This window comes from Myotis daubentonii, chromosome 2 (assembly GCF_963259705.1).
Source record: "Myotis daubentonii chromosome 2, mMyoDau2.1, whole genome shotgun sequence".
NCBI classification, from domain to species: Eukaryota; Metazoa; Chordata; class Mammalia; order Chiroptera; family Vespertilionidae; genus Myotis; species Myotis daubentonii.
The window spans coordinates 126857232-126971551 of record NC_081841.1 but is presented as its reverse complement, the minus strand read 5'-3'; the positions used below and the strand labels follow the sequence as shown (position 1 = coordinate 126971551).

Here is a 114320-nt window from a genome sequence, read left to right as displayed (position 1 = left end):
TTGAGCCTGCAGTTTAAGAAACATTGTAACAAATATAGAAGCTAAACAAAACCCCAGAAACCTGCTTTCAGTGAGCCGGGATCTCAGAGCTGGAATTGATACAGAGTTTCGATTATAGAACGCAAACAAACCAGATACCTGCTTTCAGAGCTGGAGCCAGAGCTAATGCTGGAAGCCTCAGAGCTGGAGCCAGAGCTAAAGCTGGCCGAGAATGAAAAAAAAGAAAAAAGAAAAAAAGGAGCAGTTGGGAGCTTCAGTCAGCCTGAAAACAGCTCTCAGCCCCTCACCCAGACTGGCCAGGCACCCCAGTGGGGATCCCCACCATGAAGGGTGTGTAACCAGCTGCAAACAGCCATCATCCCCTCACCCAGGCTGGCCGGGCCCCCCAGTGGGGACCCCCACCCTGATCCAGGACACCCTTCAGGGCAAACCAGCCAGCCCCACCCATGCACTAGGCCTCTATCCTATATAGTAAAAGGGTAATATGCCTCCCAGCACCAGGATCAGTGGAGCCAAGAGGCCTCCCGGCACCGGGATCAGCGTGACAGGGGGCAGCGCCCAAACCCCCTGATCGCCCTGCCGCTCTGTGTGTGACAGGGGGCGGGGCCACAACCTCCCTATCCGCCCTGCTCTGTTAGTGACAGGGGAAGGCGCCGCAACCCCCTGATCAGCCCTGCTCTGTGCCATATAGGGGGGAGCTCCCCAAACCCCTGATCGCCCTGCGGCTCTGTGTGTGACAGGGTGCAGCGCCCCAACCCCCTGATTGGCCCTGCTCGGTGTGTGGCAGGTTGCGGCGCCCCAACGCCCCCCTCCCCATGGGCCCTGCTCTGTGTGTGATGGGGTAGAGCCATAACCTCCCCATCGGCCCTGCCTTGAATGTGAGAGTGGCGGCGCCCCAACCCCATGGTGGGCCCTGCTCTGTGGGTGATAGAGGGTGGCGCCCCAACCCCTCTCCCCACGGGCCCTGCTCTGTGTGTGATAGGGTAGAGCCATAATCTCCCCATCGGCCCTGCCCTGAGTGTGACAGTGGTGGCACCCCAGCCCCCTGATCGGCCCTGCTCTGTGGGTGATAGAGGGCAGCGCCCCAACCCCCTGATCAGCCCTGCTCTGTGCCTGATATGGGGGAGCTCCCCAACCCCCTGATCGCCCTGCGGCTCTGTGTGTGACAAGGTGCGGTGCCCCAACCCCCTGGTGGGCCCTGCTCTGTGGGTGATAGAGGGTGGCACCCCAACACCCCTCCCCACGGGCCCTGCTCTGTGTGTGACAGGGTAGAGCCATAACCTCCCCATCGGCCCTGCCCTGAGTGTGACAGTGGCAGCACCCCAACCCCCTGATCCATCCTGCCCTGAGTGTGACAGGGGGCGGTGCCCCAACTCCCCTATTAGCCCTACTCTGTTAGTGACAGGGGGGAGCTCCTCAACCCCCTGATGGGCCCTGCTCTGTTAGTGACAGGGGGGAGCTCCCCAACCCCCTGATTGACCCTGCTCTGTGCGTGACAGGGGGTGGCGCCGCAACCTCCCCATCCACCCTGCCTTGAGTGTGACAGGGGGTGGTGCCCCAACCCCCCAATCAGCCCTACCCTGAGCGTGACTGAGGGTAGCATCACAACCTCCCAATCTGCCCTGCTCTGTGCATGACAGGGGTTGGTGCCCCAAATCCCCAATCGGCCCTGCTCTGAGCCCGACCAGGGGCTGCACCTAGGGATTGGGCCTGCCCTCTGCCAGCCAGGAGCAGGCCTAAGCCAGCCGGTCGTTATCTCCCGAGGGGTCCCAGACTGTGAGAGGGCACAGGCCGGGCTGAGGGACCCCCCCCAGTGCACAAATTTTTGTGCACCGGGCCTCTAGTCCTTTCTAATAATAGAGAAACATGGTAATTAGCGTTCGTCCGCTACCCTTTTCATTGGCTAATCAGGGCGATATGCAAATTAACCGCCAGCCAAAATGGTGGCTAATTTGCATACTGCAGGCAAGGCGGGACAGTGCCAACGCCAGCTCGCCTCTATCAGGGGCTGGTGGCAGAGGTCCCGCCCTCATCCGGGCCTCCCACGGGGAACCTGGGGGTTGGCTGGTGGGACCGCAGTGATCAGGTACCCGCCCCCCAGTATCCTCTGTGTGAAGGGACACGGGACGGCAGCAGCGATCGGCCGGCCAGCGCATCCTTTGTGCCACCCAACCCGGGGTGGGTAGGTCGCCAGCAGCCTCCGCCAGTGCCTCAAGCCCCAGCAGCAGCAGCAGCGGCGGCAGTGGCAGTAACGGTGGTGGCAGTGCCCTCAACCTGCCCACCCAGGTGTGAGCGGCCCCAAGCGGGCAGTGCGTTCCATTAGCCGCCACCCAGGCACACATGCATGCAGTTGAAGTCACCAGCGCCTGCTTTCCCACAGGCCTGAGAGCCTCAGGCCTGTGGGAAAGCAGGCGCTGTGAGCTGGTGATCCCAAAGGCCTGTTAGCCCAGCAGTGGAGGCGGTGTTGGGACTGGGGAGTGGTGAGCCGGCAGAACATGGCCCTGATTGGACCAGTCGCTATGACACCCACTGTAGCCAGCACACGGCCTGATCAGGTGGTGGGGCCAGCAGCCAACCTCACAGCCCCTCCCCGCTGCAGGCCTTCCCCTGATCAGACTCTCCCATCCACATCAAGAGCAGGGTGAACAGAGCCTGGACCCTTCCTGGCAGCCCCGAGTCCCTGGGGCTGAGAATTCTGACGGCCCTGCCCAGAGAGTAGAGGCGCCTGAGGGGCAGGGACAGGGACCACAGGCCTCCAGGGAGCACTGCAGAGTTGGCGATGAGAGGAGAGGGCCTGTGAAGGGGAGAAGGTGAAGCCAGTGGACATCAGCCCAGAATCCAGCCCTTCCCCTCCAGAGGCAGCAGGACCTAAACCCAGAACCCCAGCCCAAACTGGAAGAGCCTGAGGGAGCTTCAGAAAGCTCTACGCAAAGCTGCACATTGAGAACGAGAGACTTCGTGAGGCCCTGACCCAGACCACGCTGCGGCTGGTGCAGCTCAAGGTAGAGCTGGAGCGCACCATGCAGAGGCAAGAGCGCTTTGCAGAGAGGCCGGCCATCCTGGAGCTGGAGAGATTTGAGTGCAGGGCCCTGGAGTGCAAGGCCGCTGAACTGGAAGAGGAGCTAAAGGGCCTGTCCAATCTCTGAGCTGATAACCAGCGCCTCAAGGATGAGAATGTGGCCCTGATCTGCATCATCAGCAAACTGTCCAAGTGACCCCAGAGGACTTGCCCCTGCGCCCGCATTTATACAGCTGCTTTTGCCACATGCACCCCTTCCCTGTGTGAACATGAGTGACAGGGCTGTCAAGGAATCTCTGAGAAGCCATAACCTTCCTTGAGATCTCCAGGTTAGGAGGGGAGGACAGAGCCCCCAGGAGCCAAGGGGGCCATCTGAGTCCAGGATGGAGACAGGAGGCTGATCCAGGTAGGGGGACCAGGGCTGCAGGAGGGACCAGAAAGGAACTGGGGACCAGGAAGTGCCAAGACCAGTAGCCAGGACCAGAGTGGTCACCCAGAGGTCCCCTCTCACGTGTGCTGCCACCAGTCACCCCTCCAGCCCCTGAGCAGGGATCCTAGAATGTGCCAAGCATCCTGCCGGCCTGGGCCAGGTGAGCCTGTCTTCTATTTTTTGCTGCCCCCTTCCCATCATTGTCCCGGGCAGGGGGAGAAGGTATTTTTCAGACATAGCACAGGCACCACAAGTAAAAGTTGTGAAGTTGCCAAAAAAAAAAAAAAAAAAAAGCAGGCCGGCTGGCCAAATACCCCCTCTCTTCCCACCACCACCCCCCGCCAGCCCCGCCCTTGATCAACCTGCCCCACCACAATAGGCCCACAGCCCCTCCCCCACCCCAAGAGGGGGCAGGGCTGGGCAGCCAACGTCCTGCAGCTCCTCCCCAGGCCAGTCCCACCCCTGATCCCCCCACCCCAAGAGGGGGCAGGGCTGGCCAGCCAATCTCCTGCAGCCTCTCCCCTTGCCCAGCCTGACCCCAGATTGCCCCCACCACCACCACAATCAGGGGCAGGGCTGGCTGGCCAACCACCCATGGCTCCTCCCCGAAGCCACTGACCCCGATCGCCACCCCCCAACCCATTTGGGGGGGTGGCTGCCCAGCCCACCAACCACAGCCCCTCCCCATGGCCAGCCCCTCCCCCAATTGGCCCCCCAACCCCAATCAGGCTGGCGAGGGGGGGGCAGTTGGGAGCAATCAGGCCGGTGACAGGGGGTAGCTGGGGGCAAACAGGCTGGCAGGGGAGGCAGGTGGGGGGGATCAGGGCATCAGTTGGGGGTGGTCAGGCTGGCAAACAGAGTGGTTAGGGGCAATCAGGCAGGCAGGCAGGCAGGTGAGTGGTTAAGAGCCAGTGGTCCTGAATTGCGAGAGGGATGTCCGACTACTGGTGCAGGATCGGGCCTAAACCGGCAGTCTGACATCCCCCAAGGAGTCCCAGATTGCCAGGCTGAGGGACCCCCCTCCCCCCAGTGCACGAATTTCGTGCACTGGGCCTCTAGTCCTATATAATAAAAACCTAATATGCAAATTGACCAATACTGGTGGAACAAGCAGTCGCTATGACACACACTGACCACCAGGGGGAAGATGCTTAACACAGGAGCTGTCCCCAGCCCATAGGCCCCAGGCCAGCCAAGGTGGGTGCCAGCGGGGGCCCAATTGCCCCGCTGGTTGCCCCACAGATTGGCTCTGATCGCAGGCCAGGCCTAGCGACCCTACCCATGCATGAATTTCATGCATCAGACCTCTAGTATGGTATCAGTTTCAAAGTCTAAAGCCCATGTGGTGTCTTCACATATCCATCTTATCTGTTCAGGTTAGAGTTGCTTTTGATCTCCCTAAGGGTTGCTTTAACTGCTCAGGCCAGAGATACCTCTGTCCTTGATGTAAGGTTGTTTTAATTGCTCAGGCCTCCTGTACCCACCCTCCCACCCCTTCCTGTCTGCCTAATTAAGCTAGTTAGTTAACCCTTATCAGTAGTAAATAAAGATTAAGCTTTCTTACATCATCTCTTTCTACTCACAAACACATCTTCAGTGTGTGGTGCACCACAAAGGCATTTTATAATAATTTTCCAAATAAAAATTGGCAACAGGTAAAAAAAAAAAAAATAAGATAATATATGATGACTGAATGGATTATTCTCAGAAATACAAGTTTGGCTCAAATTTTGAAAAATCAATCAGCATAATTTACCATATTAACAGATGAAAAAAGGGAAACACATATAATCATCTTAATAGATGCAGAAAATATTTGACAAAAGTAAGTACTCATCCATGATTTTTTTTAAATTTTAAGCAAACTAGAAATAAAGGGAATTTTAATAACCTGATACAGGGCATCTATGAAGGTCTGCAGTTGACTTCATATTTAATTATTGTTATGGGCTGAATCATGTCCTGCCCCAAATTCATATGTTGAAATTCTAACCACCAGAGAACATAATGTGACTGTTTTTATAGATAGGATCTATAGAGAGGTAATTAAATAATTAAATTAAAATGAGGTCTTTAGGGTGGGTCTTAATCCAATAAGACTGGTATCCTTAAAGAAGAGGACATTAGGACACAGACACAGAAGAAAAGACCATGTGAAGACACAGGGAGAATACAGTCATCTGCAAGCCAAGGAGGCAGATCAGAAAAAAAAACAACCCTGCTGACACTTTGATCTTAGACTTTTAGACTCCAACATTGAGAAACGAAATTTTTGGACTGGAACATGCGGTGTTCTCTTGGACTGGAACCCAGATTCTTTGTCCACTGTAATCGAAGAATGAATCCATGGATAGAGGGTGGTATAGCAAAGGTGGAAATTTACTAAAGAACAAGTACAGACTCCCACGTGGAGAGGGGGAAAGGGTCCACTGAGTTCCTTTTCCTATGATTTATAAAGGCTGCAGTATTACTCTGAGATTATTTGACAAGAATAGTTCTTTAGCTATTTCCACTTTAGTAATTGTCATACTGATTTCTTAAAATGTGTATCTTTCTTCTATTATAGGTAGCAAACTTTCTTGTAGCCTTGAATTTTTCCTCATATTATGGTATACTAGAGGCCTGTTGCATGAAGAGATTCGTGCAATAGGCCTTCCCTTCTCCTGGCTGCCGGCACCGGTTTTCCTCCGGCACCCGGGACCCAGGCCTTCGGTGTTCACTGTGGATGTCCAGTCCAACAAGCTCCAGATCAGACAGGCTGTGAGGAAGCTCTATGACACTGATGTGGCCAAGGTCAGCACCCTGATCAGGCCTGAGGGCGAGAGAAGGCCTATGTTCGACTGGCTCCTGACTACGGTGCTTTGGATGTTGCCAACAAAATTGGAATCATCTAAACTGAGTCTAGCTGCCTAATTCTAAATATAAAAATTTTACACTGGAAACAACAACAAAAAAACCCCCACAAAGTTACATATATTAAATATAGAAGATGCAAACATGAAAAAATGTATAGTAAAAAAGAAGGAGCTCTGTCTGGCCAGTGTTGCTCAGTGGTTGAGCATCGACCTATGAACCAGGTGGCCATGGTTCGATTCCCACTCAGGGCACATGCCCAGGCTGCAGGTTCAATCCCCAATAGGGGGTGTGCAGAAGACAGCCAATCAATGGTTCTCTCTCATCATTGATGTTTCTATCTTTTCTCCCTCTCCCTTCCTCTCTCTGAAATCAAGAAAAAAATATTTTTAAAGAAAAAGGGAGTGCTTAGCTGTTGATACAGCATTGATGGACCTATAGACTATTATGCTAAATGAAATAATCCAGATAGAAAAATACAGCTATCACATGATCTCACTAATATGTGGAATCTAATGAACAAAATAAACTGACCAACAAAATAGGGCCCAAGGTATGGATGCATGGAACAGAATAAACAGATCTGTTAGTCTGGGGGACAGGAAGAGACTAACCAAAGAGCATATAGGAATGTATACATAACCCATGGACACAGATAATAGTATGGGGAAGACCTGGGGTGGGGAGAGGGTTGGGTGGAGAGGGGCTAAAGGGGAGGAAATGGGAGACATCTGTAATACTGTCAACAATTTTTTTAAAAATGCTGTGATCACAAAAGTAAGCAACCCTCCATAAATATCTAAAATGTCATAAACATTTCTAACTTTAAAAAAAAAAAAAAAAGAGCCCAGCTGGCATGGCTCAGTGGTTGAGCTATGGTTCGATTCCTGGTCAGGGCATACGCCCGGGCTGCGGGTTAGATCCCCAGTAGAGGGCATGCAGGAGGCAGCCAATCAATGATTCTCTCTCATCATTGATGTTCCTATCTTTCACTCCCTTTCCCTTCCTCTCTCTTAAATCAATAAGACTTTTTTTTAAAGAAATGTACAAAGAGGAAACAAGTTTACCAGCCTAAGATAACTAATGTTAACATTTGCATGATATTTCCCTGAGTCCTTTCCTAAGACACCAGAAAATTAATGTCTTTTCTACTGCTTCTTCTTCCTTCATATAAAACATAGAATAAAGTTAATTGGGGCCTGAGTTTCTACCTTTGCATTTAGGTGAATAGTAGTTGTACCTTCTTCTAACAGAAACAATCTCTCTCTCTCTCTCTCTCTCTCTCTCTCTCTCTCTCTCTCTCTCTCTCTCTCTCTCTCTCTCTCTCCTTTCCCCCTTCCCTCCATCCCTTTATTTCAGCTACTGCTCAGCCTCTACTGTAATGTTGAGAATTCACCTTAGGAGAAGGCATTCTAGGTCACACTCCATTTCTCGAACAATGACTTTAGAAGGACAAGGGCACTTTGGAAAGCTGCTCTTTAGGGCATAGACTTTCAATTACTTTTGTGCTTTATGTCCACCTTTGCCGGGAACCGGTCCATCCTTGCTGTTTCAAGGGACCTGGCATATATGGCATACAGTTCTTAATATGTTTGCTCACCTTCTTGGCGCTGTGTTTTAACCAAGGTCACCTCTCCGAGAAAGGTTGTTTCTCCAGGTAGGAATTTTTCCCTGAAGTTAGGGAGGGAATAAAACCCCTCAACTAAGTGCCAGGCGGGTAATTAATCACTTTAACTACGAACAATCATGCTTAAGCTACATAATCTTTACTCCCTGGAATGGAGATAAGAAACGCCCTAACCTTTGTAATAGAGATTGATAGGATTGAATCAACTGGTATAAATACAGTTGTAACAAGACAGAAAGAGACAGAACTCAGAACACAGAACTAAGGACACAGGGCTTGGAAGACAGGACCAAGAGAGACAGAGCCTAGGCACAGAACCTACACAGAACGTTCTCTAGAGACAGAAGAACTTCGCTGGCTAGAGCATGCCGGAGGATCCTGGACAGGGACTGGCCTCGGAGCCTGGAGGTGGAGCCTGGCGAGAGAGCATGGCAGGGATCCTGGACTGAACCTGACTGCAGAGATTGGCAGGAGAGCCTGACTAGAACCTGGTGACTGAACCTGACTGGAGAACCTGAGCAGAACCTCTCTGGAGATCCAGACCAGAACTTGGCTGGAGATCCTGGCTAGAGAACCTGGCTGGGCTGCTGATCAATTGAACGCTGTCTTGGTGTCATTCCTTCTTCGCCGACTCCGTCCACACCTTTGGGGACCCCTGGACCCGCTGGGGTTGGACCCCGGCACACCTTTTTTCCACTAATGGAGGTTTGAAGTGCATATCACTGTTTCCTTCACTCATTGTCCTTCTATGTTACAACTCTAGCAACAGGATATTCATTCCCACTTTTAACAACTGTACTTCAAGAACTTGCTATCTGCTAGGGTCATAGTGCTGGACCCTAGGGATACAATGGTGAACATGACATCTAGTCCCTGCCTTCATGCAGCTTTCAATCTAGAGAGCAGATAACCTCAGTTTTCTCTTAAATGAATGCTCATTGCTTCTGTACCCTTGGCTAATCCATAACCAGCCTTTCTCTATTACCCTTTCCACCTCCTTGCCTTAACTAAAATCTGACTCTTTCTGATGTTAGCACTTTTTCAGCCAAGTTAACAGGTAGCCTGTAGGGTACATTTGACAAATTTGAATGACAAACCTTTTGGGCTGATGCAATCCATTGGGGCACAGCATATGGAAAGATTCTTCTAATGTGTCCCTTCCTCTAAGTTAAATTTTGGCTGTCAATGCCCTTATACTGACTTAACCTCAGCAACCAGCATTAGTTTGTGTCCACCTGGCTTATCATTTCTTCCAAACTGTTACTCCCTCACACTTGCAAAAACTTCTCCATTACTAAGGGTCATGCCTTTTGGCCAGCTATGTTTTCCCTCTCCAAGTCCCTGTCATATACCCACCTTATGGTTACACTTCATCATTCAATAAAGACGGATGCACAGCCTTCTCTACCAAGTGAGCCATCACCCTCAATGTACTAGTATGACCCTCCAAAACTCTCTGACTTCTGCATCTCCACTGGCTTTCTCTTTACTTCTGCTACCCACTCCCACAGCCACATCCTGGATCTTGTCATCATTTAAAACTGCCATCTCCAAAATAAAAAATGTAAGCATTTTTATCTATAGTTGAGTAGTTAGGATATGGGTTGAGGTTTGGGGCTTATGCTAATGGTTGATGGAGAAGCAAAGATGATGCTAAAAAGGTGCAACCCTTTACTACTTTATGTGTATTAACTCTCACTCCATTGATTTCATGCTCTTCACCTTTTCATCATAATTTTAAAAAAAAATTGTACTGGCCTGTGTGGCTCAGTTGGTTGGATATTGTCCCATGCACCAGATGGTCATGAATTCCTGTCAGAGCAAATGCCTGGGTTGCAGGTTTGATTCACAGTAGGGGTGTGCAGGAGGCAGTTTATCAATGTTTCTCTTTCACATCGATATTTCTCTCTCTCAATAAAAACATAGTACTCCCAAATACATTACAGTTTTTACAATATTATTGACTATATTGCCTATGCTGTACTTTACATCCCATGAGACTATTTTATTACTTCCAATTTGTAAATCTTAATCTCTTCATCTTTTCATACAGCCCCCAAACCCCTCTCCCTCTGGCAACCATCATTATGTTCTCTGTATATATGGGTTGTTTCTTCATTTATGTCATTTTTAAGATTTTATGTTTAAGTGAAATCATCTGCTATTTGTCTCTCTGTCTGACTTATTTGCTTAGCATAATGACCTCTAGGTCCATCCATGTTGTTACAAATGGTAAGATTTCATTCTTTTTATGGCCAAGTAATATTCCATTGAATATGTGTATCATTTATTCTTCTTTTATTTTAATCCTCACTGGAGGAGATGCTTAGAGAGACAGAGAGAGGGAGAGAAGGAAATATCAATGTGAGAGAGAAACATTGATCTGTTGCCTTCCATATGTGCCCCAACCAGGGATCAAACCTGAAACCAAGGTATGTGCCCTGACCAGGAATCCAAATGGCAACCTTGTGTATGGGACAACACTCCATCCAACTGAGCCACTATAGCCTGGCTGTACCATTTATTCTTTATCCAATTATCTAGGTACTAGAGGCCCGGTGCACAAAAATTTGTGCACTGGGGGGGGGGGGTCGCTCAGCCTGGCAGTCTGGGACCCCTCAGGGGATGACCACCTGCTGGCTTAGGCCCGATCCCCGGGGGATTAGGCCTAAGCTAGCAGTCAGACATCCCTCTGGCAGCCCAGGAGCCCTCGGGGATGTCCACTTGCCAGCGGGGAGCAGACCTAAGCTGCAGTCAGACATCCTTAGCACTGCTGAGGAGGCGGGAGAGGGTCCCACCACCACCGCTGTACTGACAGCCATCAGTCTGGCTTGTGGCTGAGCAGAGCTCCCCCTGTGGGAATGCACTGACCACCAGGGGGCAGCACCTGCATTGAGAGTCTGCCCCCTGGTGGTCAGTGTATGTCATAGTGACCAGTCATTCCCAGTCGTTCTGCTGTTAGGGTCAATTTGAATATTACCCTTTTATTATATAGGATAGAGGCCTGGTGCATGAGTGGTGGATGGCTGATTTGCCCTGAACGGTGTCCTGAATCAGGGAGGGGGTGCTTGGCCAGCCTGGGTGAGGGGCTGATGGCCGTTTTCAGACTGGCCACACCCCCTTCAGGGTGGGGGTCTCTGCTGGAGTGCCTGGCCAGCCTGGGTGAGGGGCTGAGGGCTGTTTTCAGGTTGGCCACACCCCATTCAGGGAGGGGGGTCCTGCTGGGGTCCCTGGCCAGCCTGGGTGAGGAGCTGATGGCTGTTTGAAGGCTGGCCACAGCCCCTTCAGGGTGGGGGTCCACCCTGGGGTGCCTGGCCAGCCTGGGTGAGTGGCTGATGGCTGTTTGCAGGCTGGCCACGGCCCCCAGGCACCCAAGCTCCCAGTGGAGGCTGGCTGGAAACAGGTATCTAGGATTTATTTATCTTCTATAACTGAAACTTTGTTGCCTTGAACGGAGGCCACAGCCGGTCAGGGCAGGCAGGAAGCTTGGCTTCCTTCATCGCCAGGGCAACCAAGCCTCCTGCTTGCTCCAGCTCCATGGCTGCCGGCCGCCATCTTGGTTGGGTTAATTTGCATATAGTCACTCTGATTGGCTGGTGGGCGTGGCTTGGGGCATAGCGGAGGTGCAGTCAATTTGCATGTTTCTCTTTTATTAGATTAGATGGACATCTCGAATACTTCCATATCTTAGCTATTGTAAGTAAGGCTGCAATGAACATAAGGATGCATATATTCTTTAGAATTAGTGTTTTTGATTTCCTCAGAATGCTAAGAAATGGGATTGCTGGGTCATTTGGCAGTTCTATTTTTAATTTTTGGAAAAACTTCTATAGTGGCTGTACCAATTTGCAATCCCACCAATAGTGCATGAGGATTCTCTTCACATCTTCACCAACACTTTTTGTTTGTTGATTTTTTAATGATAGCCATACTGACAGGTGTAAGGTGATATCTCATTGTAGTGTTACTTTGCATTTCTCTGATGATTAGTGATGTTGAGCATCTTTTCATATATTTATATATATTTATTTGCCATTCATATATGTTCTCTTTGGAGAAATGTCTATTCAGGACCGCTGCCCCTTGTTTAATCAGATTGTCATTTTGTTGTTAAGCTGTGTAAGCTCCTTATATATTTTGATATAACCTTTATCAGATGTATCATTGGCCAGTATCTTCCTCCATTCAGTAGATTGTCTTATCAATTTGTTGATGGTTTCTTTTGCTGTACAAAAACGTTTTAGTTTGATATAGTACCATTTGTTTATTTTTTTTCTTTTGTTTGCTTTGCTTTTAGGGGACATATCCAAAAAGATATTACTAAAAGCAATGTAGGAGAGTTTACTGCCTATGTTTTCTTCTAGGAGTTTTATAGTTTTGGGTTTCACACTTAAGTCTTTATATTATTACTATTATTACAGTGTTTTAAGGAAAAACAAGGTATGGTTAGAACAGGAATGAGATGGCCTATTTAAGCACATAGCCTACTTGATCCTTAACAAGTCTAGTTGATCCGAACTGGCAACAGTAGAGTAGCTTCTCTCCAGACCAGATAGTTAGTGAGGGAGAACCAAATAACTGAAAAGCAGGCTGCGTGGGGTAACCAGGCCAGCAGGGGGGTTAGTGAGGGACATTATCACTTATGTCTTGACTAAGTTTCTTTCTTTCTGCAGAGTTCAATCTAGTGGTTCTCAAATTTGATCAAAAGGCCCCTGGGGGTCACAAGACCCTTTCAGAGGATCTGTGATGCCAAGACAATTTTCATAATACAAAGACTTTTCTTTTAAACATTGTGTTGATATCAGCACTTAGGATCAAAAGCAATGGTGGGTAAACTGCTAGAACTTAGCAAGAATCAAGGCTGTGGCGCCAAACCATAATGATAATCATTGAATTATTCACCAACACACACACGCACACACACACACACACACACACACACAAGCCCAAGCCAACTTTATTTAAGAATGTTCTTGATGAATCAGTATAAATTATTAATTTCATAAAACTCAACCCATAAGTACCTCTTTTTAATATTCTGTGTGACGAAATGGGATGTGTTCACAAAGTATTTTGTGCTGCAGTTGAACGAGGCTGGTTGTCTTGAGGAAAACAACTGTGTGGATTGAGTTGTGAGCTGAACTAGCTGCTTTTTTTTATGAGTCACCATTTTTTTACTTCAAATGACTGATAGACAAGTTATGGTTTTCTGACTTGGGTATTTGATAAACACTGTCTCAAAAAAAGAACAAAACAAGCTTGTCTTTTCAAGGTAAAAATTTACACTATTTATTGCTAAAATGATACACATCAAGCTTTTAATTGGAAGTGAGAATTATGGAAAACTTATGGCAGCACCCTGAGCTGGACAGCTTCCTAGTACTCAACGGTTTTTCTTATGAAATAAGCAGTGATATTAACAAATGTCATTGTAAAAGTGTTTTATAATAATTATGTCAACATTGGAATTGCTACATAACTCAGAGAACCGGTACTTTTTTTTTTTTTTTTCAAATGATCAACACATGCTAGTACAAAATTATTCCTGGGTAAAGACTCATTCAACATTCAAAGTAGATGAATGGATTTCAAAGTAACAGGATGAAAAGTTCATTGATATGGTTTCAGATTCAACATTGCAGCAAATCTTTTTTAGAAAATATATTTTTATTGATTTCAGAGAGGAAGGAAGAGGGAGAGAGAGATAGAAACATCAATAATGAGAATCATCAATCAGCTGTCTCCTGCACAACCCCTACTGAGGATTGAGCCACCAACCTGGGCATGCGCCCTGACCAGGAATTGAATCATTACCTCCTAGTTCATAGGTTGATGCTCAACCACTAGCCACACTGGCCAGGCTGCAGCAAATCTTTAAGAAACTACCACTGATTGAGTTTTGGTACAGTATCAAAGACAAATATCTATAACTAGTGGCCTAGTGCACAGATTTGTGCACATTGAAAGGAAATTAATTAGAAGAAATATTCCACCCATGGGCAAAGGTGGAATCGCGGGGCCTCATGAGGAATTGGGCTCCCTCCTCTCTGATTCTGGGATGCATCACCCAAGAAACACTGCTGCCAAGTCACGGCAGCTTGGCAGCTCCTGCATTGAGCATCTGTCCCCTGGTGGTCAGTGCGCATCATACCTATTGGCCAGTTGGACGGTCCGACGGTTGCTTAGCCTTTTACATATATAGATTATCTGAAAAGGCCAATAAAACACTCCCTTCTTTCCTGAGTATGTATCCACACATATTTTCCTCATATACTTCAACCAAAACACATATTCCAACAGATTCAATGTAGAAACAGATATGACAATCTTGCTGTCTTCTATTAAGCCAGACATTAAACAGATTTTCAAAAATGTAAAACAATGCCACTCATCTCACTAATGATTTTTGTTTTATTTTAGTGAAGAAGTATATTTATGCTAACATGTAATATGTTATTGTTATTTTATATGTTTTTAATGATTTTCATAAAAACATATAAAAAGTATATATACATTAACATGTAATATGTTATTATTATTTCTATATGTTTTTATTGATTTTAGAGAGAGAGGAAGGAAGAGGGAGAGAAAAAGAGAGAAACATTGATCGGTTGCCTCTTGTACGCGCCCTCTGGGGACTGAACCCGCAACCTGGACATGTGCCCTAACCAGGAATCAAACCAGAGACCTTTTACTGCACAAGATGATGCTCAACCAACCACACCAGCCAGGGCTTATGTTATTTTTAAAGTAAGTAGCTAAATCTAAATTTTCTCAGGTTAAATGAAAATTAAGATGGTATATTGATAGATATAACCACATAAACCAAAGCTTTTGGGGGTCCTCGACAACTTTAAGGGTGTACTAGTAAAAACATCCTGAGGTAAAAAGTTTGAGAATTGCTGGTGTAACCGGCTTTATATATGTAACCTAGATTCTTTTAAGGATTATAACCTTATCTCGTATGGAATTCTTAGTGCTTACCAGGACCTGGGCAAAGGAGTTACAGCTCACACCAGCTGACAGTTACTATTCATAGAAGATAGAGTGGACATTGGGCAAAGGACTTACAGCTCACACCAGCTGACAGCTACTATTCATAGAAGATAGAGTGGATATTGAAGGATACATCACTTTTTTTATCTTTCTCTTAGGGTGCTATGGGCCAAAGAGTGCAACAGCCAGTCACCATGGCCCATAAGCCAAAGGGAAACCATTTTTTCACATTAACAAGATAGATTTCAAATCATAAACCCAGCTGGAACTGTCCTATGGAACTATTTTAGATGAGCCTTTCTAAACAAAGGAAGAATTTAAAGGCTTACTTAGAGTTAGGATTTAGGATAGTTTTGATATCCATATTACAGTGACGGTTAAATAAACCTCATTTTGTCCTTTTGTGGTTGTTGTTGAGTTGTTTGCCTTTTTATTTCCTTTTGGTGAACTTATAATATGTATAATTAATATTTATAACAAAATGCACCTTTATAGTTTATTATTGAAAAGGGTAAGATTTCGCCCTGGCCAGTGTGGCTCAGTTGGTTGGACATCATCCAGTATACTGAAAGGTTGCCATTTGATTCCCAGTCAGGGCATATGTCCAAGTTGCAGGCTCGATTCCTGGTAGGAGGCATGCAGGAGGCAGCCGATTAACATTTCACTATCACATTGATGTTTCTCTCTCCCTCTTTCTCCCTCTCTATCTAAAAATAATAAAAAAGGATTAGATTTATATACGTTAGTTTATAATAATTAAATCAAGTTTTAAGTTTGAATGGATTTATTTTCATTGTTTAGGAAACAAATTAATTCATTTATCAAGTAAGCTACAGCTTCAAAAAAAATAGATAGAAACACAGAAGATGCCCAATTAATTCAGGCATATTTTATCCTCTAGATCTGTTATAGAAATGATACTTCTCTTTCATTTGATGCATACATTCTATATACAATTCCTGAGCAATATTTAAGATGGCTGTAAACCATTTCTTTTTAAAAAAATGTTTTTATTAATATTTTGAGAGAGAGAAAGAGAGGGAGAGAGAAACATTGATAAGAGAGCGGCACATCCTACTGGGCATGTGCCAGACCAGGAATTAAACCAGTGACCTCTTCGTTCTTGGGTCGACACTCAACCGCTGAGCCACATCAGCTGGGCTGAAAACCCTTTCTTGAAAATTTTCATAATACTTGGATCAAACACACTTTAGTTATAATGCATACATCCAAGGTTTTGTAATGCCATGATGAAATGTTCTGATATTTATCAAAATAATCTTTATAAAATTCTTGCTCAGTTAATAAAAAGACAAGAAATAAAAACAAAAAGTTTTCTTTACCAATTAGTTTCAAGGTAATATTTTTAAACCAAAAATTGATACATTCAAATCAACAATCTGGGAATTATCCATGTGCCTGGCTAACTTGCTGACTAGTTTTAGATTAATTTCATTCATTAATTCATTAAATCATTTAGTGAACACTTACTGAGTGTCCAAAATATGTCATTGACTGTTAAAGATCTTGGGTGATTACAAAGGCAAAAATATTTACACTTTTTGTTTTATATTCTAAGCATAATCATGTAATTGCTAAGTGGCTTATTTATTTGGAAACTTAGTACCTAGCAAATAAGAATAATGACAACAATGATAAGGAATACATTTTGAGAGTTATGTTCCAGGCACTGTTCTAAATGCTACATATTTAGGAACTCATTTGATTCTCACAACACTTTGAAGTAAGTTATTTATCAATTACCCTCAGTTTGCCAATGAAGCACAGAGAAGTTAAGTAATTTGCCCAATGGCACATGGATTTCATGTGGTAGAGTGGAGATTGCTGCCCAAGTTGTTTGGCTTTGTAGCCCATGTATTTACCACTATATTGCACTGTTTGCTTTGGTGGGCATTGAATAGAATGAATGAATGAATGAATGAATGAATGAATGAATATCTAGTTTAGCTCTGCTTCCTAGCCACAGATTGTATACTTAAAACTGGCTGGCAATCTTTCAAATGTATACCTCAAGAATAAGGGCCTCAAGGTATAGAGACTAGCATCACCACCAGAGGATGGGCAATATGCTCTATTTTCATTAGGCAATGTCATGTTTGCATAGGAAAGAGAACTCATTTTCTGTATGCAACTACTTCACTTAGATATGCCATTCTCCCCAGACATTCTCCCCATGCCATTCTCCTAGAAAGGCGACATTGTTCTCCCTGCCAGATCACAGGATAGGCTGGTCAGGAAAGAAATGGTCAGTTGTAACGTAATATTCTGGTGTAACTTTTCTGAATTTGTTACAGAAACAAACGAGAGGAGTTTGGAAAACCTTGGATTTGAGGACACAATTGTAGTTTATCCTGATTGTTGAGGGAATAGGAAATAATTTATGGGGGTTTATAAATTGACAGCACTTTAGCATAGAAAGAGACCCCAGAGGTCTCTCATATTACAGATTAGAATCTGAACAGAAATTGATCCATGCCATTATGGTCAATTACTATTTGACAAAGGAGGCAAGAACATATAATGGAATAAAGACAGTCTCTTCACAAATGATGTTGGGAAAATTGGACAGCCACATGCAAAAAAATGAAACTACACCACCAATTAACACCACACACAAGAATAAACTCAAAATGGATAAAAGACTTAAATGTAAATAGTGAAGCCATAAAAATCTTAGCAGAAAGCATAGGCAACAAAATCTCAGACATCTCTCATAGCAATATGTTTACAGATACATCTCCTAGAGCAAGAGAAACAAAAGAAAAAATAAACAAATGGGACTACATCAAACTAAAAAGTTTCTGCACAACGAAAGAAACCATCATCAAAATGAAAAGGGAACCCACTGTAGGAAGAACTTATTTACCAATGATACTACTCATAAAGGGTTAATTTCCAAAATATATAAAGAACTTATACAATTTAACAAAAGGAAGACAAACAATCCAATTAAAAAATGGTCAAAGGATCTGAATAGACACTTCTCCAAAAAGGACACACTAGTGGCCCATAGACATAGGAAAAAAATGTGCAACGTTACTGATCATCAGAGAGATGCAAATTAAAACTACAGTGAGTTATCACCTCACACCTGACAGATGGCTACCAAAAAAAAGTCAACAAACAACAAGTGCTAGTGAGGATGTGGAGAAAAAGGGAACCCTACTACACTGCTGGTGGGAATGCAGACTTGTGCAGCCACTATGGAAAACAGTGTGGAGTTTCCTCAAAAAATTAAAAATAGCCCTAGCGGGTTTGGCTCAGTGGATAGAGCATTGGCCTGTAGACTGAAGGTTCTGGGGTTCAAATCCGGTCAAGGGCACATGCCCAGGTTATGGGCTCGATCTCCAGCTAGGGGTGTGTAGGAGGCAGCCAGTCAGTGATTCTCTCTCATCATTGATGTTTCTATCTCTCTCCCCCTCTTCCTTCATTTCAATTAAAATATAAACATATACCAGTATTTAATTAAAAATGGAACTGCCATTTGACCCAGTGATCCCACTTGTAGGAATATATCCTAAGAATACCAAAACACCAATCAGAAAGAATATATGCACCTCTATGTTCAAAGCAGCATTGTTTACAATAGCTAAAATTTGGAAACAGCTCGTGCCCATCAGTAGATGAGTGGACAAAAAGGCTGTAAGACATTTACAGTATGGAATACTATGCAGCTGTAAAAAAAAGAAGGGCCACTTATCCTTTAAGACAGCATGGAGGGACCTGGAAAATATTATGCTAAGCAAAATAAGACAGTCAGAAAAAGACAAATATCACATGATCTTACTTACTTGTGGAATCTAAGGAACAAAATAAACTGACCAACAAAAAGGTTCAGAGGCATAAAAGCATGGAAGAGACTGAGTGATCTCAGAGACAAGGGGGACCGGGAAGGGAAAGAGGTTAACCAAAGAACTTGTATACTTATATGCATAGCCCACGGACACAGACAATAGTGTGATGAAGGCCTGGAGTGGAGTAGGGGCTGGGTGGAGGGTTGCAAAAGGGAGAAATCGGGGACATTTGTAACACTATCAACAATAAAAATATATATTTAAAAAAGAATCTGAAGCATAAAGTGGTTATTTGACTGCTCGATGGTTATATTGCTAGATAATAGAAAAAATGTGTTAGCGTTGCCACACACACACACCCATTTCCTGAATCTTAAAAAAATTACTATTTCCTCTTTAGACTCCTGGTATAATTTTACAGAAGACAAAGATCAACATGGAAGGAGATCTCCTGGAAGATTTCATTTTCCTATAGTCAAAGAATATGAAAAAGAGCCATTCTGGATAGCTGAGCTGGTTTCAAATGTATGTATTTGTGGCAAACACATTCAGCTCACAAGGAAACCCTTCTCCTAACACATCACTGTACACTATTATAGCTTAAGCCTCCTCCTAATGCCATGCCCTCATTATATCAGCATGGGGGATGGAGGAAAGACCTTAACCCTTCTTGCTGTGACTTCTACCCTTTAGAGTGTGTGTGTGTGTGTCTGTGTGTGTGAATTTTTGACATTGTATTCTCTTAATTACTAACTCACATATCTGGTTTTACCAGTCATCTTGCTTCTTGGGTTTCTCTACTATGTTCCATGTAAATCCCCAAATTAACTTGCTTTTAACATTGCCTAGGACAGCGATTTCAACCAGTGTGCCACTGTACATTTATGTGCTGCAAGAATTTTAAAACATGCAATACCTATTAAGTCAGGGGCATTGACCTCTTTTCCCTTAGACTGTCAAACACAACAATCGTTGTTTGGTGTGAATGAGTCAAAATTATACCTTTTTGGGGGTCAGACTGGCAAAAACTTTATTTTTTGGTGTGCCACAGAATTATAGTAATTAGTTTGTGGACCATGAAATGAAAAAGACTGAAAATTGGTGGCCTAGGAGAAGGACAAAGAGCAGTAAAGACAATAAGAGTGGAGTTATTTATAACAGGCAGCTCTGTTTAATAACTAAACATGATTTTGTGACTACTAATTTGTACTTTTTAATTCTTTCACCTTTGTGAAAGAACCAGCCTCCTTCACTCTGGCAATCATCAGTCTGATTTCTATATCTATGAGACTGTTTCTATTTTGTTTGTTCATTTATTTTACCCTTTATATTTCATATTTAAGTGAGAGCATATGGTATTTGTCTTCCTCTGACTTATTTCACTTAGCATAATATCCTCTAGGTTCATCCATTGGTAAGATTTCATTTTTATAGCTGAGTAATATTCCATTGTATATCTGTACCACTTCTTTTTTATATACTGGTCTAGTGATGTGGATTGCTTCCATATCTTGGCTATTATAAACAATGCTGCAATAAACATAGAGATGCGTATATCCTTTTGAATTACTATTTTGGGTTATTTCCCCACTATTTTGAATTGGTTTTATTTAATTTTATAGGGGCCTGGTTGGAGTTTAGTATGTAATTATAAGTCCAGTAACAATTCTACAAAAATGGACATACAATGACAGAATTTCTTCAAAGCAACTAATACTTTTGCATGAAACATGCATTAACTGCCACATGTTGACCACAATCAGTCTCTACAAGAAGAGATAGTCCAATACAGTCAATAAGAAAACTAGTTGTGAACAAAAGGTTTTTAAAAAGAGAAATTTTCTGGTTAATATAAAAGAAGGAAGAGTACCTTTCATCAAACTAGCCCTTGAGCACTGGATGATTTGTATTATTGTGTTGCACAGTATTGCGTCATCTCTGAGACCTGATCCTGACCTGTTACAAGAAGTAAGTAACTTTCTGGTAGTTAAATAAAACATTTGAGAGGTTATAAACTTTCAGGACACAAAGGTCCACTACTTGTGTAACCTTGTAAAGAGGGTGCAGAAATCTTGACTGGGAAGAGTTCCCAAGCTGGGGATTGCAAACATCCTCTAAGATACCCTGAGCTTTCCAACCTAGCCTGTTTACCATTTTTCTAGAAGGCCAGTCCAGGCCACACATGCATCTCCTGTGACCGTAAGACCTTCCAGCTCCATACATCACTCTTCAGGAGGATCTGTAATTAGGTGTGATGCAGAAAAACACTGGATGGACCATTTCTTTGAGGCCTTGACTTCCTGTAGTTCTCATTCATCTCATCCAGGAATCAGTGGACACTTGTCTAAGTGGCAGCCTGTGTGAGAACGCTCCATACTCCACTCTGGCTGCAATAATACTGCATACCATCCACTCTTCTCTTTTTTTACTGAAATTCTTCAAAAAACTGTGGGATATCCTTTCTCTTTACAACCATGCCCTCATTAGCAAATCTCTTGAGATAGTCCTTAAGTTTAGTCTTAAGTCATTATATTCACAAATAAGTTCCACTTGTTAAACTCTGTTAATGCTGTTAAGGGTACCATTAAAGGATTTGCCTTGTCAGCTGCCTGATCAACCTTGCCCTTATTTTCATAAGCCAGAACTGTATCATATTCATCTGTCAGGAATAGGACATCTAGATCTCCATACATTTTCATATGCCTTTCATGTGCCTTTGCAGGAACATAACTTGCTATGCCAGTTTAGAGACCAATAGGTGGCAGTGTCTCTCTGTATAAAACATGGTTTTTTCCCCACATTTAACCTAATTTTATTCATGCTTGCCTTGGGATGGGGACTAGATCATTCAGTAAAAATAAAATATGTCTTATCATATACAACTTTTAAAGTACAATAATGATGTGCCTTACTTCCATGCACATTTGTCTAACATTACAGTTGTTTTTGTGTGTTTTTTTATTGTTGAGGTAATTACAGATGTTCCTCTCCCTACCCCCTCTCTTTGCTCCCCTCCACCTGGGTCCTACCCCACCCCAGGCCTTCCCCTCACTATTGCCTGTGTCCATGGGCTATGCATATGTACATATAAGTTCTTTGGTTAATTAAAACACTTAGTTTTAACCTCCTGAAGTCTGCAGCCATGTTGTGATTCTGTGTTGAGACATTGATTCTCAAACACTGTCTGGAGGTCAGCTTCAGAAGTGGAGCTGGTCCGTGGTTTATTAGTCTGCTCTGCTTTAACTTCCTTCACAGCATCCTTTGTATGTTATGGAACATCCTCTTTGAACGTAATATCTTGATGATCTTCATTTTCAGGTTTGATAACTTCCTGATCTCCTGTTCCATCGACATTCAGCACTAACCCACCATTCTCAGCAGGTACTTTGGTTACTGCCAATTGTGCAGCATAAGCCCATGAGAAAGAGCAGCGTTTCACACAAGCCTGGCAAACCATTTCTTAGAAATAACCTACTCTCAGGGGGAATGGCACTTCCATGGAACCAGTCTTCATAGACTACATCCTGGATCAGCTCATCTGGAATTTCATCTTCACGATAAGGTTTCTTACAAATGCAGTACTATCCAAAAAAGTTGTCATTATACTTATTGCCAGAATTTATCTTTGCATTGTCAGGAAATAATTTGCATTCTAAATTTTTAAACTTGCTGTTTCCACAATCACAAGGAAAATTTATTTTTGTGAATAGCTCAAATAGTTTATGACTTCCATGACATTCAAGACTGCAAGCTAGGCAAATTCCTGCTGGGTTCTTCTCTCTCAGGGGTGCAGGTACTAACTACAGGTATATAGTGCTTGTCTCTTTATTGAGCTGCAAGTAGGAACACTTCTTGGGGTCACTGCCACCCAGTATGGAGCATCCCTCATTTTCCAACTCTTCCTCGACCAGCCATCAATACCACGGGCTCCAACTCCCACTGCTGTCCAGCGTGACCCTCAGCTCCAGCCATCCTCAGCTGTCACGGGACTGCAGCTTTGCTCTAGTGGAGGCAGGAAAAGAGACAACAAGAGGCGTGGCTTTGAGTTTCTTTTATCTAGAAGTGGAATTGGTGGGCCATAAGGCAATTCTAATTTTAATTTTTTTGAGGAATCTCCATGCTGTAGAGGCTGCATCAATCTGCATTCCCACCAACAGTACACAAAGGTACACATTGTATTTACCCATAGTTTTGCTTGCCATGGTCTTCTTTCCTTCCTGATGTTCCAAGGTTTCTTCTTTGATCTTTTCCCTTATGTTTAGAGACCTTCTTTTAGGTATTAAGTTCTCTGATGACCAATTCTCTTAGTTTTCATTCATTTGAAAATGTCTTGATTCCTCCTTATTCTTGAAGAATATTTTCATTACATTTAAGATTCTGGGTTGCCAGTCCTTTTCTAATCAGGACTTGAAATTTATTGTGCTATTTTCTTCTGGCCTCAAAAATCACTGATGAGAAAATTTAGGTCACTTGAATGTTTTAGCCCCTACAGGTAAAAGTCATTGTTCTCTGATTGTTGTCAAGATTTTTTCTTTGTCTTGGTTTTCAGAAATTTAGTTATGTGTCTACAGGAAGCCACCGCTTGCCAATACTGTCATGAGCGTGCACCAAGGAACACGCGAGGCCAGTGGACCTTGAGCGTCATCAGGGCTGACAGTAGGCACTGATTGTTCACGTTGAGATAGTGGTGGCTCGAAGCAATCTCCTGACCTTATTGCCTCCAAGTAAATGTTTACTGGACTCACTGATCTTTACTGACCTTTGAGACGGTCTGTCTGCTACCTGTTTGCCATGCTTTACTGAGGGCAAGATGTGTATCTAAAACTGAATAAAAAGCAGATAAGGCTAGGTCTCGGTGTGTCTCTTCAAGAAAGAGACTCCACCTGGCCCCCAATGCCTTCTAAATTGATATTTCTTGTATAGTATTTTCATTTGTGAGTCCGCCCCTCCTTCAGATCCTGAACCTCGCTGTGAAGGTCGCGGTGTGTGTCTTCTGTGAATTTCTTTGACCTGCTTGTAGTTTGCCCAACTTCTTGATATATAAGTTTATGTCTTTTGTCAAGTATGGAAAGTTTTCAGCCATTATTTCTTTGAGAACTCTTTCAGCCTTGTCTTCATCATTCTCTTCTTCTGGGATTCTGATGACATGAATATTGAATCTTTTTGTTATAGTTCCATAGATTTCTGAGTTTATTTTACTTTTCAGTTTATTTCCTCTCTATCTTTATTTCTATTCTTCTATCTTCCAGTTCATGGATTCTTTGCTCTGTTTTCCATTCTGTTATTTAGCCCATCATTGAGCTTTCTTATTTCAGTCATTATATATTTTTCAGTCCTAAAATTTCTATTTTTTTATTGCTGAGGCTTTCAATTTTTCTAGTTGTTTCAAGCATGTTCATAATTGCTCATTGAAACATATTTATCTTATTTAGCATTAAAGTCTTTGGCAGATAATCTAGCATCTGTATGGACTCTGTGTTGGCAGGTATTGATTTTCTTTTTTATTCAGTTTGAGATTCTGGTTCTTGGTATGATGAATATTTTTAAAATGAAACCTGGAAATTTTTGTATTATGTTGTGAGAATCTGTTTTAGCCTGATATATTTTTTTTTTTACACTGCTTTAACAAGGAAAATGGGGAAGTGCTGCTTAGGTACAGTCAGGTAGAGGTGGAAGTCCAGTTTCTCCTCTTGGCCTTCATTAACCCCCAAGGTGGTTAATGCAGGTTAGGGGTGGGAATTCCCATTCTCACTGACACCACAGTGGGTGGTTTTGTTATCACTGAACAATAGTCAAAGTAATGACTATTAGGCCTCTCCATTAGGCCTCTTCTGTCACTACCCCAGTGGGGAAGAGGAGAAGTGCCTCATTACTTCTGGGTTGGGGCAGAAGTCCAGGCTCCCCATGTGGTTTTCACTAAGACTGTGGGAGGAGGGGCACTCATTGACAGTCTCTGGGAATAAGATTTTCAGTGTCCTTCTCTGACACCACCCTTCCTTAAAAAATTATTTCTATATCTATCACTACATATTGAAAACCATGAGTTTATACCAATAAATTCTAATTAAGAGAAAATTCTAACTTTCTCTTTTTTCATATTTTAACTCCTTCCTTGATATAGAGAAATCTAGTTCCCACTATTTTTAATGTATTTACTTATTTGCTCAATATCCCTTACAAGGTTTTGAGAGATGGTAGAATATAGGTTGTTAATTTTCAACAGAAAGAAGTGTCCTGAGGATAGAATCACTTCCCATTCTAATTCTCACAAGGGCCTGTATAAACTTAGGGTAGCCCTGGCTCTGCCTCAGAGGAAATTTTCTGGGCGAACCTATGGGAAGCTGCTAGGGTTGCCAGGGTTACAGTACATGTCACTGGGGGGGTGGGGGGGGACTTAATAGGTGAGTCATGGAAAGTGGCAATGATGATTATAGCTTACACTTGCATAATATTTTCAGGTGCTTTCACTTACTTACCTTACTTGTTCCTAATTATAACTCTGTCAGATGGTCAGGGGATTCATTATTAGCTGTATTGTGATAGGCTCAATTATGCCCCTCTGAAAGATATTTAGTTCCTAATCCCTGGAACCTGTGAATGTTACCTTAGATAGCAAAAGAACTTTGTAGATGTAATTAAACCGAGGACCTGGAGATGGGGTGATTATTCTGGATTATGTTGGACCCTTAATGTACATGTATCCTTATAAGAGAAAAGATTTGACAGAGAAGAGAAGGAGGCAGAAATTAGAGTAAAGTGGCCACAGCCTAAGGAGTACCAGTAGCCACCAGAAGCTGGAAAAGGAAAGGAACAGATTTTCCCATAAAGCTTCCAGAGGAGTGTAGCTGTACTTATACCTTGAATTTGGCCAGGTGATAACAATTCAATTTTGGGGCTCCAAAACTGAGATTTTTGAAGATGGCGGCATAGGTAAACACTGGAGTTTGCTGCCTCAAACAACCACTTCAAAAATACAACTAAAAGATGGAACAGACATCATCCAGAACCACACGAAGGCTGGCTGAGTGGAAATTCTATAACTAGAAGGAAAGAGAAAAGCATACAGAGGTTCAGAGGAGGCGCAGTGTGGAAGTAAAATACTAAGGTGCGGAGGTGCATGTGGAGTGGGCTGGCAGTTGAGGGCACGGTTGTCGTTTTCAATCTGGAGGGAGTCTCAGGCTCTGAGCTCCAGTTCCGGGCGCGTCTCTAGGGACCCAGACTCATATGGGAGAAGCGGGACTGTCTGGCATCAGTCGGAACTCGAGGGAAGCTTTCTCTCTGAGGGGCTTGCAGCGATTACCGGGACACTGAGAAGCAGAGCCTCTGAGGGCTGGACTGAGAGCAGCCATAACTGCTAGCCCTGCCCTGTTGATCCCATGGGACCCACCCCGCCCAAGCCCTGCAGAGAGGCTTTTGCTGGATAGCCTCAGGCAAAGGCTAGATTAGCATCTCCCTAGAGATCCAGGAGCCAGGAAACCCAGAGGTCAGAGTGGGACCATCCAGTTTGCAGCTCCGTGGAACCATAAAGGACACACTCAGAGGGCAGACTCAGTGAGCACCAAAGCCCCATTGAAGCAAGTCTTGCTACAGAGGGGTGTCTCCAGCACAGAAGTTCTCCCACTGCAGACACAGCAGATTCTCACAGCCAATTGGCCTGGAGGTCAATTCCTCCCAGTGATAACTACAACAGTCAAGGCTTAACTACAACAAAACTGTGCACAATTACCACAAGGGGATGCACCAAGAGTGTCCTCCTCAGGTAATTGGGGAGGCTGAACCACTGGGCAATAGAGGACAGTTAGCACAGAAAACCACTTTATCAACACAGGGAAGCATAAAAAATGCGGAGACAAAGAAACAGGACACAAATGACAGAAATGGAGGAAAGCAAACTACTGGATATAGAGTTCAAAACCACACTTTTAAGGTTTTTCAAGAATTTTCTAGGAAATGCCGATAAACTTAATGAGATCTACAAGAAATCTAATGAGATCCTCGAGGTTGTAATAAAGGACCAACTAGAAATTAAGCATACACTGACTGAAATAAAGAATATTATACAGACTCCCAACAGCAGACTAAAGGATCGCAAGAATCAAGTCAAAGATTTGAAATACGAAGAAGCAAAAAACACCCAACCGGAAAAGCAAAATGAAAAAAGAATCCAAAAATATGAAGATAGTGTAAGGAGCCTCTGGGACAGCTTCAAGCGTGCCAACATCCGAATTATAGGGGTGCCAGAAGAAGAGAGAGAGCAAGATATTGAAAACCTATTTGAAGAAATAATGACAGAAAACTTCCCCTACCTGGTGAACGAAATAGACTTACAAGTCTAGGAAGCACAGAGAACCCCAGACAAAAGGAATCCAAAGAGGACCACGCCAAGACACATCATAATTAAAATGCCAAGAGCAAAAGACAAAGAGAGAATCTTAAAAGCAGCAAGAGAAAGAAACTCAGTTACCTACAAGGGAGTACCCATACAACTGTCAGCTGATTTTTTAACAGAAACTATGCAGGCCAGAAGGGAGTGGCAAGAAATATTCAAAGTGATGAATACCAAGAACCTACAACCAAGATTACTCTACCCAGCAAAGCTATCATTCAGAATTGAAGGTCAGATAAAGAGCTTCACAGATAAGGAAAAGCTAAAGGAGTTCATCACCACCAAACCAGTATTATATGAAATGCTGAAAGGTATCCTTTAAGAAGAGGAAAAAGAAGAAAAAGGTAAAGATACAAATTATGAACAACAAATACACATCTATCAACAAGTGAATCTGAAAATCAAGGGAATACATAATCTGATGAACAGAATGAACTGGTGAATATAATAGAATCAGGGGCATAGAAAGGGAATGGACTGACTATCCTTGAGGGGGAAAGGGGTGTGGGAGATGCGGGAAGAGACTGGACAAAAATCGTGCACCTATGGATGAGGACAGTGTGTGGGGAGTGAGGGGGGAGGGTGGGGTGGGAACTGGGTAGAGGGGAGCTATGGGGGAAAAAAAGAGGAACAAGTGTAATAATCTGAACAATAAAGATTTAATTAATGAAAAAAAAAAACAGAAAAAAACCCTGAGATTTTTAAAGCCACCAAATTTGACACCAATTTTCACAAATGTGGAACTTGAAATTTCAGACCATACAGCTAGCAGGTGGCAGAGCTAGAATTCAAATCCAAGTTCATTGACTTTAAATCCAATGCTCAGTCATGGTGACTGCCTCCTCCCTTACTGAACCACCACTTCCCCCACACCCTAACACCCCACTCTCCCTTGAAACAGAGAGGATAGTAGAAAGAGTAAGACAGGAGTAGTTGTCATTTTTGGGTGTTCATTAAAAACAGGGGAACTTGTACAAAATACCATTCTAAGTTGTACCCCAGACAAAACTGAATTATATTCTTCGGTGGTGGGGCCCATGCAAAGGTATTTTTAAAAGCTCTCCAGTAGTTCTAGGGTGCAGCTAAGGTTGAGAACCAATGGTGCACTGATGCCAAGTTCATTCATATGTTCATGTGTATGAGAACCATGACTATTTTCCTAGCCCACCTCTTCCTAGATTAAGGTCTTGCCCACTGACACATTTTGAAGCCCTATGTCCAGGGCAGAGTGGGCGTCTAGTCATTTGTCCAGTGGTCAGTTCCTTGGTGGGGCACACGTCATATCAGGGTTTTCAATGCACAGTGTGTGCATCTGATTAATCTACAGAACCCTAAGAAATACCGATGTCCTGACTCCTCTCCTCAGACAGAGTCTGGTAAAGGTGTTTTTTAGAGAAGCTACCCAAGTAACTCCGGCGTGCGTTCTGCATTGATAACTAGTGGCGACCCTCTTTTCTTCTATCGCAGGAATCGCTGTTTGTGCGTGTTCTTCCCCCTCACCTGAGGATATGTTTTTATTGATTTGAGAAAGAGAGGCAAGGAGAGAGACATCGCTCTGAGAAATATCCACCCGTTGCCTCTAGTTCCCGTCTAAGGAGGATGAACCCGCAAACTGGGTATGCGCCCCAACCAGAATAGAAACCTCAACCTTTTGGGCATAGAGGACGATGCTGGGACCAACTCAGAATTGTGCTGTTTTACTCACCATTGTATCCCAAGGGCTCAACTTAGTGTTTGGCTCAAAGTAGAAATTCAGTACTCATTTTTTGAATGCAGCCCACCTTACATATGAAATAACTGAGGCTCAGAGGAGTGAAGATTGCACAGGTGGAGACGCTGGTTGTCCTTCCATTACATCTCACTAGGAAATATACAGGTGCTTTCTGGCCGCAAGTCGGATATTGAGGCTGCGGTGCCCAGTTCCAAAGGTCAAAGTGTGCTGCACACCCGCCCAGTCCCGCTTCTGCAGCGCAAGCAGATCTGCATTTGCCCTCTGCAGGGCGTGCGGCAGCGGGCGGGTTAACTCCGGGCCCGCCCCGAAGGAGGGCCCGAGGGCGGGGACGCGGCCCGAGCAGCGGCGTCGCCGGCCGCCTCGCTCCGCTGCGCCTGCGCAGGCGCCGAGGGGTCGGGGTCGGGGTCGGACTCAGAAATGGCAGCCTCCATGTTCTCCAGCCGGCTGCTGGCCGCCGCCACCCTGAGGAGCCACCCGCCCCGGACGGCGCTGCGGGCCGCCGCCCAGGTATGGAGCCCCGGCCTGCTCTGGCCGTGGAGGGTCGGTAGGAGGAAGGGCGAGGCGGGCAGGGACCCGAGGCCCGGCTCGGGGTCACTTCTCCGTTGGTGACATTGGTTGACACGGGGCGCCCGCCGGGGAGCGCTGGCTGCCAGGACGGCGAGCCGGCTCAGTCCTTGAGGAGCCCGGCGCCCGGGCGGCAGCCGCGCCCCCAGTCTCCGAGGGTCTGCAGCCGCGTCTCCCGCCTCCCGACCCGCGCGGGGCCACGGCGTCGGCGGCCGGCTTCGCGGCGGGACGCGCCCTTGAGACGAACTTTGTGTTCTTTGGGGCGCCGTGGGCTGCGTGCCCTCGCCAGGGCCGCGGCGCTCGCTGACTGGGCTTTTCTGGACGCGGCCGGGAAGTGTCCTCCCTCCCCCGTCGCCGTGTTTGTTCACCGTGGTAATAAGATGGTGTGTGCCGGGTTTCCAATTGGGGAAGTGATCTTTGGAGCACTTCAGCTTTGGATAGATGATAGCATAATGGCCTCAGGTTTTGTTTGGCTTTTTGAGTGTTTACCGTGTGCCAGGCAGTTTTACCAGGCTTTTCAGCAACACGGTAAGGGAGCCGGCTACATCTGCATCAGTGATGAAGAAACTGTTGCCAAGAGAGCAGGTGATTTGGGTTGGGCCAGGGCGTAGGTAAGGTCAAAGCTTAGCTTTAATTTCAGAACCGAATGGCTCCAGAGCTTGTGTGCTTGAATCTGCTCTACAGGGTTTCCCAGAACATAGGAATTGGCCGATCCTTTTCAAGGATAAAACTTGGGGAAGGGCATCATTGGCTTTGTAAGCCAGCTATGTTCTGAAGTAACTCTTCAGACGTGCCATAAATGAATCGATTTTAACCATTATTTTTCTTTTAAAAGCTATTCACACTTAAAACCTACAGGTAGTGAGTTCCATGAGTTTGCTTCCTAATAAAAGTGTTGTTGTTTGGTCTTGAACTTTCTTGTGAGTTGTAAAGGGTGCTGTCTAGTTTTTAGAATATATTTTCATTCTAATCATAACCTTTAGCCTTTTGGAAAATCCTTTGTCAGCCTTGGTGTCTCCATAGGGAGATGCCTAATCTATTGTCTTAATAGCATCTCTTCTACTCTCACATTAAGTAATGTAGCTTTAGAGTTTGGAAGGACCTCAGTAGTCTGTCCCCTTGCTTTTGTAGATGAGGACACAGAGGTGCAGTCAGGGTCTTAGGAAACTTTTTCAAGATCACACATTGAATTTAGTTGGAAAGGATTATCAAAGTATTTTAGAGTGGTATAAATACTTAAAGTGGTATAAAAGCTATCAGCAGTATCCTATGTGTACTACTAATTCTTTGTAAATATGTGTTTGAAAGAAACCATACAAGTATACAGAAGTCTCCTCTTATCCATGAGCGATACGTTCCAAGACTCTCAGTGGACACCTGAAACCATGGATAGTACCAAACCCTTATATATATTGTTTTTCTTTTATACATACACTAGAGGCCCAGTGCATGAAATTCAAGCACGGGTGGGGTCTCTAGGCCTGACTGGTGATCAGGGCCTATTGGGGCTGTCTCACCCAGGCCCTTTGGAGGGGGTCCTGGGAGCTGGGAGGGAGGGACTGGGGGAGGTTGGCCGTGGGAACGCACTGACCACCAGGGGGCAGCTCCTGCATTGAGCATCTGCACCCTGATGGTTAGTGTGTGCCATATCGACTGGTCGTTCAGTCGTAATGGTTGCTTAGGCTTTTATATATATAGATACCTACGATAAGTTAACTTATAAATAGGCACAATAAGATCGACAACAATAACTAATAGAACAATAGAATGGTTATTAAAAAAAACACTTAATAGCAGTTAGGTGAGAGGTTTTGGAGCCAGTATTAAGTAAAATAGGAGCTACTTGAATGTAAATGCTCTGATACCATGGCAGATTTGATAATCAAGATGTCTACTAAATGACTAATGGGCAGGCACTGTATGCAGCATGGATATGCGGGACAAAGGGATGATTCACATCCCAGGCTGGATGGAGCTGGACAGTGTGAGATTCATCTTGCTACTCAGGATGGCAAGCAATTTATTTATTCATTTATTTTATTTTAGAGGAAGGGCGAGAGAAACATAAATTTGTTGTTCCACTAACTTATGGTTTCATTGGTTGATTCTCGTATGTGCCCTGACAAGGGATTGAACTTGAAACCTCGGTGTATTGGGAAAACGCTCTAACCAATTGAGCTACCCAGCCAGGGCTGAATGGCGAGCAATTTAAAACTTAAATTGTTTGTTTCTGGAATTTGCCATTTAATATTTTCAGACTGAGCTTGACCATTAGTTTCTAACTGAAACTACAGAAGGTGAAACCACCGTGGATAAGGGTTGACTGCTGTGCCAGTTAAGGGAATTATTTAGAAAGTATGTATTACAGTTGATGTTGCAGATCAGTTCTCTGATATGATACTTGTAGGCTATTAGATGGAGAGATCCTTGGAGAAAGTCTACTGGAGAGTGATCTCTGGGCCAACTCCTTTGGGAGAGTGAAGAAAAAAGGGTTGAATAAAAGAAGAAGTAAAATTGTGCAATTGTAGTAGGGGCCTCTGCTGTTACCACAGGAGATCTGCAACTAAGATGATCTTTCTGCGTGGTCACAAATTGGGGTGAGGTATCAGATTTTTATATCCATCCTTTAATCCCCATTGACCAGTGATTGGATGCAGGCTGACAATATAAAGGAGGTGTGACTTTGGGTTAGGATGCTCCAATGACAGGACTCATCCGAGAGCTGCCACAACCAGCACTCCCAGCAGCTGGGGCAGTGAATGCCTTCGTGCTGAAGGGAGGATCTGGACAATACACCACAATATCTAATACATGGCTTTGACTCTTTTAAAAAACAAAACAAAAACAACCACATATTTTTTATTGATTTCAGAGAGGAAGGGGGAGGGAGAGAGGGATAGAAACATCAATGATGAGAGAGAATCATTGATCGGCTGCCTCCTGCACATCCCACATTGGGGATCGAGCCTGCAACTCAGGCATGTGCCCTGACCAGGAATCGAACTGTGACCTCCTAGTTCATAGGTCCATGCTCAACCACTGAGCCATGCTGGCCAGACAGCTTTGACTCTGGAGTGTATAAAAGAGTAATGGTACCAAGTCATTCATTTAATCACATATCTAGTGCCAGGTACTTTGTTAGGTGCTAGAGCTGTGGTTCTCAACCTTCCTAATGCCGCGACCCTTTAATACAGTTCCTCATGTTGTGGTGACCCCCAACCATAAAATTATTTTCGTTTCTACTTCATAACTGTAATTTTGCTACTGTTATGAATCGTAATGTAAATACCTGATGTGCAGGATGTATTTTCATTGTTACAAATTGAACATAATTAAAGCATAGTGATTAATCACAAAAGCAATATGTAATTATATATGTGTTTTCTGATGGTCTTAGGCGACCCCTGTGAAAGGGCTGTTCGACCCCTAAAGGGGTCGCGACCCACAGGTTGAGAACCGCTGTGCTAGAGGAATGGTGGAGAGAAGAAAGTTGGGAAGGATTTTTGGTTTGTTGGGAAGATAAGATTGGTTTTACATCTACTGAATTTGGCCTTGAGGTAGAAATGCTTTGAATAACCTTAGAGATATGATAGTAAAACTCAAATGAAAGATAAGGACTAGAGATGATGAGGAAATAGTTAAAACTACAAGGGTAACATTTGACATTTAGCTGGCAGATTAGCTTTTAATTTTAAATTGTAACTTAGGTACTGTGAATGTTGTATTTTATTTAGTGTAGTAGGTTTATTGCAGTTATGAAGAACCAAGTACTATATAGAGACAAAGAATTTTGAGAAGGTGTTTTTAATAAGAATAACTGCCAATTTAGTATCATATAATTATATCCCCAATTTCTTTAGGTTCTGGGAAGTTCTGGATTGTTTAACAACCATGGACTTCAAGTACAGCAACAACAACAAAGGAATCTCTCACTACATGAATACATGAGTATGGAATTGTTGCAAGAAGCTGGAGTCGCCATTCCCAAAGGACAAGTGGCTAAGTCACCAGATGAAGCTTATGCAATTGCCAAAAAATTAGGTACTAATTTTAAAAAACTCATGCTACCTTGACATGGCAGCTCTGATAAGATGTGAACTGTACTTTTGGTTTAATAACAACTTTTAGTTTTTATTTTGTTAATAAAATAAAAAATAAATTTTATTTACTTAAAAGAGAAGGCAGAACTTTATGATTCTTGACATTCTAAAATTATTATGAACTCCCATAGTGCTAGTGACTTAAGAATCACTTATGTTGGCATTAGGAAGCTGAAGTCCTATTTTAAGTTGGAATATAATGTATTGAGAAGGAAATTATACTACTCCATAGTTTAAAAGTATTGTGGCTGTGATGATTGTTCAGGGAATTGGTGAAGGATAATCTTGCTGTTTATGTGATAGTAAAGAGAGGTCCAATATCCTCCCTCCCTTTTTTGACATTAAAAAAGAAGGGAGCCGAAAGGGAAAAAAGAAAATCAAGCCCTAGAATGTAAACTCTATGAGGGCTGCTTTGTCTAATTTTGTTTACTGATATCTCCCAAACTCAGAGAAGAGTAAGAGTACCTGACACTTAGGTAATCAGTAAATATTAACATTTGTTAAATGAATTAGGCAGTTACCTATGTTTATTAGTAGGTCCTTTTATTGATAACAGAAATCTTTGTAGCTTATATTATTTGAATTTAATCTTTGAATTAAAAAATAATTTTTGACTAGAAAATATGCTTCAGTTTACATTTTTTATAATATGAGAACTTAATAATAAGTAAAATACTAGCTATATAATGCATTTTCTTTTTAGCAGTATTTAAAATTCCACCAATATCTTAGTGGGTTAACACAATTGATTACTCTTTTATGTGCCTTTGATTAATATGGCTTACAACATGCTTTGGTGAAGCCTTTGTTTTTATTAATTTCTTAAGATGTGGAACATTAAAAAAATTTTTTTTTTAAGTTAAAGTTTTATCTAGGTTTGTACTTATTTGTTTCTAGAATGGGTTTTGTTTTTTTCAAAAGTGAGGGCATGTACAAGTTTCTAATGTTGTATATTATAAACTATGTTTTTTAAATGTGATTTCTTTGACTTGAAAGCATGATTTTTTATTTACAGTATTTTTTTGTTAATCTGAAAAAAATTCTTTATATTCATATTACAAGCAAACTTCTTTTTATTTAGCAGAAGCCTTTATAAAAGTTCATACTGATTTTGGTGAAATTTTTATTAATTAATGGTGACCTGTAGTTTGAACTTGCACATGGTAAATGATGTACCTCATTTTTACCTTTGAAACAATCTATGCTAATTAGATGGGAGACCTTCTGGACGTCCTTCTGGACAAAGCCATGGTGGTGGGGCTGAGGCAGAGGCAGTTAGGGGCGATCAGGCCAGGAGGGGCGGGCAGTTGTGGGGGGGGCTGTTGGGGGCAAGCAGGCCGGCGGGGGGGCCAGTTGGGGGCAAGCAGGCTGGCAGAGGGGGGCAGTTGGGGGCAAGCAGGCCGGCAAGGGGGGGCAGTTGAGGGCGAGAAGGCCGGTGGGGAGGGGGGCAGTTGGGGGCAATCAGGCTGGCAGGCAGAGTGGTTAAGGGCCAGCGGTCCCGGATTGCGAGTCAGACATCCCCCGAGGGGTCCCAAATTGGAGAAGGTGCAGGCCGGGCTGAGGGACACCCCACTTCCTCCATGCACGAATTTCATGCACCGGGCCACTAATATATATATATCTCTTAAGGGTCAAGGCTTAAAGAAAACTAATGATTGTACTTCGTATGTCTATAGTATTTCTTGCAAAGATTACTTTTTAAAAAAATATATATATTTTATTGATTTCAGAGAGGAAGGGAAAGGGAGAGAGAGAGATAGAAACATCAATGATGAGAGAGAATCATTGTTCAGCTGCCTCCTGCACACCCCCTACTGGGGCTCAAGCCCGCAACCCAGGCATGTGCCCTCGACTGGAATTGAACCTGGGACTGACCCTTCAGTCTGCAGGCTGATGCTCTATCCACTGAGTCAGGCCAGCCAGGGGGCAAAGGTTACTTTTTAATAACTACTTTGAGATTCAATCTTATATGTATAACCTAAATGTTAATTTCTAAGGAAGACCTAGCTAAGAAAGAAGGAAAACTTAGAAATGTAATTGAAAAAGTGTAAGTTTTTCTAATTCTATCCTGTGTCCTTAAGGATGAATTTCCAATCATTTGATTTTATTTTTCTATTTTTGTTAGTCTAATTTCTTCAGTGATTATGTTGTTGTTGTTGTTTCTTTGTTTGTTTTACCAGTGTTTTCCTTCATAATAATGCTGAATGTTTTCCATACCAATATTATTAGGGCCTGATTTATATACAGTGAAGTCAGTAAAAGTTATTTCTTTTTCTGTTTCTAAATTATTATAATTGGTTTTCTGTAGTTTTCCATATACTTTCACATTTAGTCTAATTTCACTGTTTTGTTAGAAAAAATAATTTGTATAAACTTGAAATGAATAGGATTTATTCAAATGCCAATCTTTTTATTTCTTTATTCTTTGTAAACATCTGTAATGATTCCTAGCTATGGAAAAAAGAATAGTTATGTTTAAGATATAATAAAACTATGATTATTTCTGGCAAGTTCTCTGGGACTAGGACTTACAAATAGTAAGGAGTAGGTAGGCTGCTCTAATTTTGATCCCCCCTTGCTACAGAAAGCATCTTGTTCATCTAGAGAGTGTGCTTTTTGTTGTTAATTTTCACCCAAGGATATGTTTTCTGTTGATTTTTCAGAAAGAGTAGAAGGAAAGGAGAGAGAGAGAGAGAGAGAAAGAAACAATTGATGTGAGAGACATATCAATTGGTTGATTCCCGCATGGGCCCCAGCTGAGCCCAGGGATCGGTGTGTGGGCTGACGCTCTAACCAATGAGCCATGCCAGCCAGGGCTAGAAAGTGAGTCCTTAAAGAACACTACAAATGAAGATTATAGTGGGATTAGTAACTAATAAGGACCTTTAAACCTAGAGGAACAGAAGCTACTTTTTTAAAATCATCACCTGAGGATGTTTTTATTGATTTAAGAGAGAGAGGAAGGGAGAGAGAGAGTGAGAGAAACACCTATCAGTTGCCTCCCATACGCAACCTGACGGGATCAAACCCAAAACCTGGGTGAATTGAATTGAACCCACCTTGGAGTGCCACCTTTCGATGTATGGGGTGACACTCCAACCAACTGAGCCACACCGGCCAGGGCTAAGGGGTAGAGACTTTTAATAGTATACAATAGGACTTTGCCTTCTTTTTTCTTGTTTTTAAAATAATTTTTAATTTTTCAGTTACAGTTGACATACAATAGTATATTCGTTTCAGCTTTATAGCACAGTAATTATGCATTTATATAGCTTACAAAGTGATCTTCCTGATAAGTCTATCACCCATCTGACACTATACTTAGTTATAACAATATTGACTATATTTGCTGTACTTTACATTCCCATGACTTGTTTTTATAATTGGCAATATGCACATCTTAATTCCTTTCCCCTTTTCACCCATCCTGCAAACCCCCTCCCAGATGGCAACCATCAAAATGTTCTCTATGAGTTCATTTCTATTTTGTTTTTTTGTTTTTAGTTTCCATATATAAATAAAATTATATAGCATTTGTCTGTCTCTGACTTATTTCACTTAGTGTAATACCCTCTAGGTCCATCCACATTGAAAATGGCAAAATGTCATTAGTTTTTTATGGCTGAGTAATATTTCATTGTATATATGTATCACATCTTCTTTGCCTATTCATCTATTGATGGCCATTGAGATTGCTTCCATACCTTGCCTATTATAAATAACTAGAGGCCTGGTGCACGAATCGTGCATGGGTGGGGTCCCTAGGCCTGGTCAGTGATCAGGGCCGATCGGGGCCATCTTGTTCAGTCCCAATTGGGGCCGGGCTGATCAGAGCCTGCTAGCCAGGGTGAGGGGCAGCGGAAGGTTGGCTGGCTGGCCGGGGGCAGGGACCGTGGGAGGTTGTCCAGCCGACTATGGGGAGGGACTGGCCAGGGGGAGGGACCATGGGAGGTTGGCTAGCCGGCTATGGGGAGGGAAGGCCGGGGGGAGGGACTGCGGGAGGTTTGCTGGCCAGACCCCATCAGGGCAGAGCAGGACTGGCCAGCTGGGGAGGAGGGACTGTGGGAGGTTGGCCAGGTGGCCTGGGGGAGGGACCAGAGGAGGTTGGCCGACTGGAGGAGGTTGGCTGTGGAAGCACACTGACCACCAGGGAGCAGCTCCTGCGTTGAGCGTCTGCTCCCTCGTGGTCAGTGTGTGTCATAGCGACTGTTTGACTGATCATTCGGTCATAACAGTCGCTTGGGCTTTTATATATATGTACTAGGGGCCCGGGACACAAATTTGTGCACTTGATAGGGGGGGTCCCTCAGCCCGGCCTGTGCCCTCTTGCAGTCTGGGACCCCTCGGGGGATGACCACCTGCTGGCTTAGGCCCGCTCCCCGGGAGATTGGGCCTAAGTTGGCAATCAGACATCCCTCTGGCAGCCCGGAAGCCCTCAGGGGATGTCCACTTGCCAGTGGGGAGCAGGCCTAAGCTGCAGTTGGACATCCTTAGTGCTGCTGAGGAGGCGGGAGAGGCTCCCACCACCACCGCTGTACTGGCAGCTGGCAGCCTGGCTTGTGGCTGAGCAGAGCTCCCCCATGTGGGAGCACACTTACCACCAGAGGGCAGCTCCTGCTTTGAGCGCCTGCCCCTGGTGGTCAGTGTGTGTCATAGTGACCAGTCATTCCCAGTCTTTCTGCTGTTAGGGTCAGTTTGCATATTACCCTTTTATTATATAGGATAGAGGCCTGGTGCATGGGTGGGGGCTGGCTGGTTTGCTCTGAAGGGTGTCCCAGATCAGGGTGGGGGTCCCTCTTGGGTGCCTGGCCAGCCTGGGTGAGGGGCTAATGGCTGTTTGCAGCTGGTCACACCCCTTTCAAGGTGGGGGTTCCCACTGGGGTGCCTGGCCAGCCTGGATGAGGGGCTGATGGCTGTTTTCAGTCTGGCCACACCCCCTTTAGGGTGGGGGGTACCCACTGGGGTGCCTGGACAGTCTGGGTGAGGGGCTGAGGGCCGTTTTCAGCCTGGCCAAGCCCCTCCCCCCCTGGCGACGGAAGCTCCCAGCCTCTCCTTTTTTTCTTCTGTTTTTATTCTGGGATTTATTTACCTTCTATAGTTGAAACTTTGTAGCCTTGAGAGGAGCTCAGAGCCGGCCAGGGCAGGCGGGAGGGAAGCTTGGCTTCCTCCATCATTGGGGCAACCAAGCCTCCTGCTTGCTCCAGCTCCGTAGCTGCTGGCCACCATCTTGGTTGGGTTAATTTGCATATACCCACTCTGATTGGCTGGTGGATGTGGCTTAAGTGTAGCGAAGGTACGGTCAATTTGCATGTTTGTCTTTTATTAGTGTAGACTAGAGGCATGGGTGGGGTCTTATTGGCCCGGCCCCAATTGGGGCAGATCAGGGCTGGGCCTGTTGGGAGGAGACAGCGGGAGGTTGGCTAGCTGGCTGCCCCAATCGGGGCCCAATCAGGGCTGGGCTGGTGGGGGGGGGGGGGGGTGTCCATGAGCAATTGATTGACCAGCAAGCTCTGCCCCCAATTGGGGTAGGGGGACCAATTGGGGGCAGGGCCGGCTGAGGGGAGGGGCTGTGTGTGGTGGGCCAGCCAGCCCCACACCTAATTGGTGTGCGTGTGGGCGGTTGGGGACGGAGCTGGGGGGGGGGGAGGGGCTGTGGGCCAATCGGGGCGGTGGGGGCTAATCGGGGGTAGGGCCGTATGGGGTTGGGGGGCTAATCGGGAGCCAGCAGCCAGAGGGAAGGGCTGTGGGTGTTGACTGGCCAGCCCTGCCCCCGAATGGTGGCAGGGGGGGCGATGGGGAGGCGGGGTCAGCCATGGGGAAAGGTTGCAGGCAGTTGGCCAGCTGGCTGTGCCCCTGATCGGAGTGGGGGGGGGCAATCGGGTGGAACTGGCTGGGGGAGGGGCCACAGGCAGTTGGCTAGCTGGCCCCCATTGGGGTGGGGCCAGCTGGGGGAGGGGCTGCAGGCCAATTGCGGTGGTGGGGGCCCATCAGGGGTGGGGCTGGCTGGGGGGAGGGGCCACAGGAGGTTGGCCCCCAGTCCCACCTATAGTTGGGCTGGTTCGCTGGCCACAGTGGGCATCATGGCAACCGGTCATTCCTGTCGTTACAGTGTTCCGGTCCCTTAGCCCGACCTGCACCCTCTCCAATCTGGGAGCCCTCAGGGGAGCCCTCTCCAATTGGGAGTTTCTGCCTGTCTTTGCAATCATATGAGCGAATTGTTTGAGACCCCAACTCAATTTGGTTTGTTGCTCACAGAATAATAGAGGCATTTTTTTTTTCTTTGCTTCATTGGTGGAGATTTCCTGGAAGTTTTTGGATATCTTCCCTTTAATTTTTCCTAGATACTCTGATTTTACTTATGTCTCTCATCTTTGCTTTTCCTCCATCCTCCACCACAACCGTAACTTGCTCCAGGCTCACTTTGCTCTAGTGTCTAGGACAGGGGTGGGCAGACTTTTTGACTCAAGAGCCACAATGGGTTCTTAAACTGGACCGGAGGGCTGGAACAAAAGCATGGATGGAGTGTTTGTGTGAACTAATATAAATTCAAAGTAAACATCATTACATAAAAGGGTACGTTTTTTTTTTTTTTTTAGTTTTATTCATTTCAAACGGGCTGGATCCGGTCCGTGGGCTGTAGTTTGCCCACGGCTGGTCTAGGAGATCCGTCATTCCTAGATTCCCAGCATTCCTGGTGCTCCCTGTGCTCTGGGCTTTAGCTTCTGATCCTGGGGCTGCCACCAGAACTACTATTCCCAGAATTCCTGGTGCTCCCTGCGCTCTTGGTTTTCCCTTCTTGCTTTGTCTCCGTCCCGCGGCCTCCCACTCTGCCAAGTCCTCCAAGCTGCCAGCTCTCCCTCTCTGCTCTTGGTCTAGTGGCTTGGCGGGGGGTGGGGGAGGCCAAGTTCCCCAAGCTGTTCCACTCTCCGCCGGCTCTCCCACTCTGCTCTCCACCCGGCGCCTGTGTATGCAAATTAACCCACCATCTTTGTTGGGTTTATTTGCATACTCCTGATTGGCTGGTAAGCGTAGTGGAGGGATGGTCAATTTACATGTATATCTTTTATTATATAGATCCTAGTAGATGCTGCAGTGAACATAGGGATGTATATGTCTTTTTGAGTCAGTGTTTTTGGTTTCTTTGGATAAATATCCAGAAGTGGAATTGCTGAGTCCTTCTTTGTCTCTTGCCATAGCTTGTTTTGTAATCTAATTTTTTTGTGATATAAGTATTGCTACTCCAGCTTTTATTCCATTTTCATTTGCATGAAATGTCTTTTTCCATCTTTTTACTTCCAGTCAGTGCATTGTTTTTGTTTTTATTTAATCTGAAGTGGGTCTCTTGTAGGCAGAATGAGTGTGGGTCTTGTTTTCTTATCCATTCAGACACCCCATGTCTTTTGATTGGAGCATTTAACCCAAATACATTTAAAGTAATTGTTAATAGACATGTAGAAATTGCCATTTTAATATTCATATTTTGTAATCTTTTTTTTCTTCTTAAAGAAGTTCCTTTAACATTTCTTGTACTACAGGTTTAGTGGTGGTAAACTCCTTTAGCTTTTTCTTGTCTGGGAAGCTCTTTATTTGTCCTCTCATTCTAAATGATGCTTTGCTGGGTAGAGTAATCTTGGTTGCAGGTCTTTACTTTTCATCACTTTGAATATTTCATGCCAATCCCTTCTGGCCTGCAAATTTTCTGATGAGAAATCAGTTGACAGTCTTATGGGAACTCCCTTGTAGATAACTAAGTTATTTTTCTCTTGCTGTTTTTTAAGATTCACTCTTTGTATTTAACCTTTGGCATTTAAATTATGCTGTGTCTTGGTGTGGGCCTCTTTAGGTTCATCTTGTTTGGGACTCTGCTTCCTGGGCTTGTATGTCAATTGACTTCACCAGGTTAGAGAAGTTTTCTGTCATTATTTCTTTAAATATGTTTTCAACATTTAGCTCTCTCCTCCTCCTGGTACGCCTACGACATGAATGTTGTTACACTTAATGTTGTCCCAGAGGTGCCTTGAACCAGTGATTGCCAACCTTTCGGACCTCACGGCCACCAGTGCTCCGTGGACCACCGGTTGGCAACTGCTGCTCCAAAGGTTTCCTTAAACCAGCGGTTGCCAACCTTTTGGACCTCGCGGACTACCAGTGGTCTGCAGACCACCAGTTGGCGACTGCTGCCTTAAACTATCCTCATTTTATTTGGATTCTTTTTTTTTTCTCCCCTGTTCTGATTGGGTGTTTTCTGCAACCTTGTCTTCCAAATCACTGATTTGATTCTGTGCTTCACATAATCTGTTGATTCCCTCTAATATAGTCTTTATTTCAGTTATTGTATTCTTAATTTTTGACTGGCTCTTTTTTATGTTTTCCATCTCCATTTTTATGTTTCCTGTCTCTTTGTTAAAGTTCTCATTGAGTTCATCTGTTCTTCTCCTAAGTTCATTGAGCATCCTTATGACCACTGATTTGAATTCTGCATCTGGTAGATTGCTTGTTTTGGTTTTGTTTAGTTCTTTTTCTGGAGTTTTGTTCTATTTGTCTCCTCATTTTAACTCCTTCCCTGTGTTTGTTTCTATGTATTAGGTAGATCTGCCATATCTCCTGATTTGGGCAGGTTGGCCTTATGTAGTAGGTGTCCTATGTGGCCCAGTGGCGCCATATCTCTGGTCACCTGGGCTGGGTGCTCTGGGGTGTCCCTTGTGTGGGTTCTTGGGCCCTCTTGTTGTTGAGCCTTGATTGCTATTGTCAGGTCAGTGGGTTGGATAGACCCTCAGGCTAACTTGCTGTGAGGACTGGCCATGAGTATAATGGACAAGCTGTTGTTTGGGGCATTGGTGTCTGCTGAGTCCGCCCTTTGGGAGTGTTGTTTGTGGAGCCAATTGTGGGGGTGCTCTGGACACTTGAATTTGCTCTGGGGCCTCTTGGAAGGGGCTCTGATGCAATCTAAGGTCAGCCACTGCCTGTGCCTGGCTCAGGGCCACCTGGTATGAGCTACAAAATGATCTGTAGATAATTGCCTTGTACTTGGAGGTGCCTAGGAGAGGTTAAGCTGCCAACTGAGGCCAGCTGCCATTAGTACTTGTCTTTGGGCTGCTTAGCAAGAGGTATGGGGCATGCCATAGCCAGTTGCTGCTTGTTTGGAGTTGGGAACATTTGAGAGGTTTTGGGAAAGTTTGCAGCAGAATAGAGACAGGCTGTATTAAAAAGTTGCTGGAAGTCACTTGGTTGGGCCTGCGGTTGGGTTGGATGGAGTCTCTGAGAATCAGCAAGGTAGTGCAAGTGGTGTTAGCCAGTTTAGACTCAGATTTGGTGCCTGTCTGTGCCTGCAGGCTAGGTGGACGAATTGCTTACCTAGGAACAACAATGTCTGTCTGCATTTCTGTCAGGGAGAAAGCTGTTAATCCAGCCCTCACCTTGAAGCCAGACAATTCAATTCTTAACCTGGGTCGCCCTGGCACTTTTTGAGCTGCTGCTGCCCCATTGCCGGAGCTCAGAATGAGTGAGTCCAGCAAATAATCCTTGTGCCTAGGACTTCAGCAGCCCTCTGTGGAGCCCTGGGCTGGGGAGCCTTGTTGGGAGGCGTGGGGACTCCTCAACGAGGATGTGGATGGTGAGGAGATTCTGCAGCCAAGCTATCCCTCCTGATTTTTAATCACCACACCATGGATGTGGGGCCTTCCTGATCCATCTTTTTGCCCCTCCTACCAGTCTCTCTGGCTTCTTCTGTACTTCTTCATTCCTTTCCTTCCCCTTCCCTTTTCCCTTTCCCCGCCCCTCCCCTCCTCTCCCTTCTCTTTCCTCCCTTTCTTTTTTTCTTTCTTTCATTATTTATTTATTTGATTGATTAGAGAGAGAGATGGATTTTGTTGTTCCACTTACGTATTTATTGGTTGCTTCTTGCTCGTGTCCTGACTGGAGATTGAACCCACAACATTGGTGTATGGAGACGACGCTCTAACCAACTGAGCTACCTGATCAGGGCCTGCATATCCTTAGTTACAGGACTTCTGTTCAGCTAAGAGTTAGGCATTCTCATACATGGAATGGCTATTTTTTGACATTGTGGATAAATGACTTTACTGCATTTATAACACCACTTAATATGTATGCTTAAATAACAAAATATTGTGTCTTGCATGCTTCCCCATGCTTTTTATCTAATAGAAGTGTTTTTCTTCTAGGTTCAAAAGATGTTGTGGTAAAGGCACAGGTTTTAGCTGGTGGTAGAGGAAAAGGAACATTTGAAAGTGGCCTCAAAGGAGGAGTGAAGATAGTTTTCTCGTAAGTCATGTTTTTTGAAGAAAAACCATTAATGAAAAAAAAATCATTGTAAAAAATTCCCCTATTTATTGAATTGATGAAAATACTGAGATTTAAGTATTAGATGAGATGAGATTTTGTCTATCATGTGCTTATGTTTTACTCATTTGGAGGAAAAAAGAATTTGAGTTGTTTTTCTTATTTCAGTCCAGAAGAAGCAAAAGCTGTTTCCTCACAAATGATTGGGAAAAAGTTGTTTACCAAGCAAACAGGAGAAAAGGGCAGAATTTGCAATCAAGTGTTGGTTTGTGAGCGAAGATATCCCAGGAGAGAATACTACTTTGCAATAACAATGGAAAGGTCATTTCAAGTGAGTAACTGTAGTCATGATATATTTAGGACGATTTTAATACATTCAGTTTCAGAAGTTGATTATTCTGTTTATATGTATCATAAGCACAATACTTATTTAAAGTGTCATTTTTTGAAAATAGCATGATTGATGCTATAAAGTTTAATATATATTATTGTGGCAAAAAAAAGTTATAGGCAAAACCCTGCTGTAATAAAATCCACAGGATTTTTAAATTGTTAATTTGCTAAGAACACCTTAAATCATCTCTAGATTTTATAGACTGAGAAAATAATTTCTAACAGAGTAAAATATCTAACCAAAGAGAAAATCCCAGTAAGAGAATGTGTATTCCTGGCTTCATCATTTTCTTTTTCATTCTGTTGGTACTTTTTATAGTTTGGGGTTTCTTTCACTAGATAATTTGGTACTTGATAGGTTGGAAGGTAACATTCAATAACAAACGATACGATTCTAAGGAGCATAACCCTAGTTATGCTTCCCTCTCTTAATGGAACCTAAAATGTTAATTGTGAACTTAAGTCATCAGATGAAGAGAAAGCTTTTCATAGACCTGGTGCTTAAAGAAGGCATTGGTAATCATTTTGTACTGTAAATATTTGGCTTTTTGCATGCATTGGTTAAGTTTTATGAGCTGAATCTGTGTAACTAGCTTGTCTTCTGGTATAAGCTAGATATGTATTTGGAAGCCCTGGTAAGGATTTGCTATAATCAAAATTTTAAGTCATGAAAATATTTTTCTTATATAAAACAGCTTTTTAAAAAATAGTTATTTTCTATATTGTGATTTTTGTTCCTATAGTTAATTAAATCTCCTATTAATGTTTGAATGATATTTTCAAGTGTTTTTGTCACTTTTAAAGGAGTATTTCTTAAGGTGACATTAGACAGTAGTAAAAACTACTCTGGATCTGGTATAATAAAAGGCTAATATGCAAATCGACCGAACGGCAGAACAACCAGTTGCTATGACACACACTGACCACCAGGGGGCAGATGCTCAACACAGAAGCTGCCCCCTGGTGGTCAGTGCGCTCCCACAGCAGGGAGCGCCACTCAGCCAGAATCCCTGAGCCGGGCTCACAGCTGGCGAGCGCAGTGGTGATGTTGGGAGCCTCTCCTGCCTCTGCGGCAGCGCTAAGCCATCAGTCAGACATCCCCCAAGGGCTCCCAGACTGCAAGAGGGTGCAGGCCTGGCTGAGGGACCCCTCCCCCCTCCCCCCCCCCCCCCCGTGAATGAATTTTATGCACCAGGCCTCTAGTATAAGATAAAAATCACTGATGTCTTTACCTCTATAGGTGTCTCTATATAGTAGAATTTAGTTTTGTAAGTTATTTTAGAAATCTCATGACAATATCCTTATATATTACACACATTTGCAAAAATTGTATTCACTACATTTTCATTTCCTTTTTATGTCAACATCTATCATTTTGCTACTTATTATGTTTTCACTTTTGGTTATAGCCAGAAACAAGGTATAAATACCTGAACAATTTGAGATATGAGTCCCATTATGTTGTACATTCAGAGTAGCTCATATTGATTGCAGTAACTGTAGCAAATTGAATCTGCATTATTAAAGATATTATAATACTCTTAATTGTATTTTATTAAAGACATATTAACATTAGGGAAAAGGATGACATTTGAATTCATTTTAAGAACTTGAATAATCAGAGAACTATTTTAGTCTCATTAAGGAAATATGTTTTTATTTCATTTGCAAAAGTATTGCATAGTTGTAATAATCCAGACTAAAAATTTCATCGTACTAGTGACACCATTTGGCCAAAGATATTATAATGTTAAAATAATGTGGAGTTGGTTGGTGTTACTTTTGGGGATATAGTGAATTGTTTTTTGAACCCCTGTGGACAGGTCCTTATTAAACAACAACAAAAATAGCTATTGATAAAAAGAGCATTTTTTATTGAATTAAATTCCTGTACATAGGAGTTAACTGATTATTAAAAGTTGCTTTTGTTGTTTATCTGATTTTAGGTGATGAATCATAGGTTTCTTCAGTGTGTATTCCATCAGGAAGCCGGGGGCAGATACTACCATAGAATTGGTGTTCTAAGAAAAATCAATTTAAGTACCTACTCTATCTTGGCACTTTTTAAAAGTCAGATTTCTTAACATTTGCTCAGTGCCTGTTGTATACATTTCTAATTTAAAAGGTCACATTTGCTACTTTATTTTTCTAGTAGAAAATTATAATCTGCTGCAAATTGGTGGTACTATATCAATTTTTTATTTTGCCTGGAATAAATATTAAATGTGTTATAAGAATTATATATTTTATTTTTCATGTTTTTACTTTTTATTTTTTTAAAATATATTTTATTGATTTTTTTACAGAGAGGAAGGGAGAGAGATAGAGAGTTAGAAACATCGATGAGAGAGAAACATCGATCAGCTGCCTCCTGCACATCTCCTACTGGGGATGTGCCCGCAACCCAGGTACATGCCCTTAACCGGAATCGAACCTGGGACCTTTCAGTCCACAAGCCGATGCTCTATCCACTGAGCCAAACTGGTTTCGGCGATGTTTTTACTTTTTAAAAAGAGATCTTTATTAAGTGGCTTCTTTGTCATGTTATTTTAAAGTAATTTATTTTAAGGCAAACCGTTCTGCAAGCTAAAAGAGAAGGAAAATGTAGGCTAAGAAGATGAAAATAGCATTATTAATTTATTTGAAATTATAACTGTTTGCTACAACTTACATTGTTCTGAAAGTTTATTACTAAAATTTAAAAATCAGATTGTTTAAACAAAAACAGCTATTCACTCAGCAGTCATGATGGAATTCAGAACTGTAGTCATTTTTTAACTGATCTCTATTTAACCCATGTAAGCTTTCTTCTGACCAGCTGGCTACAAATTTTGGGGTTTCTTTCTAATTTGTCAGGGAATTAGTACATTAAAGCTTATTTATTCATTTTTTATATATTATTATTTCATATGTTTTTTTTTAGCTTTTTCTTTAACTTATAGCCAACTCTTAGAGATCTAATCATTACTTTAGTGAGAATTTTATATTATCTTTTTTCCCCTAGAAGTGTTTCCTTCTGTATAGATATAAGTATATATTTTTATTGTTGATAATATTACAGATGTCTCCCATTTCCCCCCATTGATCCCCCTCCTTCCAGCCTCTACACACACTCCCAGGTTTTCACTACCCTGTTGCCCGTGTCCAAGGGCTATGCATATAAGTATATAAATTCTTTGGTTTATCTCTTCTCATTCCTCCATCCCCACATCAATGTATGTCAATTTGTCCCATGCTTCCATGCTTTGGGTCTTATATTGTTGGTCAGTTCATTTTGTTCATTAGATCTATAAATAAGTAAGATCATGTGATATTTGTCTTTCTCAGACTGGCTTATTTCACTTAACATAATATTTTCCAGGTCCATCCATGCTGTCCCAAAGGGTAAGAGATCCCTCTTTTTTTACAGCTGCATAATATTTCATTGTGTAAATGTCCCACAACATTTTTATCCACTCATCTACTGATGGGCACTTGGACTGTTTCCAAATCTTAGCTATTGTAAATTGTGCTATGAACATAGGAGTGCATACATTCTTTCTTATTGGTGTTTTGGAATTTTTAGGCTATATCCCCAGAAGTGGGATTGCTGGGACAAATGGCAGTTGCATATTTAATATTTTGAGGAAACTCCATACTGTTTTCCATAATGGCTGCACCAGTCTGCTTTCCAGCCAGCAGTGTACTAGGGTTCCCTTTTCTCCCTATCCTTGCCAACACTTGTCATTTTTTAATTTGTAATGCCCATCTTTGAATTGGATTGTTTGTCTTCTTTTTGTTGAGTTGTATGAATACTTTATATATTTTGGGTAGTAATTCCTTATCAGATGTATTATAGGCGAATATGTTCTCCCATTCAGTGGGTTCCCTTTTCATTTTGATAGTGCTTTCTTTTGCTGTTCAGAATCTTTTTATTTTGATGTGGTCCCATTTGTTTATTTTCTTAGTTTTCCTTTGCCCTAGGACAGTTGTTCTCAACCTTCCTAATGCCGCGACCCTTTTATACAGTTCCTCATGTTGTGGTGACCCCCAATTTCATTGTTACAAATTGAACATAATTAAAGCATAGTGATTAATCACAAAAACAATATGTAATATATATGTGTTTTCCGATGGTCTTAGGCGACCCCTGTGAAAGGGTCGTTTGACCCCCAAAGGGGTCGCGACCCACAGGTTGAGAACTGCTGCCCTAGGAGCTGTGTTGTCAAATATTCTGCTACTTGAGATGTCTGAGATTTTACCACCTATGTTTTCTTCTAAGATTTTTATGGTTTCATGACTTACATTTAAGTCTTTTATCCATTTTGAGTTTATTCTTGGGTGTGGTGTAAGTTGGTGGTCTAGTTTCATCATTTGCATGTGGCTGTCCAATTTTCCCAACACCATTTGTTGAAGAGACTATCTTTACTCCATTGTAGGTTCTTGCCTCCTTTGTCAAATATTAATTGAGCCCTGACCGGTTGGGCTCAGTGGATAGAGCATCAGCCTTCAGACTGAAAGGTCCCAGGTTCCATTCCTGCCAAGGGCATGTACCTTGCTTGCGGGCACATCCCCAATTGGGGGTGTGCAAGAGGCAGCTGATCGATGTTTCTCTCTCATCGATGTTTCTAACTCTCTATCCCTCTCTTCCTCTCTGTAAAAAATCAATAAATATATTTTTTAAAAAATTAATTGACCGTAATGGCGTGGGTCATTTTCTGGGGGGGGTCTCTGTTCTGATCCATTGCTCTATATACCTGTTCTTGTGCCAGTACCGGGCTGTTTTGGTTACAATGGCTTTGTAGTATAGTTTAATATCTGGTATTGTGATCATTCCAACTTTGTTCTTCTTTCTTAAGTTTGCTGCAGCTATTCAGGGTCCTTTATGGTTCCATATAAAGTTTTGGAGTATTTGTTCTAGTTCTGTGAAGTATGCCATTGTTATTTTAATAGATTGAGTTAAATCTGTAGATTACTTTGGATAGTATAGATATTTTGATGATGTTAATTCTTCCAATCCATGAACATGGTATACGTTTCCATTTGTTTGTATCTTCCTCTATTTCTTTATCCAATGTCCTATAGTTTCCCAAGTACAGGTCTTTTACCTCCTTGTTTAAGTTCATTCCTTGCTATCTTATTTTTGTTGTTGCAATGGTAAATGGGATTTTTTTTAAGTTTCTCTTTCTGAGGGTTCATTATTGGTGTATAAAAATGCAATTGTAGCCCTAACTGGTTTGGCTCAGTGGATAGAGCGTCGGCCTGCAGACTGAAAGGCTCCACGTTTGATTCCGGTCAAGGGCATGTACCTTGGTTGCGGCTACATCCCCAGTAGGAGGTGTGCAGGAGGCAGCTGATTGATGTTTCTCTCTCATCGATGTTTCTAACTCTCTATCCCTCTCCCTTCTTCTCTATAAAAAATCAATAAAATATATTAAAAAAATAAAAATGCCATTGTATCCTGCTACCTTGCTGAATTTATTAATTTATTTTAATTTAAATTCTTTATTGTTTAAAGTATTATTACATGAATCTCCTTTTTCTCCATTGACCTCTCCCTGGCCACTCCCACCTCCCAGCACATGCCCTCACCACCCTACTGTCTGTGTCCATTGGTTATGCTCATATGTATGCATACAAGTCTTTTGGTTGATCTCTTACCCCACCTACCCTCCCCTGCCCTATTAGTCACTTAATAGCAAACTTGGTTATCAGATTGACTGTTCAGGGTATCACAGTACTTGTGTTCAAGTAACCCTTATTTTATGTATTAACCCTCTAAACTGCAAGAGTACTGATGTATATTAGCAGTTTGGATATGCCAGGGAGAAGTTATGAAATGCTTCCTTTAAGTGAACAATATGTTTGTATAGAAAAAAAATATAGTATATGTAGGGTTTGATACTATCTGCATTTTCAGGTATCTATTTGGGGACTTGGGATGTATCCCTGCAAATAAGGAGGGACAACTATATTGCAAAAAATTAGAAAGCTATTTCTAATGTAGGGTGTGGACAAACAACCATTTAATAAGGAGATTAGTATGCATGTGAAGCATGAACTACGAGAAATGTCTGTTAGTTAAGCCACAAGGTTTATGGTATTTTGTTATAGCATCCTAAGCTGACTAAGACATACCTCCTTTGGGAAAATGTCTATTCAAGTTTTTTACCCATTTTTAAATTGGATTGTTTGTTGTTGAGTTGTAGTTCTTTATATATTCTGAATATTAATCTCTTTTTTAAAAAATATATTTTATTGATTTTTTACAGAGAGGAAGGGAAAGGGATAGAGAGTTAGAAACATCGATGAGAGAGAAACATCGATCAGCTGCCTCCTGCACACCCCCAATTGGGGATGTGCCCACAACCAAGGTACATGCCCTTGACCGGAATCGAACTTGGGACCCTTCAGTCCGCTGGCCGACGCTCTATCCACTGAGCCAAACCAGCCAGGGCTGAATATTAATCTCATTAGATATATGGTTTGCAGATATTCTACTCTGTAGGTTACCTTTTCACTCTGTTTATTTTTCTTCCCTTGCATAGAAGTTTTTGTTTGATATAGTCCTATCTACTTATTTTTGCTTTTGTCACCTGTGCTTTGCTATCTTATCCAAGAAATTACTGTAAAATCAATGTCATGAAGCTTTTCCCCTATGTTTTATTTTAGGAATTTTATAGTTTCAGGTCTTACATGTCTTTAATCCATTTTGACTTAATTTTTGAATATGGTATAAGGTAAAGGTCCTACTTCATTATTTTACACGCGAATATCCAGCTTTTCCAACACCATTTGTTGAAGAGACTATCTTTTACCCATTGTGCAGCCTTTGTCACCTTTGTTCAAGACCAGTTGACATGTCCAGTACATGAGGGTTTATTTCTGGGTTCTCTACTCTGTTTTATTGTTCTGTATATCTGTTTTTATGGCAGAACTGTACTCTTTTGATTGCTATAGTTTTGTAATATATTTTGAGATGAGGAAGGATGAGACCTCCAGCTTAGTTTTCTTTCTCAAGATTATTTTGGCTATTCAGTGTCCTCTGAGAGTGAGTTTTAGGATTTTTTTTCCTTTCTGTTTTTGCAAAAACAACAACAACAACAACAAGCCGAAGGAGGGGGAATGGAAAAAGATTTTATTGGGGAAAAATACCATTGGGGTTATAGTGGGGATTGCATTGAATCTGTAAATTGCTTTAGGTAGTATTGGACATTTTAACAAAATTAGACCTCTCAATCCATGAACACAGGATGTCTTTCTATTTGTATCTTCTTCAGTTTCATTCAGCAATGTTTCATAGTTTTCAGTGTATAAGTCTTTCATTTCCTTGGTTAAGTTTATTCCTAATATTCTGGTCTTGTTTATGCTATTGTAAATGGATCATTTTCTTAATTTCCTTTTTGGATTATTTATTGTTAGTGTATAGAAAGCAAAACATTTTTATGTTGATTTTGTATCCTGTAACTGCTGAACTCATTTATTAGTTCTTAAATGGATTTTTTTGGTTCTTTAGGGTTTTCTATATATACTAATAGATCATGTCATCTATAAATAGTAATTTTTCTTTTTCCTTTCCTGTTTGGTTGCCTTTTATTTTCTTTCTTGCTTGGTAGCCCTGGTTAAGACTTTTCGTACTGTGTTGAATAAAGTGGAAAGAGTGGACATCCTTGCCTTTTTCTTAACCTGGGAAGGCAAGCTTTCAGTTATTCACCTTTGAGTATGATGTTTATTGTGAGGTTTTGTATATGGCCTTTATTATATTGAGGTAATTTCTTTCTAGTTTAAGTGTTTTTATGAAAGGGTGTTGAATTTTTCTAATTATTTTCTGTATCAGTTAAGATTAACAGACTCAAGGTCATGTGGTTATTGACCTTGAATCTGTTAATGTGCTTTACATCAGTTTTTGTATGTTGAATCATCCTTGCATTCAAGGAATAAATCCCATTTGATCATAATGTATAATTCTTTTAATGTGTTGCTGAATTTGGTTGGCTAGTATTTTGTAGAGAGTTTTTGCATCAATATTTATCAGGATATTGGTTAGTACAACTTTGGTGAGCGTTGTCTTTCTGTCTGCAGTATTACAAGTTCTCTGGTGCTGTCACAAGCTCCTGAGATCTTTTTTGTACTCAGTGGCACCCCAACCATTCAGAGTATGCAGGTTTTTAATTAACTCTCTAAGTCAGGTGAGACTGAAACCAGTTTTTTGAACATCCCTCTGAAAAGCAGTAATTATGGATACACATTCTGCTTTCTCTTTCCCTCTCATGAGAGAAGCCCAGCATGGGGCTGTTTCTCCTATCTTGAGCTATTTTTACTTGCTGAGGTTAAGAGGGTTGTGGGACAACATGCTGACCTAGATGAAATGAAACAGCTTTCATACTTGTTTCATTGCAATTGAACTTGCTGATCTACAACTTCCCGACTCGTTTCTGGTAGTCTTACCCAGTATAAAGGCTACTAATATATTTAGATCATATATTGTTGTAAAGTTAGTGTTTCTGTAGGAGAGCAAGGTCTGGGGGTTCTTATTCTGCCATCTTGCTGATCCTGATGTGAGTTTTCTTGGGTGACTTTATTAAGTAGACGCAATTGATTAAATCATTGGCCGCTTTGTTAAACTTAATATACAGGTCCTTTCCTTCCCATAAGGGTGAGCTGATATGTAACTCAAAGCTCCAACACTAATTACATCGTTGGTCTTTCTGGCCTGACCAGCACCCAACTGAATCACCTTTGTATTAGGAACCCACCTGCGTCACCTCATTAGCATAAACTCTCAGATGGAGTGGAGGGTTTGCAGCCATGGGCAAACTACGGCCAGCGGGCCGGATCCGGCCCGTTAGGCTGTTCTATCTGGCCCGCGGAGCCAAAAGAGCGGAGGGTTCTCTTGCTCTCCCCTCCACTCCTTCACCAGCAGCAGTGTTAACATGTATTAGTTCACACAAACACTCCATTCATGCTTTTGTTCCGGCCCCCCGGTCCAGTTTAAGAACCCATTGTGGCCCTCGAGTCAAAAAGTTTGCCCACCCCTGGTAGAGGTTGCTTCTCAGACACTGGGGACAAAGGCCAGCCAGTTTTTATTTTACACATGTATATTGAAATCTAATAACATAGTATAAAATTTAAAAGGCACAAAAAATGTACAGAAAATAAAAATTTTTCACACACCCTGTTCCTCAGTTTTTCTCCTTGGAGGCTGGTACTTTTTTCTCTAAATCATTTTCCCCCCTACATAATCATTAAATCTCTTAAAATGTAATGGATATTTTTCTTCCCCTTTGGCTATTGACTTATTTTGCGGATTTGACAGACTGCTTTGTTTTCTAAATAGTAATGACTAAAATACTATTCCTCTCCTTTACATTATATCTTAAAATGAGTTTGTTACTGAAATACTAGGTGCTGGGATAGAAAAGTGAAATTAGTTTCTCTTTTTTTTCTTTTTCTTTTTATCAAAGCAATACTTTTTTCTGGATTAAGAATAATAATATGTTCATGCCTTGGCAATTAGAGCATCACCTCACCATCATTTCCCCCCTCCACACCGAAGGGCTACCAGTTTGATTCCTGGTCAAGGACATGTACCTACGTTGCATATTCAGTCCCCAGCCCCATTCAGGGCACATGTAGGAGGCAACCAACTGATGTGTCTCTCTCACATTGATGTCTGTGTGTCTGTCTCTCTCTCTCTCTCTTTTTCTCCCACCCAACTCCCTCCCTTCTACTCTTTCTAAAAAAATACCAATGGAAAAAATATCCTCCAGTGAGGATAAACAACAACAAAAAATAGTATGTTCATCAATGCAATTCCTGTCAAGATATCCATGGCATAGTTTATAGAACTAGAAAAAATAGTCCAAAAATTTATATGGAACCACAAAAGACCCCAAATAACCACAACAATCTTTTTTAAAAAACATATATTTTTATTGATTTCAGAGAGGAAGGAAGAGGGAGAGAGATAGAAACATCCATGATGAGAGAGAATCATTGATCAGCTGCCTCCTACAAGTCCCCCACTAGGGATTGAGCCCACAACACAGGCACATGTCCTTGACTGGAATCGAACCTGGGACCCTTCAGTTCACAGGCTGACGCTCTATCCATGAGCCAAACTGGCCAGGGCCACAATAATCTTGAAAAAGAAGAACAAAGTTGGAAAAATCATGCTGTCTGATATTAAACTATACTACAAGGCCATAGTAATCAAACATCATGGCATAACAACAGACATATAGGTCAATGGAACAAAGGAGGCAAAAAATACACTGAAATAATAGTCTATTCAATACATGGTACTGGAAAAATTGGACCTATATATTGGACATGCAAAAAAATGAAACTAGACCACCTTACACCATACATAAGAATAAAATTGATTAAAGACTAGCCTGGCTGGTATGACTCAGTAATTGAGCATCTATCCATGAACCAAGAAGTCATCAGTTCAATTCCTGGTCAGGACATATGCCCAGGTTGCGGGTTTGATCCCCAGTGGGGCATGTGCAGGAGGCGGCCAATTGATTTTTCTTTCTCATCATTGTTTCTATCTCCCTATCTTTCTCCCTTCCTCTCTCTCTAAAAAGTCAATAAAAACATATTTTTAAAAGGATGTTAGACATGAAACCAGAAAAAATCCTGGAAGAAAACATAGGCAGTAAAATCTCAGACATTTCTCATAGCAATATGTTTTTCTGTTATATCTCGTCAGGTAAGGGAAACAAAAACAAAAAAAATTAACAAATGGGACTACATCAAACAAAGATTTTATACAGCAAAGGAAACCATCAACAAAATGAAAAGACAACCCACTGAATGGTAGAACATATTTGCCAGTGATATATCTCATAAGGGATTAATATCTAAAATTTATAAAGGACTTATAAAACTCTACATCAAAAAAAACCCCCAAACAATCCAATTAAAAAATGGGCAGAGGTCCTGAATAAACACTTCTCCAAAGAGGACATACAGATGTCCAATAGACATATGAAAAGAAGCTCAGTGTCATTAATCATCAGAGAAATGAAAACCACAAAATATAACCTCACACTTGTCAGAATGGCTATCAATAAATCCACAAACAAGTGTGGTGAAGTTGTGGAGAAAAGGGAACCCTTGTGCATTGTTGGTGGGAATGTAGATTGGTGCAGCCACTGTAGAAAGCAGTATGGAGTTGCCTCAGAAAATTTTAAATGGAACTGCCTTATGACCCACAAGTTTCATTTCTGGGAAACATTTGCACCCCTATGTTCATTGGAGTGTTATTTACAACTAGAGGCCTGGTGCATGAAATTTGTGCACTTGGAGGAGGAGCATCCTCTCAGCCCGGCCTGCGCCCTCTCACAGTCCAGGAGCCCTCAGGGGATATTCCATGGGGAGCGGGCCTAAGCCGTCAGTTGGACATCATTAGTGCTGCCGTGGAGGTGGGACAGGCTCCTGCCTCCGCCGCTGTGCTTGCCAGCCATGAGCCCAGCTTCTGGCTGAGTGGCGCTCCCCCTGTGGAAGCGCACTGACCACCAGGGGGCAGCTCCTGCATTGAGCGTCTGCCCCCTGGTGGTCAGAGCGCGTCATAGCGACCGGTCGTTTAACTGTTCGGTCAATTTGCATATTAGCCTTTTATTACATACTAGAGGCCCAGTGCACAAAAATTTGTGCACTCGGGGGGAGAGGTGGGGTCCCTCAGCCCAGCCTGTGCCCTCTCACAGTCTGGGACCCCTCGGGGGATGACCACCTGCTGGCTTAGGCCTGCTCCCCGGGGGATTGGGCCTACGATGGCAATCAGACATCCCTCTGGCAGCCTGGCAGCCCTCAGGGTGTCCACTTGCCAGCGGGGAGCAGACTTAAGCTGCAGTCAGACATCCTTAGTGCTGCTGAGGAGGCAAGAGAGGCTCCCACCATCACCGCTATACTGGTAGCCATCAGCCTGGCTTGTGGCTGAGCAGAGCTCCCCCATGTGGGAGCGCACTGACCACCAGAGGGCAGCTCCTGCATTGAGTGTCTGCCCCCTAGTGGTCAGTGTGTGTCATAGTGACCAGTCATTCTCAGTCTTTCTGCTGTTAGGGTCAGTTTGCATATTACCCTTTTACTATATAGGATAGAGGCCTGATGCACGGGAGGGGGCTGGCTGGTTTGCTCTGAAGGGTGTCCCGGATCAGGGTGGGGGTCCCTCTTGGGTGCCTGGCCAGCCTGGGTGAGGGGCTAATGGCTGTTTGCAGCTGGTCACACCCCTTTCAAGGTGGGGATTCCCACTGGGGTGCCTGGCCAGCCTGGATGAGGGGCTGATGGCTGTTTCAGGCTGACCACACCCCCTTTAGGGTGGGGGTCCCCACTAGTGGCCTGGCCAGTCTGGGTGAGAGGCTGAGGACCGTTTTCAGGCTTGCGGGCGACTGAAGCTCCCAGCCTCTCCTTTTTTCTTTTTTTTTATTCTGGGATTTATTTACCTTCTATAATTGAAACATTGTTGCCGTCACTGGTGCTCCCAGCTCTGAGGCCGCAGCTGGCTGAAAGCAGGTATCTGGGGTTTGTTTAGCTTCTATAATTGAAACATTGTTGCCGTCACTGGTGCTCCCAGCTCTGAGGCCACAGCCGGCTGAAAGCAGGTATCTGGGGTTTGTTTAGCTTCTATAATTGAAACATTGTTGCTTTCAGGCTCAGAGCCAGGCCGAGGCAGGCGGGGAACCTTGGCTTCCTCCATCACTGGAGTAAGCAAGCCTCATGTTCACTTCAGCTGCGTGGCTGCCGGCCACCATCTTTGTTGCCAGTTAATTTGCATATTGCCCTGATTAGCCAATGGGGAGCGTAGCGGAGGTACTGTTAATTACCCTTTTTGTCTTTTATTAGATAGGACTAGAGGCCCGATGCACAAAATTTGTGCAAGGGTCTCGGTGCCTGCCGCGGTGGCTGGAGGCCTCTGCTGCCTGTGCCTAGGTCCCTGCCACTGTGGCTTCGTCCAGAAAGACGTCCGGTCTAATTAGCATATTATACTTTTATTGTTATAGACTAGAGGCCCGGTGCACAAAATTCGTGAAGGGGGGGGACTCCCCTCAGCCCAGCCTGTACCCCTCCAATCTGGGACCCCTCAGGGATGTCTGATTGCCATTTTAGGCCCATTTCCAGGGATCGGGCCTAAACCGGCAGTTGGACATTGCTCTCACAATCCAGGACCACTGGCTCCTAACCACTCACCTGCCTGCGTGCCTGATCGCCCTTAATGGCCTCTGCCTGCCTGCCTGATCACCCCTAACTTCCCCCCTGCTGGCTTCATCACCCCTAACCACCTCTGCCTACTACTGGCCTGATCGCCCCTAACTGCCCCCCCTGCCAGCCTGGTCGCCCCTCACTGCCCCTCCTGCTAGCCTGGTCACCCACGCAGCCTGCTGTTCGGTCGTTTGATCACCCCTCACTACCCCCCCTGCCGGCCTTGTTGTCCCACGCAGCCTGCTGTTCGGTCATTTGGTTACCCCTCACTGTCCCCCCAGCCGGCCTGGTCGCCCCACACAGCCTGGTGTTCGGTTGTTATGTGAGGGTGTCCCAACCAATTTGCATATTGCCCTTTTATTAGTATAGATAGCCAAGATTTGGAAGCAGCTCAAGTGTCCATCAGTAGTTGAGTGTATAAAAAAGCTGTGGTACGTTTACACAATGGAATACTACTCTACCATAAAAAAGAAGGAAATCTTATCTCTTGTGAGCATGATGGACCTGAGAGCATTATGCTAAATGAAATAAGCCAGTGAGAGAAAGAAAAGTACCATATTATTTCACTCATATGTGGAATCTAATAAACAAAATAGAAATAGACTTATAGAGAATAGACTGACATCTGTCAGAAAGGAGGGATGTTGTGGGGCTGGGTGAAAAGGGTAAAGTGACTAAGAAAAAAAAATTAAAATAAAACCCCGAACTCATAGACAACAGTATGGTGAATACCAGAGGGAAAGGGGGGCAGGTAAAAAAGGGAGGAATAAATGTCTATGGAAGGAGACTTAACTTGGGGTGGTGAACACACAATATAATGGACAGATCGTGCATTATAGAATTGTACACCTGAAACCTAGATAATTTTATTAACTAATGTCACCCCAATAAATTCAGTTAAAAAATAAAGTTCAGGTACTGAGAGCCATTACTCTCTGCATGGGTGGATGAGTGAAAGATCAAATATGAATAAAATAAATAAATAAAAAGGATAATAAGAAAATTTAGGCTAGGAAAAAAAAGAATTCCCACTGGATACTCATAAGTAAATGGAACTGAAGGGACCACATACTTCATTTCTTTTCTCTTTATGATTCAAATCATCTCCTCCTGTTTAGACTATAGCTGGTTGAAACTAATATGTGACCAAAATATGTTAGATGATTAACACTAATAGAGGCCATAGGGAAATATTAACTATCTCAGCCAGGTTTTCCCATGATGCACAACCTGACCAATTATATAGCTTTGTTTCTGTCCAAAAGCACATCCCCTCTCTGTTCATTCCTATTCTGGTCAGAAACACAGAACAAACATTGGTCACTACAAAAAAAAAAAGAAAGAAAGGAATAATATGTTCATTGTAAACAAAATTTGAGTGGAGGGGGCATAGCTGGTGTGGCTCAGTTGATTAAGCTCCAGGAGTTCGAAGTTCAATTCTCAGGTCAGAGCACATGCCCAGGTTGCAGGTTGCAGGCTTAATCCCCGGTAGGTAGCATGCAGAAGGCAACAATCATGTTTTTCTCCCCCTCTCCCTTCCTATCTCTGAAATCAATAAAAAACATTTTTTAAAAATTGTTGGGGGTTTGAATAGTGACATATGAAGTAACAAAAGTATTATCATTTATTGTTTTATTTGCCATGTTTTTTCTATTTATATGAATAGTGAGTGTGTGCACATTTAAACACACTTAATGTTAAAAAATATACCTGAGAATAACCTTTAGTAACATCCTTTAACCATTTCCTTGTTTTTGCATAATAATATTATTTCTAGTTTTGTGCATAAATTAGCAAATCTATTAGATAATTTTTCCTTAAGTTTTTTTTCTTGATTGATTTTAAAAGACAACATTTGATTAATTAATATTTATATCTTCTTATATTGTTAATGGTAGTAGTCTGAGATATTCTTTAAGGTAGGTAGCTTTCTGTTTTACTGACTTATAAGCCTGGAGCTTATAAAATCTGGAACTTTAGTTTATTAGATTTGTTCATTATGATTTTTCAAAAATGCATAGGTTCTGTTTCACATATACATGTTTATATTAACTTGTTCTAAATTTTGTATATATTTTTAACCTTTTTCCCTCACAAAGAACTATTTTCTTTCTCTTCCTTTTCACTTCTTTTCTATAATTTCAGTTGAACATTTATTATAAGGGGCATTGTGCAGGAGATACTAAGATAAATTCTCACGAAATTTAAAAATAGGAATAGGGAGTGATAGATGCATAAGTCTCATAGTGTGCACATAGAGGTTTTAAAATTTTATTGACCGGTCCAAATAAAATCTAGATGTTTTAGCTGTTTCCTCTCCTCCTAGGGTCCTGTATTAATAGGAAGTTCTCAAGGTGGTGTCAACATTGAAGATGTTGCTGCAGAGACTCCTGAAGCCATAGTAAAAGAACCTATTGATATTGTAGAAGGCATCAAAAAGGAACAAGCTGTCCGGGTATGTTGCATTCCAAAAATTTCTAGCTTTTGATTAGGTAATTATAATACTTGAAGAAAGAGAACCTATTTTGTACAAGTGAAATTATTGACAAAAAATTTTTTTAATGGTTTAAGTGTCAAGGCATGTTAATATCTTGTTTGAAATGGAAACTTAAAGAGGTATCTACAGTATTTTTCTTTATATCCTCCATAAATATCTCAGTATGTATCTTTAAAAGATAATTGCCATAACTAGTGGAACTAACAGTAATTCCTTAATATCATTACTTATCCTGTTATTCAAATTCCCTAATTATCTCTCTTTTTTTTTCCACTTTGAGTGGGGATCCATATAAGGTCCTTCATTGGTATTGGTTAATGTTTCATAGGTTCTTATCTAATTTATAGGTTTCTTTTCCCTCACTCTCTCCATCTTTTTTCTTTCTTTTATTGAATAAACTAGTCTGGATATTACATCCCTATGGTGGCCTTTAACTGTTCCTCTCTCCCTTTTTCCCCCCTGAAAATTGGAATGGTAGGGGTACTATCTTATATAAACCAAATAAATCAGTGGTTTTACTTTTATGGATGCTTTTAAGAATCTGATGAAAGTTATAGACTTTCTCTGTGTACACACATTCGTGATAATTCTGTTTACAATTTCACTAGTTTTCTGTACTGTTCTTGTGTGCTTCTTCCACCTGCCTTATGATGATTTTGGTAAAAACTTTTTAACCATTTATTAATAGCTGCTACTTCAGTGATTAATGTTTGACTTCAGATGATTCGTGCTTATTTAAATAATAAATTAACAAGGTTTTTTATTTACAGTAATTTAATGTTGATTGGATATATGTGGCATTCATGTAATAAAGAGACAAATTGCTTTCAGCTTGCACAGAAGATGGGATTTCCACCTAATGTTGTGGATTCTGCAGCAGAAAACATGGTCAAGCTTTACAACCTTTTTCTGAAATATGATGCAACCATGGTAGAAATAAATCCTATGGTAGAGGATTCAGATGGAGCTGGTAAAGTATCTTCTTTTATCAAACATTGATTACATATTTATCCACCTAGTGTGTGCTTTACTAAGGAAGTTGAAGTCATAAGGAAGTGAACTCATTCCTGTATAGAAGCTTATTTTATAATATTTATTTATTTATCCTCACCTGAGGTTATTTTTTCCATTGATTTCTAGAGAGTGGAAGGGAGAGAGGGAGAACGAGAAACATTGATGTGAAAGAGACACATCAATTGGTTGCCTCCCACATGAGCCCTTACCAGGGCTGGTGAATCTGCAACTGGAGTACACACCCTTGACTGGGAATCGAACCCATGACCCTTTGGTCTCTGGGCCGATGCCCTAAGCAATGAAACAAACAGGCCAGGGCAGTTTTATAATAAATAGAATCAATGTAAACAAATATTATAGAGGCCCATTAAATCAAACACCTTAAATATCTATTTAGGTACACACAGAGGGCTTAAAACTGCATTGTCCAATATGGTGGCCACCAGTATATTTGGGGATAAAATTAATTAAAATGATATAAAAATTAAAATAATTTCTCAGTCACACTATTCACATTTCAAGTGCTCAGTGTAGGCACATTGGTTACCATAATAGCACACATACAGAACATTTCTATCATTTCACAAAGTTCTTTGGGGAGTGCTGTTTGGAGTATACAGTGTCGTAGTAAATAAGTAGTTGTAGCTCTGGGGAATTAACCATCTTAATCTTCACAAATTTTAGACTTTAGAGACATCATAGATATTTATTTTTAGCTACTAGAGAAGCAAGATTAGCTTGTCACTTTGACGCTTTTCTTATACATGTGTTTAAAAGGTAAATCAGATTCTGAATTACCATGCCTTCCATGTATAGTTGTTTTTATCTCTATTTTATATTGAGTGCTTCTGTTGCTATGATTTATTTGATTTTGTTTTAGGTCTCTTTGGACATTTCCAGTCTTAAGCATTTGTAGGTTATATTTCACCTTTATACTTCTAATTAGCTATATTCTTTATGACAGAAATCAAGTTTTTTGGTTAGTCATTTATATGGCTATATAAAGAAGAATGAGTAAATTCTCTTATGATAGTAGAGGTGGTAGGTAAAACTAACAGTAATCTAATTTTTAAGGTGAAGGCTGAAGCACATTTTTATTTTATTTGTATTTTTTAATTAAAGCTTTATTCAGATTATTACATTTGTTCCTCTTCCCACCCCCCCCCTCCACAACTCCCCTCCACCCAGTTCCCACACCACCCTCCTCCCTCACTCCCCACCCACTGTCCTCATCCATAGGTGCACGGTTTATGTTCAGTCTCTTCCCGCATCCCCCTCACCCCTTTCCCCCCCAAGAATAGCCAGTCCACTCCCTTTCTATGCCGCTGATTCTATTATAATCACCAGTTCATTCTGTTCATCAGATTATTTATTCACATGCTTTTTAGATTTACTTGTTGATAGATGTGTATTTGTTGTTCATAATCTGTATCTTTATCTTTTTCTTCTTCTTCCTCTTCTTAAAGGATACCTTTCAGCATTTCATATAATACTGGTTTGGTGGTGATGAACTCCTTTAGCTTTTCCTTATCTGTGAAGCTCTTTATCTGACCTTCAATTCTGAATGATAGCTTTGCTGGATAAAGTAATCTTGGTTGTAGGTTCTTGGCATTCATCACTTTGAATATTTCTTGCCACTCCCTTCTGGCCTGCAGAGTTTATGTTGAGAAATCAGCTGACAGTCGTATGAGTACTCCCTTGTAGGTAACTGGGTTTCTTTCTCTTGCTGCTTTTAAGATTCCCTCTTTGTCTTTTGCTCTTGGCATTTTAATTATGATGTGTCTTGGTGTGGTCCTCTTTGGATTCCTTTTGTTTGGGGTTCTCTGCACTTCCTGGACTTGTAAGTCTATTTCTTCACCAAGTAGGGGAAGATTTCTGTCATTATTTCTTCAAATAGGTTTTCAATATCTTGCTCTCTCTCTTCTTCTGGCACCCCTATAATTCGGATGTTTGTACGCTTGAAGCTGTCCCAGAGGCTCCTTACACTATCTTCATATTTTTGGATTCGTTTTTCATTTTGCTTTTCTGGTTAGATGTTTTTTGCTTCTTTGTATTTCAAATCTTTGACTTGATTCTTGCAATCCTCTATTCTGCTGTTGGGAGTCTGTATAATATTCTTTATTTCAGTCAGTGTATGCTTAATTTCCAGTTGGTCCTTTATCACAACCTCGAGGGCCTCATTAGATTTCTTGTAAATCTCATTAAGTTTATCGGCATTTCCTAGAAAATTCTTGAAAAACCTTAAAAGTGTGGTTTTGAACTCTATATCCAGTAGTTTGCTTTCCTCCATTTCTGTCATTTGTGTCCTGTTTCTTTGTCTCCGCATTTTTTATGCTTCCCTGTGTTGATAAAGTGGTTTTCTGTGCTGAGTGTCCTCTAGGGCCCAGTGGTTCAGCCTCCCCAATTACCTGAGGAGGACACTCTTGGTGCACCCCCTTGTGGTAATTGTGCACAGTTTTGTTGTAGTTAAGCCTTGATTGTTGTAGTTATCACTGGGAGGAATTGGCCTCCAGGCCAATTGGCTGTGAGAATCAGCTGTGTCTGCAGTGGGAGAACTTCTGTGCTGGAGACAACCCTCTGGGGCAAGACTTGCTTCAATGGGGCTTTGGTGCTCACTGAGTCTGCCCCCTGAGTGTGTCTTTTATGGTTCCACGGAGCTGCAAACTGGATGGTCCCACTCTGACCTCTGGGTTTCCTGGCTCCTGGATCTCTAGGGAGGTGCTAATCTAGCCTTTGCCTGAGGCAATCCAGCAAAAGCCTCTCTGCAGGGCTTGGGTGGGTCGGGTCCCATGGGATCAATAGGGCAGGGCTAGCAGTTATGGCATTTCCACTTCTCAGTATCCTGGAAATCCCTGTCAGCCCCTCCATGAGAAAGCTGCCCCTTGAGTTCCGACCAATGCCAGACTGTCCCGCTTCTCCCATATGAATCTGGGTCCCTAGAGACTCACCCGGATCTGGAGCTCAGAGCCTGAGACTCCCTCCCGATTGAAAACAACAACCGCGCCCTCAGCCGCCATCCCTCTCCACACGCACCTCCGCACCTTTGTATTTTACTTCCGCACTGTGCCTCCTCTGAGTTTCGGTATGCTTTTCTCTTTCCTTCTAGTTGTAGAATTTCCACTCAGCCAGCCTTCCTGTGGTTCTGGATGATGTCCATTACGTCTTTTAGTTGTATTTTTGAAGTGGTTGTTCGAGGCAGCAAACTCCGGTGTTTACCTATACCGCCATCTTGTTTTCTCTCCTGAAGCACATTTTTAAAATGGCATGTTCAGTGAAGGAGAATTACCTGTATAAGACAGATATTTCTTGAATTATTTTCTTCATTATATTAATTAATGATGTTGAAAGCAAGACTCTTTAATTCTTTCTAGTTGTGAAATTCTACAGCCATATTCTGTTGCTAAGGGAATGTCTTTGTTCTTTTAATTTAGTAACTTTTTTTCTTTGTATTCAATTTTTCTTTTCTTCGTATACATTTTTATGTTTCTAAGCAGTTGTTTTCCTCTAAAGGCCCTGAATATGTATTATAGAAAATTTTCAAAGTGCTAGGAAATATAGGTTAGAAAAAAGAACTCATTACCCAGCACTCTTTTAATATTTTACATAGATTATTATAATCTTTTTTGTAACTGGAATCATAGTCTATTCAAGTTATATCTTTCCCTTTTTAAACTTAAAAGTATATAATAGCCATTTTCTTCATGTAAAATATTTTTCAAAGATAGAGTTTTTAAGGGCCTGTATTATATCCTATCTAATAAAGGAGCAATATGCAAATTAACCGTCACTCCATCACAAAAGATGGCCGTGCCCAGTCCTCTCAGTTCCGACAGAGTCCCTCAGTCCCTGGTGGGGAGAGGGAAACACGGCCGCTGAGATCGGGCAGTGTGAGCGGTCAGGCAGAATGCTTGCTTTGAGGCCCTGCCCAAGCCATGGCAGAGGCTTGAGCAGAGCTGAGGGGTCCTGCCCAAGCCTTGGTGGAGACTTCAGCAGGCCCGGAGCAGAGTCAGGGGGGCCCCAGGCCAAGTCGTGGCGGAAGCTTGAGCAGGCCTGGAGACGGGGGTGTGCCAGCCGTGGCTTGCCAGCAGTCCCACCTCTGTGTGTGAGCTGTAGAGGAAACACCTTTTCGGACTGCTCATTGGCTAAGCTCCCTGTACGCCACTGGCAGTGTTCTTGGTAACTTGGGTAATAAGAATCCAAGAAGGTGATTTCCTCATGAAGGTCTGCTGCTGGAGGGCTAAGAAATGTCATATCCTGCTCTAGCCGGTTTGGCTCAATGGTTCATGCCTCAGCCTACGGACTGCAGGGTCGGGGTTTGATTCTGATCAAGGGCATGTACCTAGGTTGCAGGCTCCTCCCTGGCTGGGGCCCTGGTCAGGGCTCATGCAGGATGCAACCAATTGAAGTGTCCCTCTCACATTGATGTTTCTGCCTTTCCCTCTCTCTAAAAATCAATAGAAAAATATCCTCAGGTGAGGATAAAAAAGAAAGAAAGAAATGTCATATCCTATGAAAGACACATCTTGAAAATGCCTAAAGAAAGTTGTCATTTTTTGTGGTGAAGGAACTGGAGTCTGTGTTGATGAAAACACTTTAGCGGCTATGGCAGCCATCAGTGGCAGCAGCAGCGGGGTGGTAGGGGTGGCGCCTTCCCCTGATCAGCCTGGTCGCCTTCTGCAGAGGGAGACCAGACTGCGGCTTAGACCAACCCCCTGAGCGAGTCTAAGCCGTCAGTAGGACATTCCCTGAGGGCTCCTGGACTGTGAGAGGGTGCACAAATTTCATGCACCAGGCCTCTATCTATAAATCTTTAATAGAAATTATCTTTCATGTAGATTCTTAGAATTTGATATTTTGGGTTGAAGAGTAATAATATTTTTAACATGTTTTGATTATTGGATCAGAATAACAACATTTTGAGATGTATTTTGCCAGATTGTTGTTCTGACATACCATGTTTATTTCATTGCCTACCTGTGCCAGAAGTGAGTGTTGCATTAGGTTTAATCTCTGTCAAACTGATGATCAGGAAATGGTATTTTATAATACTTTCAGTTTTTTTATTGCTAATGATGTTAAGAATTTTTCATTTTTTTTAAATTAAATATTTATTGTTCAGATTATTACAGTTGTTCCTCTTTTTTCTCCCCATAGCTTCCCTCCACCCGGTTCCCACCCCACCCTCTGCCTTTACCTCCCCCCCACCCCCCACTGTCCTCATCCATAGGTATATGATTTTTGTCCAGTCTCTACCCGCACCCCCCGACAACCCTTTCCCCACCGAGAATAGTCAGTCCACTCCCTTTCTATGCCCCTGATTCTATTATATTCGTTAGTTTATTCTGTTCATCAGATTATTTATTCACTTGATTTTTAGATTCACTTGTTGATAGATGTGTATTTGTTGTTCATAATTTGTATCTTTACCTTTTCTTCTTCTTCCTCTTCTTTTATTTTTTTTTTTAAAAAAAAAATATTTTATTGATTTTCCACAGAGAGGAAGGGAGAGAGATAGAGAGCCAGAAACATTGATGAGAGAGAAACATCGATCAGCTGCCTCCTGCACATCTCCCACTGGGGATGTGCCCGCAACCCAGGCACATGCCCCCGACCGGAATCGAACCTGGGACCCTTCAGTCCACAGGCCGATGCTCTATCCACCGAGCCAAACCGGTTTCGGCTTCTTCCTCTTCTTAAAGGATACCTTTCAGCTTTTCATATAATACTGGCTTAGTGGTGATGAACTCCTTTAGCTTTTTCTTATCTGTGGAGCTCTTTATCTGACCTTAAATTCTGAATGATACCTTTGCTGGGTAAAGTAATCTTGGTTGTAGGTTCTTGGCATTCATCACTTTGAATATTTCTTGCCACTCCCTTCTGGCCTGCAGAGTTTATGTTGAGAAATCAGCTGACAGTCGTATGGTTACTTCCTTGTAGGCAACTGACTTTTTTTCTCTTGCTGCTTTTAAGATTCCCTCTTTGTCTTTTGCTCTTGGCATTTTAATTATGATGTGTCTTGGTGTGGTCCTCTTTGGATTCCTTTTGTTTGGAGTTCTCTGCACTTCTTTGACTTGTAAGTCTATTTCTTTCACCAGGTAGGGGAAGTTTTCTGTCATTTTTATTCAAATAGGTTTTCAATAACTTGTTCTCTCTCTTCTTCTGGCACCCCTATAATTCGGATATTGGTACGCTTGAAGTTGTCCCAGAGGCTCCTTACACTATCTTCATATTTTTGGATTCTTTTTCCTTTTTGCTTTTCCGGTTGGGTGTTTTTTGCTTCTTTGTATTTCAAATCTTTGACTTGATTCTTGCAATCCTCTATTCTGCTGTTGGGAGTCTGTATAATATTCTTTATTTCAGTCAGTGTATGCTTAATTTCTAGTTGGTCCTTTTTCATATCCTCGAGGGTCTCACTAGATTTCTTGAGGGTCTCACTACGTTTATTGGCGGTTTCTAGAAAATTCTTGAAAAACCTTCAAAGTGTGGTTTTGAACTCTATATCCAGTAGTTTGCTTTCCTCCATTTCTGTCATTTGTGTCCTGTTTCTTTGTCTCCGCATTTTTTATGCTTCCCTGTGTTGATAGAGTGGCTTTCTGTGCTAGGTGTCCCATAGGGCCCAGTGGCTCAGCCTCCCCAATTACCTGAGGTGGACACTCTTGGTGCACTCCTTTGTGGGCTTTGTGCACAGTCTTGTTGTAGTTAAGCCTTGATTGTAGCTGGTATCACTGGGAGGAATTGATCTCCAGGCCAATTGGGTGTAAGAAACAGCTGTGTCTGCAGTGGGAGAACTTCTGTTCTGGAGACACCCTTCTGGGGCAAGACTTGCTTCAGTGGGGCTTTGGTGCTCACTGAGTCTGCCCCCTGAGTGTGTCCCTTATGTATCTGAGGAGTTGTAATTGGATGGTCCCACTCTGACCACTGGGTACACTGGCTCTTGGGTCTCTAAGGAGGTGCTAATTTAGCCTCTGTCTGAGGTTACCTAGCAGGAGCTATGGAGAGATCTGCAAATTCCTCTTCTTTGTTTGGGGTTTGGAGGTACCCAGATGAGGCCCAGCTGTGAAGCAATGCAAGCTGCTGTGGGGCCTTGGGCCTTCTTTTGGAAGTTCTGGGTCTCTCTGACCCAGCTGCAGTTTGTTAGGTAATTTTAGATCTCAAAGGGCCAGCCCATTCATATGCAAAAGCCTCTGCGCACAGCTTGGGTGAGGCAGGGTTTCAGGGAATCAACAGGGCAGAGCAAACAGCTATGGCTGCTCCTCAGCCCTATCCTAAGAGGCCCCAAGTCTCAGTGTCCTGGTAATTGCAGCAAGCACCTCTGAGAGAAAGCCACCCTCGAGTTCCGACTGATGCCAGACAGTCCAGTTTCTCCCCGTATGAGTCTGGGTCCCCAGAGACTCGCCCGAAACTGGAGTTCAGAGCAGTTGGGAGCTTGAGACTCCCTACCGATTGAGAAAGACAACCGCCAATCAACCGTGTCCTCAGTTGCCAGCCCTTTCTGCGTGCGCCTCCATACCTCTGCACTTTACTTCCGCACCTCCTCTGAGTCTCAGTGTGCTTTTCTTTTTCCTTCTAGTTGTAGAATTTCCACTCAGCCAGCCTTCCTGTGGTTCTGGATGATGTCCATTTTGTCTTTTAGTTGTATTTTTGAAGTGGTTGTGCGAGGCAGCAATTTCCGGTGTTTACCTATGCCGCCATCTTGGCTTCTCTCAAGAATTTCTCATTTTTGTTGGGCATGTTTTCCTCAGTAGACAGAATTTTCTCTTGATATCCTTTGCTACCTGTTTCCCATAGCTACTATAACAAATTGCTACAAACTAGGTGGCATAAAATAGCAGTCTCTCACAGTTTTGGAGACCAGAAGTCCAAAATCAATATCACATCAATTCAAGGTGTCAGCAGTTGGCTGCTCCTTCCAGAGCCTCCAGGGAAGAGTCCAGTCCTTGCCTTTTCTTGATGGCATTTCTTGATTGTGGCCACCTCATTCCCGTCTCTTCCTCTGTGGTCACATTGGCTCTCCTCTCTGTGTGTATCTAATTTCCCTCTGCCTCTCTCATAAAAACACTTGTGATGTCATTTATGGCCCACCCAGGTAACTCAGGATAATCTCCTCCTTTCACGATCCTTATTTTAATACATCTGTAAACATTTTACCATATTAAGGCAGTGATTTTCAAACTTTTTCATATCATGGCACATATAAACTAATTACTAAAATTCTGCAGTACACCAAAAAATATATATATATATTTTGCTGATCTGACAAAAAAATAAAAAAGGGTATAATTTTGATTCATTCACTCTAGACAGCTGTTGTTGTGTTTGCTTTTGTCATTTTTTTACTTGACAATGTAAGGGAAAAGAGGCCGGCCAGTCCCCCTGACTAAATAGTCAGGTATACATGTTTTAAAAATTCTTGCTGCACACTAGTGTGCTCTTGGAGCACATTGGTTGAAAATTGCTGATATAGCCCTAGCTCGTTTGGCTGAGTAGATAGAGCGTCAAACCTGCAGACTGAAGGGTCCCAGGTTAGATCCGGTCAAGGGCACATGCCCGGCTTGTGGGCTCGATCCCCAGTAGGAGACATGCAGGAGGCAGCTGATCAGTGGTTCTCTCTCCTCATTGATGTTTCTGTCTCTCTCCCCCTCTCCCTTCCTCTCTGAAATCAATAAAAATATTAAAAAAAAAGAAAAAAGAAAAAAATCGCTGATATAGGATAACATTCACAGATTCTATGTATTAGGATGTGTTATCTTTGGGTGCCCAATGTTCAGCTTACTAAAGTACCCAAAGGAAACATGGATAGATTTTCTTATTAATTTGATGAGGTTTTTGTTTATTTTTAAAAAATTTATTTAAATGGGTCAAAACTTAGAACAATAGGCCAATATATTTCCCCCAGTTTCACTTATTTATCTTGAAATTTTGTTTTCTCTCCATCCTTATCTAGTCCTGTTCCTCTCTCCTCATTTTTTAGTTTCTTGTGTGTTTTCCCCACTGTTTTGTGGTTTTGTTTTGTTATTTGCAAACAAAAACAAATATGAAAGTAGGTCTTAACTCCCCCTTTACAGAAAAGATTGCGTACTCTATATACATTTCATATTTTTCTTATTCACCTAATAATACATTCTGGTGGTGTTCCCATGTGTTTATACTCTTTATATATTAAAGATGCTACTTAACTGGCATTTGTTATTAATACTTCCCCAAGTTTGTCTATTGATCAATTTGGTTTGCTTTTTTGTACATACTAAAGCTTTTTGTTTTTCATCTAGTCAGGTCTTATTTTAACTTCCATTGCTTCTATGCTGAGAGATTTTTTTTTCCTCTAAGAAAAAATAGAATTATTTTCTTTATGTGGGTATTATATTTTTTCATAGATTTGTTTGTATAAGTATATTTTTGGTTGCTATTTTGAATGGGAACTCTTCTGCAATTATATAAAACCAGTAGATATTTATTTGTAGTGTGTTCTGTTCTTTATTTTTTTTTTTAATATATTTTTTTGATTTTTTACAGAGAGGAAGGGAGAGAGAGAGAGAGTTGGAAACATCGATGAGAGAGAAACATCGATCAGCTGCCTCCTGCACATCTCCTACTGGGGATGTGCCCGCAACCCAGGTACATGCCCTTATGCCCTTGACCGGAATCGAACCCGGGACCTTTCAGTCCGCAGGCCGACGCTCTATCCACTGAGCCAAACCGGTTTTGACAATTATTTTGCTTTTTGATTTTCAGTCTTTGCTTAATCAAGATTTTACTTTAGTTTTAATTCTTTTTTTCCAAATTGTCAGTTTTCCTAAATTCATTAAATATAATATCCTTCCTTACTGATTTTTATAACCCTTCTTACCATATTCACATGTCTGATTCCATAGGTCTGTTTGTTTTTATTTCAATAATTGTAAGTTTCAAGAATGAAAAAGTCTTCCCTCATATGCTTATTTAAAAATGCCTTTTTAAAGAGGCAGCTCTTACTTGTTTTTTTAGACTTGTATTACTGAATTCTTTGTAAGTCCAAGATCTTTTAAGAATGCAGTGAAGGCCCTAACCGGTTTGGCTCAGTGGATAGAGCGTCGGCCTGCAGACTGAAGGGTCCCAGGTTTGATTCCAGTCAAGGGCATGTACCTTGGTTGCGGGCACATCCCCAGCAGGGGTTGTGCAGGAGGCAGCTGATCGATGTTTCTCTCTTATTGATGTTTCTAACTCTCTATCCCTCTCCCTTCCTCTCTGTAAAAAATCAATAAAATATGTATTAAAAAATAAAAAAAAGAATGCAGTGAAGGATAGCACAGCCTGCCTGGAGGCACCTGGAAGAGTCTGTGGGTTGCTTTGGAGCTCCTGCAGCCTATTTGTCTAGCTAAAGTTTTGATCAGTTTTCTTATACTTTTCTCTTAAACTTTTTTAAAAATATATTTTTATTAATTTCAGAGAGAAAGAGAGAGGGAGAGAGAGATAGAAACATCAGTGATGAGAGAGAATCATTGATTGGTTGCCTCCTGCACAACCCCCACGGGATCGAGCCCGAAACCTGGGCAAATATCCTAGGCCGGAATCTAACCCGGGACCCTTCAGTCTGCAGGCCAGTGCTCTATCCACTGTGCCAAGCTGGTTAGGGCTTATACTTTTCAAAGATCAACTTTTGAGGTGCTTCCAGTCAAGTTGGCAGAATAGGAAAACACTGTGCTCATCACCTCCCACAACCACGTGAATATTATAACTAAACTATAGAACAACCGTCATTGAGAACTGCCTGAAGTCTAGCTGGACAGAAGTCCTATAACTAAGGATATACAAAAGAAATCATATCAGCTGGTGGGAGGGAAAGAAATTTAATGAGCTGGTCCCATACTCATTTGTGGTAGATACAGCTTGGGAGGGATATCTCGGTTGTCGAGGTCTCCCCCAAGGTACAAGGGGTTCCCATTTTGGGAAGAGAAGTCCCCATAACTTCTGTCTTTGAAAACCAGTGGAGATTGTGGCTCCTGTTGTCCCATGCATTCCTCTTAAAGGAACCATGCTTGGATGCAATTCCCCTGAACTCTGGTGCTAGGGAGGCAGCTGAAAAGGCACCAGAGACTTTCAGGAGAAACTGAATTGACTGGTTTTAGGGTGAGGGCTGGAGGAGCAGTTTTCTCCAGACAGAAATGCTATCAGACGCCATTTTTCCTATTTTGAGCCTCCTGCAACCCAACCTACATGCTCAGACAGGCACCTTATCTGAGTTTCCATCAACCTTGCTAACACAATATACTCCACCCTAGTGATTCTCTGAGACTCCACCTCACCTAGCTTGCTGGCCACCCAAACCACTTAAACTACTTCAAGTACCTTTTCCCTTCAAAGCACCTTGTCTAGTCTCATGTGGACTTTCCTAAAATCTCTCAAAGGTTTACAGGTCCCAAACCAGCATCTGGCCTCAGCATGCTCCAATACCTCTTGCTAAGCAGCCCCAAACCCAGCACTAGTGGCAGCCAGCCTCAATTTGCATCTTAGCCTCTCCCAGGCACCTCTTAAGCCCAGCACAAGTGGCAACCATCTGCAAATCACTTTGTAGCTCATACCAAATGGCCCAGAGTAGGGCACAGGCAGCAGTTGATCTTGGCCTGCACCAGAGCCAAGAGGTCCCGGAACCAACATATATGATTGCCAGCTTCAGATCACACCAGAGCACCACCCAACCCCCTCGCAAATGACACAACCAAAGGGCAGACTCAGCTGGTACCAGAGCTCCATAGGGTCAGCCCCTGCAAAACAGCACCTTCATCATAATCTCTGCCAGTCTTCACAGCCAGTCAGCCTGAGGGTCAGTCATCTCATTGACATTTGAACAACAATCAAGGTTCAACTACAACAGGAAGACACATACGACCCACACAAAGGACATACCTGGAGCACCCAGTTCAGGTGACCACTGGGCCCCAATGGACACCTACTACATAAGGCCATTGTACTAAGACTAGAAGACATAACAGCTCTACCTAATAGAAACAAACACAGGGAGGCAGCCAAAATGAGGAGACAGAAATGTCCCAAATGAAAGAACAGAACAAAATTCCAAAAAAAGAACTAAACAAAATGGAGACAATCTGCCAGATGCAGAGTTCTAAGCTCTGGTTATAAGGATACTCAGTGATCTCTGTGAGAACTTGAGCAAAGAGATAGGAAACATAAAAATGGAAATAAAAAAGATGAAAAAAACTAGGCAGAAATGGAGAATACAATAACTAAAATGAAGAATATATTAGAGGGAATCAACTGTAGATTACATGAAGCTGTAGATCAGCGGTTCTCAACCTGTGGGTCACGACCCCTTTGGGGGTCGAACGACCCTTTCACAGGGGTCGCCTAAGACCATCGGAAAACACATATAATTATATATTGTTTTTGTGATTAATCGCTATGCTTTAATTATGTTCAATTTGTAACAATGAAAATACATCCTGCATATCAGATATTTACATTATGATTCATAACAGTAGCAAAATTACAGTTATGAAGTAGCAATGAAAATAATTTTATGGTTGGGGGTCACCACAACATGAGGAACTGTATTAAAGGGTCGCGGCATTAGGAAGGTTGAGAACCACTGCTGTAGATTGAATGGGCAATTTGGAAGACATGATATCAGAAAACACCCAAGCAGAATAATATTAAATTATTAAAAATAAGGCTAGTTTAAGGGACCTCTGGGACAACATCAAGCATAACAACATTCATAGGGGTACAGAAGGAGAAGAGAGAGCACAAGGGTTTTAAAGCCTATTTGTAGAAATAAAGATGGAAAATTCCCTTAACCTGGTAAAATCAATAGATATATAAGCCCAGGAAGTACAGAGAGTCCCACACAAGGTAAGTTCAAAGAGGTCCACACCAAGAGTCAACATAATTAAAATGCCAAAGGTTACAGACAAAGAGCTCTCCTAAAAGCAAGAGAAAAGTAGTTATCTATCAGGGAGCTCCCAATAAGACAGTCAGCTGATTTCTTATTAGAATCTAGTCAGGCCAGAAGGGATTGGCATGATATGCTCAAAAATGATTAATAGCAAGGACCTAAAACCAAGAATACCCAGCAAAGCTACCATCTAGAATCAAAGGACAGATAAAGAGCTTCACAGACAAAAAAAGCTAAAGGATTTCATTACCACCAAACCAGTAGTACAAGAAATATTTTAAAGGGATTTCTTTAAGAAAAAGAAGGGGGGGGGGGTTAAAAATGGGAATATTGAAATCGCAATAACTGCCTGTCTATCAGCAATTACTTTAAATGTAAACGGATTAATTGCTCCAATAAAAAACAAGACACTTACGTACTGCCTATAAATAGTTTCAGTCAAAAAGATAGTCACAGACTGAAAATAAAATAATAGAAAGAGATATTTTGTAAAAATGGAAACAAAAAATCTGGGGTAACAATACTTATACCAGACAGAACAGACTTTAAAAACAAAGGCTATAGCCGTAACCGGTTTGGTTCAGTGGATAGACCATCGGTCTGTGGACTGAAGGGTCCCAGGTTCGATTTCGGTCAAGGGCATGTACCTGGGTTGCGGGCACATCCCCCGTGGGAGGTGTGCAGGAGGCAGCTGATCGATGTTTCTAACTCTCTATACCTTTTCCTTCCTCTCTGTAAAAACTCAATAAAATATATTTTTTAAAAAACAAAGGCTATAAGAGACAAAGAAGGACCCAGCAATTCCACTTCTGGGTATTTATCTGAAGAAACCTAAAACACTAATTTGAAAAGACATATGCATCTATATGTTCATTGCAGCATTATTTACAACAGCTAAGTTAGCAACCAAAGTATCTATCAGTGGGTGAATGGATAAAGAAATGGTGCATATATACAATGCAATGTGATGCAGCCTTCAAAAAGAATAAAATCTTGCCCTAACTGGTTTGGCTCAGTGGATAGAGCATCGACCTGCAGACTGAAAGGTCCTGGGTTCGATTCCAGTCAAGGGCATGTACCTTGGTTGAGGGCACATCCCCAGTAGGAGGTGTGCAGGAGGCAGCTGATTGATGTTTCTCTCCTATCAATGTTTCTAACTCTCTATCCCTCTCCCTTCCTCTCTGTAAAAAAATCAATAAAACATATTTAAAAAAATTTAAAAAAAAGAATGAAATCTTGCCATCTGCAGCAAAGTGGATGGACCTAGAAGGTCTTCTGAGTGAAGTCTGACATTAAAAGAGAAATGCCATGTGATTCACTTATATTAGGATCTAAAAAACAAAATAAAACATAGACAAACACAGATACAGAGGACCTTTTGATGGTTGCCAGATGAGAGGGGTACTGGAGGGATGGATGAAAAAGGGGAAGGGATTAAGAAGTACAAATTGGTAGTTAAAAAGTAGTCATAAGGATGTAACGTATAGCTTGGGGAATATAGTCAGTAATATTTTAATTACTGTATGGGTCAAATGGGTATTAGATTTATTAGGATGATCACTTCATAAGTTATATGTCTAATCACTATGTTGTACACCTGAAACTAATATAATATTGAAATTGTAATTGAAAAATAAGAAGTAATTAAAAACACGAATACAGTGAGAATTGAATGAAAGCAAGTTCCTTCATCCAAGGAAAGTGCTCTAGTGTTTCCATGGGAGCATGTGTACAGGTACTATTTTTCTTTCTTTCTTTTTTTTTTAACTATGTTTTTATTTATTTTAGAGAGAGGAAGGGAGAGGGAGAGAGAAACATTGATGGGAGAGAGAAACATTGGCTGCCTCCTGTACACCTCCTACTGGGGATCAAGCCTGCGACCCAGGCATGTGCCCTGACCAGGACTCAAACCAGATGACGCTCAATTGAGCCACCCAGCCAGGGCCACAGGTACTATTTTTCATTCAGTCTAAAGCTTCACAAACTCCTTGAAACCTTTGGTTCTGATTTGGGTACTTGGATGTCATATTACTGAGTCCTATTGTTAGACAACGTTTAGAATCCTTTTGTCAGATTTCAAAAAAATTATGCTGGAACTAGAGGCCTGGGGCATGAAATTTTTGCACAGTGGGCAGGGGTCCCTCAGCCCGGCCTGTACCCTCTCCAATCTGGGACCCCTACCTGCCTGATCACCCCTAACCGCCTCTGCCTGCCGGCCTGATCCCCCTAACTGCACTCTCCTGCCGGCCTGATCTCCCTAACTGCTCGCCCCTGCCAGCCTGATTGCCCTAACTGCTCTCCCCTGCCTGCCTGATCACCCCTAACCACCTCTGCCTCGGACCCCGCCACAGTGGCTTTGTCCAGAAGGACGTTCTGAAGATGTCTGGTCTAATTAGCATATTACCCTTTTATTAGTATAGATCAGCGGTTCTCAACCTGTGGGTCGAAACCCCTTTGGCGGTCGAACGACCCTTTCACAGGGGTTGCCTAAGACCATCCTTCATATCAGATATTTACATTACGATTCATAACAGTAGCAACATTACAGTTATGAAGTAGCAACGAAAATAATTTTATGGTTGGGTCACAACATGCAGAACTGTATTTAAAGGGCCAGAAGGTTGAGAACCACTGGTATAGATTCTATTGGGATTGTAAAATTGGGGGAAGGGGGCAGTTAATATCTTAGTAATAGTCAGTTTTCCCAACTAGAAATACATTTTTTTCCATTTATACAAGTCTTAATTTATAAGACTTACAAGGTTGTTTTTTTTCATATTCCACATATAAGTGAATCCCTATGGTATTTATCTTTCTCTGCTTGACTTATTTCACTTAGCATAATACCCTTTAGATTTATACATGTGGTTGCAAATGGCAAGGTTTCATTCTTTTTATTTCTGCATCATAGTCCAGCGTGTGTGTGTGTGTGTGTGTGTGTGTATCTTTATCCATCTATTGATGGACACCTAGGTTGCTTCCATATCTTGGCTATTGTAAATAACTAGAGGCCTGATGCACGAGATTTGTGCACTCGGTGGTCCCTCAGCCCAGCCTGCGCCCTCTCGCAGTCCAGGAGTCCTAGGGGATGTCCAGAAGTCGGACATCCTTAGAGCTGACGTGGGGACGAGTGAGGCTCCTGTCACCACTGCTGCGCTCACCAGCTGTGAGCCCGGCTTCTGGCTGAGCAGTGCTCCCCCTGTGGGAGCACACTGACCACCAGGGGACAGCGCTGCATTGAGCACCTGCCCCCTGGTGGTCAGTGTGTGTCATGGTGACCGGTCGTTACGCCATTCAGTTGATTTGCATATTAGCCTTTTATTATATAGGACTAGGTGTCCAGTGCACGAATTCGTGCATGGGTGGGGTCTGGCTGGCCTGCCCCAGTGGGGGATATAGGGCCGGGCCAGCAGGGTGGAGGGACCTCAGGTGGTTGGTCAGCTGGCCTCGCCCCCAATCAGGGCTTTGGGGGTTGATTGGGCACTGAGCCGGCAGGGGTGGAGGGTGTATTGGGGCCCAGATCAGGCTGGTTGGCTGCCGCAGTGTGCATCATAGCCACCAGTTGCTCTGGTCATTCTGGTCGTTCCGCTGTTCCAGTTGCTGGGCTTTTATATATATAGACTAGAGGCCCGGTGCACAAAAATTTCTGCACTTGGGGGGGAGGGGGAGGGTCCCTCAGCCCGGCCTGTGCCCTCTCGCAGTCTGGGACCCCTCGGGAGATAATGACCTGCTGGCTTAGGCCTGCTCCCGGGTGGCAATGGGCAGGCCCAATCCCTAGGTGCAGCCCCTGGTCGGGCTCAGAGCAGGGCTGATTGGGGAGTTGGGGCGCCGCCCCCTGTCATGCACAGAGCAGGGCGGATTGGGAGGTTGCTATGCCACCCTCAGTCACGCTCAGGGTAGGGCCGATTGGGGGATTGGGGCACCGCCCCCTGTCACACTCAAGGCAGGGTCGATGGAGAGGTTGCAGCGCCACCCCCTGTCACACACAGAGCAGGGCCAATCAGGGAGTTGGGGCGCTGCCCCCTGTCACGCACAGAGCAGGGCCAATCAGGGGGTTGGGGAGCTCCCCCCTGTCACGCACAGAGCAGGGTCAATCAGGGGGTTGGGGAGCTCCCTGTCACGCACAGAGCAGGGCCCATCAGGGGGTTGAGGAGCTCCCCCCTGTCACTCACAGAGTAGGGCCGATAGGGGAGTTGGGGCACCGCCCCCTGTCACACACACAGCAGGGCCGATCAGGGGGTTAGGGCGCCGCCACTGTCACACTCAGGGCAGGGCCGACGGGGAGGTTATGGCTCTACCCCATCACACACAGAGCAGGGCCCGTGGGGGTGGGGGGGATTGGGGCGCCGCCCTCTATCACCCACAGAGCAGGGCCGATCAAGGGGTTGGGGCGCTCCCCCCTATCAGGCACAGAGCAGGGCCGATCAGGAGGTTGGGGCGCCTTCCCCTGTCAGGAACAGAGCAGGGCTGATAGGGAGGTTGTGGCCCCGCCCCCTGTCACACACAGAGCCGCAGGACGATCAGGGGGTTTGGGCGCTGCCCCGTCACGCTGATCCCGGTGCCGGGAGGCCTCGCGGCTCCGCTGATCCCAGTGCTGGGAGGCATATTACCCTTTTACTATATAGAATAGAGTCCTGGTGCATGGGTGGGGGCTGGCTGGTTTGCCCTGAAGGGTGTCCTGGATCAGGGTGGGGTATCCCCACTGGGGTGCCTGGCCAGTCTGGGTGAGGGGCTGAGGGCTGTTTTCAGGCTGGGACTGAAGCTCCCAACTGCTCCTTTTTTCCTTTTTATTCTGGGCTAGCTTTAGCTCTGGCTCCAGCTCTGAGGCCTCTGCTGCTGAAAGAAGGTATCTGGTTTGTTTAGGTTCTATAATCGAAACTCTGTATCAACTCCAGCTCTGAGATCCCAGCCGGCTAAAAGCTGGTTTCTGGGGTTTTGTTTAGCTTCTATATTCGTTACATAGTTGCTTAGAGTTGCAGCTCAGAGGCTGGCAAGGCAGGCGGGGAACGTTGGAGTCCTCCATCACCGAAGTAAGCAAGCCTCATGTTAGTTTCAAGCTGCCTGGCTGCCGTCGGCCATCTTGGCTGGCAGTTAATTTGCTTATCGCTGATTAGCCAGTGGGAAGGGTAGCAGTCGTACACCAATTACCATGTTTCTCTTTTATTAGATAGGATACTGCAATAAGCATAGGAATTCCTGTTTTTGAATTAGTGTTCTTATTTTCTTTGGATAAATACCCAGAAGTGGAATTGCTAGAGTGTATACTATATCTATTTTTAGTTTTTTGAGGAATCTTCATACTATTTTTCATAGGAGCTGCAATTTCCAGCCTCACCAACTATATACAAGAGTTTTCTTTTCTCCACATTCTCACCAATACATGCTATTTGTGGACTTTTTGTAATAGCCATTGTAATAGACTGGTGTGAGGTGATATCTGATTATGGTTTTGATTTGTATATCCCTGATGATTAGTGATGTTGAACATCTTATATGTGTATTGGTCATCTGTATCTCTTCTTTGGAGAAATATCTTTTCATGTCTTCTGTTTGTTTTTCGATTGGATTGTTTATTTTTTTTGTTATTGAGTTGTATTACTTTTAAAAATATATTGTGGCCCTAGCCGGTTTGGCTCAGTGGATAGAGCAGCCTGCAGACTGACGGATCCCAGGTTTGTTTCCAATCAAGGGCAAATGCCCGGGTTGTGGGCTCGATCCCTGATAGGGGGCGTGCAGAAGGCAGCTGATCAATGATTCTCTCATCATTGATGTTTCTATTTCTCTCTCCTTCTCCCTCTCCCTTCCTCTCTGAAATAAATAAAAATATTTACATATATTTTGGATATCAACCCTGCAGGGATGGGGAATTTTTTTTGCCAAGGGCCATTGGATATTTATAACATCATTTGCGGGCCATACAAAATTATCAACTTAAAAATTAGCCTGCTCCATTTGTCAAACATTTCATTAACTCACCCTTTATGCTTTAGCAGGGCCAGACCAAATGATAAGGCCCGCGAGCCTGACATTCCCCACCCCTGCCTTCTTGGTTAATATCATTTGCACATATATTCTCCCAGTCAGTAGGTTGCCTTTTTGTTTTATTGAAGGTTTTTTTTCACGGTGCAGAGATTTTTAGTTTGATGTAGATTCATTTGTTTATTTTTGCTTTTGTTTCTATTGTCTAGAAAGATATTACTCAGATTGATGTCAGATAGTTTACTTTCTATATTTTCTTCTAAGGTTTTTTTGTTTTCAGGCCTTTCTTTTAAATCTTTAACTCATTGTGAGTTTATTTTCATATATGGTGTAAAAGAGTGGTCTGGTTTTATTATTTTGCAGTTATCTGTCCAGTTCTACCAGCACCACTTGTTGAAGACACTGTCGTTATTCCATTAAATGTTTTTGCCTCCTTTGTTATAGATTATTTAACCATATAAGTGAGGATCTGTTTCTGAGTTCTCTGTTCTGTTCCATTGATCTATTTATCTGTTTTTGTGCCAGTAATATACAGTTAGATTAATACAGCTTTGTAGTATAGTTTGAGATCAGTGAGTGTGATACCTCCAACTTTGTTCTTATTTCTCAAGATTGCTGTGGCTATTCCGGGTCTTTTGTGGTTCCATATAAATTTTAGGATTATTTGTTCCTGTTCTAAGAAGAATGACATTGGTATTTTGATTGGAATTACATTGAATCTGTAAATTGCTTTGAGCTTTATGATCATTTTAGCAATGTGAATCCTTTCTATCCATGAGCACAGTATATCCTTTCATTTATTTGTGTCCTCTTCAATTTTTTTCTTCAATGTTTTATAGATTTCAGAGAAGAGGTCTTTCACCTCCTTGGTTAAATTTACTCCTAAGTATTTTTTTTTTTTTAATATACTGGGATTGTAAAATTGGGGGAAGGGGGCAGTTAATATCTTAGTAATAGTCAGTTTTCCCAACTAGAAATACATTTTTTTCCATTTATACAAGTCTTAATCCCAGGTTTGTTTCCAATCAAGGGCAAATGCCCGGGTTGTGGGCTCGATCTCTCTGAGTTCAGAGAGGAAGGGAGAGGGAGAGAGAGGTAGAAAATTCAATGACAAGAGAGAATCATTGGTTGGCTGCCTCCTGCATGCCCCACACTGGGGATTGAGCCCACAACCCAGGCATATGCCCCTGACCAGAATCTAACCTGGGACCCTTTGGTCCAAAGGCCGATGTTCCATCCACTTTGTCAAACCGGCTAGGGCTTTTCTTACTTTTTATTTGTGGTATACAGAGACTATTTGCTGATTTTATTCACTTGTAGATTTTAATTCTATTGTATTTTTTCCCTTAGTCTTTTAAAAATGTCTCTGTTGTATTTCAGGTTGTCTCTCATGTTCAGTTTATTTTCAGTTTCTTATTTCATAATACATAGTTTTGAATTTTTCCCCTCTATTTAACAAAAACATCCTATATAATGAAAGGGTAATATGCAAATTGACCCTAACAGCAGAACTATCAGGAATGACCAGTGCGCTCCCATAGGGGGCGCTCTGCTCAGCCACAAGCAAGGCTGATGGCTGCCAGTGCAGCAGCGGTGGCGGGAGCCTCTCCCACCTCCTTCGCAGCACTCAGGATGTCTAACTGCAGGTAGTCCATCAGTTAGACATCCCCCGAGGGCTCCTGGGCTGCCAGAGGGATGTCTGACTGCCAGCTTAGGCCCAATATCCCAGGGAGTGGGCCTAAGCTGGCAGGTGGACATCCCCTAAGGGGTCCTGGACTGCAAGAGGGCGCAAACCAGACTGAGAGACCCCTCTCCCCCGAGTGCGTGAATTTTTGTGCAGTGGGCCTATAGTAGCAAATAATGTTTGTTAGGCACTGTTGTAAGCACTTTACAGATATGAACCCATTTACTTCATTTGGTGTTTATAACAGTTCAGTGAGGTAGGTACTACTACTACTACTAACCTTATTTTATAGGTTAGGAAAATGTGTTACCAAAGGATTAAGTGGTTGCCTCAGGACTCATGGCTAGTGGTGAAGAATTGATCTCAATAACACTCCTTAGTGTTTTCTTGACCCATTTTCTTAACCATCAAGCCTATGACCTATCAAGGGTAGGTAGACATGGAGCTTTTGAGGTATGAGAGTTTAGCTGTCTGGGTAGTCCTGCTCTGACTTTGAGGCTGCCATCCTGTTCCCAACTATGGTTCTTTTGGATATTCTGGGGACACCTGTATGTAGTTTGGATGTTTGTCCTCAGAAGTTTCTGAAATGGGTTAAAATAATATGCTAATATCAGCTGTAAGAATGTATTTTGCTCAATTCCATAAATTCATTCTTTCCTGTTTTGTTTTGTTTTTTCTTGAATAAAAAAGAGCTGTTTTAATGTGGTGAGATGGAAGGTCTTGCTCCTCCGTGTAGAATATTCTTTTGACAGATAGCCTTATCACACTTATACAATAAGCACATGTCAAATACAGTTTTATTAAATTTCTATTATGTTAGTAAAATGTTAATTCATTTTCATTGTTGAAAAATATTAAACATTTTATTTTTTTCCTTTTTTAAAATTTAAATTCTTTATTGTTTAAAGTATTACATAAGTCTGCTTTTTCCCCCATTGACCTCTCCCCAGCCACTCCCACCCCCCAGCACATGCCCTCACCCCCCTACTGTCTGGGTCCATTGGTTATGCTATAGATTCTTCACCATAAAATACTCGAATAGTAAACTCTGCATAAAGACACACCTGGAATTTAAAGCCCAAATGTAATAAAGTCCAAATGACTTAGAGAACTGAAGTACCAAGTCAGATTTTTCTTCTGAGTTAGGAGTCCAAAAAATTAATGTGTTAAAACTTATTGAATATTTTTATAATATTAGCTAGACAGGTTATGAATTCTGGATTAAGTCTGGATTATTTTAGCCATGGCAGTTTGGACTGTTTCTCATAGTAATGGGTATAGTTTCCTCATGGTTTCAGAAGTTATATTGTTTGAATATCAGGTGCCTCCTCAGCGCAGTAGGTAGCGTGTCAGTCTCATATTGTTTGAATATCAGGTCTTTTATGGGCCTCACTTTTTTTTTTTTGAATCCCTAAAAGAAGGTCATTTTCATGTTTGTCTTCTATTTAGGCGAAAAGTTATATGTTTTGGATTTGTTATTTATAACTTTATACATCTAAGTCTTCTAGTTTTTTTTATTTTTTTAAATTTATCTTTATTGTTGAAAGTATTACAGATGTCCCCCCTCTCTTTTTTTCCCATTGACCCCCCTCCACCCCAAACGCATCCCTCCTAGGCCTTCACCACACTGTTGTCTGTGTCCATGGGCTATGCATATATGCATATAAGTTCCCCAGTTAATCTCTCCCCACACCCCCACCTTCTCTCTGAGATTTGTCAGTTTGTTCCATGCTTCTGTGTCTCTGGATCTGTTTTGTTCATCAGTTTATTTTGTTCATTAGATTACACATACAGTGGGGCCTTGACTTACGAGTTTAATTCGTTCCGAGACCGAGCTCATTAAGGAGCTCGTTAACTCAAATTACTCTGTCAACTCAATGCAAAAAATCGGCCGAGAGACAACTGGTATCTCAAAAAATTCGTTAGTCGGGACACTTATAAGTCAAGGCCCCACTGTATAAGTAAGATCATGTTATACTTACCTTTCTCTGACTGGCTTATTTCGCTTAACATAATATTTTCCAGGTCCCTCCATGCTGTCTCAAAGGGTAACAGGTCCTTCTTTTTTATTGCTGCATAGTATTCCATGATGTAAATGTACCACAGCTTTTTTATTCACTCATCTACTGATAGGCACTTGGGCTATTTCCAGATATTAGCTATTGTAAATTGTGCTGCTATGCACATTCTTTCTGATTGGTGTTTTGGGTTTCTTAGAGTATATTCCTAAAAGTGGGATCACTGTGTCAAATAGTAGTTCCATTTTTAATTTTTTGAGGAAACTCCATACTGTTTTCCATAGTGGCTGCACCAGTCTACATTTCCACCAACAGTGTACTAAGGTTCCCTTTTCTCCACATCCTTGCCAGCACTTGTCATCTATTGATCTGTTGATGATAGCCATTCTGAGAGGTGTGAGTTGATTCCTCATTGTCATTTTAATTTGCATCTCTCGGATGATTGGTAACTGAGCATTTTTTCATATGCCTCTTGGCCATCTGTATGTCCACTTTGGAGAAATGTCTATTTAGGTTCTTTGCTCATTTTTTAATTGAATTATTTGTCTCTTTTTTTTTGAAGTTGTATGAGTTCCTTATGTATTTTGGAAATTAACCCTTTATGAGAAGTAACATTGGCAAATATGTTCTCCCATACAGTGGGCTCACTTTTCATTTTGTTGATGGTTTCTTTTGCTGTGCAGAAGCTTTTTATTTTACTGTAGTCCCCATTTGTTTATGTTTCCCTTAATTTCCCATGCATGGGCCTCTCTTTTAAAGAGGTACGCAAAGTTAATAATACAAATGTATCATATCAATAACACCTCAGTTATCAAATTTGTAAAAAACAAAAGTACAAGCCATTCCCATCATCAGGAACAACGATACCAACACAGTTATGTTCCCAGAACCTTGTACTTAGTTTTATCAAAGGTCATGGAAGAAACTGAGTGGAAGCTGAGTGAAAGAGAGTAGACTATATTAGTCTCACCAGGATGCCATTTTGTCCTGATTGTATTACCTGTGAACTTAAAATCGATGCATTTGTGATTGTGGGGTTGAGGGTTGGGACATGACTAATATATCAATCTGTTGTCTCTTTCAAATTTGTCCCCTTTTGAGAACCATGATTTTGGCACTCTAGTATGAATTGCGTATGGGTCCTGTTTACTGATACTGTGCTCACCCTTGCAAGCATTGTCCGTGGCTCTTTTACTGACTGTTACTGGGGGGAGGGGGAGGGTTCAGGCCTAAGAATTCTGTTTCCTAAGGATTTCACCCCAAGTATATTTGCATTGGAGAATCATCTTCAATTAGCTCCTGAGTGAATCTTCAGGAGTCTGTACCCCGAAGTACTAGTAAAGATTAATGCCTTTGCTATATTTTCCTCATTTTTTTTTGAACAGCACATTAAATTTTTTAACATAATGGAAAATGCATTTAGGAAAGCATTTTTTTTTCAAATACCAATTAAAAAATAAAATTCAGAACCACAAATGAAAGTCTCAACAAATATTTAAGAATTAATAACATAGTTAATAGTCTTTACACACAAAGCAATAAAACTAGAAATTCATGTTTTTTAAAATTTAAAGAAAATATTTTAATTCATAAGTTAATGTAGAAATCATAATGGAACCTGCAACATGAGTATGTGCCCTGACGGGAAATCAAACCCGGGACCCTTTGGTGCATGGGATGATGCTCCAACCTGAGCCACACTGGTCAGGGTCCAATTTATTCCCTTTCAAACTGGAGGCCTGGACATGTGGCATTGCAGCAGGTGCAGCCCATAACTCTTGATCTGTTTCTCTTGCTCGGGTGCCCTCACCTGGCCCCACACTGTTTGAATTCTACCAGGTGGTCAACGGGCTCCTGGAGGTTCAGCAGCAAGCCCAAGAGGGGACATTTTTCACCGTTTTTTAAAAACCTTCAATCATTTTTGTGTCCATGTGTGTATGTATAGATATGTGTATATATACATTTAATTTTATCCCACACATAGATTTGTGTAACCACCAGCACAGTCGAGATACAGACCTGTTTCATTATCACTTCTCATGTAGTTCTTTTTATTCACATCCTTCACACAATTCTTCCCTACCCTGTCCTGTGCCCTGGAAACCACTAGTCTGTTTCCATCATTTTGTTATTTTGAAAATGTTATATAAATGGAATTACACTCTATGTAATATTTTGAGAACCACCTTTTTATTAAACAAATTGTCTTTGAAGTCTCCCCATGTTGTTGCATGTACCAATAGTTCATCCATTTTACTGCTGAGTTGTATTCCATTGTTTGGATGTACCAGAATTCATTCAACCACTAACCCTTTGAAGGTATTTTGGGTGTTTTCAATATTTTGCTCTTACTAATAAAGCTATTATGAACATTTATATATCAGTTTTGCATGACCATAAGTTTTCCATGTTCTCTGAGCCCTTTATTTTTTGTGCAACAGAATATTCCAGGATTATTATCTTTTACTTTCTTACAATTCTGCAGTTAGCTTTTGCACCAAGGGACCCTGGTTCCTTTAATGAACAGTGGTATTTAGAAACCAAGATATGCATTCTATCTGTGCTTGTTGCTGTTGACGTGTTATTTTTTCCAAACCTTTTCAGTGCACAGAGCCTAGAAGAGGAGAGAGAGAGAGAGAGAGAGAGAGAGAGAGAGAGAGAGAGAGAGAGAGAGAGAGAGAACACGCTCAGGTGGTGTTGCTCAGTGGTTGAGTGTCAACCTATGTACCAGGAGGTCACGGTTTGATTCCCGGTCAGGGCACATGTCCGGGTTGCAGGCTTGATTCCCAGTAAGGGGCATGCAGGCGGCAGCTGATCAATGATTCTCTCTCATCATTGATATTTCTATCTTCCTCTCCCTCTCCCTTTCTCTCTGAAATCAATAAAAATATATTTTAAAAAAAGAAAAGAAAAGAAAATGTGATAGAGTGTGTATACATACATAAAAATACACCTATATTTTTATCTATGCCTATCTTTTAAAATCTCTGAATTTATACTGGTACCTCTAATTTCACTCCAATACCACAAAATCCATTCTAGTTCTTTCCCTTTCCATATTTGAAATTCTTTTAGCCAACATTGCTCATATAGACATATATTTCTGGTATTATTTTCCTTTCTGTAGACCATGGTTTCTTAACGTTGTCACTGTTGTCATTTTAGGGCCAGATCATTGGGAGGGTAAGGATGGGAGAAGTCTGTCCTGTGCATTGTAGACTCAAATGCCAATTAGTGACCATTAGTTGTGACAACCAAAAATGCCCCTAGATATTGCCACATGTCCCCAGTGGGACAAACTGCCTTGTTGAGACCACTGCTCTAGATTCTAATTCCACATGTTACATTCCTTGAGCCTGAGGAACTCCCTTTAGCATTTTCTCTTGATGTGGTCTGCTAGTTATGAATGTTGCCTCCATTTCTCTGAAAATATCTTAATTTTATATTTTTAAATATATTTTCACTGGGTATAGAAGTCTGGCTTGACATATAAGTTTTTTATCTCTCCAAATATTTTTTTCTGCTACAATCTCCTCCCCATCTCCTTCTAATTTCACATATTGTAAGATGACTTTATATTATCCAATAAGTCATTGAAGTGAGGTTTTTAATCATTTTCAGATTGGATGACTTCAGGATCTGACCTGTCTCCAATTTGTTAAGCCCACCCATAAATTTTTCATTTCAGATATTGTGGTATTTAAAAACCAATACCTTTTTAGATTTCCTAATTAGTTCCTTTTTATAGTTTTATTTTCTGCTGAGATTACATATCTGGTGCTTTATTATCATATTTTCCTTTAAATCCTTGAACATTTTTAAAATAACTGTTTCATAGCCCTCTAATAATTCCAAAACTGTGTCATCTTGGATTGGGTACTCTTGATTGCTTTTTCTCTTTACTCTTAGTAACATTTTCCTGTTTCTTCACAAATGTAATAATTTTTCATGGCATATTGGACATTTTTGGAGTTATGGTGTAGAGATTTTGGATTCTGTTATCTTCCTCTGAAAGAATGTTTATTTTTGATATTAGTAGTTAACTTAGCTGGACTCCAAATTGTCTCTTGTGTTGGGCAGCAGCTAAAACTGCTCAGTTTATTCAGCCTCTGTTCAAGAACTGCAAGGAGAATGTTATAGTTAGTTGGATTGGAGCAAAGAATGTGGTAGAGTACTGAAAGATGAAGTTTGAGAGGTGAACTTCATATGAGCCTTGTTGTAGAGCACTGTAGGCTAAAGCCTGATTAGAGTGGATTAAAGAAAGGAAGGCAGAAGAAAAATTTGGTACAATGAATTTAATCACAGGAATTGGGAGATAAAATTTTGGGCTTTGTGGGGCACATATAGTCACAGTTGCTGCTGCTTTTCTTCTTGTTCTTCTTCCTTTGTCCTTTCCCCTTTATTCTTCCCAACCTATTAAAAATGTAAAACCCATTATTAGTTCACAGGACATAAAAAATAAGCATAGGCTGACTCTGGCCCTTAGCCAGTTTCCTGATCCCTGGTTTACACAGACAACTCTCTCCATGAGTTTTGCTGTATAGAAAGAGAAGAATAAGGGGAATATAATGGTTAAAGTACTTTTTATTAAGTTGGAGGAAAGAACAGCATTTTTTGCAAGTCAGTTTGATTTAGCCAATAGAAAAGGGGAGGATTTATAATGTAGGAAAAACAGAATTGCTGGAACAATGTTGTTGAATGCGTGAGAGGGAATGGAATCTAGGGCCCAAGTGAAGGGTTTAACTAGGAGCATCCATAGTTAATTGGTAATTTTTTAAGTATTTAAATGTTTTTCAGGGATTTCCCCTCTTCCCTTTCTTTATCTGTTGCCTAGGAGAGATATAGACCCAGTAACAGGTAGCACTTCAGATTCAATTCCCAAATTCTTTTTTAAGAAACAGTTTGAATTAAAAGTGAACATAAATTGAAATACTTTCAATAAAGTAACATTGTCAAACTGCAGCGGGAAGGCCGGGGAGGGTTGGGAGGCAGGAGGGAGGGGGGTAAGAGATCAACCGAAGGACTTGTATGCATGCATATAAGCATAACCAATGGACATAAGACACTGGGGGGTAGGGGAGGCCAGGGGATTGTCAAGGGCGGGGAAAAAAAAGGACACATATGTAATACCCTTTGTAATCTTTAAGCAATAAAAAAAAAATAAAAAATTAAAGTAACAAAATGTGTTTTTCCCCTAAAATGAAAAATGTTTGATTATTGGATAGTTTGTTGCGTCTATCTTGAAATTAAGATCATTTTCTTTTCTTTTTTCTCTTCAAAGTGCTGTGTATGGATGCGAAGATCAATTTTGATTCAAATTCAGCTTATCGCCAGAAGAAAATCTTTGATCTCCAGGACTGGACTCAGGAAGATGAAAGGGACAAAGATGCAGCTAAGGCAGATATCAACTACATTGGCCTAGATGGGAATATAGGCTGTCTAGGTACTATGTGTTTTTATGTTAGAGTTGGATTGGCTAAACTTAATTTATTTTTTGTGTGTTTGTTGCTTATACAAATCATTTTCCCCTCTTGATAGTAAACGGTGCTGGTTTGGCTATGGCCACAATGGATATAATAAAACTTCATGGAGGGACTCCAGCCAACTTTCTTGATGTTGGTGGTGGTGCCACAGTCCATCAAGTAACAGAAGCATTTAAGCTTATCACTTCAGATAAAAAGGTAAGGGTGGGGCTTATGTTTTAGAATTTGAATAGTGAGAAGTAACTTGATTAATTAGCAGATGTGATTGTTACACTAGTTGAACATTAAAATTTAAAAGTCTTCCATTGTTTGAAAACAATGCAATAACAGTTAACTACAGAAAAAGATAAAGTTCCGCATAGTGATTTAGAAAACAAGATGAAGAAATGTTACATTATATTAGACAATATTTTAAATGGTATGATTTGATATGGGAGCACATGACTATGAAAAATACTATGAAGATGTTAGTTGACCACAGAAGCCCAGAAATCTGATAAGTCTGTAAAGCTAAAAAGATGAAAATAAAAAAATAATCTTTAATTTTATCCAGAGATAACTTTTGTTACTATTGATTTGATCTATTTTCTTTAAGACTTTTTAATGATTTCGCATACACACACTCACACATACTACTTATTAAGATACTAGAGGCCCGATGCACGAAAATTCGTGCAAGAGTAGGCCTCCTTCCCCTGGTTGCCGGCACCGGCTTCCTTCTGGCACCTGGGACCCAGGCTTCCCTCCTCTGCTGCTGGCTGCTTCCCTCCTCCAGCCACCTGCAGGCACCCGGGACCCGGGCTAGCTTCCCTCCAGCCCCGGCTTCATCAGGAAGGAAGTCCAGAATGACATCCGGAAGACATTCAATCTAATTAGCATATTACTTATAGATAACTTACATAGTTCAGCCATTCATGTATATGTCTTTTAATGTACATATTTTGAGTCTTTTATTTGTGCTGACATATTATGAGTACTTTTTGCATTTACTAAGGTACTCTTCTAAACCACCTATTTTAATGTTTGCATAATCTGTCATATGCAGATATGCCATAATGTAGATTTATGAATTTATAAGTGATTATCAATATACAAGGGATGTGAAGCATCCTATCTAATAAAAGAGAAACATGGTAATTACCGTACGACCGCTACCCTTCCCATTGGCTAATCAGGGCAATATACAAATTAACTGCCAGCCAAGATGGCGGCCGGCAGCCAGGCAGCTTGAAACTAACATGAGGCTTGCTTGCTTCAGTGACGGAGGACTCCAACGTTCCCCGCCTGGCCTGCCGCTGCAGGCCTCTGAGCTGCAACTCTAAGCAACTATGTAACAAATATAGAAGCTAAACAAGCCAGGCTTCAGCCAGCAGGATCGCAACATTGTAAGCAAAGGCCAGAAACCTACTTTCAGCAGCGGAGGCCTAAGAGCTGGAGCCAAGCCTCAAAGCTAAAGCTGGCCCAGAATAAAAAAGAAAAAAAATAAGAAAAAAAGGAGTGGTTGGGAGCTTCAGTCACCCCCAGCATGAAAACAGCCCTCAGCCCCTCACCCAGACTGGCCAGGCACCCCAGTGGGGACCCCACCCCCTGAAGGGTGTGTGACCAGCTGCAAACAGCCATCATCCCCTCACCCAGGCTGGCCAGGCACCCCAGTGGGGACCCCCACCCTGATCCAGGACACCCTTCAGGGCAAACCAGCCGGCCCCCACACGTACACCAGGCCTCTATCCTATATATTAAAAGGGTAATACGCCTCCCAGCACTGGGATCAGCGTGACAGGGGGCAGCGCCCAAACCCCCTGATCGCCCTGCGGCTCTGTGTGTGACAGGGGGCGGGGCCACAACCTCCCTATCCTCCCTGCTCTGTTTGTGACAGGGGAAGGCGCCCCAATCCCCTGATCAGCCCTGCTCTGTGCCTGATAAGGGGGAGCTCCCCAACCCCCTGATCACCCTGCGGCTCTGTGTGTGACAGGGTGCGGCGCCCCAACCCCCTGATTGGCCCTGCTCTGTGCGTGACGGTGCGGCGCCCCAACACCACCCCACCCCCCCCCCACGGGCCCTGCTCTGTGTGTGATGGGGTAGAGCCATAACCTCCCCATCGGCCCTGCCCTGAGTGTGAGAGTGGCGGCGCCCCAACCCCCTGTTGGACCCTGCTCTGTGTGTGACAGGGGGTGGTGCCGCAACCTCCCCATCAACCCTGCCTTGAGTGTGACAGGGGGCGGTGCCCCAACCCCCCAATCGGCCCTACCCTGAGCGTGACTGAGGGTGGCATCACAACCTCCTGATCGCCCTGCTCTGTGCATGACAGGGGGCGGCACCCCAACTCCCCAATCAGCCCTGCTCTGAGCCCGACCAGGGGCTGCACCTAGGGATTGGGCCTGCCCTCTGCCACCCGGGAGCAGGCCTAAGCCAGCAGGTCGTTATCTCCTGAGGGGTCCTAGACTGCGAGAGGGCACAGGCCAGGCTGAGGGACCCCCCTACCCCCCCCCCCCCCCCGAGTGCACAAATTTTTGTGCACCGGGCCTCTAGTAATTATCTAAAAGACATACATATTATCAGTCACCAGATACTTTTTAAGCAGTATAGCTACTGTATGGCCAATGTGGGTTTTAAGGCTTATGGAAAAATAAGATAATGGCCACCCTGGAACTAGTCTTATTGAATTAAGAATGAGAATTCCTCATTGATAGGGATCATATCTTACTCATTGTTGCCTCTGGCAGTGGTTGGCATAATGTACAGTACATGTATAGGTCATTTATAAATACTTATTATTGATGATGTTGACAGTGTACATTTTTGTTTTAGACTCTAGAACTGTTTGAAAAATTATTTTACTGCTCTTTGACTTTGAGCTTATAGACTTATTTGCCATCTTCAATTTCATAAAGACAATTAAACTAAAATGAAACACAAATTGCTTTATTCTCCTTGTTGAATATTTTTTAAAAGTAAACAAATTTTATTGGAACTATATTTGTATAGCTTTTTTTGGGCATAAACTCTAAAAGAGAATTATGTAATTATCTAACTGTTGAGTCCTTTTGAAGGTGAACTGGAATTTTTGTTATATTTTTAAGCATGGCTTTTAGGGCCTAGGTACAAGTATGGATAAATGCATATAAAGAATTCCAGTGTTAGGGACTGACATTAAGAGCATTGGAGTTGGAAACAGTCCCGTAGCCCAGGGAGACAATGTGGATAGCATTGAAGTAGCTGTATACATATTATAACTCTTTGTATTGGACACTGTGCTTGGATTTGGGAATACATCGTCCCTCCCCTCAAGGCATTTACTAGTATAGTCTGACTGGGGTGATAAACTGAATGCAGTGCTGTGGAAGAATACCAGACAACCAATAACTGTGAGAATCACAAAGGCCTTCACTGAATGGATGATACCTTGAGCTGTCTTGAGAATTGAATAAGTTTATTTAAAGGCATGGAGTTGAGACAGCCACTATGTTCATGGAATAATATGCTTATGTATAAGAATAACATTTTTGGGGCGAATGATAAGAGATAATGTTGAGTCCATATTGTGAAAACCCCTGTACCTATTGTTAAGGAGTTTGGAATTTAACCCCTCTACTCCAGCATATATATATACACACACACACACACACACTAGTGTGTGTGTATATAATATATATATATATATATATATATATGTACTAGTATGTATATATATGTGTGTGTTCCTTATCTTTTTATTTTCTAAAAAAGGGTAACTTTGCTATTAGAGTGTGAAACGTAGAGCACGGAGGCACTGGTAGGATAGATCAATTTGGTTGTTATACCTCATTGTTAAAAAAGATGAAGAGGTCCTGGCAAAGGTAGTGTAAGAATAAAGCAAAGATATTTAGAGGCATTTCTGAGATACAATCATTAAATTCATTTCTCTTCTTTTTTGGGTAGCTGGGGGGTGGCATTGAGAGAGCTTAGTTGGATTAACCAACCAGGGGTTGGTTAGGACTTGTGGCTGGGGACAATCATCGGGTGGTGATGATGTCCTTTGTGCCATCAAGAGGCAAAATAGAGAAATATGTATTTCTGAATATGTTAATTTTGCACTGTGGGGACTGTATCTAGTTTATGGTTATAAAGATATATTTCGTATAATGGTTAGATATATATTTGAGGGTCTTCAGTATATTGAGAAAAGTTGAAGTGTTAGGAGTTGGTGAGATGACTCAAATGAGTGAGATGAGGAAACTAAGAATAGAACTAGCTCTTCACCTACTCCTCTCCTCCATGTTGAAGGATTGAATAAAGAAGGAGCGATAAAATCTACATATATAAAACCCTAATAATCAGATAAACCAAACGGCAGAACAGCCAGTTGCTATGACATGCGTTGACCACAAGGGGGCGCGCGTGGAACATGGCAGGTGCCGGCCGCAGCAGGATGGTGGAGCAAGTCAGCGGGAGCACCAGACCAAGGCAAGGCACTGGTCGTTGTCATCAGGGCGAGCCTCTGGTGGTTACTGAAAATTCTTTGCTCCCTTGCGCCATGGTCTCGCCTGGCGCTTGCACCGCTGCTGGCGCTGGAGCCACTGCCAGTACCCAGCGCTGGCCCTGATTGCTCAACGCGGTCCTCAGCAGGTGCGAGTGGCGGCTGCCGGCCCTGATCGTCCCTCAGGGCTTCTCCACCTCCCCCTACTCCTGAGGGGTGATCAGAGCCAGCAGTCGCCTCTCACACCCACTGCCAGAGACGGCCCCACTCACACCCACTGCTGGCACCAGAGCTGCCACTCGCACCCACTGCCAGCACCAGTCCCGCACAGCCAGAGCTGCTGCTTGCACCCACTGCCGGTGCCCGGCGCCGTCAGTGGGTGTGAGCGGTGGCTGCCAGCCCTAGTCACCCGTGAAGGCTTCTCCACCTCCCCCTGCTCCTGAGGGGCAATCAGGGCAGAGGTTGCCGCTCACACCCGCCGATGTGCCAGCCCCACTCACACCCGCTGCTGATACCAGCCCCAATCGCTCCACGCCGTCAGCGGGTACAAGTGGGGCTGGCACTGTCAGCGCATGGGAGCAGAGGTGACAGGAACAGGGCTGCTGGCAGAGAGGAGACCTGGGGTCGCAGCAGCAGGGGCTGGGCAGTGGCATGGAGGATGGGCCAAAACCTGCCCCTGTGCCCACCACAGCCTCACGGCCCACAGGTCCTTTCAAGGTGCACGAATTCGTGCACTGGGCCCCTAGTCTACATTATAAAGACCAGGGGCCATCATGTCCTAAACGACCAGACGACCGGTCACCAGACGGGAGGAAGCGAGGTGGGCGCAGCGAAGTTGTTAGCCTCCAGCCCAGGCCGGGTGGAGGCCTAACAACCTAGCCACTGCCTTGGCAGCTGCAGATCAAGCCCGGAGACAGGCCTGGAGAGAGAGGCAGGTCCTAATCAGCAGCCACAGCGGCTGCTCGCAAGGCCTGGAAAGAGAGAGAGGCAGGGCCTGATCAGCAGCTGTCGAGTAGGCTGCAGAACAGGCCCAGAGAGAGGCCCGGAGGCAGAGGCAGGCAGAGGGGTTAAGAGCAATCAGGCAGGCAGGCAGAGGCAGTTAGGGGTGATCATGCAGGCAGGCAGGTGAGCGGTTAGGAGCCAGCATTCCCAGATTGCAAGAAGGATGTCCCCCAAGGGGTCCCCTATTGGAGAGGGTGCAGGCTGGGCTGAGGGCACCCACCCCACCCCATACCCCCCCACCCCCGTGCACGAATTTCGAGCACCAGGCCACTAGTAGAATAATAAGAGAGAACAAATTGACAGAGATAGTTGCAGATCAGGTGAGAGTGGTGACATTAAAAGACAGGATGAAGAGTTTTGAGAATTAAGTGGATGGGCAACAGTGTCAGATGTAGGAGCAATCAAATACACTAAGTACTAAATGAAATGATTAGGAACCTTAGTAAGAATCGTAGAGGAGAGGGGGACCAGCTTCCTGTCAGGCTGTAATAGATTAAGTTGAGATACTTTTTCAGGGCCTTTTTTGTGAAGGCACAGAAGGACACAGTGCTAACAGTTGAATGAAAGTAGGGTTGAAGAGACCTGTGTGGTATATGTTTGCTTGCTTGTTTGGGAGACTAAGAAGATGAGCTATGTTTAGCTGCATGGAGATGTGTATTGGAGAAAGGAGGCTCATGAAGAGAGTGAAAGGTATGAGGCAGATTATTAAGGAAAGAAATGCTGATGAATCATTATTATACTGCTCTTTGGTTTATGCTAGTGTTACAGGATGGTTTTTTTGTTTGTTTTTGCTGTTTTGCTTTCCTTTAAAGTAGGAATGGATAAATTAATAGGATAGAAACATCCAAGAATGCATTAATTGAATTGGGGTAGTGGAGGTAGACTTGGTATGAGAGAATTGAGCATGCACATGGAATTATCATTGAATTGCTCAGCCATAGGTTCCAGGCTCTCTAGCAGGAGTGGGTAACGTCTGGCCCGAGGACCGTATAAGGCCTGCGAAATTATTTGGTTTGGCCCTGCCAAGGCATAGGGGTGAGTTAATTAAATGTCTGACCAAATATAGCAGGCTAATTTTTTTTAAATATATTTTATTGATTTTTTACAGAGAGGAAGGGAGAGGGATAGAGAGTTAGAAACACTGATGAGAGAGAAACATCGATCAGCTGCCTCCTGCACACTCCCTACTGGGGATGTGCCCACAACCAAGGTACATGCCCTTGACCGGAATCGAACCTGGGACCTTTCAGTCCACAGGCTGACCCTCTATCCACTGAGCCAAACCGGTTAGCAGCAGGCTAATTTTTAAGTTGATAATTTTGTATGGCCCTCGAATGATGTTATAAATATCCAAATGGCCCTTGGCAGAGAAAAGGTTTCCTCACCCCCACTCCCTTGCTATAGTGAAGAAAGTCATGTTGGTAGAGAGCTGATACATCCAGTGATTAGAAAGGGGTTTAGGGACCACAGGCTTTAAGAGGAAAAGATTGTGTTTGATAGTTAGCATTAAAAGGAATTAGAAGTGAAAGAGGAGGCTGGACAGAAAGTGGGATTTACACATTTGATATTGTAGAGATTCTCTTTCTGGTCAAGGGTTTGTCCTTGGTAAGAATTAGTTGAAATGGACTGGAGAGAACAGTAACTTTAAGGCTAGGATGTCAGATGATGCCCTGTAGTGCATATTGTAGCTACCTAGAATGAGGTGGGAGGAAGAGAGCTAAGAAGGTGCCAGAGTCCACTATGAATTCTAGTCCATTATAATTTCTAGAAATAATAGTGGTAAATATGAGGAATGTGCAGTATAGCCCAGTGTGTCTCAACCTTTTTCATGTCATGGCATTCACAGATGTATTTCAGTGGGGCCTAGAAGGTATATGGAGAAGGTTGCTTGTGGTCAGAGGCCACTGGCCCAGAGGTGATAGCTGTCCTAGAACCTTCCTAGTTTCCCTAAGGGTCGAGGGAACAATATCTTGGTGTCTATAAGCTATTTGTATTGCACTGGCTGAGGAACTCTAGTGTAGGTGAATGAACTACACCAAAGTAAAGTGCATTAAAAATGAAAAGTAGCCTGGCCAGTGTGGCCCAGTGGTTGAGCATAATCCTATGAACCAGGAGGTCACAGTTCAATTCCCTGCCCAGTTACCAGCTGGATCCCCAGTGTCAGGTGTGCAGGAGGCAGCCAGTCAATGATTCTCTCTCATCATTGATGTTTCTCTCTCTCTCTCTCCCTCTCTCCCTCTCCCTCCCCCTCCCTCCCTCCCTCCCTCCCTCCCTCTCTCCTTCCCTCCCTCTCTGAAATCAATAAAAATATTTTTTTTTTAAATAAAAAGTGAAAAAAAATTTTTTGTACATGATAGAAGAACAATGATTCAGATTATTGATGTGATGATGAAAAAATACTGACCCAAACAGAGGTTTGGATGTGATGTGTAGCTAGTAGTGGGCAAACAGAAATTCAGTGATTTTTGAGGGCCTGGTTTGTTTGAAGAGTTTGTTGAATTGGTGGGGCTAAGTGAAGAAGAGATGATAGTCAATGAACATTAGTTGGAGCTCTTTATGTGACATTGTCTTACAACATGATCTGGGATATCATGTTGGTGAATGGCTGTGTTTAATAGGAAACAAGTAAAGGAATCAGGTCTTATTCATATGAGACAGAAGAGAAGAGAATATGAGCCAGGTGTTGGAATTACCCGAAGAGGGGAAAATAAGTTCTGGTATGTGGTGGACTGCACAGACTTCAGTGATGGCTGTTTTGTTTGAAAATGGTTCCATGGAATTAAATTTCATCATAAGGTATAAATACTAATATTTTCTTGAGAAGGAAGGACACATACTCATTTCTTTAAAATTTTAATCAACCAAATACATTCTGTTCACAGGTACTGGCTATTCTGGTCAACATTTTTGGAGGAATCATGAGGTGTGATGTTATTGCACAGGGTATAGTCATGGCAGTAAAGGATTTGGAAATTAAAATACCTATTGTGGTACGGTTACAAGGTGAGTGTAACAGATATCTTGTAATTGCTATATGAACGCTACTTGCTTAAAAGTTCATGATTCTACTGTAGGTGGTGGGAATAGCACCAGGTGACACAGTTGGACCAGACCTGAGTTCAGCAACCTCCATACTTGAGTTCTGTGTGGGAAAGAATTCAGAGACAAGACTCAAGCTATAAGAGAACATTTATTTATAAAATCACAGAGATAGAAGTAGTATTTGTAGAAGAAATGAGCTGAGGAAATGAATTATAGAGGTAAATAAAGGAAGGGCCCTTAGAGCTTGGGAGTGAGGAAGCAGATGGTAAGGTGCTTGGGTGAGGGGGAAGGGAAAGGTGCAGGCATGCTCCTGGGAGGGAGAGTGCTCTGGGTCCTCTATCTTAAGGATTGTTAAGGTTGGCGATTTTAGATGCGGTCCCAGGGGAAGATTTCAATGGATATTTAGCACTTTTCCAGGTTGCTCTTTCAGGGTTGGGGTCTCCACTGATAGATTGGTCGGTGCCAGGGCAGGGGTCATTACCCAGTGCAGCTGGTCCTGAGATTAGCTTGTCAGGTTTTGCTGCTTTTCTGGGCTTGGAGCTGAAATACAACTGAGGCCTCGATATTATCTAGGGAGGAAAGGTCAGTGTGTCCAAACTGCATGACCATTGATATGCTAAGGGAGGAAAGGTCCTCTGGGGGTAAGGCCCCACCCTACAATTTTCCTTTGCACCTGGGGCTTTTCTTCCTGGTGACCGTCTGTACCAGGCCCATTGTCCTTGCTCTGTTCATGTCTCTCTAACTGCCTACCACAATTCCAAGGAGTTTAGTTCTTTTAAATACAGTTTTCAAATAGCTGTATCTTTTAAATGAAAGTGTTAATATAAGAAACATTCAAACCTGTGAAGAATTTTTGTAGTTTATTTGAGCCAAACTGTCAACAAATGCTGGGAAGCAGAATCTCAATGGATTGAGTTAATGCTCAGGAGAATGGCAGTTTTGCACCTTATTTTATACATTACAATAAAGGAGGTGATTGATGTAAGTGGGTTATTGTGAAATCCATTGGTGATAGATTAGGGAGGCAGGAGAAAGCAAAGCAGGGAAACCTCTAGGATTGGATAAAGAGTAAAATGATAGACACACACTTAGATGAGCGCAGGATAGTTAAGTCAACAATTAACATGGTAATGATAACAATGATAATGAAGGTATTTGTGGTCTCAACTCTGTACTTTGAGGGCTCTGAAAAAGGGAAATTACTTTGTTTTTGCAAAGGCATAGTATCCTAGATGTCAAAAGACAAATGGACAGGCTTAGTTAAGGTGAAGATTAACCTTTGTTAAGGAAAAATACTGCCTTAAGACATGACTACATACCATAATTGCTTTTATTTTTAAAAAGTTTTAATTTTAGACCATGCTTTGTAGTTACTTTAGGTCTCTGAGTTTGCAAGGCCATCACGCAGGCCTTCCCTGAGCTAGTCACGTTAGCATGTGGCCCCTTTTTGTCCACAAAAGTATGTAATTTGAAATTTTTAAAACATGGTATTAAAAAATTTCTAACATTGGGGCAAAATAGCTCACAGTTTTGGTTCGTATGATCTGATACATTGTTTGTTGTGCTTTTTCGTGAATTCTAAATTGCCATTGATATGGTACTTCACGAGGTAACTAGGTTTTTACAGTATTTTCTTGCTTTAGAGCATGTATTATATTAAATAATGAAATAGTCTTATGATGAAATGACTTGTGTATGATTTTGTGTCAATATTTAAAACATCTTTATATTTGCATATCTCATTTTCAGGTACACGAGTGGATGATGCTAAGGCACTGATAACTGACAGTGGACTTAAAATTCTTGCCTGTGATGACTTGGATGAAGCTGCTAAAATGGTAAACAGGCTATGTTTGCAAAGTGTATAAAGGATGTATAAATGTTCCCGATTGGGGTTATCGGCTGGTTCCTGGATTCTTCTCATTGACAATGAAAAGATTTTAAGGTCAACAAAAATGAAAGTAAAGCAAAGTGGGGTTTATTGAAGATACACTCCAAGCGAGGAGCAGGCCATCCATCCAGGGGAGATAATGGCCCCGAACTCCTGGGTTTAAATGAGGGATTTTCTGGGTGGAGACTCATTTGCATTCAGGGATGATTAACAGAAACGGGTTATATAACTATATTTCTTCTGCACATGCCCTTACCCACAATGCATACAGAAACCCCCAATGCTAATTTTATTATAATTAGTCCAGGGCCCTGGTAAGGTTGCATTGGCATTGAATTCATGTTGTTTTCCTCTGATCTTGGGCCAAGAATTGGCTGGTTCTGAACCTGCCCACTGGTGGACTGCTGGCTGGGTTCGCCCATAGAGAGGAGGTCTGAAGGCAGTGTTGGCCCGTCCCTGTTCAGAACCCCAGGGCAGGCCTCACCCCAGCCACTCGTGTCTAACTTCCTATCTAATGTAAACATTCAGATTCTCAAACGAACCAGCTAATATCACTAAAAATGTGTTTCAGATAAATAGTAGTATTTACTTTCTATCACTTAGTGATAGAAAGTAAAGTACTGTCTCTTAGGCCCAAACTCCTATCCCAATTTTGTAAGTTGAAATTTTGTATTTAAAAAACAAACTTGCCGAAACCGGTTTGGCTCAGTGGATAGAGCGTCGGCCTGCGGACTGAAAGGTCCCAGGTTCGATTCCGGTCAAGGGCATATACGTTGGTTGTGGGCACATCCCCAGGAGGGAGTGTGCAGGAGGCAGCTGGTCGATGTTTCTCTCTCATCGATGTTTCTAACTCTCTATCTCTCTCCCTTCCTCTCTGTAAAAAAATCAATAAAATATATTTTAAAAAATAATAATAATAAAAAAATAAAAAACAAACTTATTTAGATGTGGTTTTCATTTATTTAGATGTGATTATACCTATCACCCATCTTAATTATCACCAATATTATTTCATTTGTATTGTTACCTAATTCCTTCCTTGCCCGTGATTATTTTGAAGCAAACCCCAGACATTATTATATCATTTCATACATGTCATCATGTATCTATAAAAGATAAAAGTAATGATACTATTGATAATGATATAAAGAAATTATTTGTTTCAGGTGGGATAGTAATATTATGTTTCTATTTTATAAAAAAGAATCTAGTCAGTGTTGACATTTTTGGGATTCTCTGAAATACATATATATATATATATTTTTAAATATATTTTATTGATTTATTACAGAGAGGAAGGGAGAGGGATAGAGAGTTAGAAACATCGATGAGAGAGAAACATCGATCAGCTGCTTCCTGCACACCTGTGGATGTGCCCACAACCAAGGTACATGCCCTTGACCGGAATCGAACCTGGGACCCTTCAGTCCGTAGGCCGACATTCTGTCCACTGAGCCAAACCGGTTAGGGCTGAAATATATTTTGTCTAGGTTCTTCATTAGTATTAGGATCACAGTAATTCTATGCATTGCAGTTGGTTAATTATGTTATAAGTTTCTGTTAACCTATAAGTTCACTTTTGTTTATTTTCCTGGAGTTTATTTTTGAAAAGACAGGTTGATGATCTTACAGTGTTTCCCATAGTCAGAATATTAATGATTTTAATCCCTGGGGTGTCCTCTACCCTATATTTCCTGTAAACTGGTAGTGTTGGTCTATAGGCTTGATCATATATGTATTTGATTTGGGGGAGCAGGGAGCAGGAATATTTTATAGTTGATGTTGTGTAATTCTATAAGGAAGTATATAGTTAATGTCAGATTATTTCTCTTTTTGTGATACTGCCAATCATTGACAATTATAGCTTAGGTATAAAATTTCATAAATGCAAAGTGGTGATAATCTAATTCTGTCATTTATTAAATGGAATACTTAAAAAAAGTGAAAATCCTTTGTATCAACTACTTATTATGAAGTAAATTTTGCATAGGAAAAGCAGGACAGTTACTTGATTTTGCTTTTATTGATGAGTTTTCAAAATAATGGGTTTGTTCCCATTAATGTCATACAGAAGTGACATAGGCTTTTTGTTTCTTTTTTTAAAGTTTTTTGTGTGTGTGTGTTGTGTTGTGTGTGTACGCACATATGCACATATTATTTTTCACTCGATGGATTTAAACCTATTTGATGTGGTTCAATCCATTTCAGTAATTGTTATTGGTGCTCAAATGATCCCATCTTTAGTCAATGGGAACCTCTTCAAGTTGGCTCCTGAGTCTTTCTCACATGCCCTGTGATATACTTTCTGATTTGATAGATGTCCTAGGCTCATTTTTACATTTTTTGCTTAAGATCTGAAATCAGCAAAATGGTTTTTAGAGATCATAAGGGTACTCACAGCTACAGGGTTGTTCATTGTTTCCAGGCTTTTAAAATGGTAAATCTAGGAAAATATGTATTTTTTTAAAGAGATAAATACATGAGTACATACTGATATTTCCAGTGCAAATCCAGTAGTACAGGTCTTTTCTTATCTCTCCCATGTCATATTGACATACATATAAATATTTATTTACTTTGCCCCTCAAAACAGACGTTATAATTGTACAGAAATAATACCAACAATATGATTACTGAAAGCAGTTTAAGATTTGTGCAGTTCTTTCTGTCCTTTGAAGTATTTTTCATAACTTACTGGATTTTAAAATTCATGTAAAATAGCTCTGTTTTATCCCAGCTTGGTATATAATTAGTATCATTTAATTTTTTTAAGAAATTGCTCTTAAAACCAACTTTTGTTTTGTATTATATAAGTATTTACATGGTTCCAAAGTCATAACTATAAAACAAAGTATATTCAGAGAATCTAACTTTTATACCTGTATCTGTTTCTTCCTTCCCCATGTAACCAGCTTTTAAAAAAAAAAAGAATTTTAGTTCATTTTTTAAGCAAATTGTGTGTGTATAACACATATGTATGTGTGTAGGCACACACATATATCTGTCCACTTTCCCTCATTATCTGATTATTACGTATATTTTACCTCATTTATTTTACTTAACATTATATTTTAGTGCACAGTCCATAGATATAGAGATGTTCCTAAATGAGAACTTTTCCCACCTATATTTAAAGACAATTCGTGGAAGAGCTGTATGGTTTAATCAGTAACAGGCTTTTGAGATTTGCTGCGTTAATATATTATTTCATAAGAATAATAAAGTGTTCTGTTTTTCTTTGGGACATACTCTAGGGAAGTACCTATTAGTAAATGAAATTCAACTGCAGTTTAGAGACAGAGGGTCTTATACTCAATCCTGAGTTTAAATTAAGATCTTGAGCATGGGAATGGCAGGGAGAAAGCCTATTTTGACTTTGAGATGTGGTATAAACTGTTGAATGGAAAAGTGAAGGACAGTAGGAGTCTGTCTAGGGCAATAATTAAATGTGATGTGAGGTGAAGGTTATGGATAGGTTATAACTTGTCTCTGAAAATATGCTTGTTTTCAGTGAGAGCTTGAATTAAGAAAAGCTTTGTGGACATGGAAAGAAAGGAGAAGACTCAGATAGACGATGAAAGATAAAACAATTGGTTTAAGTTGTGACTGCTATGTTTTCTACTGACTAAGAGATTATAGAAGTCATGACAATATTAATAATAATGTAATGATATTAGCAGCTGCTACCATTTATCAAGTGTTTATTGTGCTTGCAATGCTAAGTTGTTTTCTTCAAATATTATCTTATTATGAGTTTGGTGATATAATCTCATTTTTATAAATGAGGGAACAGAGGCTAGATAAATTAACGTATTCAGGATCATAAGCATTAGAGATGGAATTTCAAACCAAAGTGGCTAACTAAAACCTTCTCTTATCTACTCTAGGAGAGGAGAGAAGCTGAATTTATTATTTGGTTTTAGATGTTAATTGTCTATTTTGTATGGTACCAACAATAAAATACTAACTTCTAGAACCAAATTCCTATCCAATATTGTTAAGATTGTATACTTTGGAGAGAAAAAAAGACAAATTTATTTATATGTGATTTGCATTGTGTAGTACTTAAGATACTATTTTTGTATTTAGGCAATAAAAGCAGGTATATACATATATTCAATACTTTCTAATTTTATAGATATTATTGAAAGTATTGAAGTGTGGGTTATTAAGAGTGTTAGATTTGAATGGCAAATGCTTATAAGAGTGTGAAGTGATTGATGTCAGAATAGCTCACATTTCAAATGAAAAAGATTGAATGTGCATCAATTTCACGTTGACCAATAGTTCTTATTTTTATGTTTTAGTGAAAATAGAGACAAAGATGGTTGTTGTTTTTTTTCTTTCAGGTTGTAAAGCTCTCTGAAATAGTGAACTTAGCCAAACAAGCCCAGGTGGATGTGAAATTTCAGTTGCCGATCTGATCTGAGAATCCAGTGGATGGCTGAAGGTTTTAAATGTGCTATAATCATTAAAAATACTGTGTTCTGTGTTATTATTGCTCCTTTTCTCATTCATGTGTGAAAACTATAATTGCCATCTAGACATAAAAACTTTTAAAAGCATTTGTTCTGCATTTAATTCTATTGAGACTGGGCTGTTTGTATAAAGAATGTGTAATGCAGTTATCTAGTTTCTTTTGTTGCAGCCTCCTTTTTCACTTCTACAGAATGCCATTTGCAATATGCCAGTTTATTTTTGTTGGATACATCTTTCTTCATTAATATGAGTCCTATGAATAAAATAAATCTGAAGATAAAGCTTTATTCTTTAGTGTTAGAAATATTATATCTAATAACTAGCCTTATTAGTAGAGCAATGTATTAAAACAGTGATGGCAAACCTATGACACGCGTGTCAGAGGTGACACACGAACTCATTTTTTTTGGTTGATTTTTCTTTGTTAAATGGTATTTAAATATATAAAATAAATATCAAAAATATAAATCTTTGTTTTACTATGGTTGCAAATATCAAAAAATTTCTATATGTGACACGGCACCAGAGTTAAGTTAGGGTTTTTCAAAATGCTGACACGCCAAGCTCAAAAGGTTCGCCATCACTGTATTAAAACAATGTTTTATATAAGAAGTGTTTATCTTCAACACCAAATACCTAACTAAGTATATCAATCACTATTTATAAACAGAGCTTTCAAACACTCCTCAGAATATTCTTTTAAATATTTCAGTGAAGTAACTTAATTATTTGAACATTATCTTAATTGTTACAAAACACCGATAACTGCAAATCTTTATAATCCTGTGGTATTGAGAAGAACCTATAGGTTTTCACCAAATAAAGGCATATATACTAAGGACTTGTCATACTAAATTAACAATGTCAATTTAAGTTAATAAAAATCTGGATAATGTTAATAAATAATGGATTAATGTTTTCTTTTTTAAGTAAGCACAGTAGAAGGAAGGTGTTGTGTTTATTATTGCACCAAACACCTCTAGGAACTGATTTGTACATCATGTACTGGGGCATGACATTACCTTACATATTATTAAGCTGCCTGTGGATATTTCACTTGAATACTGTTTATGTGTGCCATCTCATACCTTCTCCAAAAATAACACTTTGTGTCTCTATGTGTGTATATATAATCTTTTTTCACTGCATAGAACAGTGATAACTATTAATAGTGTTAATACTATGTGATATTAACAGTATATATACCATGGAAGAAAATATCAGCCAAGCAGTAGACTATGAATGTAGTAGTGATGAATTTGAGAACTTCTATTTATTTGGATGGTCATAAAGTGTGATCAGATATACATACTGTGAGAGGTATCATACATAGCATAGTGATTATGAGCACAGAATTTGAAAGTCGACCATCTTGAATCTTGGCTCCACTGCTTACTAGCTATATGAGTTTGAGCAAGTTTCTAAATTTCAGTGTACCTCTGTTTCCTTAGCTCCTTTCTCATTCTCTGGAATTATTTAATGGGGGAGAGGGGAGAGAAAATTATTCAAGAGAACATACAAAATATATACTCAAACCGAATATCATTATCTGTCCAAGTTGATTATGTATTTACCTACCTACCTATCTTCCCTACCATATTAAAGACTAAATGGAACCACGGAACTGTTTGAAATTGTGATAAAGGTATAATTAAAAGTCTAAGCCTTTAGCTTTTAATTTAAAATTTTCTTTTTTAAAAAATTCATTCCAAGGAATGCCAGACAATGAATGATTAGTTCAGAAAAGATTGGCATTTGTATTAGTCGGGATCTAGTCAGGCATTAAAAACAATGCTTGGTATTTCGGAGAAAATATAATACATGCTGTTGGTGATATTAGTGTTTTAGTTATCTATTCTTGCATAATACAGTCATGGGTTGCTTAATGACAGGATACATTCTGAGAAATGTGTCCTTGGGGGATTTTGTCGTGCCACATCAGAGTGCACTTACACCCACCTACATCTACCATGGTACAGCCTATTGCTCCTGTGCTACCAACCTGTACAACATATTGGTGTTGAATACTGTGGGCAGTTGTACCACAATGGACACTATTTGTGTATCTAAACATAGAAAAGGTACTGTAAAAGTATGGTATAAAGATTAAAAATTGTACACCTGTATAGGGCACTTACCATGAATGGAGCTTGCAGGACTGGAAGTTGCTCTGGGTGATTGGTGAATGAATGTGAAGGCCTAGGACATCACTGTACACTTAGGCTATGCTCAATTTGTAAAATAGCATGAGGACTCCTGGACTTAACCATACTCCAACCATGTCAAACTCGCAGCCTACGGGCCGCATGTGGCCGACAACAAATATTTTTGCGGCCTAGCCAATATAACAGTAAGTAAGAAACGTTTTAATAAAAATTTCGTAATTTAATTTTTACAATGCCTGTTACACATAATTATTAATAACGAACTACAGCGTTTGCTAATGACTGATTACTATAATCGCATTGTATTCATTTCCCTTACGCATCTTATGTGCAGGCGCACCCTTTCTCTCCACTAATACTAGCAGCGAATACTTTAGCACCGATTGCCACATCAGTCTTGTACTGACTTGTAAGGTGTGCGCAACAGGAAATATTTCACTTTCGGTAAACAAGAAAAATAGGTTTATTTGTGTTACACTTATTAATACGTGGAGTTATTCAGTGTCTGGTAAGTTAATGTTCAAGAAAAAATATTTTTATTAAAATGTTCTATTTTATGTTAATGATTACTCATTTATTTCAGCCCTTTGTATTCATCATGGCTTTATCAAAATAAACCTACGTTTCTACGGAAATTGAAGCTTTTGTTTTGTTGAGGCCCACATAAACTTAACCCTTGTTTATTTGGCCCGTGTTAGCCTTTGAGTTTGACATGCTTGCTATACTCTATCTATGGTAGGCAGAATAAGGCTCCTTCACGGAGGTCCACACCCTAATCCCTGGAACCTGTGCATGTGTTATATTACATGACAAAGGGACTTTGCAGATGTGATTAAAGCTGTGGACCTTAAAATAGGGGAATTATCTTGTATTATCCCCGTAGGCCTGTGTTGGTCTCTGGGCTTCCGTACCAAACCATCATAGACAACAAAAATTTGTTTCTCACAGTTCTGAAGGCTCAGACATTTAAGATCAAGGCACCAGCAATTCAGTGTCTAGTAAGAGCCTACTTCCTGGTTCATTGACAATGCCTTCTTACTGTCCTCATGTGGTAGAAGGGACGAGGGAGCTCTCTGGAGTCGCTTAGAAAGAGCACGAATCCTAATCACGAGGGTTCCACTCATGATCTATCAGCTCCCAAAAGCCCCACCTCCAAATACTATCATGTTGGGCATTGGGTTTCAACATAAGAATTGTGTGTGTGTGTGTGCGGGGGGGGGGGGGGGGTTGTACAAATATTAAGTCCATAGCAAGACCCCGTCTAATCACATAAGCCCTTAAAAGCAAAGAACGGTCTCCAGCTGGAGGCATGAAAGATGCTGCGGAAGGGGGCAGTTGAGAAATTCCAAGCATGAGAATTCAGTGCACCCTTGTGCTGCTGAGATGTGGGAATACGTGTGTTAAGACTAGAGAGAGACAGAAAACCAAGATGGTGGCATAGGTAAACACCGGAAATTGCTGCCTCCCACAACAACTTCAAAAATACAACTAAAAGACAAAACGGACATCCAGAACCACAGGAAGGCTGGCTGAGTGGAAATTTACAACTAGAAGGAAAGAGAAAAGCACTGAGACTCAGGAGATGCGGAAGTAAAGTGCAGAAGTAAGGAGGCACACGCGGCAAGGGCTGGCAACTGAGGACTCGGCTGTCTTTTTGAATCGGGAGGGAGTCTCAAGCCCCCGACTGCTCTGAACTCCAGTTCCGGGAAGTCCCTGGGGACCCAGACTCATTCGGGGAGAAACTGGACTGTCTGGCAGCGGGCAGAACTCCTAACTCGAGGGCGGCTTTCTCTCAGAGGTGCCTGCAGCAATTACCGGGACACTGAGATGCCAGGCCCCTTAGGGCAGGGCTGAGGATCAGCCATAGCTGTTTGCTCCACCCTGTTGATTCCCTGAGACCCCGCCCCACCCAAGCTGCAGCAGAGGCTTTTGCCTATGAATGCCCTGGCCCTTTGCAATCTGAAAATTACCCAACAAATTACAGCTGGGCCAGACAGACCCAAAACTTCCAAGAGAAGGCCCAAGACCCCACAGCAGCTTGCATTGCTTCACAGCTGGACCTCATCTGGGCACCTCAAAACCCCAAACAAGGAAGGGGAATCTGCACATCTCTTCATAGCTCCTGCTGGGTAGCCTCAGGCAGAGGCTAAATTAGCACCTCCTTAGATCCAAGAGCCAGATTACAACTCCTCAGATCCATAAGGGGCACACTCAGGGGCAGACTCAGTGAGCACCAAAGCCTCACTGAAGCAAGTCTTGCCCCAGAGGGGTGTTTCCAGCACAGAAGTTCTCCCACTGCAGACACAACTGATTCTCACAGCCAATTGGCCGGGAGGTCAATTCCTCCCAGTGATACCTACAACAATCAACACTTAACTACAACAAGACTGCACAAAGCCCACAAAGGAGTGCACCAAGAGTGTCCACCTCAGGTAATTGGGGAGGCTGAGCCACTGGGCCCTATAGGACACCTAGCACAGAAAGCCACTCTATCAACACAGGGAAGCATAAAAAATGCGGAGACAAAGAAACAGGACACAAATGACAGAAATGGAGGAAAGTAAAATACTGGATATAGAGTTCAAAACCACACTTATAAGGTTTTTCAAGAACTTTCTGGAAACTGCCGATAAATTTAGTAAGACCCTCAAAAAGTCTGGTGAGAGCGCCGATAAATGTAGTGAGACCCTCAAGAAATCTAATGAGACCCTCGAGTTTATGAAAAAGGACCAACTAGAAATTAAGCATACACTGACTGAAATAAAGGAAATTATGCAGAGTTCCAACAGCAGACTAGAGCATCCCAAGAATCAAGTCAAAGATTTAAAATACGAAGAAGCAAAAAACACCCAACTGGAAAAGTAAAATGAAAAAAGAATCCAAAAATACGAAGATAGTGTAAGGAGCCTCTGGGACAACTTCAAGCGTACCAACATCTGAATTACAGGGGTGCCAGAAGATGAGAGGGAGCAAGATATTGAAAACCTATTTGAAGAAATAATGACAGAAAACTTACCCTACCTGGTGAAAGAAATAGACTTACATGTCCAGGAATTGCTGGGAACCCCAAACAAAAGGAACCCAAAGAGGACTACTCCAAGACACATCATAATTAAAATGCCAAGAGCAAAAAACAAAGAGAGAATCTTAAAAGCAGCAAGAGAAAGACAGTCAGTTACCTAAAAGGGAGTACCCATAGGACTGTCAGCTGATTTCTCAATAGAAACTTTGCAGGCCAGAAAGGGTGTGGCAAGAAATATTCAAAGTGATGAATAGCAAGAACCTACAACCAAGATTACTTTATCCAGCAAAGCTATCATTCAGAATTGAAGGTCAGATAATGAGCTTCACAGATAAGAAAAAGCTAAAGGAGTTCATCACCACTAAACCAGTATTATATGAAATGCTGAAAGGTATCCTTTAAGAAGAGGAAGAAGAAGAAAAAGATAAAGATACAGATTATGAACAACAAATACACATCTATCAACAAGTAAATCTAAAAAGCATGTGAATAAATAATCTGATGAACAGAATAAACTGGTGATTATAATGGAATCAGGGGCATAGAAAGGGAGTGGACTGACTATTCTTGGGGAGGGATAGGGATGTGAGGGATGCAGGAAGAGACTGAACAAAAACCGTGCACCTATGGATGAGGACAGTGGGGCGGGGGGGCGTAAAGGTGGGGGTGGGGTGGGAACTGAGTGGAGGGGAGATGGGGGGGGGGGAAAGAGGAACAACTGTAATAATCTGAACAATAAAGATTTAATTTTTAAAAAAAACAATTACTAGAAAAATGAAACTTTAAAACAGGAAATATAAGGCCTAAATCCTTAATTTAACAATACAAAATTGCTCTAATTTCTATAAAAGTTTCTAAGTGCTTTCTCTTAAATACCTACTTATTGTCTTGAAAGTTTACAAACTGTGGATTGGCATTGGTCCACAGATCACATTTTGAGTAGGACTATGAATAGCTTCATCACACAGTTTGTGAGGATATAAACACACAAGTTGGAAGTAGGATGTAAACATCTAGGGTTGAGAGGCTCAGCATTGAGTAGTTTCTAGTTCACATTATGGTACTCATAGCTTTGTACATTTATGAAGCAATTGCCACTAAAAAGGCATGTGGGGCAGGCCTGGGGGAGGGCTGGAATGGTCAATGGGGGGAAAGTGGGGGACATGTAATACTTTCAACAATAAAGATTGAAATTAAATTAAAAAGCCATGTGACTGCTGCATGTTCCATTGTCTAGATAATGATAATACAGAAATCAGCTCAGCAAGTTGGGGGAGGCATTGAAAGGGCAGGGTGGCTTGAGATTCATGTCTGGTTTGTGTGTTGCTAATTGAACACTAACATCATCAGCATGTCTCTGGTAGGTTGGACTGACCACCAGTTGAGACCTTGCAGTCACACAGTTCAGAGTGACAGTATCAAAGAATGCTCCCGGGGTGCTGAGCACGTGGAGGTGCTGAGATGGTGTCCAACGGGAGAGGGCATGGAACTTCTATGCCCCCTGGCCTCTGCCCACTTCCACATGGCTGTTGCTGAGTTGCCTCCTTTATCATGAACTTGAAAGAAACTTACAGACTTTTCCTGCTAAGACGTCAATTTGCATCTTAGAAAAGCCGAAATACTGTGAAAGATTGAAATAACCTAAATCATCCAAAACTAAGGCATACATAATGAAACAACTTCTAGTATTTACATAGAAAAAGGACATGTACTTGTAGACATTAGAATATCAGGATTTGAAGCAATTAAGAATGTCTCTGCCAAGTAGACAAATAGCTATTACTAACCCTCCACCACCAGAGTATATAAATACTAAGAAAAATGGGAGATTGACAAATCAACTACAATATCTACAAAAAGTTGTCTTCAAGGCTTTATGGAAGCATAGTTTTTTCCTGGCCTTTTCAGAGTGACAGTATCAAGACGATGGGATGGTTATTTCATAAGAAGAAAACTAGAGACAAATCTTTTATAGTTAGTAATTATTCCTATGATCACTTCTAGAAGCAGATAAGCATCTTTTTACTCTGTTTTTGATATATGTGTTAGATTAAACTAGTATCATTTTAGAAAAAGAGACCTTTGTTTCAGTGAAAATAATACTTGTAAAAAAAACAGCAAACCTGGCTGATTTGGCTCTGTGAATAGAGCTTTGGCCTGTGGACTGAAGGGTCCCAGGTTCCATTCTGGTCAAGGGCTTATGCCCGGGTTGCGGGCTTGATCCCCAGTAGAGGGCGTGCAGGAGGCAGCTGATCAATGAATCTCATCATTGATGTTTCTCTCCCTCTCCCTCTCTGAAGTCAATCCTATATAATAAAGAGGTAATGTGCAAATTGAATGACACACCCTCACACAAGATGGCCACCCCCATGTGGGCACAAGATGGCTGGCATGGGAGGGAGGGCATTTGGGGGTGACCAGGCCGGCGGAGGGGGGGGGCAGTTGGGGGAACAAGGTCTGCAGGGGAGGGCAGTTAGGGGCGACTGGGCCATCAGGGGAGGGCAGTTGGGGCGACCGGGCTGGCAGGGGAGGGCAGTTAGGTGTGGATCAGGCTGGCAGGGGAGTGGTTAGAGGGTGATTGGGCTGGCAGGCAGAAGCAGTTAGGGGCAATCAGGCAGGCAGGCAGGCAAGCGGTTGGGAGCCAGCAGACCTGGATTGTGAGGAGTCCCAAATTGGAGAGGGTGCAGGCTGGGCTGAGGGATACCCCCCGTGCACAAATTTCATGCACTGGGCCTCTAGTCCTATATAATGAAAGCCTGATATACAAATAGACCAAATGGCAAAACAACTGGTCGCTATGATGCTCACTGACCACCAGGGGGCAGATGCTCAACACAGGAGCTGCCCCCTGGTGGTTAGTGCGCTCCCATAGGGGGATCGCCGCTTAGCCAGAAGCCAGGCTCATGGCTGGCAAGCACAGCAGTGGTGGCAGGAGCCTCTCCTACCTCCATGGCAGCGCTAAAGAGCAGCAAGCCAAGTTGTAAAGAGCAGTGAGCAGGCGGGCAGTAAGGAGCAAGGACTTCTGGACTGCGAGAGGGATGTCTGACTACTGGCTTCCCCCGAGGGGTCCTGGACTGCAAGAGGGACCCCCCCACCCCAGTGCACAAATTTCATGCACCAGGCCTCTAGTAAAAATATATTTAAAAACACCATCTATTTAAAAAAGAAAAAAACCTAATGATACAGAAAGTGCAAATACAAGTAAAAATAAATTGCAATGCCAGAACCCAGAGGTAACTACTGTTAACAGTTTGGTAAACATTCTGGTCTTCTCTATATATGAGCATATGTGCACGGACATATGAACATACTTTTATATAAATGGTATATATACTGTTCAATAGTTTGCTTTTCTTCAGTAAGTACATAGGCATCTTTCCATGGTCTACCATCATTTTTAATAGTTGCACACACAAGAGAATGTATGTACCATCATTATACAACCCAGTCTTGCATTGCTGACATTTGGTTTCTACATTTTTAAAAAAATATATTTTATTGATTTTCCACAGAGAGGAAGGGAGAGGGCCAGAGAGTTAGAAACATCGATGAGAGAGAAACACCGATCAGCTGCCTCCTGCACACTCCCTATTGGGGATGTGCCCACAACCAAGGTGCATGCCCTTGACTAGAATCGAACCTGGGACCCTTCAGTCCGCAGGCCAACACTCTATCCACTGAGCCAAACCGGTTAGGGCTCTACATTTTTGTTGTTGTTGTTTTTTTAATTAAATCTTTATTGTTCAGATTATTACATTTGTTCCTCTTTTTTCCCCCCATACTCCCCTCCTCCCAGTTCCCGCCCCACCCTCCGCCCTCACTCCCCACCCACTGTCCTCATCCATAGGTGCACGATTTTTGTCCAGTCTCTTCCCACATCTCCCACACCCCTTTCCCCCTCAAGAATAGTCAGTCCATTCCCTTTCTATGTCCCTGATTCTATTATGATCACCAGATTATTTATTCACTTGATTCTTAGATTCACTTGTTGATAGATGCATATTTGTTGTTCATAATTTGTATCTTTACCTTTTTCTTCTTCTTCCTCTTCTTAAAGGATACCTTTCAGCATTTCATATAATACTGGTTTGGTGGTGATGAACTCCTTTAGCTTTTCATTATCCGTGAAGCTCTTTATCTGACCTTCAATTCTGAATGATAGCTTTGCTGGATAAAGTAATCTTGGTTGTAGGTTCTTGGTATTCATCACTTTGAATATTTCTTGCCACTCCCTCCTGGCCTGCAAAGTTTCTGTTGAGAAATCAGCTGACAGTCGTATGGGTATTCCCTTGTAGGTAACTGGGTTTCTTTCTCTTGCTGCTTTTAATATTCCCTCTTTGTCTTTTGCTCTTGGCATTTTAATTATGATGTGTCTTGGTGTGGTCCTCTTTGGATTCCTTTTGTTTGGGGTTCTCTGTGCTTCCTGGACCTGTAAGTCTATTTCTTTCACCAGGTGGGGGAAGTTTTCTGTCATTATTTCTTCAAATAGGTTTTCAATATCTTGCTCTCTCTCTTCTTCTGGCACCCCTATAATTCTGATGTTGGTACGCTTGAAGTTGTCCCAGAGGCTCCTTACACTATCTTCGTATTTTCGGATTCTTTTTTCATTTTGCTTTTCCGGTTGGGTGTTTTTTGCTTCTTCGCATTTCAAATCTTTGACTTGATTCTTGCGTTCCTCTGGTCTGCTGTTGGGTGTCTGTATAATATTCTTTATTTCAGTCAGTGTATGCTTAATTTCTAGTTGGTTCTTTATCACAACATCGAGGGTCTCATTAGATTTCTTGAGGATCTCACTACATTTATCAGCGGTCTCACCAGTCTTTTCGAGGGCCTTACTAAGTTTATCGGCAGCTTCTAGACAGTAATTGAGAGACCTTAAAAGTGTGGTTTTGAGCTCTATATCGTCCATTTCTGACATTTGCATCCCGTTCCTTTGTCTCCGCATTTTTTTATCTTTTCTTGGTGCACCCCCTAGTGGTCTTTGTGGGCAGTCTTGTTGTAGTTAAGCCTTGATTGTCGGCAATACCAGGGGTGATTTGACCTCCAGGCTAACCCAGCTATGAGAGTCAGCTGTGTCTGCAGTGGGAGAGCTTCTGTGCTGGATCTCTAGGGTGGTGCTAATCTAGCCTTTGCCTGAGGCTATCTGGCAAATGGCTCTGCACAGGGCTTGGGCGGGGCAGGTCCCTGGGGATCTACAAGGCGGGCGGAACAAGCAGTTATGGCTTCTCTCAGTCCCGTCTGCAGAGGCTCTGCCTCTCAGAGTCCCAGCAACTGCTGCAAACCTCAGAGAGAAAGCT

General features: G+C 42.2%; 1 protein-coding gene and 1 pseudogene across 2 annotated transcripts; one reads left to right on the top strand and one right to left on the bottom strand.

Annotated features, from left to right (window-relative positions):
* Positions 1 to 21840: 21840 nt before the first annotated feature.
* On the bottom strand, positions 21841 to 24398 carry LOC132226676 (putative E3 ubiquitin-protein ligase UBR7; annotated as a pseudogene).
* Positions 24399 to 29207: 4809 nt separating this feature from the next.
* On the top strand, positions 29208 to 104742 carry SUCLA2 (succinate-CoA ligase ADP-forming subunit beta). 2 transcript variants are annotated; one of them, XM_059684497.1, is made up of 11 exons: positions 29208 to 29365; positions 33283 to 33463; positions 43707 to 43806; positions 43993 to 44155; positions 59729 to 59857; positions 60731 to 60869; positions 88765 to 88926; positions 89022 to 89164; positions 97307 to 97427; positions 99216 to 99304; positions 103707 to 104742. In XM_059684497.1, exons 1-11 carry the CDS (start codon positions 29276 to 29278, stop codon positions 103779 to 103781), a joined length of 1392 nt encoding a protein of 463 aa, XP_059540480.1. In that variant the 5' UTR covers positions 29208 to 29275; the 3' UTR covers positions 103782 to 104742. The 2 variants fall into 2 exon arrangements, with proteins under 2 accessions (XP_059540480.1, XP_059540479.1); XM_059684496.1 differs by having other exon boundaries at positions 29241 to 29398.
* Positions 104743 to 114320: the final 9578 nt, after the last annotated feature.

Coding starts and splice junctions, on each gene's coding strand:
- SUCLA2 (XM_059684496.1), top strand. CDS start 29,276: ATGGCAGCCTCCATGTTCTCCAGCCGGCTGCTGGCCGCCGCCACCCTG. Junction 88,927..89,021: donor TGGGAATATAGGCTGTCTAG/GTACTATGTGTT, acceptor CCCTCTTGATAG/TAAACGGTGCTGGTTTGGCT. Junction 89,165..97,306: donor TTATCACTTCAGATAAAAAG/GTAAGGGTGGGG, acceptor TTCTGTTCACAG/GTACTGGCTATTCTGGTCAA.